Consider the following 127,515-nt stretch of genomic DNA (forward strand, 5'->3'; position numbering starts at 1 on the left):
TTATCCCCCATATAAGGTTCCGGAGCCAAACCTCATCCTGAAGTACCTACATCCATCTCCATAGCACTGTCTACTTTTGTCTCAGCTTTCTTTTCCAAATCTACTCTCATATAACATGTAACAGAATCTATAAACATTTATTTCGGGTAGATTACTTAGGGAATTTGTGATGGAAAAGAATCCAACACACACTAAATAAATCCACCCACGCATTTCTTTTACTAATCAAGTTGTCAACATGCAGTTACAAGCAAACAACCCTGATCTTTGAACAACATCATACAATTTAACTTTTCTAAGTCATTTGTACGATTTTTGTGTTGTGATGTTGTTAGTTTGGACTTTGGAAGACTTGATTGATGATTTTAGTTCAACTTTAAATGTTTATTTTCATTGTCTTTGATTATAGTTAGAATGCTTGTGTTATGATTGTGTTGGATACGTTAAAATTTAAAATTTCAATGTTTTTCATTTTTTGAAAGAAAAAAAAAACAAAAAACCGAAACCGAACCGAAAAAACCGAACCGAAAAAAAACCGAAAAAAAAATGAACCGAACCGAAATTTCGGTTTGGTTTCGGTTTTGGCAAAAAACCGAACCGAATTAAACCGAACCCACCCCTACCTACAAAGCTTCAGTGTAGGGTATACAAATACCGCCTCCGAACAACCGCCACTTCGGCCCATACATGGATTCAATTTGAAGTCTCCAGCCAATAGACTTTATTGACTGAAGACTTGGGGGTCTACACTATGTACCATATATTGGGCCTCACGAAAAATACTTAGGGGACTTAGCCCATTATTCATGTATTGAGGAGCGATCCCTTATTCTATAAAAGAGACTCCCTCACTTTCATTAGAGAGCACCCATTATTCATGTAATGAGGAGCGAGCCCTTATTTTCTAAAAGGGACTCCCTCACCATCATTAGAGGGCATCGTCGCCTGTTGAGCAACCGCCTCGCCGCGAGCATCAACTCTAGCCCATCATTTATGTATTGAGGAGTGAGCCTTTATTCTATAAAAGGGACTCCCTCACCATCATTAGAGAGCATCGCCGCGAGCATCAACTCTAGCCCATCATTTATCTATTGAGGAGTGAGCCCTTATTCTATAAAAGGGATTCCCTCACCTTCAAAGCCGAGGCAACCGAGGCGACATAAGCCACAAGCAGAGCAGCCTCTCAACATGTGCTACTTATAGTTGAGCATCATTTCAGATTGAGCATCACCTCATATCGAGTATCAGTTGAAGACGACATCTAGTTACTTCGGCCCACACATGGACTGTGTTTATACCATATTTAGGGCCTCGTATTTAGATCTCGTACAAATACTTGGGGGCTTAAATGTAATTATGTAATAAAAGAAGGGGCAAATATGTAATAAGTGAGGAATCCTTATTCTATAAAAGGACCCCTCACCCTCACAATGAGAGGAGGCAAATTCCTAAGGCTCCTCACCCTCTCAAAGCTCTCACTCTCATTCAGAGCTCTCTTTTCCTCAGAAATATAATCAGTGTGGACATAGCCCAAACCTTGTGTGAACCACGATACATCTTATGTTATTTACATTACATGAAGATTCACGGTCGGATTTACGTTGTTTCAATTGGTTTTGTGCATCAACATTTGGTGCCGTCTGTGGGAATCGACACGAAAAATTATGTCGGTTCTCTTTCATTTTTTTCAGCTCCACTGTGAATCCGCAAAAACCCAAAAACCCAGAAAACCTTCGCAGACTCTGCAGTTTTAAGAAACCATCCAAAAACCCATTTTCCATCTCTCTCTTTTGTTTCTGGGGTTGTGTGCTTTTTAGTCATTGAGATCTGCATCAAGATGGGTTGTCCTGTTTTCGTCATTGGCTTGTCCTGTTTTCTCCCACCTCGCCAGAAAAAGCGCAGCCAGTCATGACAAGCCTCTAAAATCAAACACCTTCCAATTCCGGTGTCAAAATCTTCAGCTTCATTAGAGTTTGGCTCGGTAGCCTGTTACGTTTGAGTCATGACAAGCTTCATGGACCCGCAATACCCGACCAAGCCAGGTGCAGTCGCACGGGCCGCAGATGAAAATAGCAATTCAACCCTCGCAGCACTCCGACAACGACCGGTTCAGCGGTGATTTCTCTACAGACGGCTCAATTCAGCGGCATCGTTTTGGGTCCAACGATCGGTCCCGCCACTCCTTCTCCATCGAGCACTGCACCATCAGCCTCGTTTTCCTCATCTTCCGTCGTCGACTTCTCATCTTCTTTTCCATCGTCGTCCCCGACGAATAAGCAAATTACGCCTTTCGATCAGCTGGCTTTCAGAGCTTCTCATGGCCAGAACATGAACGCATCCAACGAGTTCGATCTCTCACCACTCAGCTAGATCTAGCCGTTAGAGGTATCGCCACGTCGGACTTTAAACCCATGGAAACCGACAGCGGGTTACAGCTCGATGCGGATGGTTTTGAGGGCCCCATCATTTTCAAGACGAGTCATGGTAGTGGCGAGTACTTCTCCCGAGTCGGGATTTGAAAACCACTGAGTCAGGCCTACATGGTGCTTGACATTGAGAGTGACATCAGCTGGGTGCAGTGCACACCCGGTGCCGATTGCTACCAACAAGCCGACCCTATATTCGAAAATATGGATGCGAATAGCGCTCATGTCCTGGAGCTTCACATATCTGAGATAGAACAGTGAGATAGAAACATAGATATGGAAGCTTCACAGCTCTCTCACTATCATTGAAGTCGTGGTATTTGTCCCGTCTACGCAAATCCCGACTCAGTCTGATGTTCAAAAGCGTCTTAGAGGCCTTATTCCAAAAGATCTTGTTGACAGACTGTCATCGCTTCGCAATCAGATTGTCTTGGTTGCAGAGGATACTGGTGGATCTGCTATATCTAAATTACGGCTAGCATTGGAGGAGTACTTGTCTGTTTTAATTGGGCTCACTAAGAAAGAATATGGTCTGGAAAGATTGGTTGAATTCAAGTGGAAATGTTTGGAGGATGGAAAATAGGTAAATGGACCATAAAAAAACTAGCTGATCTAGCAGTTGAGGAAGGCACCAGTGCTTTGAAGGACTTCATACCCTACAATGGGGTCTTGAACTTGGAGGGCGTTCACAGGCCACTGCTAGCGTGCAGATGATGGGGAGTCGGGTTTCTTCTCGGGCTAGGGTTCAGTTTCAAAATTTCCAGGTGGTAGTGGCGCATCAACATTTGATGGTCTTGGGTCTTCAACTTTCCAGCTGAAAAGTGAAAAAGCAAGGAGCGAGGAGACCACCAGTAAAGCTATAGGAAAAGAAACAGAGAACTTGAGTGCCATCTACACTCTACAAAGCAAAAGCAAAAGTAAAGCAAAAAATGAAAAGAGAAATGAAGAAAAGGGGCAAAATTATAAGGTTCCTATTATTGCGATTCCTTTTGTCTACCAGGTGAAGAGACAGAGAGAGTGCGACGGAAAGCAGAAAGCAAAAGCAAGGAATAAACACCCTACCAGAATGATGTGATTTACTTTTCTTGTTTCTGAATGGTGAAAATTATTTTTATTATCTTTCGAAGACATCTGTATGCCCGTATGCCCAAAAGAGCCAGACCCTCTATTATCACCAACCAGGTGATCAAAAGTACACCCAACACTACAAAAAATTATTCGACACCCCGCCGCTATTACCACCAACCAGGTGATCAAAAGTACGCCCAGTACTCCAAAATTATTCGGCAACCTGCCTCTATTATCACCAACCAGGTGACTAAAAGCACGCCCAGTACTTCAAAATTATTCGGCAACTTGCCGCTATTACCACCAACCAGGTGATGAAATGTACAACCCGTACTCTAATATCATTTGGCAACTAGCCATTCATGCCACTAACCAGGTCATGAAATGTACAACCCCTACTCTCATTCATGCCACCAAACAGGTGATCAAAAGTACGCCCAGTACTTCATATTATACATAAGCATTACTCATGTCAATCATACATAAACATTCATGAGCATCACTCATATCAATCATACATAAACATTCATGAGCATCACTCATGTCAACATTCATGAGCATCACTCATGTCAACATCCATGAGCATCACTCATGTCAATCAAACATTCATGAGCATCACTCATGTCAATCAAACATTCATGAGCATCACTCATGTCAATCAGCTTCAAAAGCTTCATTTACAAAAGCTCTAGCTTCGAAAGCTTCATTTACAAAGCTACAACTTCAAAAGCTTCATTTACAAAAGCTCTAGCTTCAAAAGCTTCATTTACAGAGCTCCAGCTTTAAAGCTTCACTTACAAAGCTTCAGTGCAAGGTATACAAATATCGCCTCCGAACAACCGCCACTTCGGCCCATACATGGATTCAATTTGAAGTCTCCAGCCAACAGACTCTATTGACTGAAGACTTGGGGGACTACATTATGTACCATATATTGGGCCTCAATTGGGCATCATGAAAAATACTTGGGGGACTCTAGCCCATCATTCATGTATTGAGGAGCGAGCCCTTATTCTATAAAAGGGACTCCCTCACCACCATTAGAGAGCATTAACTCTAGCCTATATTTATGTATTGAGGAGCGAACCCTTATTTTATAAAAGGGACTCCCTCACCATCATTAGAGAGCATCAACTCTAGCCATTATTCATGTATTGAGGAGCGAGCCCTTATTCTATAAAAGGGACCCCCTCACCTTCAAACGCCACAAATCGAGCCAACCAAGGCAACATAAGCCACGAGCTAAGCAGCCTCGCAGCATGTGCTACTTCCAGTTGAGCATCATTTCAGATTGAGCACCGTCTCATATCGAACATCAGTTCAAGACAACATCTAGTTACTTCGGCCCACACATAGACTGAATTTTAAGTCTTCAGCCAAAAGACTCTCTTGACTGAAGACTTGGGGGACTACTATTTATACCATATTTAGGGCCTCGTATTTAGATCTCGTACAAATACTCGGGGGACTTAAATGTAATTATGTAATAAAGGAATAGGCAAATATGTAATAAGTGAGGATTCCTTATTCTATAAAATGACCCTTCACCCTCACAATGAGAGGAGACCAATTCCTAAGGCTCATCACCCTCTCAAAGCTCTCACTCTCATTCAGAGCTCTCTCTCCCTCAGAAATATAATCAGTGTGGACGTAGCCCAAACCTTGGGGTGAACCACGATACATCTTGTGTTGTTTACATTACATGCAGATTCACGGTCGGATTTATGTTGTTCCAAGACCTCCGGTTTTGTGCATCAACTGACTGAATTTCAAGTCTCTAACCAAAAGACTCTCTTAACTGAAGACTTGGGGGACTACTGTTTGTACCATACTTAGGGCCTCCGTATTTAGACCTCGTATAAATACTTGGGGAACTCAAATATAATTATGTAATAAGTGAAGGGGCAAATATGTATTACGTGAGGAGCCCTTATTCTATAAAAGGACTCCTCACTCTCCTTATTAGGGTAGGCCAATTATTAGGCCTGAGATCCCCAAAGCCTCTCACCCTCTCAAAGCCTCTCATATTCATTACAGAGGCTCTCTCCCTCACAATCCTCTCAGAGAAATACAATAATCAGTGTGGATGTAGCCCAAACATTGGGGTGAACCACGATACATCTTGTGTTATTTACTTTCTTACAGATTCACGGTTGGATTTACGTTATTCCAATACCCTTCCGGTTTTGTGCATCAACATTGTCCATTCATAATATAATCCCTAAATTAGTACCACTATGATCTTCTCCATAATAGGATTACGAGACATGCTTGGTGATAATTATATGAAACCAAATATGTTCTCAAATGCACGAGTAGACATGGTTTTAGTGATAATTTTATGATACCCGCAATATTGTAATCGGTCTTTTTATTAATAACTAGCCCCTTATTACCCACTTACTCGTGTGGTAATTGATTTTATTTATTTATTATGTTTATGTATTAGTAATTTTTTTTTGTCAAATATAGTAATATTAATTTCATCAAGTAACTACCCACATAGTGGGTGTTTTGTTTGAAATTTTCAAAATGATCTAGTTTTACTATTTTACCCTTGTTAATTAAATTGTTTTGTTGTGAAATTCTTAATTGGCGGGGGGCATTTTTTGGCATTTTGAATGTGTCACCTTTTTAGTCTTCTCACTTTATATAGAAGGTATTTTTTGAATCACGGCGTGCTACATGTGACTTACATGTTTTAAATGTATTTATATGCATAAATTGACAAAAGGAAAGTTAAATATTTAAAGTAAATGAATAATCTTGGATTATGTTAGAAGAAACCCCTCATAAACCAATTAAAGCAGCTAAATTCATATAATAAAATCGGTCTCTATAGAATTTACATTAAGAATAGAGAAAATAATATTTAATAAACAATTGATTGAATCAAATTATTGCTACATGCGACTTACATGTTTTAAATGTATTTATATGCGTAAACTGACAAAAGGAAAGTTAAATATTTAAAGTAAATGAATAATCTTGGATTATGTTAGAAGAAACCTCTCATAAACCAATTAAAGCAGCTAAATTTATATAATAAAATCGGTCTCTATAGAATTTACATTAAGAATAGAGAAAATAATATTTAATAAACAATTGATTGAATCACATTATTGCTAGCTCATTTGAGGCTAAGCCCACCCCCTCCTCCTTAATGTAGATAATATCGTTTGTTAAATAAAAACAATCATTTGACAACTACTTTAATCATATTATTATCCGCGTGCGAAATACATTTTTTATAACCGGCATTACATTTCTCTTAAGACGTTTTGAACGTGTTTAAAAATAGAGAAAATAATATTTAATAAACAACTTATTGAATCACATTATTGCTATCCCATTGTGAGACTAAACTCACCCCCTCCCACTTAGTATATATAATATCGTTTGTTAAAAAAAAAAACAATCATTTGACAACTAATTTAATCACATTGCGTGCGAAAAGATCTTTTTATAACCGGCATTAAATGTCTCTTAAGATGTTTTGAACGTGTTTAAAAATAGAGAAAATAATATTTAATAAACAACTAATAGAATCACATTATTGCTAGCCCATTGTGAAAAGCTAAGCCCACCCCCTCTCCCTTAGTTTAGATAATTTCGTTTGTTAAAAAAAAAATCGTTTGACAACTAATTTAATCACATTATTATCCACGTGCGAAAAACTTTTTTTATAACCGGCATTACATGCCTCTTAAGATGTTATGAACGTGTTTAAAATAGAGAAAATAATATTTAATAAACAACAGATTGAATCACATTATTTCTAGCCCATTGTGAGGGTAAGCTCAACCCCCTCTCCCTTAGTGTAAATAATATCGTTTGTTAAAAAAAAAAATCATTTGACAACTAATTTAATCACATTATTATCCATGTGCGAATGACCTTTTTTATAACCAGCATTACATGCCTCTTAAGATGTTTTGAACGTGTTTCAACATGGAGAAATTGAATCACATTATTACTAGCCTATTGTGAGGTACTAATTAAAAACAAAAAACAAAAAAACAAACAACCAAACCACAAAAAAATTAATTATTAAAAAATACTATTAAAATGACGAAAATACCCATCCCCCTTAGTGTAGATAATATCGTTTATTTAAAAAAAACTATTTGACAATTAATTTAATCAGATTATTATCAGTGTGCTAAAGACTTTTTTTATAACCGGCATTATACACCTATTAAGATGTTTTAAATGTGTTTTAAAATAAAGAAAATAATATTTAATAAATAACTGATTGAATCACATTATTACTAGCTCATTGTGAGACTAAGCCCACCCCTCCTTAGTGTAGATAATATTGTTTGTTAAAAAAACAATCATTTGATAACTTATTTAATCACATTGTTATCCGTGTGTGAAAAACCTTTTTTGATAACCAGCATTACATGCCTCTTAAGATGTTTTGAACGTGTTTAAAAATAAAGAAATTGAATCACATTACTGCTAGCTTATTGTGAGGTATTAATTAAAAAAATCACCAAAAAGTAAATTATTAAGGAAATACAGTTAAAATTATGAAATGCCCTTATCTTATTTGATGCATTATTTTGGAATGCCCTTGAAGTTTTTTGTTTTGGGGGCATTTTTGTTCAAATATTTTTGTTGAAGCATGGTGACACCAAATCACTATTCACTTTTTCCATTGTCTTTATATATAATAGATAGATAGATATAGATATACTCTAAATATAAACCTTGCCACTCAGTACTACGGTTTGATGGTATTCCGTTTCACTTGAAAGTGAGAGGTTTTAGGTTCAAATCTCATGGATGACGAATTCTATACCAAATTACACAAACTTCAGCGCAAAGTGTATATCCGTCGCACAAACTTTAGTGCGACAGAAACTTTGTCGCACAAAGATCGTGAAGAAAGACTTTGCGCAACGAAAAACATCATTGGTTGCAAAAACAATATGCGACGGTTTACCCTTCGTCGCACAAAATTTTTAGGAGCGAATGTTTTCGTCGTACAAAATACAAGGATACATACATGGGACGACTATTATTCGTCTCTCTAAACTTTGTGTGACAAAACCTAGTTTGTCGCTTGAGTTTTGTGTGATGAAGGTTTTCATCACACAAAAATATATATTTTTTTAATTTATTTTTACGTTCTGTTTTTTTAATTTTGTAATAGAAATAAATTGCATTTTTTTTTTGGTAATAAAATTAAATTGCAATTAAAAAATGTAATGACGAAAAAATTAATATATTTAAATTAATATAAATGTATGTACTATGTATAAGAAAAATGTTTAAAAGTAAGGAAGTAAAAAACTAAGAAAATAATGCAGCATAATCTACGTGGTCGTCTTGCGGAGGCGGCTGGAAGGTCTTGAGGTTGTCGACAGGCTCAGACGTCGAAGGGGCAGAGGTGTGGCCATGCTCGGGTTGGAAGGGCTTGGAGGTCGATGGGGGACGAAGATCCGGGAGACGAATGCCAGACTGACTAAGGGCTTGTGCAATCAGTGACATCTGGCTCCTATACGAGGCGAGCTCAGTCCTAAGGTCAGCCACCTCTGTCGTCAAAGCTGTTACCTGAATCTTTGACTACGATGATGAAGGGGCTCTAGGTTCCCACCGTCGGGCATTCCCCATGCCCCTACAATATGTCCCCGGCCTCCGCCCGAGAGTTTGATCCAAGATCTCCGTAAGGATCTAAAACCCCACATCTTCTGGGAGACCCACAGACTCGAGTACAGCCTCGGGAGGAAGTTGGGAGGCGGGCTCCTGAAGAACCAATTGCCTATTCTCCATCATCGTCGCCTGTGTAATATAACATGAAATATTAATTCTAACATTCATATAATAACCATGAAACTTGAATGCGTAAGATAATAATTAAAATTGAAGAATACTTACATGAAGGGACTTGGCCAACTCATCCCCGAGTCGAACATAAACTTCGCTAAAGACATCGATCTCTGGGAATTTTGAACCCCCCTGAATAGAACAAGAGAAGAAAAATGTTAGTACGAAAAAAAAAATATTCATAACATATTAAAAATTGAATATGAAAAACTTTATTATTACCCGTCGTCGTGCCTCCATCCTACATGAGAATGGCCTCGAACTGGAATGGTGGAGAAGAGTCTTCTTGTCCATATTGCTCTTGTTGGCTATCGCCTTCTTCTGTTATACAAACAATAAACGTATTAGTTCAAATTTAAATGAAATAAAAAAAATCAATAAACATTATTAAGAAATGTATTATAATTTTAAACTTAATATAAAAAAATACCACATAGCCAAGCTCTTGAAAATGCCTGCAGGGCCACGCCCAATTATCTTCCTGACCCTCAAACTCCTTCGGGCAACCGTCCTCAAGAGTGACATGCGAATCATCAAATGTCTCAAAATATTGGTGCAAGTCGCTCTTTCACTACTTGTACCATTTAGAGAAGAGCCTGTTGACGTACGCCAACATATCGTTGTTGATGTCCTCGAAATTGTCGTTTGTCTGCAATGTAACAAATTAATTACATACATTAAGTAATATAAATATATAAAATTTGAAGGAAAAACAATTAAAATGTAGGATACTTACCGACAACAATGTGCGCACCTTCGTCTTCAGCTCGTCTATCATCACCTTCCAAGACTTCCATTGCATAGGGCAATAGGTCTGAATGACATGACCAATGTTGTGGGCCAATGCGCTAATCTGCTCCGCCGTTGGTGCACCCCGATGCTGCTCGTTGTATCTCATAATGATATGTCCGTTGGTCACCCGGGTGATCTTCGCCATCTTCAACTGGCGACAAGGTCCCCAGGTATTTTTCTTGGCTGCAAAGAAATATAAAATTAACGTTAACCCAAAATTAATAACAAATCCTACTAAAATTTAGGCATAACCTCCCTATAATTAAAACATTTCCCAAAAACCTGAAAATAACATAAACAATATATGTATCCAACAAAATGATCACAACTATTTAATAATAGGTTCATAACGATGACAACAACAAGCAATAAATATAATAATTGTTTAATCCTTAAATGACATAACTTAACAAACTGAACCTAAAATAACAAAACTAAGTTAACCAAATTCTTATCATATTTCATATTTGGTATTCCTTATAAGGTTTGTACTTTTGCCAACATTGTATGCACTATTACAAAATGTAAATACAATCCAACTCCGCAATTTGCATAAGTAAACAATAATTACTTTCAGTTCAAGGAAGCATATGCATTTGAAAAGCACAATGATAAGTCTGCTTTACACATTTTCTTTCTACTTACCTAAATAACTAAAGATCGAACTTAGAGCAGCTAGAGCTCAAATTTTTGAACAAAATTAAACTAGTAAAACTCGGAATTAAGTAGAAAAATTGAACAAATTTTTTTAGAGACATGTTGTTCTCTACAAAGAAATAATGACTACCTTCCTAGCATCATTAAGCAATCCAATATCACGTACAACAGTCTATATGGAGAAATCACCAAGGCACTATAGGAAAAAAAATAGTTATCAACATGCGGGGCATTATTAAACTTTACCTTTTGTGACCCCGAGGCATCAGTAATGGATGTTGATGGCGTGTCGGGCGTGCGAGGGCGGCGGTGACCACGTCTGGCGTTAACAGGTAGAGCCACTGATGAGGCTGATGACGCCAGTGCCTGGGAAACCTCGGGACCAACCGGTAAGTGGTCCATTTGTGCAGAAGCAGTGGCAGCTAACAGATGAGCCGGGGGAGGCGAATAGGATGCAGTCGTCACCGCCTTATGACTTCTAATAAGGTTTGACATCTGCATAATTAGAAAGAAAAAAAATTCAGTAAGTATACATAAATCCCATCACTTGCCAAATTATGTGGCATATCACTCACACCAACCCCACGACTTCTAATAAGGCGAACAGGGTGCAGTCGTCACCACCTTACGACTTCTAATAAGGTTTGACATCTGCATAATTAGAAAGAAAAAAAATTTCAGTAAGTATACATAAATCCCATCACTTGCCAAATTATGTGGCATATCCCAGTAAGTATACAAAAATTCAGTAACTAAATCAAGCATTTGAACCATATATATACCGTTAAACATAAAACAGACAATTAAACCATAAAAGCATCTAGACCTATATGCATTTCGTTAAAGGTGGAACAAAAAACCAATCCACTTACCTATATGCATTTCATTCAAGGAGAAACCAAAAAGCAATCCACTTACCTATATGCATTTCCCCATTCAATTGACTTAGTTACATAATCTCTCATTCCGGTTTTATGCAGTACGTACTTCATATTTTTCTATAATCAAGACTCTCGCATGTGTGACTTTAAACAATTTATGTATGCCATTAAGAATTTTCTATTCAATTTATGGTATCCATCTATTATATCGTGGTAAGACTACTTGTGTAGGACAGTTTAGGTTAGGTTACACTTCATAAAATATATGAGCAACCATACCACATGACCCAATTTGAAAATGAATAAACAATACAAACCCTTGCATACGACAAAGTAAACATTACACAATAGAAAGAAAGATCATGATACAAACATCCAATACATTTCTGAACTCTATCGCCTCCAACCGACCAAAAATATATAAAATTATGACCAAAGCTTTTTGACCTCATACACATAATAGATGCTCACATAATGAATCCACAATATAAACCAAGCCCAAGAAGCCTTTTGTAAATAGTCGTTTAAAAAATGGTCCAGCAGTCCATGTAAAGGCCATTGCTTAAATATAACTGTAAAGCCTTTATATGGAAATGCGTGAATATACTCATATATGTGTACCACTTTTCATCAGGAACCCTCATTACAAGAACAAACTGTCACCCCGTTAAAGTATAAATCCCACCACCAAAGTCATATTTTTCTCTCAGTAGAAAATAACCTCAGACCCTCACAACTCCAACCAACATTAGTACTCAGCAAATCTCATACACTAAAGTTACAATTCATAGAAAAAGCTTTTGAGTGATAAAAACAAACTGACATGTTAATATGTTATCGCTCTCACAGTGGCTTCCAAGAAAACTTCAAGTTAGTGGACAAATTTTGCTTGTCCCACAAATGTATTACACTCAAATCCTATAGCATAAGCAATTGGTCTGTTAAAGCCATAGATTCCCTAAATTGTTGGAAAAGTCGCTTCTTTGTTCTTAAAAAGCTACTTTTTACTTTTATTTAGCCAAACACCCTAAAAATGTGATTGTATCGGTTAAATTCGATATTTTTTTCCCACCTGCAAAAAAACACAATAGAATTCAAGGCATTCAATCACTAACCAACTTGAACCCAAGCCTCTCTCATCACACATTTCCCAGTCCTAAACAGTCCCAATCAACCAAACACCCACAATCGCAACCAAGGCCCCAAACAACAGATTGGAAATAAGAGAAAATGATCTTAAAATCAACAAATTCCAACCATTTAGTCCTAACCCACAAACCAAAAACCACCCAAAAGAAAATTAGAACCCTAAAGCGGATTAGAACCCTAGTTCTAGCACCCTAATTCAAAGCAATCATCAAATCAAAGCAATTATTCAAAACATTAGAACCCTAATTGTAGAACCCTAATTCCTAATTTGACTAGAGTTAAGTAAATTGAAATTTACCCCAGAGGGAGAGCATTGTCTGAGGAGGAAGAGAGAAAGTTGTCGACGGTGGAAGAGAGAGGGTGCTGGAGGAGGAAGAGATAGAGATGCCGGATGAGGAAGAGACAGTGTGAGGGAGAGCTGAGAGAGATGGTTGTCGAAGGGAGAGTTTGCAGAGAGGAAAGGTGAAGGGAAAATGGGAAAGTGTTTGCGATTTCAGTTTAATCTCGAGGTTATTGAGCAACAAACAGAAGATATTCGTCACACAATAAATTCAAATTTTCATGAAATTTATTTTCGTGCTCGCCCAATTTTCTACTCATTGAGTGACAAATAGTAATTAATTGTCACGCAAAAGGTGAAGGGAAAATGGGAAAGTGTTTGCGATTTCAGTTTAATCCCGAGGTTATTGAACGATGAACATAAGATATTTGTCATACAATAAATTCAAATTTTCATGAAATTTATTTTCGTGCTCGCCCAATTTTCAACTCATTGCGTGAAAAATAGTAATTAATTGTCACACAAATGCCATTTGCATGACGAATAGTATTTTGTTTGTTGCGCAATGAGCTAAAAATTTATTTTACCCTAGTAAATTTTTTAAAATTTATATTTATTCAAATAAAACCAATTTATTTATGATATAAGATAATTAAATTACAAAAAAAATTTATTTACTATGTTTTACATGGCAAGTCGCAAATAAATTACATTATTCATCATCTGAACTATAATAAATTTCGCTATCGTCGCTTTCGGTCTCCCAATCCTCCTCCTCCATAACTACGTCACCGTCGTCGTTCGGGCCCACTACAACATCGTAACGTAGAAGATCATTGAGGTCAATTGTAATTGACTGAATTGGTATTTCGATTGAAGACACTCCTTGTATCTGAAATGGTTCTTGGATAAGATTTGTATCTCGAAGTGTTTCCGCATCATTTTCCATTGAAGATTCTAAACGTTGGTCAGCAACATTGTCGGCGTCATACTCAGTTGGGTCTTGTTCTAGTATAGCATACACGTTCATCTGATCCATCTTCTGAACAACTTTCCAACCTCTCCCGGCTTTAGGGTCATCTAGATACACAATCTGTTTTGCCATGTTTGCCAAAATGTAAGGGTTGTTATCATACCAAGTTCTGTTAATGTTCACAAATAGTAAGCCATGGTCAGTTTTAACACTTCCCTGCCTATTTGGGTTTGTATCAAACCATCAACACTTAAACATGATCACTTGGTATCGGTCTTTGTAAAGCAATTGCACGACAGTTGTTAGTTTACCATAGAAATCAATGTTCGTACTTTCGCCTCCACCTGGGACATGGATACCATTGTTTTGCGTACACAACTTGTTATCTCGTGCAGTCCCCAAAAACTTGACGTCATTAACATGGCAACCCGAGAACAATTCAGCTCGAATCGGGCCGAACGTTAAGTTATATAACTCTTCACTGTAAGTGGGAGAATTTGATGCTTTCAATTCATTCACCTAATATTATACAAAAAATAAACATGTTAGTTTGAGAAAATTAAATACTACAATATATATGTCAAATACAAAACACTTATAACTTACATACTTAAGAAACCACTGTGGAAACAATTATCGGTGTTTCTTGGCATACAAATGTGATGGATGTTCTCGCTTCATCATCTCTTTATGCTCATCTAAATATGCTATTATGTCATCACAATTGTTCAGTATGAACCAATACGCTACCTCCATGTCATTTCTGGAAAACGACTCTCCTCGTATAGGATATCCAAAGGGTTGTGCGCTTTGGGCAAAAACAGAAAGTTTCTCCTTTCTCACACCCCCGTCATTATTGTGCTGAGGACAATTGAAAGCCGTCTCCACATCTTTTAAATACATTTCATAGAAAGTAAGCGACTCATATTGAACCCAAGCTTCTATAATTGATCATTCGAGCTTCGCCCTGTTGTGTACACTTTTTTTCAGCTCCCTGAGAAGCCTACCAAAATAAAACAATACGATACAAAATAGTAAGTGTAGGCTAATGATACATAAACAAATGATGATGATTATATACCTTTCTATTAGATACATCCAGTGATAGTTGACATGACCAACAAGCAATGCCTCTTCAGGCAAATGAACCATCACTTGGATCATACTTGTCAAGAAAGTTGTAGGGAATGTCATCTCAAACTTGCATAGTACTTGGACAATGTCATGGCGCAACTGATTAATGTCCGTCTTTCACAATGTTCTTGTCGTCTATTGGGAAAAAAAATCTGGACAACAACATGATTGGCTTCACTGCATCTGCCGGTAATAGGTGTCGAATACCCAAATGAAGTAGGCATTGCATAAACACATGGTAGTCATGGCTCTTTAGTCCAGCAAATTTACCTCCGTCAACATTCACACAATGCGCAATATTAGAAGCATACCAATTGGGAAACTTTACATACGATACAAACTTTAAAAACACTTTTTTGTCATTTGGTTTCATGGAAAAAAATGCAAGATCCCTTATGGCTTTATCACTATCCCTATTCATCCATAAACCCCTATGTATGCCCATTATTTCCAAATCAAGATGAGCTTTGATCGTGTCCTTTGTTTTGCCCTCGATATCTAGAATGGTGCCCACCAATGTGTCAAAGATATTTTTCTCAACATGCATAACGTCGAGGTTGTGTCTCAATTTTAGTTTCGACCAATACGAGAGTTCAAAAAACATAGGCTTGTGCGTCCAGTTCATATGTGTAGAAAGTCTGGTCTGACTCACTGTTTTCCTGAACGGAGCAAAATCCAAACGGTTAACCTGTTCCAAAATCTGATCACCCGACCATTCCCTAGGTCTGAGGCGATGCTCTGTGTTCTCGTCAAACTCTTTATCCTTTTCCCACCACTCGTGGTCCTATGGCAACCATCTCCGATGACTAAGGTAACAAACTTTTTCGGCATGCCAACCAAATGTTACATCATCCTTGCATACATAGCATGCCATATAAACCTTAGTGCTCTACTAAAAAACCATTGCATATGCGGGAAAATCATTCACAGTCCACATAACTTATGCCCACAAATTGAACATCTTCCCAGTGGACTTATCGTATGTGCACACACCGTTTGTCCATAAATCATTTAGCTCATTAACCAACGGCCTCAAGTAAACATCGATTAACCTGCCAGAATCCTCAGTTATCAAAAGAGTCATCATCATGTATTCTTTTTTCATGCATTTCCAAGGCGGCAAATTATATGGGAATAAGAAAATTGGCCAAGTGTTGTGGTGTTGGTTTAGAACCCCGAACGGATTGAATCTGTTAGTTGCAAGTCCCAATCTAACATTCCAAGGATCATCAGGAAACTCGGGGAACGTTCGATCGGACTCTTTCCATGCCTCCCCATTAGTAGAATGCCTCATCACATCATTGCCTACCCGTTTTTCCTTATACCATCTCATGTTGGTGGCAGTATGTGTCGACATATACAATCGCTGCAACTTAGGTTTCAGGGGCAGATAACGCATGACTTTTTGTGAGATCTTAGTCGTTCTATTCTGAGATGTCATTTTGAACCTCGACTCATTGCATACAGGGCATTTATCCAATGCTTTATTCTCTTTGTAGAATAAAATACAATTATTTTTGCAAGAGTGAATTTTTTCATAACCCAATCCAAGACCATTCAACACCTTTTGCGCATGTCTATAGTCTTTCGGCCAACAATTGTCCTTCTAATGCATTCTCTTGAAAACCCCCAAAAAGTAATCGAAACACTGGTTCGACATACAATACTTTATTTTTCCGTGCATTAGTTCCATAATGGCCATGAGAACGAAAAAGCTCTCACACCCCAGATATAACTTTTGGTTGGCATTTTTTTAATAGTTTTTCATACTGTTCGAACTCTGCACTGTCCATTGGTGTAGGCACGTCATCTTCCCCGTCTTGATTCGTGTTTGTCGATGCAAATGGAATAGCATCAATTATAATATCCATGACTTGTTCATTAAGATCCACAATAGGTTCAACATTGTCCACTCTTATGGCGTTTGAAAACGAACAATTGTCTAATTGTTCCCTATGATGGTTCCAAGTATTATATGTCTCAATCATTCCATTCCTTACTAAATGAAATCGAACATTTTCAATTGTCTCCCTTAATGTGTTGTTACACCTCCTACAAGGACATTGGATTTTAGTTGCACCCGGGTTGTGTGTACGTGCAAAGTCAATAAAATCCTTGATTCCATCGAAGTATTCGTTCGCGCATCTATTCGAGTTCTGTATCCACGTCCTGTAAGGGCCATATCCCATTCGGGAATGTATAGTCATGTCACGTAATTTACGGCTACATCATATTAGATTTCGACGTGGATGAATTTCAGCAACATCTTGATATTGTTCTTCAGGTGTACGACATAGATATAAAATACCTATATACCACCTGAAGAACGTACAGAGATGACACCGAAATCTCCACAACCGAAACCTAATCCTTCAACCATAAACTACGCGTCATAACTGTGCATTCCCAAACTGTCCAAATAATGGGACAATTCAAGAATTAATTGGACCGCAGTCATGCTTTCGTATCCATGAATGAAATCCAACTAATCCTCGAACGGGAAACTAAGTTTTACTAAAAATAAAAAATAAGTACGGAGTTAATTTCAATTAACTCCGTACATCACAACACATATTTATACGTCACGTACAAATTTAACAACATAATATAAATATAATTTCACAACACAATATAAACATAACAAACTAAGTTCAACATAATTTAATTAATTTTATATTTAAAAAAAATATAACGAACAAAATACATTCTCAATCATTCTCCACTAATCACTAATCACACACAACATCCCTATAGACAACGAAATAGCTCGATCAACCTAGAGAAGAAGATGGAGGGAGTATTAGATGATGAAATTAAGAGAAAATGGAAATGACAAATGCCGGATTAAGCAAAATCGAAGGGATGAGTGCAGAGGCATAATCTGCAAATTTTTTTTGCAGTTTGCCTCTGCACATGGCTGAATCCATATTAAAAAGTTCACTTTGGGACGAATGATTTTGCGCGACGAACAAGGTCCTTGTCGCGCAAATACCATTTGAGCGACTAAGATGGTCTTCGTCACGCATATGACATTTGCGCGACAAAAAAATAATCATTCGTCTCGCAAGTTTACCATTTTTTAATTTTATTTCCTTTACTTTACAATTTATTCTTTTCAACAAATTGCGCAACGAAAGCATGTGTCGCAGCACAATCCATATTTTTTTATTTTTTTAATGTTTTTCTGTTTTATTTGTATGTATTGTAAATTTTTATTTTATTATAAATCAAAAACTCAAACCTAATTAAACATTAAAGTAATTAACAAAACTAATTTACCATCCCAAATAGAAATTATAATTAATGTAAATATTACTACTCATCATCCACATAACATATATTTATTCATTAAATTACATATAAAGTCCACAAAATCTTTTTTTTTTTTTTTAAACAACCTTCATTAACTTCAATCCTCCCTCGCCCGCAACACATCACACTTCCACTGCCAGAAACTCTGCTTGAAAAACCCATCCACATAAATCCGTTGCTTCTCATTGATTTCATCAACATCCCAATGAACCTACATTAATGCCAATAACAATAAATTAGTAATTTAAAAAATATTACGTTTTAACAAAAATAATTGTTCATTATTTACCACAAACTTACCGATAACTCTCCAAGCATGGACTTCTTCAACTCCTTAGGGAGCTTTTTCGAAGACTCAAACTCGGCAAAACAATCCCTCCGCACCAAATTCCCAATGTCATACTAAAATTCGACATACGCCTCAGCCATATTTTTGCCTTCAAAGTACGGCACTTGCTTTCATTGATACCTCTCTGATCACACTACAAGTTTCTTTTTTCCAAAACCTTCTCCAAAATCGGCCATTCTTTTCAAAACAAAAAAAAATATTTTGAAAACTAGGGTTCTGAAACTGTGTTTATATAGCACTAGGACACCTTTGCACGGCGAAAGGGTTCGTCGCACAAATCTCCATGTTCGTCACACAAAATGCATCATAAATGCACAATAAATGGGAAGGTTTGAACGCAGTCTGACTGTGCTTTGTGCGACAAACAAATGTTTTCATCGTGCAAAGTTGTCTTATGCGACGAGTGAAATAATTGTAATTATAAAGTTTACATAAACATAGACATCTATGTTTACGTAAACTTTATAATTACAAACAAATATTCTGAAAATATTTAATACCTTAAATATTTTTTCTATAAATAATTAATACCTGAAATATTATTCTATAAATAATTAATACTTTAAATATTTATTCTATAAATAATTAATGCCTTAATCCATACAATTATGTTTAGCATAAGTACGATATTCATTGAAGATTGAAAACACATATAAACCGAGGATAAGATGCTTACATTAGGTCTCAATAAAAAAATCCAACAAGAATTGAAACCTAATTAGGTCCAAATACATAGCTTATAAAAAAATTTAAAAAAAAAACCTTTAATTTAAATATTGTTATACAAAACATAAATTTAAAACTACTATTTGGATGGTCCTGGTCCATTCCGCAAGACTTCATAACGCCACCGATTGTAACCTCCCTCCAACACATCATCCATCAACTTCATCGATTGTTCGTTCGTATCATCATCAAGAGTAAACTTACACTGTGACACATATATGCAAATAATTAATTCCAATATATAACTAAAAATTTCACAAACATAATTATTGATCCATCAACAATATAGTTACTAATAGTTCATCCATCACAACCTTCTTCACATTCCCAGGCACATCTTCCTAAAAATGCCACTTAACAGTGGGAGAATTATTCCCCATGGCCACAGCAATCACATGCTCAAACTCAAAATGATCCCTCAAATCATGCAGGTTGGCATCACTCACACTCTCATCCTTGTTTTTATCCGCCAACCCAGCATGAAAGGAGAACAAAATTGTGAAGAAAAATGACAGCAGAAGCGCATATTTATAGGAAAGTTTGGATCTTTGAGCGACGAAGGCTTTGTCACAAAAACATCTGTATTAAATGCTGTATTGATTCCTCTGATTCACATGCAGTAAATAGTCAAAACTGACAGGAACTTGCGTGACGAATAATTGGTCGTGCAAAGGCCCCCTTTTCGTCGCGCAAGTTTTTCGTGCCAAAAAAATTTACCTTGTGTTTTCTTTCTAACTTTACGCGACGACGATGGTTTGTTGTTGCGCTTAGTATTCTTGAGAGACAAATATTTTCGTCGCACAATTTTTTCTTGTCCTATCCTTTCTGTTTTGCCTGACGAATTTGTTTTTCCGTCACGCAAGTATGTCTTGTGTGACGAAAAAAATTTCGTCGCACAAAATATCGCCTTGCAAGCTATTTTTTTTTTCTAATAGTGTTAGGTTGCCCATTGTGGCTTAGCCGAATTACACATCCCCTTTAGTATAAAAAAATATCGTTGTATTAAAAAAAAATTATATATATATAAACCTCATATCAATCATATTATAACACTTGAATTAGTAAGACACCAATGACCTCACAAGGAATACAAAACATTATGTTAGTGATAATCATATGAAACCAAATGTTGTCAAATGCATGAGTAGATTGGTGTGGTGGGTAGGAAAACCTTTAAACTTAACAATAAAGGCAATTTGCTGTTGAATGTCGGACTGATTACAAATGCTTCCTTAGCTCTCAATAAACACCATGATAATTTTAAGGTTATTCATCATCAATATGAAATCATACCACTCGTGGAATATATTTAAGTAAGTGGAGAGAGTAATTGGGCTACGTATTATTGCTAATGGATTTATAGGCTGATATTATTGAAATTTGCACTTGCGCCCCCAAAAAGGGAGAGAAGACCAATGCAATTACAAATATTTTTCTTCAGTATCTACATGTATTGAAGGTGGACATCCTTGAAGCCATTAGATCAAATCTAACGGCCCGCGATTATCAGTTTTAAGCTATTAAATCAAAAGCCAACGGTCAATTGTGAAACAACCAATGTCTTAGATATAATATAAGATCTCTTACTACTTTTAAGTCGTTGGATCAAATTCAACATCCAATCATGCAACGACACTCGGTTCCTAGGTACATCCAATTGTACATTCCTGACATAAGATTGTTTCTTTGGAGGCATAGGTTTGAACTCTGTTGACTTCCTAATCTAACAAATCTATCATTTGACAAACAAAAATTGTATGTTCCTAACATAAGATTGTTTCTTTGGAAGATATGTGGTGTAAAACTTTTGAGTATACAAGGCTACAAGTTAAATGTACTTTTTTGGTAGATGAATATGTAATTGATATTGTCAACACTTTAACCTAACAACAATTCATAATTGATATTTATAAGGCTACGAGTGCGCTTAAATATTTTTGATAGATGAATATGTAATTGATATTATCGATACTTTAACCTAACAGCGATTCATAATTTGATATTTATCACCTTCGAGAGATGTCGATATTCGTTTTGCTTTGACTTACAAGGTTACCGATGTATTATCAACGTTCAAAAGCCAAGACATGTCAACAACTGTCTTCAAAAGGACTAATAAGGAGAAGGGGGATTAAATAATGCACATGGCTTGCATGTGTAGTCTGGTGTTTGTATGCCAAATGAAATCAATGCCACCATGTGCTCTCTCTCCTCTGCTCTCTTCTCTTCTCTCTCTCTCTCTCTCCCTCTCTCTCTCTCTCTCTCTCTCACACGCTTCGTTTTCGTTTTCAAACCCCTGAGTCTGTGAGTCGTATGCATACATTGACAGTATGAGCAACTGTTGTGGTGCATGTGGTCCTTTTTGAACTATATTATTACAAGGGAGCTAGTTATCCTGCCCAATCATTCCAATTCAATCATCAAAAACCCTAATCCAATCCCACTGATAGCGATGAAACACAAACACCCGTGTGTGTGTTGAAGAACCCTTCATCTCTCTCTCTCTCTCTCTCTCTCTCTCTCTCTGGAGGGACACGTGGAGAAGGATTGAGGGTGACACTACTAGCTAGCAAAGTGAGTGATGAAAGAAGTATGATTCTCTTCCATCCGATCTCTTCATCTCTCACTTCTCTTTTCTTTTTGTATAAAGAAATCAACATCAAATGTTGACGTTATTTAACTGTGACCGTAAAAATATAAAAGAATTGAAAGACAAAGTGATTTAGAGCGGAGAGAATCATACCCCGTAATAAAATGAGAGTTTTTGTCCAAAAACGTATTAACCAAAATATGTTACCCCTGTGAAGAGGGGCAGGTGAGCACAGAAGGGGGCACAGATAGAACCAGCAATCGCCCCCAAATCGGGACTAGTGTGCTCTTGTCCGGTGGGGACGACAAACGCACATGCATATATGTTGTAATTGAACCCATCACCTCCTTCCCAGTAATTCTATGTTGCTCCGGATTATCGCATGCTAATAAACTGTTAGATTTTAGTTAAACAAAATCAGAATATTTAATACTCTGAAACACCATAAAAATTCCGTCATTCTTCAATTCTTCTTCTCTCATATTATTTGTATTGACACTTTCGGCAGCTTTTCTTTCTTTCTTTCTACCCCCATTCTTTTTAGGGAACTTTAACGAAAAGCATCCGGTACTGTTCACTTTAATGAAAAACCACATTTTTACACTAAAAAGTCAATTCTGGTACTATTCACTTTACCCTTTATTTTGTCCTTATCATTAAAACTCAAAGTTTTCAAGCCATTTTCATTAGTTTTCCTTTCTTTTTACTTATCTACCCCCTACGGTCCTACTATAGCAAGCATTTTGCCCACTGAGATATGCATATGACCAAAATCCCGTACGATATTCCATTCCATTATTCATTTTCCTAACATGTTTAAATTGCCCCTTCCCTCTTTCCTTCTTCTCCACAACATTCAAATAGGTCTTGTCATTTCTAAGTGGTTACAATGTGTGTGTCCCCAAACTTGCAAGTGATCAGTCATGTCAAAACTAACCCAATAGCTCCATAGAGTTCTATCCTTGCTACCTAAATGTTGTTGCAGCTTTCAGCTAAAACCAATTGACAACGAGTAGATGATTACATTATAACATGATATAAAAATAGATGATAAATGTGACAAACACAACGATATAACATGCGCACGTCACCCAAACCATCCACATGTTGCTACATTGTGAGAGAATAATGGTATTTAAGACACAAACGAGACATCATAGCTCACATACTTTATAATACTAGTGGCATTATCAATGTATATAAAAAATTTCTATATGAGGATGCATTTTTGTGCGTCTAAATAGTATTTACTAAGATTGCTTAAAAGATTCTCTCCACAAATTGCCAATTAAATTTGAATTGAATTCTCAAATTCTTATACATACCGCTGAACTAAGAGAAAATTAGTCATACTCCATACCTTCCATAAAAAGATAGTAACACAATATTTGCTCTATTTTCTAGTTCAGAATTAGGCGCAAGTTATTTTGTACAATTTGAAGATTAAGATTATCATTTTCACAAAACTTTAGAGCTCATTTGAAAATATTTTTTTAAACGACAAAAAATAGTTTTGATGAAAATATTTTTGAAATCAATCTTTAATAAAAAAAATCAAGTGAATACTGAAAGAAACTTAAGTGCTTCTTCTAAAATGCACTTCAAATATTTTTGAAATCCAAAAATATTTTCTTTAAAACATCTCCAAACGAACACACTTACCTAAATTATCCAATAATAATAATACCTATAAAAATAATAATAATTTGGTTATTCAATTGAAGATTTCTTCCATTTTTTCCATAGTGGTGTGGGTGGAAATAGAATTACTGGAAAATTAAAAAGAGAAGAGCTAGACATCATGTATTTAACAGGATAAATGACAATTACTTGCACTGAGATCCAAAAAAGAAAAAAAAAGGAGGAAAAAAAAAAAAAAAGCATTGATCGAGGAACCCATGGCAACATCCCAACCCCGTTCAATCAAGTGGAGCCGGAAGTTGAACCGGAGAGCAGCTGAGTGAGCCGGCTCATGGCTCGGACCTGCATCTCCAGAGCCGCGATGTAATCAGTCGCTTCTTCTAGAATCACCGGCAACGGCTGTTTCCGGCAACCGGGAACCAAACGGCCCAGAACCCGTACTTTCTTCTGCACGGCCGGCAAGCCCTTCCCTTTCAGCCGCTGAACACTGAACTTGGTCTTCCTGGGCCGGGTCGACCGGGTCCCCGACGCAGCGGCGGATCTCTGCCGTTTATGCTGGCGGAACTTGATTTTAAGGCGGCTGGTGAGAATGGCGCGGCTCCAGCGGGTCTTACCCTTAGCTGCGACGGCGAGTACTCTGTCGGCGGTCTCGCGAACGGCTCGGCCGCGTGGCGGAGTACAAGTGGAAGCGGAGGAGTTGGCGGCGGGGGCGGAGGAGTCGGGTGCGGGGTTAATGGAGACTTGGTTGAGGGCGTGGAGGAGCTTGGAGGAGTAGAGGTGCTGCTGTGCCTCGGACTTCCACTTGGTGTGGCTGTTGGCGGGTTCTTGGTGGTGGAGGTGGTCTTGTTTGGATTGGATTTTCTTCTTCTTTTTCCTTCTAGAAGGATCCCGGGCTCGTTCGGAGGTGGCTACGGGATTCGAAATCAGAGTCGACGCCATGGATTTTGATTCTCCCCTTAATTGGGGGGTTGAGGATTCGGAATCAAACGGAGGAATTGGAATTGGAATTGGAATTGGAATGGTATTTGACAGAGGATTTCGGTTTTCTGTTAATCCAATAGAGGAATGAGAGAGAGAGAGAGATAGAGAGAGGAGAACGGAACGGAGGTGGTTGGGGGTGGGGAGTTGGGGGGCGGGGGTGAAGGGATGGAGAGAGTAGGGAGAGGGAGAGAGAGAGAGAGGGTGGGGACTATTAAGAAGAGGAGGAACGGTGGGAGGAGGCTTATAAAGGAATCAAAAGATAGCACGCGTCATTTCTTTAAACGCACTGACTAGTTATTGTTGGGAAGTGTCGTTTCTTAGATTTATTCTTCCTTTTTCTTTTTCCGAATACCATTTTCACTACCGATATATACTCTAATCTACCATTAAGGAGGGGCGCCGGTTTAAACTCGGTAAGCAGTGAATTAAACAGAATAATCTTATTTATCAGAATAATCGATCACTTGCGAAATACGATAAAGCGTTCTTATAACCTTTCCCTTCAAAATTCATTTTCTTGCATTATATAAAGTCTAACTAACTAAAGTATTCTTATGAATTTTTTTTAACGAACTGTTTCCTCAATACCATATGGGTAATAGACTAATGGTGAAATAGGATTGTGTAATTACTTAATTTTACTTCTCTACATGTGAAAAGAAATATGACTAGATAAATAGTTTAAGTTAATAATAAAAGACATGACAAATGTTTGAATTTTGTATTCAAACGCAACGAAATTTCTCTTATACATAAAAGTGCGTATCTTTATCTTAATTTGTCTACATGTGGTTTTATGCTGCTAAGTTTGATTAAACCACACGTTTAGTTCCAAATCAATCATAAATGACAAGCTAACTAAGATGGAAACAAAAGAACTCAAAAACTGTAAAAAATTAGTATCAATTAGTTTTAAGTTGAGTACAGTAAGTTTATCATAAACCAACAAATTTGATCTTGTTATGCATTGCTATCAACCTTGCCCCTTCTTTGCTTAGGTCCAATTTTGTTCCTTTAAACCTATTAGGCTATAAACATGCCCTAAAATTTACTGAAAGTTGTATGGCATACCTAAATGACCTCCCTTTGACAAACAAAGTTTTGCCATTGTCCCTTTTGTGATCAAGCCCTTTACCTAAATTTAACATCTAAACTAGAAGAATACAAGTCACACAACTATGCTAACTTGAATAATTTAATTAATTAATTATCTTCCTAATTAGTAGCTAAACTAAGCCAACACACAAAATCCAAAACCCAAGGAACATTTAAATTCAAGAAAAAGTGAGAAGTAATACCAAAAATTCAAAAAAGAATTAAGAGAAAAAACAAAGTTTGATTTAGTGACAAGTAACACTTGCCAATGAAAAGGAAGGCCACCAAATAAAATAATTTAGAATTTGATTGAAGAGGAAACTTAACCCAACAAACGCCATCCAAAAAATTAATGATACACATGATGAAAGTATAGATTAAGGATTGAAGATTGAAGATTAAGATTAAGGGGGCATATAAATGTAACAATTTTATTGGCTGGGTGGTGGTGGTGTTGGCTTCCACTAATTGACCAGGTCGGGGGGGGGGGTCCCACATAAAATGTTTTGTTTTCATTCCCTGCAATGATTTTCTGAATGGTGGTGATCCAGAAAAGAAATGATAAACAAAGGGGAAATCCATGTGCAATGTGGGTTGCTTTCTCTGGCACTTTTGGTATCCCTCCCAGGCCTTTGTATTTGTACCGAGAAATGCTAAGGGAGTCTAAAACGAAATTATTTATGAATTATTTGCATTTTATAATTTAATATTAATTTTTGTATTAATATTATAAAGTATTACGAAAAAACACGAAGTATCAGAAAGTTAATTGAATATTTCATTTTTAAGAAAATCCCCCTTTTGGCATTTTCTTTTGTATTTGTTAATGGTTTTGGAGTTTTCCTCCTCTGAGGTGTGGGCAGTTATGCTCCAACTCCACCTCCGCATTTCCTTCCGACAGGGCTTCTTCCTTTTATTAATGTTTTTATTTTGTTAAGAAAACAAGATATTTTTCATACCATAATCGCAATTTGCGACATAATTATCGTTTTATATTCTTAAAGTAAGAGAAAACCCTCTTTTGTTTTTTGTTGGCTTCCATAACCCATAGAACTGTTGTAGAGCTGGTCAAATTACACATTGCTCACCGAAAATTATAATAGCATTGCTTTCCTGATCGATGTTTGATATCTCAGTTTACCTCTTACCATCAATTCCCTTAAAAACTCCATCAAAATCACTAACATGGCACCCAAGTGAAAAAAAAATATAAAATTAGAGAGTTGCGTCTTTGATTTTGACGGAATTGTTGACGGAATTGATGTTGAATGACAAATTGAGACACAAAACATTTGGCCAAAGAAGCGTTGTAAATTTCATAGTGCAATGTGAAATTTAAGCATAACTATGGGAACTAGCTAAGTTGTCACATAAGGGTAATAAAATAGCTAATTGAACAACCATTTACTCCAAACTTTCTCTATCTAAATCCATTTTATTTTCCTCCCTTACCATAACTTGTGTTAACTTCTAACGCATGCATAACATATTTCATGAATGACACAATACAAGCACCAAAACACAACTGGACAATCCTATTTCTCTCGACTCTACTTTGATTTCATCCTATTAAATCTTAAACTCTAAAATTAAAATATAGCAAAAATGTTGAAAATAAAAAAACAATGAATTTTCCTAATTTATCCCTATGATTCTTATCCAAGGAACATTTCATCAGGCACAAGTCGGCGGAACACCACCGTAGACATAATTCCAATGCCAAATCTAGCAACAATTATTTGGTCCAAAACCAAAAATAAACAATTTTTTTTTAACGACAGATAGTGCTAACAACTTGACAATGGGATAAACGAAGGTCCAGAAGCGCATATCACTTATGGTTTTGGGATTAGTTTGGCTTATGTCTTAAAGTTTTGTTAATCATGAACCTAATCCTAATTCTCATCATAAATCATGGTGGGCATGTGTTATCTCCCAACCCTTTGAGGGGCATTGTATACTAAGAAACCTTAAAATATGCTTTTGAAAGATTAAAAAAACCAACCACAAGGTGGCATTATGATGCACCAGAGGGATTGCCTCCCCTGTGACAGACACAATCAAACAATTGAGGCACAAAAAAGTGGGAGGGGATGGAAAAAGACAAAACCCAAAAAATTAAAGATGGGTACAAATGAATGTTGAAGGTTGGAAGGCGATGGTGAATAATATGGGTTCAAATCAAGGGTTCCGGAAATGAATCCTGACCAATGGTTGTGGTGGTTTGGTGTGAAGTATGATTATAAATATCTCACTAGCTTATCACTAAATATCTATCTATCTATCTATCTTTTTAGATCTCTAATCTCTATAGTAAATATTGTATGAACCTAGTCGGCAAAAACTTCTCTTTTTGCATCTCTCGAGATGTGGCTTATCACGTGATGTGAGATGCAAAGAGAGAAGTAGATGTCGTTAAAGAATTTATTCCCACTATTTCTGCATCTCCTAGAATGTCACTAATCACATGATAAGAGATACAGATAGACAGAAGTAGAAGCCCGTTACATATAAGTTATTCTCCAATAAGTATTATGTAACTAAATTCTAAGGAAACAAAAGAAAACTTGTGATATGTTAATTTGACACCTATATATGCCCTACTATGTGATTAAACTAGGTTTTTGGCACTAAGATAAATTTGTTTATGGGAAGATTGAACATAACCAAACCAATGATTTCAACACAGAATCTTCATCCATGGCAACTAGTGTTTTTCCCTCTAATTATGCTAATCACTACTTTAAACAACAACAAACTCTCCTTCCTTTGGGAATTATACCCAAATCAGAATCTTTGATTTTAAGTAGAGCTAGCTCTCTCCTTCTTTCACCGTCACTAAACTAAAAATTATTTTCAAGATTTAAAAACAAGACATTTACCTGCGGACCTTTCGTCGGTGCGCTTTGATTGGTCCCCTCCAGCAAGTTGCTCTCACAGTAGAAGTTTATCCCGTTCTTCATCTGTTCTCCGGAATCCTTGTTACATTAAAATAAAAGCAATTAGGCCTCTGCCGTCAATTTATGAGGATTAAAGACAAAAGATTTAACTAGAAGGAAATAATTAATAACTAGAAGGATGACAAGCTTTGAAAAACCAACTTATAGCTGTCGTCTAAAAATTCACCTCCCCTCCATTATTCTATTCTCTAAGATTGTTTAGTGCTGTAAATTAGAACAAATCTTTGACCCTAAGGTTTGACTGGTTTTTCTTCCCCTTGTTCCAATTGAAATTCAACTTACTATCATAGTTTAGTTTTAACAGATTTTTTAAGATGGTATGATCGCATTGCTTATGTCATCACAGACCTAGCTTGGCTAATGAATGATGATTTCAACCATTCAAGAATGTGTTCTACCAGATTCACCAAGTGGATATATATATATATATATTTTTTTTTATCTAACATATTGCTAAGATTCAGCTATAGTAAATCAGCAATCAACACATACTCCACCTCTTTTTTTTTTTCCAAATATGTCGATACAGGTAGAGAGCAAACAAAACGATAAACAGCAAATTAAGCAGACAAAATGATGAGCACCATGAAACCCCAATCCTAACAGAATGACAAATTAAGCAAACTAGTTGGTGGATAAACCGGGGGGCTCAAGCAACCCGTTTTGGCATTACCAATAATTACAGAAGATGATTCAAATGTTTAGTATATTGGAATTTCATAGTTGGGGCACCCATAACTTCTAGACGACGGACAGAAGTCACAGAACCATTTAACTAAAATCCTTGATCATACTCACTTGGTTAAATTTAAATCAATTAGTTATGTGTCGTCAAAAGTACGGTGTCAAACCTAGTTATGTGTCATGAAAAGTACGGTACCCAAACTAGTTTTCAGAATGATTTTCCAGACAAGGAAAACCAGAAGCTCATATCAGGAGTTCTTTTACTTGCATTAACCTAAACAACTTAACATTAGGGCATCAAAGCCCTCTTCAATGCATTGATAAGATTGCACAAATGTGGACCATGGGTACATATGGGCCAAATCTGGGCTCAACCCGGTACACAAATTTGGACATGTTAACTTATTTCTGTGGGCCAAAAGAAAAGAAACAAGAATTGTACAACAGAAGGGCTCAAGAATGTCCTTGTAAAAATGAGTAGATCTCCAATGACAAGTCACAAAATAATGAAGTTTGGCACGCTGAAAGACTAATAGTCACGGAAAAAAAAATTACTAAGATTGGATTGGGGATACTAGAATATCACATTTGGGGCTCGTTTGGTGACTAGAATTGGATAGGAGTGGACAACTATCCATACTAAAGCCATGAGCATATATATGTGTACACAAAACTAATATTTCAGACATTGATAAAACTATCCATTGTGAACTGTGCATGTCCACAACCATGAGCACAATGCCAAGAACAAGAGTATTAAATCAGCTCAAATTGGAAGAATAAAAGCTAAACCACTAAGCCCCAAGACAAGAGGTCTTACTGCTCAAGTTGGCAGAGGTCCATGAAAAGTGCTTCGGTGTCCAGAGCTGAAGGCCCAGACAGACAATGCAATGATCCAGAGCACGAAACACGCCATTGTTATGTAAACTTTTGTCGACAGAAGTTCAGTAACCCGGTCCCTCTCTGCAGGTGAAGTATGGAGCTCCTCTAAGACAAAGTCAACCAGCGCATCCAGAATCTTCTTACATTTAGTATCCACCTCGGAATTCAAGACCTGAGTCTGCGCTTGCCTGAGAAATCTCGTTACAATGTCGGCCTCCATAGAACCAAAGTTTGAGCCATCAAATTCGCTTGATTTACCACTACTCAGAGAGACATTGCCCAGCCCGTCCATATTGACACTGGCCTCCGGAGACAGTGAGACATTGGATGGAAGCAATGTCTCTGATGGCATCAACAGAGCTGGATCCGGCACCAGCATCAGACTCTGAACGATAAAATATGCAATTAAAATCCTCACAATCACAATTACACATTCAATTTCAAACCAACAGAAATATTCAGATATTTCATTTCATTCGGACATTTTCTCAGTAACCAAACAGGAACATTAAGATCGATTCAAATCCAATCGACCTGAGCTAAAACGTATAACAAATCAAGAGAAATAAAACCGATAAATAAAAAAAAAAAAATCGGACTGAAATTTAGAACGAAAATTTTCAAAAAGTGGGACTGAAATTGAAGCTTACCTCGTTGAAATCTGCATCAGAAATCACAGAAATCGGAGTGTAATCCACTGAAATCTTGGAATTCTCAGAAATCGGAGTAGAATCCACTGAAACCTTGAAATTATCCACCGGTTCGTCTTCCGAAACTGCAGAAAAGACGGTGTTCAAGCTCTTCTTCGGAATCTGCGAGAGAAACTCGGCGAATCAGAAATGTCGATCGAAATCGAATGTTGAGGTGAGGAAACTATTAGGGTTTCGAAATCGTACCTTCTTCTTGGGAACGGGAGTCGCGAGCTTCGCAGGTCGGGATTGGTCCTTGAGCGGTGTTCGGTTCTCTCTCATTTTCTCTAGTTCGTTTGCTTGGCGGGAGAAAAACGAGTTTTGATTTTCCTTTCCTTTTAATGAGCACGTTTGGAAGATGATGGTATATATGGGCCTAAAATGCAGACAAAATAAGAGAGACAAGAAAAGGTCCATCACAAAATGGCCCAATTAAACTAAAGATGGGCTTAGAAAAACTACAGGCCCACTTTCAGTTAAGTTGAGGGTTATTACGTCCATTCAGTTAAGGATGTTTTAAAAGATGCCTCAGTTCGATTTTTCTTGGGGCTTGGGTGTCTTTCTCTTGGTTCGAAGTGTTCTGAGTTCAAACCTTTTCACTCTCTGTAGTGTAGAGTAATTTAATTACAAGGCTCAAAAGCTAATTAAAAGTCAAAGCGCAAGTCAGAGGAAGATTGTAAGTTTAGCGACATTGCTAAATTTTCCCTTCCTAAAAGTTGAATCAAATTTTGCATCAACACTATCGTATCTAGTTTGTCATCATCATTAGAAAATGAACCGCGTGCAGCACTGAAGTCAGTGGCGGAGTTAGGAACAACAATGGGATCATGAAAAAAAAAAAACCAACCAAAAGCCTATGAAGAATAAACGGCAATATATTCCATAAGATTTAGTTTGTAAATTTACTTTCCTAATCAATCAATCAATCGGAAATAATCTTATAATCTAGTTATGTAAAATAATCATGCTTATGCACCTTAATGATGTTAAGGTTGAGCATTATTGTCGTTTTAACTAGCAAATTATTTGACTTTATACCTAAACTAGAAATATAATATTTCAAGTTAAATTATTTTAAATTTGGTATTTAAACCAAAAGCTCCTGTAGACTAACTTTTAAAAGTTGAGGAAAATGATAAAAAAAAAATATGAAAAAGATTGTAACCATGAATGTGTGGTAGAAGCTTAGAAAGTGTTCAAATCTAGATCATTGGAAAATCATAAACTAGCCACTTAAGACTAAAAAGAGTAATGATATTCATACTTTATTTTTATACCACATTTTTATAACATCTTAGGTGACATCTGATGTGGATAGCCACATCATTTGAATTAATCAGATTTTTAAATTTAGTTTATTATTTAATAAGCTAATAATTAAGAAAATTAGTTAATTAAATGATGATTGTGATATACGAGAAGTCTTTCTTATTCATTTCCTTGGGTTTTGCAATTTTTTAAATAATGTGACTGTCCACATCAGATACCACCTAAAATGGTATAAAAATATGGTATGAATAACATTAGTCGACTAAAAAAGTATCACATACGTACAGCGGTGCATACGTTTGTAAGGCTCTAAGCTATCTTGTCCTTTTCCTTATAGACAAGATTGATCCATAACACGTGAATCCTGAAGGCCGAAACTTTTGTGAATGCTTAACTACGCATTGCAGACTGCCGCTTATTAAATTCGCACGATTTTCATATACAAATCACAACGGCTTTTGGAGGGAGGCCCTCGCCTCTCTTATTTTACAAGTTCACAAAGCTTATTTTATGGCTTAATTGAATTAATAGTTTTCGTGGTGATAGAATAGTTAGAAGATAGTCTATGTCGTAAAAAAAATTAGAATTTAAATTTATGTGATGAAATATGTTATAATTTAAGTTTAAAATTAAAAGTTTCGTAACTTTCTATTAATTGTTAATACATAAGACTCACATTTATGGTTAAAAAGATAAATTTAGCTAAAGTTAGTCTCACGTATAAATTCACAAACAATTAACAGAGAGTTTTATTTAACCCTTATATGTGTAACTCACGTGTTAATAATTAATGGAGAATTGACGGAAATTTCAATTTTGAACCTAAATCATATTAGACTTCATCACATGAGCTTAAATCCTTATTTTATTTTCATCGTATAGGCTATTTTCCAACTATTCTATTACTACGGAGACTCATAATTCACTTAGACCTTTTATTATTATTATGGGGATAAAAGGTATAGAAACAATAACAAAGAACCAAAAAAATGTCTGGAAACTTGTAAATCGTTTTGTTACCAATTTATTCGTGGAGTCCACTTCCGTAGTGGCCAACTACGCACTTTCATCGTGCTTGACAAAGTTGAAAAAGCTTAGAACATGCTAGATGGGGGCCCTAAATATAATTTAAAAAAACTGTTATTAACATTTAAAAGTTTTATTCTACAATATTCACATGTGTATTTTTCTTTCTAACTCACAAATGTATTTTTCTTTCTAACTATAGAAAGTTTAGAGTGCCGGTAACAATTCCAGAAAACATTATAATATGAAATAAAGAAAAGCAAGAGAGAAATGTGAGAGAGAAAGAAAGAGCAAGAGTGAAACGTCGGTTATTTTTATTCTTAAATTAGAGACATGCTTTGATAACATGTGAGAAGGAAATTAAAAAAACAAAATTTTTTCTGCAAAATCACTTCAATGCTCATGATTTTTCTTTTCTTTCAATTATACAAAAATATATATATTGTTTAGAACAAACGATGATATCTATACTAAAAATATGAGGAAGTAGGCTAAACCTCACAATGAGCTTACCGTAATACTGTACTTGCTTGCCACTAAATTTCGGCAAAATCGTTCTTTGGCATGAAAGAGAATCCTCTCTGCTAGGAATGTACTCTTTTAAGGGGATGAGGTGAGTTTTAAGAAATGGTCAAAACGGTAAGTTTTGGACCTATAATTGGATTTTTCATTTCCCACTTTTCCATCTTGCCCCAGAAGATCAGAGATTAAATATCAACTGGAATCTTAAGCCCAGGCCCATCCTGAAATTTTACGAATCTATATTTGTTGTCCACTAGGTTTTGCAATCTAGAGCTTGTAGTGCCTTGGTGTCAACAACCTTTGTTTTGTTTTTAAACTAAACCTTATAATTAGCCTTCTATTTTTCACCAAATAAAAATTAATTCTTTTTTTAGTTTGTTCATATATGACAAGTTCTATATAATTTAGAGCAAAATCCTATTAATTATGTTGAAATTAAAATCTCATAGTAATATTTTTTGAGTTGTGACATTAATTTTTTGAGTTCTTATGATATAATCATCTCAATACTATTCATAAATTTTTTGAATCCCCATCACTATTGTTTGATAAATTTTCCATGCTAAAAAAGAAAAGAAAAAGAAGAGACCTTAAAATTTTCTTCAATATATTACTATATTTGGTCTAATTTCTTTATACTTCTCAAACGTCCCTCCTAAGAGAAGTTTCTGACTCCGCCATAGCTTGGATCCAAATCGAGGAAAGTAGAAATGCTCACCAGAAGTGAGGTTTGTAGCAAAAATGTGGAAACTTTCTATTCCACATAAAGTTAAACTTTTAGTTGGATTCTTATTCGTGAAAGACTACAAAGTACAAACTACAAAAAGATTGAGTGGATTCAATCTAAATATCTCGCCTAATTGACCTTTATGTTATAATGAAGATGAAGATCAGTTGAGAAATATCAAAGATGTGATGATTGAATGTGATCCCCAGATGGTAAATGATGAGATTCTTGACCGTTGCAAGATCTCTTGGAGGTTCAGTTCAGAACTATTGTTGAGGACATAACATAGCTGGCGAACTCTTTTAATTATATTCAGTGGCAACAAGTTTTTAGAAAAGCTAACTTCCTCGCAGATGCCATTACTTTCCTTGGTCTTAATGTTGAAAATATTTGTATTGAGGATAAGGTGCTTCCTAGTGAGGCTCACTAAACACTTTTATTTGATTGTATGAGTTCCAGGTGCTCCTGGAAATTCTCTTTACCTTAATAAAATTTATTTTTTAGCAAAAAAGGAGAGTCTAAATTTCAAGTGGGTTTCCACGTTAGTATTTTGGGGTACACGTAAACACACAAGTGTTTGGTTCAAATCGCGAGGTGGGTGTCGGTCGATCTCCTTCTCCCAATCCCCCCTTCTATAAATGGCAAACATTTCCCAACCCCTTTTTCTTCATATCCATTCTCCCATATTCTCCATCAGATCGTATCAGACGGGACACATCTCCAGTTTGTGCGTGAATCGAACCCCTTTTAGCCGTCCATCTGTTTGATAGATAATCCAACGGTGTTAGATTCACGCACAAACTCGTGATCAGTCTCCTCTACCAACACCTTATCTTTCTTTCTTTCCTACCCTTTTATTTTCTGAATTACTTTTACTTTCCAAAAAGAAACAAAATTAGCTTTTTGGCGCCAGTTTCGATTCACATTTCCCTCTCAATTAGTTTTTGTTTCCCTCCAGACTCATAAGAAGAAGAGAGAATTAGCGAAGAGAGGAGGAATCCTGGAAAATTTGGGAATCGGATCGAATGGATTCGGGTTTGGACTCGGGCTTGGATTCGGGGTCAACGGAGGATTACGAGACGGACGTGGAGCTTCTGAAGAGGGCGTGGCGGCAGGAGAAGTCCGCTCCGGAGATTCTTCAGTTCGAGAGTGCTTTGGTTCGGAGAATCGTAGAGCAGATCCAATTGATGGTAAATTTCCCTAAATCCAAAACAAACAAAACCCTAATTTCTGTTTTTTACTGTCATGCTTGAGTTGGTTGAATTTGAGCTACAAAAATATTTGTATTGGAAATTAAATGAATACGGGAGAAATGTTTATTTCTTGTCGATACATACGATATTTGGGAATCGAATAGGACCTCGGATTCAGATAAACGCTCAAACAGTTGAGTTATGAGCCCGTAGTGGATATAGGAGAACTGTTAACGTAGGGAGAGTATTCAGTTGGAATTTTTTAGGGATTTTAATTCTTTTAATGAATCTAGGGGTATTCAATTAGGATTTTAAGTGATTTTCTGAAATTGAAGGGGTATTCAATTAGAATTTTAAGATAGTTTATTAAAATCCTTAGAAATCTGGAACCATTCAATTAAGATTTTAAAGAAATTTATAACATTCTAAGTGTATTCAATTAGAAATTGATTTTAAAGAATTTGAGAAAGTCGAGGAATTAGAGGGAATTGGAGAGATTTCGTTGTGTATTTTAAGCATCCACAAATCTCACATCTCCGCATGAGATTTCGAAGGAATTGAATCAAACTTTTATATGGAATCTCTACAAATCAATTAAACTCCATAAAAATCCATTAAAGTCTATCAAATTCTCAATTGAATACAATTTTGATTTTGTTCCTTTTTTTTTTATTTTAACTTTAATTATTCGGTAAGAGAGTGAAGAAATAATCTTACTGTTAGTTTACCGTGTTAATTTGGTTGAAATTTGTGCTAGTAATTTGTGTTTTTGTGTTATTGCTAACCCCAATTGGATATATATGACAGGAAGAAACTGTGGAGGAGTTCACTGATAGTGGTATTGATCCGCTTACTGTGTCACTCTACCAGATGGATTTGGACAGGACGCAGTTCTTGTTGCGATCTTATTTCCGAATTCGTTTGCAGAAGGTAGCAATCGTTTCTCCTTGTTCTTAGTGTGTGTTTTGGTTTTGTTTTTTCATTGCATTTGAAATCAACTGTATGCTTCTTTGCTTGTTTTTCGTTATTAGAGAGATGAGCATTCACTATGTTTCATGATGTTAAGTAGGACAGGTTTTTCAAGTCCGCGTTGGTTCTGCTTTGTGATTTGTTTCTCAAGTAACTTCGTTTTGCAGATTGAGAAATACATGTTTCACATCCGGGATAATGCCGAAAGCCATCTCTCTGAGAAGGAGAAGGTGTTTGTTGAAAGGTGAGGGTTCCAACTATCTCATTACTTTATGTTCTATTAATGGACGCACATGCTTAAGGTTTACTCTGATTTGGAGTTGACATGGTTATTCGTTGCAGATGCTGTGCTGATTTGCAGACGCATCTTGAAAAGAGCGTTCTGTTGCAGTTGCCTTCTACTTATCAGTCTGTATTCCGTCAATCAAGTGAAAAGGAGACTGACATGGGTAAACATTCACATTATCCTTTTGGATTTTCGTGATGCATCTCTGTTCTCTCTCCACCCTATATGTGCATGTGTATCTATTATGGTAACAGCTCATTTACCCAAGATCAGTTCCAAATGCTGTGCTCAGTGCTATGGTTAATGCTTAAAGTTTTCATTCAAATATATCTAGTTATGTGGTGGCCTTTTCGACAATTTACCTAAGATGCTTGCATTTTCTGATATTGTTCGGCAGATCCACATAACTTGCTCTATACTATTATAAATTTTGATGTGATAAATGGTCAGTATTGTTGCTTAGAAAAAATTTAAAACATTAGCACGCGGTGAGATATCCAATGACAAGCTAGTGTATTGAACCAAGGATTTTTTTTTCCTACTGTTTTTTCTTTATTTGCAGACCTTTTGTGTGTTTAATAATGAAGTTTTTATCAGAAACAAATGCATTATTTTGTTTGACAAATTCTTAGCTTTCCCTCGTAGACTTGGTATTTCCTCTGTTATTACCGTTCTTGATATCTTGCTTTAACTGCATACTATTTTCTACTAAACAGATTTTTTTTATTGATCATATGGTAGGCAGTTTGTAGGTTGGACTTCTGAACCCTAACAATGTTCTATGTTTGACTTTTCAGTGCCGAGACCACATTTGGATACTTTTGTTGTTTGCAAAACCAAGTACTATCTTGGACATATCCAGCTCGAGGACAATGCAGATGGAGAATCAGATAGCAGGCAACTCATATATTCATAAACATTTTTACTCTCATAGAAGAAACTGTTGTTTCTTGTTTTGTTTGCTTACGGGTTTGAATTCCCCTTGTGACAGTGCGAGCCAGAGACCATTGGATGAACCGTTTGAAATGGAGCCTAATGTGTTATACTTTGTACGTTATAAAGCAGTGAAGAAATTCGTAGAGGAAGGGAAGATTGATTTATACTGAGCACCATCTAGCACCTCATTGCTCGACCGGTTTCTTCAGAAGCTAAAAAGAATATGCAAGTCATGGGAGTGAGTTTCTGAGCAACATCCAGTGCTTCTACGTAGAATGTTGAAAATGATGAAATCCTCAAACCAAAGATGATGCCGCGGTCTCTCCGCCTTACTGCTTTACAACATTTGTTTGGAAACTATTGATGTTGCGGTGCCTTTCTTTCAAAAGAAACTATCAATGTGCAAGTTAGGGGAGCGATTTTCTCCCTAGCAAGATCTGTATGTACTCTTCATTTATCATTGGCTAAGACTGTTCGTTGTGCGCAATTGGTATTCTTTTCGATGTTAGTGAAAGGGGTTTTGGGGGAGGGATTTTGGGGGGGGCATGGTAGGGCTTGAAGTGATACAGCTACTGGTTTTTCGGAATTAAGCTACATGTAGAAATCATTCATCATTTCAGAAAAATTTTCCCTGCTACGTAGAATTGATGGCTTGGATTGATTGGGTTTATTACTTTTATTGTGGTTCCGTAAATTCAGACCATCAAATGTTACGTAGCATTAAAGTGGAACATCGTTTTTCCTACATCAACAAAAATCATTTACTGCTCGTAGCTGGCCTCCAATAGAAACTGGCGAGACTCGCAGTTGTGCATTGTGAAAGTAGGTGCAAATATCGGCCGTGGTTATCAAGGCCCGGATTACTTTCTCTCCTGTCTTTATCCGGCCGGGATTGCCTTTTGTTTTGAGGAGATCAACTAAAATTATTAGAAATCATCTCTTAGCTGATCAAAACCAATCACAATTTATTCGAAATTGATACATAAATCAAATCAAATGTGTACGATATATTAATAAATTGATATCCACAACTGATATTTGAAAATTGATCATTTTGACCGTTTAATTTAAAAGATGAAAGTTTGCGATGACAAATCGCAGTGTGCAGTATTAGACAAAGTTGAGGTATGCAGTTCATTGCCAATATGTCGCCACCAAGTATTTTAAAGTTAGAACCAAAGAAAAATCATTGAATATTAGGAGGGTGTATTCAATTGAGATTTTGAGGGTCAGAAATTTAAGTGATTATTTGAAATTCAATGTGTATTTAATCAGGATTCTTAGAATCCACGTGTATTCTGTTGATGCACAAAATCAGTGAGGATTTTAGTATAACAGAAAATGTTAAGTTTGTGACATTCGCTAGATTGCTCCAGTCACTAGTGTGGATAAGTAGGTAAATGGATAAGGACAGGGAAGCAAACACAAGATGTACGTGGTTCACTCAGATTGACTACGTCGACGGAGTAGAGGATTTCGCATTAATTGTGAAGGGTTACACAAGTACATAGGTTCAAGCTCTCCTTTAGTGAGTACTAGTGAATGATGTAGTACAGATGACATTAGAAAATATTGTGAGAGAATGATCTCTATTTATAGAAGAGAGTTTCTAGTTTCATTCTAACATTGACACGTGTCGTGTTGTGATTAGCTTCTGATGTTGACACGTGTCGCGCTATGATTAGCTTCTAATGTTGACACGTGTCGCACTGTGATTGGCCTCCTGATTGGAGGGAAACTCTTCTGGGTCCTTGACAATATAACGTTGACCGGTGCTCAGTAGTTTCGGGATTGATCATGTATGGTACAAACATATTCAATTAAGATTTTAAAGAAGTTTATATTTAATTAGAATTTGATTTTAAAGAATTAAAAAAAGTTGAGGAATTTTAGGGAATTTGAGAGATTTTGTAGTGTATTTTAAATATCTACAAATCTCATCTATTCCTAAGAGATTTTAAGGGAATTGAATCAAAATTTTACATGAAATTTCTACAAATCAATTAAACTCCATAAAAATCCATAAATTCATAAATCCACAAAAATTTCTCAAAATCTCAATTGAATACACTTGCTTAGTATAAAAAAAAATATTCCAAACAAATTTAAACAAAACCGACCAAAACGAAACAGGGACCCACCCATCAATTGTGCTTTGTCATCACAAAGATTGTGACGACACCGTAATCCCCTCTCCCACCACTTTGCTGGAAAATACAGCGAAAAACTTGCTGGAGCTTTATTCTCCATCTATTATCGAATCGAACATTTATTAAATTATATTATCACTACATTTAAGCCAAAAATTAAGACCTGGCAACTTGGACTTGGCCGACTTGATCAACGGCCAGGATCTTAAGCAAGCCAGCGTAAGTCACCCCTTGGTTCTCATCGCCGCCGCCCAATTTTATCATGGCCTTGATTTCTTCGTCGCTGGCGGCAAAGCCTGCGCTGCTCATGTAGCTCTTCAGATCCTCGTGGCTCAGTTTGCCGTCCCCGTCCTTGTCCATCACCTTGAACACGTCCTCCATCACTCCCGAGCTTCTCGGCCAGCGGCCGCCCGCCAAAACGCGCTCGAACTCGTCGTACTGGACGAAGCCGTCGTTGTCGGAGTCGGCCGCCGACATCATCGAACCGATGAGGTTTTCGTCAACGCCGGAGCTGGAGAAGCCGGCGTAGAAGGCTCGGAGGTCGTCTTTGCTGATCTTTCCGTCGCGGTCGGCGTCCAGGACGTTGAATGCTGGAAGGAAGTCGGAGGTGAGCGCCGTCGTCTCCGTCTGCGAGCTGAGCGTTCGGCCGGAGGGACACATTGCGATGCGAAAAGCGCTGTGTGTTAAACAACGTGTGCGTGGAGCTTGTGGAATGCAACTTGGACTTTGTGAGAGCCATTCGGGGTATTTATAGACGGAAAAGGTTGGTGCCACAATTGCGTGGTTCACAAGATTTCGAGAGTAAATGGTGAATTGCCACGTGGGTAATTCCGTGTGACTAATGCGTACAGAGTGACGTCATGAGTGTTAGGGTTTCTTTGGAATGGTGGGCGGACCGGAGAGATTTTTTCAGTGTGACCAGTACACGGGATGATAGATCACGTGTTATTATATAAATTGTGAGATATGTGTGCTAAAAAATTAATAACTTAAAAGTAAAATTTCCCACTACTTCTATTAAAACACGTGGTGTACCATTTATATTTATATCACAATTAAAAATTTATCGGGGGGAATGGTAGGTTTTGTTTGTTTGTTTGTTGGGAGTTTGATTGACAACACCGAGCGGTGCAGAACCAGCCAAAGACCAAGATGTCTTTATCTCCCATTTCTACGGTGAAGTTTGAACTTTGAATTATACCACATTGATATGAGATGGTGGTAATTATTGAATTAATGATGCATTAGGGTTTGATTTGATTAAGTTTAAACCTCCAATTAGTAGCATAAACCGACTTACCAAAACAAGTTTATTTCCTTCTACCAAAAAAAAAACAAAAAAACAAACAAGTTTATTTCCCCATTTTCTTTCTTGAATATACTTGACTTTTAATATATTATGGCTTATTAATATATTTGACTTTTATTTTCTTAACAGTTAATTCCCTTATTTTCTCTCTTGAATATACCATTGACTTTTTGTTAAATGTAATTTAAAGGAAACTACAATGATAGACATGTTATCGCAATGATAAAAAATAATTATGCCTATACATTTTTGTGCGAGTTTGATACCCACTTAAGCCCCTCTTTCACCCTACCAACTAGTAATTTAACTTACTAACACTATCTTGTTTGTTAAAAAAAAAAAAAAACAAAGAGAATTACAATCTTTCAAAAGGATATCAAATCTGAATAGTCCAATGTGGCTACCAGACGAGCCTTGACTATGTTTACTGTATATTATTTGTATATAGAGGGTTTAGAAGTAAAACTAACAACACAGTTGATATTACTTTATTTTTTTTGGTAAAGAACACATTTGATATTTCAAACGGTATCTAATTTGGATTGTACCATTTTATATCCTCATGAAAAATTAAATAGTGGACCAAAAAGTATCACATCACCTGGTGACTGTTGTGGCTCAATAAATTCCATCGTAATCAGATTCTAGGTTCGATTCCTGGAAGGTATATTTTACTTTACTATATTTCCACAAACGTTTGGGCTTTGGTTTTTTTTTTTTCTGTAGGCCCAATAAGGTCCAGGAAGTTTTGGGTTTGCAGTTCCTAAATTGGGCTGTTTATGTTGGATCCAATCCAAGTGAGCCTAATGTAATGGTTCATTCGTAATATCACTAACACGAAGGGGCTTTTCTTAGTATAAATCTCAACCATTTCATCACCCCACAACCCTAATCCTTCCTAAAAATTCCAGCATCTAAACACACCCTCCTTCCCTCCCCTCCCTTTCTGCTATTTTTTATTTTATTTTTTGGGTTTTGGGGATAAAAATGGAGAGAAAGTATCGTGGTGTTTGCTATCGTGCGCCTCTTGATGAAGCCTTGGATCCCATTAATCTGGATCTTTAGGGTTTTATGTTCTTTATAAAGAACGAGGAGGTAGATTTTGTGCAGGAACGTTGAGTCGCTTCGCCTCTGAACAATAACCAGGCTCAGTGAATAACACCCTGCCAAATCCCCTTTTCATTTTTTATATTTTATTTTCCATCCGATTGTTTGTTTGTTTATTTTTGCATCTGATATTATATTAAATTGATTTGTTGAAGAATTTGGATTTGCGTAGTGGGGGCTCCGATGATGGATTAAATCTTCGAGACCTGATCATGGAATTGATGATAACTATAAGCATGGTTTCTGAGGATCCCTTTATTTTTTTTTTTTTAAGAATTTTAATTTAAAAAAAAAAATTATTTGGAGTGAGAAAGTATAGATGATGAAGTCAGCACTGGGCTCTGAGTAAATTTGATGCACAAATAATGCAGCCTAGAAAGCTATTTCTGATATATTCCAACTTCTCTCTCGTTCTAAATCATTTTTTTAGGAGATGGGTCAGCCACTTGAAGTAAACCAGCAGCAAGCACATCAGCATATCGTTCCGTTCCATCTCATGGCGATGCAATGGGTGTGAACCCTCAACGATCACAACTTCCTGGCCAACATGAGCCATTTTCTTCACCTGAGCGGGACAGATGAAACGATCAAACAAAAATATAAGTGGTTTTGGGTTTATGCATCTCAAAGCACAACAATGAAATTACTTAGGAGGAGAAAGTGAAAGAATTATTCTTGCTTCCACATTACTCCATGTACTTTCGGGCTAGGCTTCCCCTTCCTTGTGGTCTAACACACAGCACACAACGGAGTACTTGCACCTTAGAGTAGCATGTAACATATTCTAGCATTAGCTCTTGGAATACTGTCTGAGAAATACCTTGCTTTGATCACTCGAGCCCATAGAGAATTGGGTTCATGTATTAGACGCCAACATTGCTTTGCCAACAGGACGAGGTTGAACTCATCCCGGTTCCTAAAACCCATACCTCCTTCCTTTTCACCAAGCCAATAGAAGCCCAACTCACCGAGTGGATTTTCCGCTCCCCTTCCTTTTGGCCCCACCAAAACCTGACAACTGCCGAATCGATATCGTTGCACAAATTTTCAAGGAAGCATAATACATTCATGGGATATGCAAGAATTGTGAAATCTCGTCCTTGGAATTTCGTTATTTAATTTACGTATTTCATATCTATTAGGTTTTATTAACTATATTTTTGTTAATATTAGAATTTTAATTATTTAGTTACAAAGTTTGGTTTTTCATAATTAGTATTAAAGAAAAAAAGAAGAAGAAGAAAAGACTAGAATCTACCAGATGACAGTAGGAGAGAGCCAATGAGAAAAGAAAGAAAGGATGGGAAATGAGAGAAAGGGTAAGCGGGGGATCTTTGACCCGCACCCTTTACGACCCAACCCGGTCGAAAACAATGGAACCCGTTGGTTCCTCTGGCCAAATTTTGGTGATTTAAGCCGAGCAACCACCTGGGAAACACTCCATGACCTTCCCTTTACCTATTCCACCCAAAAAATTGATGAAAATGGCTTTGAAATTGTGATACCCGCACGGGTGGGTGCGGGGGTCCCTTGCCATCAATCGACCAATTCTGAAATGATTCCCTTCGATCACCACCGCCTATAGTGAGCCCAGGAACAAAGCCCAAACAACTGTAGGGGTGACGGAGCACCGGAGGTGATGGATCGAAGCCACCCATTTCTAAGGTTTCCGGGGGGTTCGAGGGAAATTAGAGCTTTTTCCGGCCAAATTGGCCTTAGTCATAGGTATGAAATTTGCTCTACTCATTGAGATCTACATTTCTGTGAAATTTGGTAATCTTTGGAGTTAGTCGGAAAATTGGGTTTCTGTTCGTTGGAAACTGCCACTCGTGGTGGCTAGTGGACCCACAATGTCTTTCTAAGTCCAATTAGATGCCCTGATTTCATATTTGATATCCATATGATGTGATTTGATTATTTGAACCTAGTTTCACTATGATACATCACTTGATCATTATACGAATTGACAATTCGACCGTTGGATCGTCTCCAAACTTTAGTGCGTTATAGCACATAATATTTGAGCACATTAGAAATTGACGGATCAAGAATCTGACATACGGATCCTCCCGAATTGAATATCTAAGTTTGTAAAACTAATTGTTGACCGCCATTTGAATTGGTGATTGGCGGAGATCTGACCGTTGGATCACAATGAGATTTAAATATCTTGTTCTACGATCTTAATGAGACTCTTGGGAAGATACGGATATGAAATCCTATATATGAATCTTCCGGATTGAATTATGTAGAATTGTGGACCCCATTTTTGACCGAGAGTTGACTTTTGGTCATCATGTCTCGAAACATTCTAAATACTAAAATTAGTACTATAGGAAACTTAAGTGAAGTCTAGTGGGCCTACATTGGATAGAGAGTGAATTGAATATATGTGATATGGTTATTACCATGATTTCTTATATTGGTATTATTTGTGAATATGACTTTGTTTTATAATGTGATTTGAAATGTGATTTTATATATTTAACCATAGACCTATATTTATTAAACATGATTTGGCTTCTGTACTGATGATGATTGTGAAATGTGATTGATGTGCATATTTGAAATGTGGTTTGATTTGCATGATTGGTATAATGTGATGAAATGTGAGGGCTAGTAGTGGACCATTAACCCATTGCCATGGGGTTTGTTGTTTCAGAGCTTGTTTCATATCCCATTTCATTGTTTCATTTCTCGCTTCGTTGATCTGTTCTAAATTTAGTACTTGTGCTTTGTTTCATTTTGTTAAGCCTTTGTAAATTGAGCACTTGGTTCATGTTTTGTTATTCAAGCCGTTGATATGTTTCTTGGCCTTTCGCTCGGTTTCGTTGAGTGATCCGGAACTGGGTATCTGCTGGGGTTCCATTGAGTGGTCCGGTTCCTTGCTCCGTCTGGATTTCGTTGAGAGGTCTGGAATCCCTCGTGATTCGCGATTCCGTTGAGTGGTCCAGAATCGTATCTTACCTTGGATTTCATTGAGTGGTTTGATATCTATTGTACTTCGCGATTCTGTTGAGTGGTCCGGAATCGTATCCACTTGGATTCCATTGAGAGGTCCAAAATCCCTTCTATTATGCGATTCCCTTGAGTGGTCTGGAATCCCGCTTGTGTTTTGGTTCCGTTAAGTGTTCCGAAACTTGATGTTGTTGGATTTCATTGAGTGGTCCGAAATCCCATTCTTCAGAGATGTAGGTTTCGACCGAACATTATCGCTAGCCCTGCATTTTAATGCTTGGTATATAATATAGATTGATGCGATTGTGGAATGGTGTGGAAAGCATGTGTGTACATGATTGGCATACCTGTGTGAATGAGATAATGACAATTATTATTTGGCTTAGGGTTGATGTGTAACAGTGGTACATGGATGGTCCTGCTTGGTATATCCGCGATAGGGGACCATACATATTTCATGGGTGATCATGATTAGTATATTCACGATGGGTGATCACCGCCTGCACGATTAGACTATGCATATATAGTTCTGCTTGGTATATCCGTGATGGGGGACCATATGTATTAAGGGGTGATCATGCTTAGTATATCCGCGATAGGTGATCACTGCCTGCACGATGAGATTATGCTTATGGTTCTGCTTGGTATATCTACGATGGGGGACCATATGCATTCTAGGGGTGATGAGGATTAGTTGTACTTGGTACATTTGAAATAGGCGACCGTAGTTTAGTTGGATTCCGTTGAGTGGTCTGAAATCCTTACTCTTGCTCACTTCCATAAAGTTAGTCCGGCCCCTAGATTCGAGTGAATAGAAATTGTTCACAGTAGACATTGTGTTTATAAATTGGATTTATCATGTTATTACTTGGAATCCAGGTAGGGAATTATGTTGAATTCCTTTATTAAATTTTGTGATTTGATATGTGATCTTGTTGACTGATTAACGTACTTCAATGTTAATATCGTGCATATGTGATTCATGGAATTGATTAATTGGAGTGATTGTGGAATGATGTTGGATATGATTGTTATTATTACGATCAGATTAGTTGACAATTGTGACTAGAGAATAATATTGTGCTTTGTTGATTCTTTAATATGTTAAATGCTATGAACTGCGAGTTTATATGGGAAACATGATGATTTATGTGATGGATGAAATGAAAATGTTGATTGTTATGTGGGATTGCTATGTAGCTTGAAACTAGTAATTTCATGCTTGTCAAGTTCTAAAAATTGATTGATGAGTGCTATGATTTTCTACTTAAAAGTATTGTGATAAAAGTCGAGCGTAGTATTTGACGAACTACGAATGGCTTGATCCCTGTTTAGGGTACGTAATGCAGCCATAATGTATACAAAAAATTACTACGCAATTGGATCGTGAGAGTGTGTATGGCTCATATCTTGAAAGCAGGGTAGGATAGAAGTACAGGTATTTAGCGACGTCATGTGTTGATCCTAGACGTGTGTCGAGATCGAAACATGACAGGAATGGCCTGAGTCACAACCTTAATTAACACCTCTCTGCTAGCTTGGGATAAGAAATTTTGTTTCCAACCTTGGATTTTTGCAATAACTCGATCCTTGACAAACGCCAAAGCCTACCTCTTAGATTTACCCCAAGTCGTTGGCATACCCATATACAATCCAGGGTTTTCCACCATTTGCATACCCAAAACCCCACACAACTCCATCCGAGTCGCGAACGGGATGTTGGCCCTAAAAAATACATGACTTTTGCATATTAACCTCATGTCCCAACGTTAAGCAATAAGAGTCGTGTAACATCCCACATTTACCAATGGAGAGGGGGTGATGTGCCTTATATGTACATACCCACCTCCATATAACACGAGGCCTTTTGGGAACTCACTGGTTTCGGGTTCTATCGGAACTCCGAAGTTAAGTGAGTTCGGGCGAGAACAGTCCTATGATGGATGACCCATTGGGAAGTTCTCATGTGAGTACCCAGAAACAAAACCATGAGGGTGTGACTAAGGCCCAAAACGGATAATATCGTGTTATAGCGGAGTCGAGACTGAGATGTGATAGAATGGTATCAGAGCCACTTTGCCGTGTGATGCGAGTGTGCCGACGAGGACGTCGGGCTCCTAAGGGGGATGGATTGTAACATCCCACATCAACCAACAAAGAAAGGGTGATGTGCCTTATATGTACATGCCCACCTCCATATAACATGAAGCCTTTTAGGAACTCACTGGCTTCGGGTTCCATCGGAACTCCAAAGTTAAACAAGTTCGGGCGAGAACGGTCTTAGGATGGGTGACCCACTGGGAAGTTCTCGTGTGAGTTCCCAGAAACAAAACGTGAGGGTGTGGTCGGGGCCCAAAATGGACAATATCGTGCTACGGCGGAATCGAGACTGGGATGTGTCAAGTCGAGGATCCTCACAATTCTGACATTTCGGTATCGAAGTTGCAAGAGTATGAGGGTATCATCAACAAAGAATAGGTGGGAGAGAGTGGGGCCGTGCATACTAAGTCGAATTCCCTCCAAAAAGTCATCCTCCACCACCCTTGTATTAGCCTAGACAAGACGTCACTCACGATGAGGAAAAGGTATACTGAGAGAGAATCCCTTTGTTGGAAGCCCCTCGACGGTTTAAATTTCTTCCCATGCTGCCCATTGATAAAGACAGAAAAATACACCATGGATACACATCCCATCACCATGTTGACCTACCACCGGTTGAAACCCATATGGAGCATAACTGTTTCTAAAAAAAATCCCATTCTATGATGTCATAGGCCTTGTTCATATCAATCTTCATTGCTAATTCAAACTTCGTCTTGACTTTTTAGAGTTTTAGAAAGTGGAAGACCTCATGTGCTACTAGAATATTGTCCTGAATTTATCTTCCCCCAACAAAGGCATTCTGGCTCGGGGAGATCAGGGACGACAACTAGGGCTCCAGTCAATTAGCTAAGATATTCGATAAGTTTTATATGAATAGTTACAAAGGCTAATCAGACGGAATTGTCCCATCGAAATCGAGTTTGTAACTTTTGGAATGAAAAAATATGGGTTGAATTAAGCTTCCTTAGGTTGTCATCACCATTAGCAAAAGCACGAACCATTGCATTTACCTCCCCTTGAATAACATCCCAGTAGGAGTGTAAAAACACCTCATCGAAACCATCGTGGCTTGAGGCCCGCAGACTACCCATCTGAAAAATGACCATCTTGATTTCAGCTAAATTAATTGGGCTCGAAAAATGAGAGTTCATCTCCTCAGCGACATATGGTTGTACACTATTCAAAACTGACTCCCATTCCCGACTGCCCCAAGAGGTGAAGAAACACTTGAAATGTGCATTGACCACCAGTTGGATATCGACTAATCCCTTCCTCTAATTCCCCTGCGCATCTTGAATTTTCTTAATCTTATTGAAGCAGCGGCATTGGATAATAGTTTGGTGAAAGAAGTGGGAGTTCGAATCGCCCGTTTGTAGCTATTTGATATGGGATTGTTGATGCTAGAACTTCTCGTCCTTTTCCTCCAATTTATCTAGCAGAGCAGCGACACCTTTAATCTCATGTTGGTTTCCTTTGAAATGAGATCTACTTTAGTTCAGAAGATTCCCCTTGCAAAAATTAATGCGTTGTAGCCAATGGTCCACCTTACCTAAACCACCCATGATACTTCAACTTTTCTCAATCGCCACTCTGCACCCATCCACCTAAGCCCAGAAGGCCTCGAATCTGAAAAGTTTTTTTCCTTTGGGAATAGCCGGCTCCGTGCTTAAGATTAATAGACAGTGGTCTGAGCCATGCACTATGCCATGAACAACAGAGGTGTTAGGCCAATGGGATTGCCAGCTTTCATTAACTAGGCCCCAATCAAGAAGTTCATGTACCAAGCTATTATTCCTAGTGCCCTGCCATATGAAGTTTGGGCTGCTAAAACCCAAGTCAATTAGTCTCATAGTAGACATAAACTTATAAAGATATCTTGGTCTTGTGTGCAAATCCTCCATGCCGCCTGATTTCTCAAATTCCCATAAGAACTCATTAAGGTCTCTTCCACAAAACCAAGGGTCAGCAGTGGGCTCCAACACCCTTGTAAGCCAACCCATAACTCCCTCTTGTCTGCCATATAAGGAGTGTTATATATCCATGAGTCTTGAAACCAATCACAATGATCATTCTCTCGTATCATGGTATGGATCAAATTCTTAGTCGCAACTTTGATAAGAATTTCCATAGAATCATTCCACTAGAGGCTCAACCTACCAGCCGTCATCACTGGTGGAACATCCCATTCATGAGTATACCCCATTCTCCTTCTCACCTTTTGTAATCTATGGCTTTTCATCTTGGTTTCAAATAAAAACACCATAGAGGGTCTATGTTTTCGTATGAGTCCGTGAAGGGCTCAAACCACCATGTTCGACCTTAGACCATGACAGTTCCATAAGAGGTGCATCATATTGATTTTACAATTGTTTAAGGTCGGCCGCCACCACCCCGGGGTTCTTTTCCCACCCTTCGCTCCTAACTCTCATCCTCAGCAATACCATTAAGGTAGTCCCAGATATTGTCTTCTTCCATCATTGGGACATCTTGCAGGTCATCCTCTGCAAAGATTGCATTCTCAACTGCAGACCACTGTTCTCGCATGGACATACCATCAAAACAACTTTTTTTCCTTCTTCCTTGTGTTATGCTGCCTTCCCTAGCTTTTGCATTTTTCTTAGGAGATTGCACTCCTAGATAAGACTTCTTGTCATTGCTTCACTTCAAGCCCATCTATTCAAAGATATTGGGCTTTCCTTGGGCCATCTCCACCTCACATGGAATAGCCATATTGGAGATTACAAGATTTGGGAATGGGTCTCCAAAGATCCCCTGCATTATTGGGTTACTAGGTTGGCCACCAGATGGAGATGACTCACCTAATTTGGGTTTGTAGCAAGGCCCATCCCTCATACATTGTTCCACCAGGTCTTGAATGCTTACACCCCCCTCCCGGGCGGTGGGCTTGAGTATCCAACCTAATCAAATTAGGGTAGCCATGCCTAAATCCATCACCCCTCATAATTATATTATGAGCCTCACGTGGTAAGGTCCCACCAATTGTTACTTGGGAAAAGCCGTTGTGTTCCTTACTTCTTGCGATGCCAACAAAGAGGGTTTTAGGTTCAGGGAACGTTGGTCTGTAAGCCCTCCTCCTCCCCCCGGTTGGGCCAAAATGAACACTCAGTGCTGATATGCCCAATTCTTCCACATTTGTAACAAAAGTCTTGGAGCTGTTCATACCTAAATTCAATTCATGAGTCCATATCTCTAGATCTTGGTAGCCAGCACCACGTGATGAATGGATTTCCAGTATTAACCAGGGTTTTTTTTACTCTTAGAAACCCTATCGCCGTCATTGGGTCCTCCAGTTCAACGAACTCCCCCACCTCGGCTGAGAAACGCTTGGCACTATTCTCAGTGCATAAGTTGAGGGAAGACCTTTTATCTGGGCCACTTCCAAGTAGATTTCCTCTAGAGACATGTTACTAGGCCATCTTTTCACATAGAAGTTTTGGTAAGACAGAGAAACCGCTAAATTGTCATTCGCATCGACCTAGTCCCAGATGATATTTTGGGTTTTGCATATATAAACCTTTATCTAAATAGATCTCCATTTTTGGCAACAACAGTTGGAGACATTTTGAAAATATCTAGGACTCTAGGTCAACTTTTTGAAAATATCCAAAGGGTTTCCCATTTTCAATGGCCTCATATTTTTCCTTTGTCACCTAGAGTCATGTAATAAATATGAACCTTATAAATTTTTAAGTGCATTCATTTTTGTTATTGTTTATTAAGAAAATGAAGGATTCGAGCTGGAAACCTCTTTTCTACAACTGAGAGAAAAATATTGCTAATTAAACTAAGTGTGTTAGGTTTTAACAATGCATAAACAAATCATATTTTATGAATATGATGTAGTTTTTTAGTTGTATAAAGGTAAACTAAGAATGTGATATCCACAGATGGAGAAAATGGAGGAAGTAGTCTGGCATTTCAAGGAGCTAACCATTATTCAATGGAGGGAGGAGAGTTTGGAATTGTTTCTGGGACTGGGGATTTTACATTCTTTAAGGGGTATGGGATTATGGAAATAGAGTCCATGGATACAGAGAATCATAGATCTGTTCTTAAATTTAATGTCAAACTAAAGCACTACTAGTGAAAGTAAATGGCATTTGATTTCTATTTGTTTTTGCGAACGGTTGTTATTGACATTGCAAAAAGTTAATCTTCCTCGTACAGCCATATTTATAATAGCAACAACACTGCAAAAAAGTCGACCTCACTCAAACTTATAATAGCAAGTGCTTAGAAATTGTCCCAATTTTACTACTTAGGTGTTGAGTTTGTAAGAAAATACTTACTCATATACTTATAATAACAAGTGCTTAAAAATTATCCCAACTCTACCATTTAGGTGTTGAGTTTGTAAGAAAAGACTATAGACGTATATGTTATAAATATGAATGTCCATTTTTTTATTTGAGTGCATTACTTTATATCTGTACAAGCAATGACATCATGCATATCATCTCTTAAAATTAAATAATAAACATGCATATTTAAAGTAATGTTGTATTGTATTTTATACTTATCTTGTTTCTCCCACGTTTTTTGTGCAGCCGATGTGGGATATGAAACGTATACAAACAGCAAAGTGTAGATGGTATTGCCAAAAGCTAATTGGAACTTCAATTTCAGAAATAAAAGGGGATAATATATACAAGTGACAAACTAAAATGGCTGTTTTGACGTTTTTGAAACATTGTGTGAAAATTTAAAAGTAAAGCCCCTAGGCAAATTAAAGGAAGAGAATCTAAAAGCACATACGAGCTGGGACGAGGAGAGGAGGTCCAAAATAAAAATGAACATCGCTACAAAATTGGCTTCCCACAGATTGATTGGTATTGCTTAATATAGGTTGGGGGATGAAAACTTAAAACTAGGATTTGGTGGGTTGTGCCAGGCCCGAGCAATAGTGCAACGCTTGGACGACACATGAAAGCTCTAGTAGCAAGCTACTAAAATGAGCTCTCACCCAAAAAAATTAATTTAATATCGTGTGAACCATTGGTCCACGTATCAGATATTAAACTGATAAGAACAGATACTACACTTGATCTTAGCCAAAAGGCCGAGAAAGGTATGCTTATGTCAATATTGGGCATTCATTTTTATACACAGTTCATTCTTCTACTTTCTTCTGTGGTCGATGTGGGATTCTAATGCACTATTTCGAAGTACTCTTTCTGTCCTCGTACTTCAACCCAAGTTCACCTAAGGCCTCTCCGCAGCTCCCGTAAAGCATACACAGAAAAGCAAATGCATTAAGCTAATAAGATAAAAAAAATAGAAAAAATTAGTGAAAGTACATAACTGAAACTACAGCTCTTGGGAAATATGATGAAAACCGAAAGTTGCCCCCAACAGATTAACAACTTTTTGCGATATTTCCAAACCGCCAAAATTTTCGTACAATTATCCGTTAATGGATGTTTGAGATGATGGCCTTGAGCTTCTTCTGCAATGCTTCAATTTCTCCTCACCACCAACACCAAGGTCTCTTCTCTCTTCTCTCTTCTCTCTTCTCTCTTCTCTCTTCTCTCTCTCTCTCTCTCTCTCTCTCTAACAGTAAAGTTTTGTGCTAAAAATTTCAGCCAAAGTGAAGGTTACAAGCAGCAAAGGCCTTGAAGAAGCGAAGAATCTCATAAGAACTGTTGGGATTCCATAAAAAACCTCCTCTCCAGCAAAATCTCTTGAGAATGGCAAATGGGTCAAGCTCATCTGCGGCGCAAGCTTCGAGGATGTGGTTGATATCAGCAACCTTTCTCTGGTTTACACTCTTGCCGGAGATAATTAACTAAAATTTAACTGATTTTTTGCTGACTAAGTGAGAATAGATATTGGATTAAATTGATGTTAATTGCTTGACAAACGATTGGTTGCGATTGGTTGCGATTGATTACATAGACTCTGCAGCGGATGTGTCAGTGGTGAGTGCAGTGAACGAGGGGATTGATGCAGCAGTTGGGATTTTCAGTGGAATCACAGCACAGCGTCGCTTGTATCAAGGATTATCCAGAGCATCTCCTTCAGGCACTTAAGAGAGGTCGTTTCTTTGGTTGGGAACTGTCAATTGTTCCAATAAATACTTGAGTAATGGGCTACGTTTGGCTTCTAAATTCTAACCTAAACTGTGAGGGCCCGTTTGTTTGACCCGATTAGGCAGGATTGGACTGGACTAGACTGTAGTGCGTTGTTTGGTCTGCTCCAGGATTAGGTTTAATGAGCTTAGGTCGGACTCGCTCGGATTAAAGACCTTCTTACGCGTTCTTAACGGGGATCCCCAATTTCTGGCGGACTCGTAAGCCCTTCGCTGTTCTGATAGAGAGAACCGCGAGAGAGTCGCTGGTCTTATCTGCGTTTGTGTCTTCCCTCATCGTCATCCTTGCTTGCTCCCTCACCGTCATCCTTGCTTGCTCCTTCATCGTCGTCGTCCACACCATCATCTCTGCGTCTTTCCCTCATCTGCATCTGCCCGCCCTTATATGCTTTGAGTTGTCAGGTAAACTTCGAAACTTCGATTTATTTCTTCAATTTGTTTTGCAGATCGTGATGTTACTGAGCTTTATTTGATTTTGTTGTTTTGGGTTTGAGAAATTTTCAATCATAGACCTCTGCACTTGAACAAATTAGAGTTTTGATGTTTGGGTCAAATTGAGATTAGAATTTGGGGTTTTCATATTTCAACTTTTCTTTCAAATCCGAACTCAGAAACCATGCTTGGCCATAAAATTGACAAGTTTCTTTTGCAGAAGGAACACATACTTCCATCTCTGTTATGTTAGCATAAATCTGTGTGGTTTTTTGTTTTTATGTTCTTGGTTCACGAATCTTTACTAGTTTCTCTTTTTTATTTTATTAAATTTCATGTAGGGTTGGATGTTTGTGAATTGTTTGGATGAGAATTTATGTGAGCTGAAGAAATTTTTGTTATGCACTCTTTATATGAGATTCTGAGAAAATTAGGTGTTAGTCTGAAGGCATATATAAGGAGATCTGTATTACTAGGCATGTTTGACATTAAAATCCTGACCTATTTTATAGGGCTTATGGAGTTTGGATTAAAGTGGAAACTCTAAATATCTTCATTCAGCTTTTAGAGAAACTTTTGCAAGAATTTTCGTCTTTGGTCTCATTTTATTTGTTTGTTTGATTCTCTGGGAGAGGCGTAAAGATTTCTTCTGATAACAAGGAGAGATGACTAGTGAAAGGATTGTCTTTACTGGTGCATGGGCCATGAATTAGACATTTTTAGTTGGCATAAAATTTACTCTACTTTTGTGCCACTGGGAAGTATATGAAAGTGAGAGCAATTGCATACAAGTCGAGTTATAACGTGCACCCAATGAATTTCCATAGTTGTTCTTATAACCAGCTAATCTGAAAATTTCGTGTCCTTTCATACTTTGGACTTTCTATATGGCAGGAGGGTTAACTAGCATGCATCCTAAATGCATTTGGATTCATATACCCACTTCCCGCCCACCCTTCCTTTTAAAGTGAATAAAAAACACTCACAACTCTATTCATTCATAGGAAAATACTACTTGTTAACTATGATGGCTTTATAATTAAGCCTTGCGACCATGGCTTTACAACTAAGCCTTGCTATATCTCACGTGACAAGTGATGAAAGAATCTGGTTTGTGGTTATGTTTGAAGTCGTATCCTCTGTTTGGTTTTGTTTCTGCATTTTTTGATTTCCTTTTACCTTCCTCGGACCACCTTGTTTGAATGGCATTGGAGATAGGCAGGAGGAAATTCCATATGTCCTGTCAATGCCCAACCATGATATTACAATGTGAATGTTTTGTACCGTGTAGGGTTGATGCTGAACTGCAATATTCTGTGGTTGTTGGTTGCAGAGAAGATGAGCATAAGCGGAAGTGGCCACTACTCAGAACCCAAGGGAAAACAAGTAACAAATGACTGAAAACCCTCAAGTCTATAAGAAGGTATAATTCCTAAACCCATAGTTCAATTTTCGACATGGATCTATTGAATGTAGTCCTTGGATGTGTGAAAGTTTGCGTTGCATCTCTATGAATATGACTTCTGTGATATTATAGAAAAACCAAACTGTTTAGGCAAAATAAAAAAGGACCCACCATTTTGTAAAACTTCATGGCTGTTTGATATTTGATCGTATGAATTTAACTTTAGAAATACACTTCTTTAATTAGGTGGTAAAGATCCCCAATTCCAGTGTCCTACATGTTTAATTGGATGACAATATCTTCAAAAGAGTGTACTACAAGTTTGAACTATGTTTAATTGGATGACAATAGCTTCTTTTCCTGTTGAATGCTGTGTTTTCGATGAATAAGTTTGAACTACAAGTTTTTTTCCTAGATATCAATTTCAATAAAGGAGGCGGTCTTCTTCTGGTTTTTATCATACAAACTGTTTGTTCATAGTGAAGTCTATATGCATTATGATTGCTACCTTAAGATTGTAATTTAATGTACCATTTCCATAGTTGATGTTGTGAAGTTGACAAAGGATTGGCGTATTTATGATGTTGTTGTGTTGACAGTACAAGAACATGTTTACTTGATAAGGGATGTCATTCAAATAGAAAGAATAACATGGTTCTCTTTTTCTCTAAGTATTGTCTCTGACATTTCATGAAATGAACTAGAGGCATTAGGTAGGATCTTGTTGGGCAATCGGAGGGTCCCTAATCCTAACTTAACACAATTCACAACCCACGCAATCTCCTAGGTTTTTGAGCTTAAGTATCAATTATCATTGTTTAATCCCCAATCTTGAACAAAGTAATTTCTTGGATGAAGCTCTGTGGGCATGATTTCTTAATTGACTAATCTTAACACACATGCTACATGTGGGAGACTCTGTCTTTTTCCCCTATCAAAGAGGCAACCAACTCACACAAAGAATAATGTTTTCATGGGATTTCAACATCAACCGTATATTTGTTGATCCAAGATTAACTGTGACTTGGCTGGTTATTTTTAGGTTGTTGATGTAGTTAGTTGTTTCAGAATTCTTTGTATACCATTTCTTTTGCTCTAGTTCATTTCATATCATAATCACTTCATTTCCATCACCCTTAATAACAGTAAATATTACATATATAATGTTGTTATTTTTTGTTTCCTTTTTTTTTTTGTTTGGATAGATATGGATCAAAGGAAGCTTTTACTGATCTTATTGTTAGAGATGTCTCATTTTGAGACAATATGCACTTGTACGATTCTTGTGTTGCTGATGCTAAGGGCCAAACAAAGACATGTTGAACAAAGACATGTTGAACGACGCACTTTGACTAACCGTTCACTTGTTAGACGAGAGATTAGTTTGTGTTATCTGAATGGTATAATAGGGAATACTGATATTGAATGTGTCAACGAATTGAGAATGGATAGAAGGACTTTTGGCATATTATGTGACTTACTTCGTCAAGATGGGAGGGTAAAAACGGATGGTTTGGTGTTTGTAGAGGAGTAGGTGTGTATGACTTTACAAATACTAGCACATCATACTAAGAATTGTAGTGTTGGTGGTAGATTTTATAGGTCGGGAGAGACTATAAGTAGATATTTCAATAATGTATTGCAAGGAATTTTGCGATTACAAGGTATCCTACTAAAAGTCCCTCAGCCTGTGCCTATTGATTATACAGATCTTAGGTGGCGATGTTTTAAGGTATGTTGATAATTTTTTTCATTTTCCCTAAGCTTTAACTCTTCATTCTTTTTGTATAAATTAACAAAAGCTTTTTTTTTTTTGTTTAGAATTGCTTGGGAGCATTAGATGGAACACACATTGATGTGCATGTACCTGAAATTGACAAACCAAGATACCGAACAAGAAAAGGTCGAGTCGCAACTAATGTGTTAGGTGTGTGTTCAGAAGATATGCAGTTCATATATGTGTTTCCGGGGTGGGAGGGTTCCGCATCAGACTCTAGAGTGCTACATGATGCAATTACTAGGCCTAATGGTTTTAAGGTACCAGCGGGTAAGACTATTAGTTAGTCTCAACTTTGTAAGTTAGGTCTAGTTTTGTTTGTGAACTACAAAATACTAATAAGGTCTTCTTCTTTTTTATTAGGTTATTATTACCTTGTAGATGGTGGTTATACAAATGGTGAAGGATTTCTTGCACCCTATAGAGGAATACATTATCATTTATCTAAATGGGAGGGACGAACACCTTCTAATAAGGAAGAATATTTTAACATGAAGCATTCTAAGATAAGGAATATAATTGAACGCTGTTTTGGCTTGCTAAAAGGAAGGTAGGCTATACTAAGAAGTCCATCTTTCTATCTGATAAGGACACAAGGTCGAATAATTACCGCATGTTGCCTACAACATAATCTTATTGGGCAAGAGATGTTTGTAGATCCAATGGAGAATTTGCCAATAATAGAAGATGGACAAAATACAGAAGAAGGTGAATATGTTGGTAGTGTTGAAACATCTGATCAGTGGACTGCAAAAAGGAATGCTATGGCTCAGGAAATGTATAATGAGCGGAGAACAATTAGGAACCAGCAACCGAACTAGCTATATGTGTTAATAATAACATTTTATTTTAGTTTTCCTTTTTATCATGCATATGTTGGATAATAGCAAAATCATTAGATTGCTCATCAGTGAATGTCTTTCGATTTATTGATTGGATGGTATGCAAATTAATTGGATATTATGCAAATTGATTTTATATTATGCAAATTAATTCTTTGTATTGTACTTTAGTACATTCAAATAATTTTTGTTTAGGTATGGATAACGACAATAATTTGAATGCTGCTCAATAGCCAAAAGGAAGAATGCGTAAATGGGAAGCATTTGAGGAAGAAGTATTACTATCTGTTCTTGAGGATTTTGTTGCTCGGAAGCAACGGTGTGACACAGGTGTTTTCAAACAAGGTACTTTGATTGAAATAGCGAAAGCTGTCAATGTTTTATGTCCTAATTCAAATATAAAGGCAACTACACATATTGAGTCAAAGTTGAAGAAATGGAAAAAAACATATAGTTTGTTCCTTGACATGATAAACACAAGTGGATTTGCATGGAATGATGTCAAAAAGTGCGTTGAAGTTGACAGTGATGACGCATGGCAAACTTATGTGCAGGTTCATATCCTATTTTATTTATACATTAGTTATATTCTTGTTGCTATATTTGTTACGCATACTAAATTTTAGTTTTGCTATGTTGATATAATCTTAGAAAAATAAAGAAGCCGATGGATGGAGAAGCAAACCTTTTCCACTGTATGATAGATTTGCATATATATTTGGAAAAGATCGGGCTACGGGTAATGTAGCCGAAACCCTTGCTGAAATGATGGAGGAACAACGTCATGATCAAGTTGGTGCAAGTGATATTGGAGGTGAAAATTTTGTTTCTTCAATGAACCAACAAAGCCAACAAAGCACTCCATCTGAAAATAGCCAAAGAAAGAGGAAAAGAGCTATGAGAAGTTCAAGTGATGGAACCGAGGCCCTTATCAGTGGACTGAAAGAATTTTATGTTGAAAGTGGGAAGAGGATGCAAATGGTAATTGAAGCTATGGTTCAAGGTACTGCAAATCATAGTGACATAGCTAACGAACTTGAAGCAATGGGTTTTTATCCTATGGAACAAATTGATGCATTGACTCTTATTTTGGAAAAACCACAAAATGTGGGAGTGTTCAGGGCAATCAATTCGGAACTCAAGAAAGTGTTCGTCCAAAGGCTTTTAAGTGACAAAGTAAGCGGATAAGTATATTATGTGGTGCCTTTTGACATGAATGTATTTTATTAATCGTACAATCTTGTGTTATGGCTTCTAACTTAGATTTGCACTATGAAGTAGTTTGACTAATGGTAACTAGGATTTTGTAAATTATGGAGATCTACTTTGGAATGCTATACTATAATTAACTGGTATTTTGTAAATTATGGAGATCTTCTTTCTCTTCAGATTTAGTCCAAGAACCAGTTACCCTCGAGACCATACCATGGTCACTTCTATGTCTGCTGCTGCTCACTGGTTGTTGTTACACTGAGTCGTATTCGACTCATTTGCTTGGACCCCTGCTGAGTTGTTATTCTATGTTGCACGAGTTGAAAATTGTGGGAAGGTGAAGAAGTTAGCCAAAGGCTGTTGCTTGCTCCTCTTGTTGCTGTTCATGGACTGAAAAATTTGCTCTAGCTCATTCACAAAGTTTATGGCACCCCCAACAATTGATGCTTTGTCCCCCTGTAACAAATATTTATAACAATATTAATTTGGTCCAATCCCCAAAAAAAATTCCGTTTAAAAGAACATATGGGTAGAAATCTATGTGAGTTTTTTGGGTTAATCCCAAAAACATTTCAATCTAAAGAAAATGGAGATGCAAGGGACTTCTAGTTGTACTGCCTCCTTTAATAGTGGTTAAGCCAGTTTACCCTCACATTCAAGGTTCTTTGTTTGTGTATCTCCCTCCCGTAATATGACTTTTGTAAAAGAAAAACAAAAATAAAAACATATGTAGCTCGATGAAAATTTTTGGCCCTTTTTGTACCTCTTGATTTGTTTCTTGTTTTCTTGTTTTCTTGTTTAAACTTGGAATACTTGTGGAGCCTGCTCTGTGTTCTAACAGAATTGAGATTGTTTTTGTAACTAGACAAAATATCAGAGGGAAAATAAGTGGTAAAACCGTTTTATACACCAAGCCCAATTTCATTTGAATTAGGATATGTATTTATCTTTTCATTTATATTAGCAGGTACTAAAAACAAAACAATTGTCCTCTTTTTTTAAGATTCATAATATACATGGCAAAAATATGCTCCAATTAACCCAGATCATGAGATTTGTAGCATTACTCTATTACACAATGGCAAAAATTTTAGGGCGTTGGGCATAGGTTTTTTAGCTATTAAAATAGAACAATAATGTAGTTCTAGTATAAGCAAACACAAATCTGGTGAACAATACTGTTTTCATTATCCTGCTTCTTAGTCCGACACTGCGCCAAACGCTTCACTAAGTTAGTCCAACTTAGTCTAGTCTAAGCCAGACCAGCTTAGTCCCTGCAGCTAGTCCAGTCCGAGACAGTCCGGTGCAATAAACGCACCCTGATAATACAAAAAACATAATTAGGTTGGGCTGTTAAAGACTAAACTATGATTTGGTGGGTTGTGTCAGGCCCGAGCAGTAGTGCAACGCTTAGATAACACACGAAGTCTCCAATATCAAGTTATTGTAGTGAGCCCTCACCCTAAAGAAATTAATTTAATATCGTCTGGACTATTGGCCCACCTATTAGATATTAAACTGATAAGAACATATACTACACTTGATCTCAGCCAAAAGGCCGAGAAATGTGTTATTATTTCGATGTTGGGCTTCCTTTTTTATACAAATTAACTCTTCTAATTTAATAAGTTGGCCGATGTGAGATTGTAATACTTTATTGCAGTGCTGTTTCTAACTTTGTACTCTAATACAATTACATCTTATCACTCTTAGGCCTACAAAACCATGTCTTATCATCAAAATCCAAAATTAAAAATAAAACTTAACACTAAAACGAAACTAAGCTTTACACTAGGATCTCCACATTAGGATTGAACAAAGAGGATTATACAAGCAAACTCTCTTTATTGATACTTCAATATCTTACAATGCTTGGTGAACCAAGGATGAATGCTCAACCAAGTCTCTACTACTAAGCCCTCTTAAAAGTCTCAATGCTCAACTCAGTCTAAGAATACAAAGCATAAGCACACCTATTTATAGGCAAGGGGGGATGTCTCCCGAACCTCACCTAGGACTAAGAAATATTATACTCTTTTGTCTCTTTTCTACAATAATGGGTGAGAATCTCTCTTTATAACTCATTACACTTTACTTTAGTCACACTCACTTCATGTCTTATCGATGCTACGTGTCGTCATCATATTCCACCACGCTTCTGCATGCATTAGTTCCATCATTCACATCAACCTAGTTCTAGATGATATTTTAGGTTTTGCATATATAAGCCTTTATTTAAAAGGATCTCCATTTTTGGCGAACAACAGTTGGAGACTTTTTGAAAATATTATCTGGGACTCTAGGTCAACTTTTTGAAAATATCCAAAGGGATTCCCATTTTCAATGGCCTCATATTTTCTTTTGTCACCTAGAGTCACGTGATAGATATGAACCTTATAAATTTTTAAGTGCATTCATTTTTGTTATTGTTTATTAAGAAAATGAATGATTCGAGCTAAAAACCTCTTTTCTACAACTGAGAGAAAAATATTGCTAATTAAACTAAGTGTGTTAGGTTTTAACAATGCATAAACAAATCATATTTTATGAATATGATATAGTTTTTAAGTTGTTGTTTGGACCCAAATTTACACAAACGGCCCGTGCAAAGGGCTGTTGAGTGAGCATAGCTCCACACCATTAGATATCAAGAAGATAATTTTGTTATTGTTAAAGGATAATATTATGATTTTTCATCATAATAATTATTTTTTAATGATAAATTATCTTGATATTTTCTTGTACAAGATAAATGGGGGTATGCATTAAGGCACGACATCAAATAATGAAGCATGCAAGATGGGATTGGATTTCTTGAAACTGTTATTATCCAATTCAAGTTTGGTGATAATGATGATGATTAAGTGTTATCATGCACGTGGCTTGGTACTGATCAGGATGGTCAAAGATGATGGAATAATCGTGAGATAATGATTACACTTCGCGATTTGCAACGGATTGCATGAGTGCATTTGGACAATAAAATGGAGAAGGGAGTATCCTGGTTGAAGTAGGAAGCATGACTTAATGCATTATCACTTGGTCATTCATTGGGCTAGAGTGAAAATATGTGGCTATCAAGAAAAGCCATGTTATATGCTCAAACTCATCAGATTCTTCATCACTATAAATATGAAGCGTTGTGCAACGTGCTGAGCCTCTCCAATTCAACACACAAATTGCCCTGCCCAAAGCCTCTCAACAACCTTTGAGATTTTATCCTTCTCCTCATTCTTCTTGCCAACACATCTTCAGTTTTGATAAGTAGCACGTGAAAGCAACCGACGACATCTTCAGTTTAGATAAACATCATTGGAGCCGTAGAATCAGCCAATCAATGAGCACTTTCAGTTTGGATAAACAACACTGCTTCGAGACAGATTGATTATTTATCCAAGTCTTGGTCGACAAGGACTTTCAAGTTCTTATTGGTAGAGGTCATTTCATCAGCCTTCTTGGCGAAGTGAGGTGTTACAGGTTACTAGGCTCGGCATTGAACGTTGAGTTGTTTTATGATTGGATATTCACAAGTACACTTTAGATTTCGGCATTCCGACGGTCGAATCACATTTACCATCCAGACATACATCTCTTTCAAGTATTTGTGTCCATATAGTCTGGTACCAGTTTGATGTGCTTATACTCTTACAAATATAATCACCGTGACCGAACCTGACATCGACGATTTGTGAACTTTGTAAAGACTAGCAGCTTTGTCTTTAGGCTCAAGAACCTGAAGGCCGAGATATGTTCCTTTCTCGACTACAGTTGCAAGATCAAGAAGTTAGCAGCGCGCTCAATGCGACATCATCATATTTTACTCCTCGGCCGAGCTCGGCTGTTGAGTTGGCACACCTCGCACATAACCGAATGACGTAGTTAACTCATTATTTACTCCGCATGCGCGCCATATAGGCTTGGTAGTTTTTAGGGTCAACAGTTGTATAAAGGTAAACTAAGAATGTGATATCCATGGATGGAGAAAATGGAGGAAGTAGTCTGGCAATTCAAGGAGCCAACCATTATTCAATGGAGGGAAGAGAGTCTGGAATTGTTTCTGGGACTGGGGATTTTACATTTGTTAAGGGGTATGGGATTATGGAAACAGAGTCCATGGATATAGAGAATCATAGATCTGTTCTTAAGTTCAATGTCAAACTAAAGCACTATTAGTGAAAGTAAATGGCATTTGGTTTCTGTTTGTTTTTGCAAACGGTTGTTATTGACACTACAAAAAATTAGTCTTACTCATATAGCCGTACTTATAATAGCAACAACACTGCAAAAAAGTTGGCCTCACTCATACTTATAATAGCAAGTGCTTAGAAATTGTCCCAATTTTACTACTTGGGTGTTGAGTTTGTCAGAAAAGACTTGCTCATAGTTTGTAAGAAAAGACTTTAAACATATATGAGTTGTTATAAATATGGATATCCATTATTTGATTTGTGTGAATTACTGGGTGTTGAGTTTGTCAGAAAAGACTTATAGTTTGTAAGAAAATACTTTAAACATATATGAGTTGTTATAAATATGGATATCCATTATTTGATTTGTGTGAATTACTTTATGTCTGTACAAATGACATCATGCATGTATAAACAATGACTTACATAGATATGATATTATTCCCTCAAACCAAATACCAAATAATGAACATCCATATTTACACATTAGTATGTTGTATTGTATTTTATACTTATCTTGTTTCTCCCACGTTTTTTGTGCAGCCGATGTGGGATATGAAACGTATACAAACAGCAAAGTGTAGATGGTATTGCCAAAAGCTAATTGGAACTTCAATTTCAGAAATAAAAGGGGATAATATATATATACAAGTGAGAAACTAAAACGGCTGTGTTGACGTTTTTGAAACCTTGTGTGAAAATTAAAAAGTGAAGACCCTAGGAAAATTAAAGGAAGAGAATCTCAAAAGCACATACGGCGCTGGCATGAGGAGAGAAGGTCAAAAATAAAAATGAACTAATGCATCGCTATTGATTGGTATTGCTTAACATAGGTTGGGCCATGAAAATTTAAAACTAGGATTTGGTGGGTTGTGCCAGGCCCGAGCAATAGTGCAACGCTTGAGCGACACGCAAGAACTCCAGTAGCAAGCTACTGTGGTGAGTCCTCACCCTTAAAAAATTAATTTAATATCGTGTGAACCATTGGTTCACGTATCAGATATTAAACTGATAAGAACAGATACTACACTTGATCTTAGCCAAAAGGCCGAGAAAGGTATGCTTATGTCAATATTGGGCATTCGTTTTTATACGCAGCTTTGTTCTTCTACTTTTGTCCGTGGTCGATGTGGGATTCTAATGCACTATTTCGAAGTACTCTTTCTGTCCACGTACTTCAACCCAAGTACACCTAAAGCCTCTCCGCAGCTCCCGCAAAGCATACATAGAAAAGCAAATGGATTAAGCTAATAAGATAAAAAAAAATAGAAAAAATTAGTGAAAGTACATAACTGAAACTACAGCTCCTGGGAAATATCCGTTAATGGATGTTTGAGATGATGACTTTGAACTTCTTCTGCAATGCTTCAATTTCTCCGCACCACCAACACCAAGGTCTCTTCTCTCTCCTCTCTCTCTCTCCCTCTCTCTCTAACAGTTAAGTTTTGTGCTAAAATTTCAGCCAAAGTGAAGGTTACAAGCAGCAAAGGCCTTGAAGAAGCGAAGAATCTCATAAGAACTGTTGGGATTCCATCAAAAACCTCCTCTCCAGCAAAATCTCTTGAGAATGACAAATGGGTCAAGCTCATTTGCGGCACAAGCTTCGAGGATGTGGTTGATATCAAGAACCTTTATCTGGTTTACACTCTTGCAGGAGATAATTAACTAAAATTTAACTGATTTTTTTGCTAACTAAGTGAGATTAGATATTGGATTAAATTGATGTTAATTGCTTGACAAACGATTGGTTGCGATTGGTTGCAGTTGATTGCATAGACTCTGCAGCAGATGTGTCAGTGGGGAGTGCAGTGAACGAGGGATTGATGTAGCAGTTGGGATTTTCAGTGGAATCATAGCACAACGTCGCTTGTATCAAGGATTATCCAGAGCATCTCCTTCAGGCACTTAAGATGGGCCGTTTCTTTGGTTGGGAACTGTCAAATGTTCCAATAAATACTTGAGTAATGGGCTACGTTTGGCTTCTAAATTCTAACCTAAACTGTGATAATACAAAAACATAATTAGGTTGGGCTGTTAAAGACTAAACTATGATTTGGTGGGTTGTGTCAGGCCCGAGCAGTAGTGCAACGCTTAGATAACACACGAAGTCTCCAATATCAAGTTATTGTAGTGAGCTCTCACCTTAAAGAAATTAATTTAATATCGTCTAGACTATTAGCCCACGTATTAGATATTAAACTGATAAGAACAGATATTACACTTGATCTTAGCCAAAAGGCCGAGAAAGGTGTTATTATTTCGCTGTTGGGCTTCCCTTTTTTTTTATACAAATTAACTCTTCTAATTTAATAAGTTGGCCGATGTGAGATTGTAATACTTTATTACAGTGCTGTTTCTAACTTTGTACTCTAATACAATTACATCTAATCACTCTCAGGCCTACAAAACCATGTCTTATCATCAAAATCCAAAATTAAAAATAAAACTTAACACTAAAACGAAACTAAGCTTTACACTAGGATCTCCACATTAGGATTGAACAAAGAGGATTATACAAGCAAACTCTCTTTATTGATACTTCAATATCTTACAATGCTTGGTGAACCAAGTATGAGTGCTCAACCAAGTCTCTACTACTAAGCCCTCTTAAAAGTCTCAATGCTCAACTCGGTCTAAGAATACAAAGCAAAAGCACACCTATTTATAGGCAAGGGAGGAAATTTCCCGAACCTCACCAAGGACTAAGAAACATTATACTCTTTTGTATCTTTTTTACAATAATGGGTGGTAATCTCTCTTTATAACTCATTACATTTTACTTTAGTCACACTCACTTCATGTCTTGTCGATGCTACGTATCATCATCATATTCCACCACGCTTCCGCATGCATTAGTTCCATCCATCGCTGGGCCAGTACTCGTCATCCAACCCTTCCGAATCATCATACCCATGCCATTGGTCATGTTCTTCCTAGTTAAGAGTTCGAGTTGAGTTCAACTCGTCCTCTTTCTGGCTGCATCTTGGAGATTGGTACTTCTCCTCCATGGCTCGATTCGAACGACAGAGCTCGAAACAAGAAACTAGATGGGTAAGTGGAATCTGCAAAGGTTTATGTTCCTAAACTAGTTAATGCTTCTAACTCACTGAAGAGATTGCAGAATGCCATGGTTGAAACATGCCGCATGATATCATACCATTCCAATCTGATGCAATCTAACATCTTTAGGGGATCATTTGGTAGTAAAGTTAACAACAGGAGAGGAAAAATTGTATCCCAAATTACTCAGAGCCCAAATTACTGGGATAGCTTCTCCCATGTGAGAAATCGACACCAATTTTCGCGAAAGAACAATATGCCTCATCTCGCTCTTTCACATCCCGAGTCCCAGAGCTGTATGTGACCTTGTCTCGCAACGTTTCCTATCATGACTTTGTTTTGCGACACGGTCCCTGCCCTCGTCTCTTAGGACTGCCAAAGGCACAACGCAAATAAATTAAATCAACTCATGTGTTGCTCAGGAAATACTTAAAAAGAAAAACAAAATAGAAACAAAGAGGTATTTTGTAGTCATCTATTCTCCAAAGTTAATTTTGGTTGTGCTCAATCAACTTATTTGATGAATTTTTTAGAGAGATCTCGTTGTGTTATTTCTCTAATTAGAAGGAATTGCTGAAACGATCTAGAGTGAATAACACTCTAGAATAACGCTCTTGCTCACGTAACCACAGAGGAGGCAAGTCAGATCATCGATCATCCACGTGCCTCCTAGTGAGGTTTGCTTGGGAGGGTGTCATTACAAATTCTCCATGAACAAACCTCAACTTTGGGAAGAACACGAGCGCTTGCATATTCCTGAAGTTGCTTGGGTTGGGCCGTCAAATTTTATACTTTGATTTGATGGGGTGTGCCAGGCCCAAGAAGTAGTGCAACACTTAGGCGACCCATAAAAACCCCAATAGCAAGCTATTGTGATGGACTCTTCCTCTTAAAAAATTAATTTAATATCATGTGGACCAATGGTCCACGTATCAGATATTAAACTGATAAGAACATATACTACATTTGATCTTAACCAAAAGGCCGATAAATGTATGCTTATTTCATTGTCGGGCTTTCGATTTTATCCCACATCTTAACTCTCCTACCTCCTCGATGTGGGTTTCCCCCCATAGTCTCTTGTAGCGCTGCTTCTAACTTTGCACTCTTAACACAATTACATCTTACCACTCTCAGGCCAAAACCAGGAATGTAACATCACATGGGATTGATCGATGAGATCAGCCAGTCCTCTTTCTCGTCCTCTTCCTGGCTGCATCATCTTTGCTTCTCCTCCGTGGTTCGGTTTGAAAGATAGAGCTGGAAACAAGAAATTCAGGGGGGAAGCCGAATCTGCAAAAGCTTTTGTTTAAGAGAATGCAGAAACAAGCCGGAACCATTTCAATCTGCTGTAGTTTAATTTGTTTAAGAAAGTTGATGTTTTGCTGAGAGCAAATTGCTCTAATCCAACTTATGCTGAAATAAACAACATATATTTATTGGATTCGCTTATTAGAGCAATTCCAGCTGTTCCCAGCAGAGGTAAGAGCCGTTTAACTGCCCAAAACATAAAAAAAATTGCTTCAGCGGGCCATGGCGATTAGGGGGCTCCGTCAAGGCCGTTGTGCTGCCCACCCAACTTTTGGCCGCCCTTCCATTGGCAATGGATGACATTAGTCAGTGGAGGGTGGGCCTTGCGACATACGCTAGCCGACAGAGTCCAATGGCTCTTTACCCTGCGTGTCTTAGATTGTTGGATTTCTAAACGGTTATTTTTTTTCTCGAAAATCCTATTGTTGTGCCATATGGAACAATCATGATTAATCTAATTGTAAAAAATAAAATAAAAAGAACAATTAAGTCTATAAAAACTCACCATCTTCTTTATTCCCCACACTACAACTCATTATTTATTTTCACTGTTCTAAAAATCTCCGCCTAAGCGTTGGGCGGTTGGCCTCCGTCTTGATTAATGTTTAAGCGTTTGAAAATTAAGAAATGACGCCTAAACCTGCTGAGGCGCCCTCCTATATTGCTTAGGCATGCACCTAGCCCACCCAAACTCGCCTAGGCAACCGCCTAGATTGCTACTCACTTAGACAGAAAATAGATAACATTCATTTTGTATTTTTTTTTAATAAATTGTAAGAGACTTATTGAATACTTAAATGAACACACATTATATGCTTGTTTCCCATGTTTTTCCCTTATATTCCAATACTTCATATTATATATATCATTATATTTTGTAGTTTATGATGAAATTATTTATATTTTAAGTATAAATAGACATTTATTTACACAAAATATAATAGATCTACTTAACTAGACGCTAGGCCGCATCCGGCCGCATGACTAGCGCCTAGCATCTTTTAGAACCTTGTTTATTTTTACTACAATCTCTTATATTTGTTTTCCTCTTTCCAAGTACTTTTGCTACAAGGAAAAAAAAAGGGAGAGAGAAAGCAAGTTGATCAATCGGATAAGACGTTACACCAAAGGACGTTGCTTTGTTTGAGACTTGGGTGCTAGTAACTCATTATCCGATCGCGGGAAAGAGATGAAAGTGCAACACATGTGGAAGAAGATTTTTGCCCCTGACGCTACATAAATGGTTGAGAATCTCATCAAAAGTCTGAGCGAGTAGTATTAATGAATAATCACACATGACGAAAAAATCTTATTGGAAATATAAGATAATAACGACAAGGGGAAGATAAAGCCAACAAAACATTAAAAAAAGAAAATGTATATAAATAAATAGTAATAGCGTTTGCCCTTGCTCATACCCAACGGATGGAGTTGCCCAAATTCAATTCAAATGTCTTGCTCTTGCCATTTCCAAAGGATGCAATTGCTGTTACAAGCAGATAAAATAGTTCCCTGGTGATGAATAAAACAAGAGGTGTAGCTGTATTGGAAGGAAAAAAGTTATAATGACACTACAGCTCTCGCATTCTGTTTCCGAGAGGCAACCAAACCAACTACAACATTCATTTAAGATACGACATAAACATGGAATTATACGACTCTGTAATTAAGTTACTCTTCTGACATTTAAACTTGCAAAGCCTCTTCAAAAACCAAGCATCATCTCCGGATCCCGGTGGTCTGTCTAGCCAATTCATCCTGGAAATTATTTCTCCCGACAGTAGGATGATCGTTCACGCACATATCAGAATCAGGGGCAGCAGAGACATGTTTGATTTCATAAACGTATCAGTGGTCACGGGCACCTTTTATTGATACTGGGGGCTCTCGCGCTGTGCCTCTGGATATTAGGTCATGGTTTAAGAATAAAACAATGACAGTTATATCATCGTGAAAATGGCGTCTGACCTTCTTGTCAATTTTCCGAAGATCTGAATATCGCATCTCTCTTTTCCTTGCAGCTTCTTGGAGAGCCGTCTTAACAAGCCGCTTGGCACTTCCCTGCCAACACGGGTACTAGTCAGCATCAGAGATCAAGAACAGCATATAATCTCATTAAAACAGATATACACAATAAGCATCAGATACTAGAAAATGCTTAAAGCATCGGCTCAAAGCCAATGTTTCTTTTTACTTCCCTAAGTTGCAAATTAAAGGGCAAAGTATTTATCCTTACATCTATATTTCCCTCAATAGGTATTCAAAACTCAAGTCAGCACAAGCACCAATATCAGATAAAAATGTGACAGCGAGGAATAAAGATAAATATTTTCAAGAATATTGAAACCTATATGTTTTGTCCGGGCATCCAGTCAAATATACTTCTTCTATAACGATCATTCTTTAAGGACATTTGATCTACACCAAGGCAGGTAAGAAAGTATGACATGAATGTGATTGAAAATAAGAATTATTTAATATGACTAAAAACTGAAAAGGTCAGAATCTTACTGCATGTGGATGATTGTGGACAATCTCAACAGCTTTTTCATTACTCAAGTGTTCCCATAGACCATCAGAAGCAAATATAAGGAAAGAATCATTTGGATGGAGGGGATGAGAAAGAATGGTTGGTTCGGCAGACAAGATAGGCATGGTCATTGGTTCGGGAAGTCTGAATTTTGCACTAATTGGCTCCCTGTTAAACCGTGCATGTTTCATATATACGTCACCTATAGATTTAGATACCTACATCAAATAAATGCAAGGAGTTATCACAAAACATCACTATTTAAGAATGAACAAACTTATGAAAATTTATAACGAAGCATTCATAATATAGCCCAAAAATCTCCTTCCAGAAGGATTCTAGCAAGATAACAGGCTTATGTAGATCTAAGAAAATACAAAGTATTTATACATTTGAACTCCTATGATCTTCAACAAATGCAAAATAAAATAGATACAGGCTTTAGTGGGAAAAGGCTTTGTTGTTGTTGTTGCAAAATAGATACACATCTAATAAAAAAAACTTGGCACTGGGGCAAATTTGAACTTGGGAACAAATCAACAACCTTTAAGTTCATTATCTCTTTCCTATCAGACAAACAACCATGATTTCAATTAGACCTTGCAAAACAACCCATTTACCTCACAAAATTTGGTTGAATCAGGTAAAATCAAACTTATTGAAGATATTATGAATCAGCAAGGGTGTTATCTCAAGTTATAAACAAAGCTAGAAGCTAATGGATAAATTAGACTACTCTATCTTAGTTCAAAATGCTTATCAAAGGGACTCCTAATCCTTCACAATTCTAAGCTTTCAGTAATTCTTATGGCTGGATCCTAAACAGGACGAGCATAAGATGCAATAGAGCACTGCAGATGCATGACAGACATAGGATAGAAATGCTCAGACTAAACACTGCATGCACAATACCTAGGAGGCTAGGACTAGGGTTCTTGCACCATTTCGAAAAATATTGGCTTCAGAAACAACAGGTAGTAGAACAGAAACACCAATGACATAACTGTAGGTAGTTACAGATTAATGCACACCTTAACTAATTAGCTTTCAGATGAACAATATAAAATAAAAAATACCTGGATTATCCCTTTTACTCTCCAAACTCCATGCTTTAAAACGACAATTTCAGGATCATGTGGGTGCAAATCTTTCAGCTCACGCCTAACCTCCTCGAGATTTGCATTGTGTTCAGTGGACAACTGGATCGCAGCAATTTCCCCAGTCTTGCCCACTTTCTTCCCCAACACACACCGTGAATCTCCCAAGTTTGCCACAAATAGGGTCCCCTGACATATTACTCCAACCAGACAGCATGACCCAACAGTTGCTACTTGGGGTCTAGTACCCCACAGCTCCGAAACAAGGGCAGTAAACCCTTCCTCTGTTCGGAGAAAAGCATTTTGGATAGTCTCTGCCGTCACAACACCTTCGGACTCCGCTGATATTGCTGCATAAACACAATGCCTAAGATAGCCAACATAAGAGCGGCTCATTCTTCAATAGTTAAACAGGAAACCCGACCACAAAACTGCCCAACTAAAGTAAAATAAAAACAATAGGAAACGAAAACTATGCATTACAACGAAGAACCAGGCAGTGTCCCACAATTTTTTTACTCGCTTAGCAAATTCTACGCGCAGAGATATATATTCCACTTTCTAAGGCATTGTATGCAGAGATAATCCGTGATCCAAACTCAAAGACCAATCAAAGTCACAACTTTAACAAAAAGTTCACAGCTTTAACAAACATCACGATTAACAATTCCGATCCACAAATTAACAATCACACATTCTCCACCAAGACGTGGCGAATTCGAAACCATGCCATTCAAATCTAAAAATCATATATATTTGAGAGGGTTGGGGATCACGAACCTTGGAAATGTTTAAATAAATTGTCGCAAACGTATCGAGCGGTCTCCGGGCCGCCATGTCCGTCGTATACGCCGACGAAGGTTCCAAAGGGTCCAGACTCGATCTGGCTCTGGTCCTCGAGCACCTGATTGGCTTGGACCACCGCCATGGAGAAATCGCCCCACGCGTACTTTCCGAAATCTCGGAACCAAAGCAAATTATCTTTGCCATCTCGTCCTCCACCGCCGCCTGAGATGTTCGCAGCGCCGACGATTCCGACAGAGCCGAGTCCCTCACCGTCGCTGCGCCCAAATGGCTTCCAGCAAAGAGAGAGGAGATTCATCAATGCCTGAAGCATCCCACATCTCTCAAAAACCCTAACCCGAAACCCAAAGACCCTTCAGGACTCCGAATTTGGGGGAAGAGGTTGAGAGGAGGGGAATCCTAGGTTTTAATGGAAATTGGGAGGGGAAGGTATAGGGGGAAGAAGGTGCGCAGGTTAAGGGTGGGGGTGGGTTAAGAGGGGAGGCGCAGGATAGAGAAAAGTGATGGCAGGGGGGCTGTGTTCGGTGGTAGAGGAACAGGAAAGGCCTCGTCCTCGGCTGTCTTGTGGGCAGAAGATGGTGTAGGGAAGCCTCTTGTTGGGTGTCACCCTTCATCGCCTCTTTCTTTCTTTTTTTCTCTTTTTTTTTTTAGTTTTTTTTATTTTTTATTTTTAATTTGTTTTTTCCACTAAGAAATTAAGTCAATGTTTCTTCTTTTTACTTTTAAGGCATGGGAAAGTGGACAAGATATATATCTTTATTCGTAAAATTTTTGGTTTTATATTCAGTTATATATTTGTTGTTTAGGATATGTAATGTTATATACAATTTAAGTACAATTACGCATGTGGTACTACTCAAACTATTAGAAGCACAAAATTTTATCAAGTCCTAATTCGAATAGCTCTAAATATCCTTGAAATGGTGTTATGCTTGTAGACAAACATATTTTCATTTTTTTGTCTAAAATATATAAGATGTGTAGATTCTACTATTTGAATTACAAACTTTCACAAAGTACGTCTCAGTCGTTTACGTTTGGTTTAAATTTTGACATCTTGGGCACTTCTCTTTATTTGTTGCTTTCTTTTTGAGCAAAAGTATTTTGTTGCTTTATGCTTATTCCTAAGAGGAAAGTGTTTGTTTTTTTCTTTGCAAGAGTGTGTACCTATGCGATCTTATAGCTCAAGGCCAATTTGTCTTCTTTCCACAATGTATCGCTTGCTCAGTCCAACATATTGGATTTAAGCGCATCACAATCTTGATGCATACAACATATATGTAAATTTTAATAACGATAAATAATATCCACGCATTATCGATGATCTATGAATAATCAAATATTTGTTCTACAATCGGATTAATCTTATGTAAAATGAAGAATACCGCTACTCTAACAACTTTGCGCAGCGGAAGCTTGTCTTGCGCATTTTGCAAGTGGATCGGAAGAGTGTTTCCTCTACGAACAGTCATCAATTTCCTTCGCTATCTGTACTGTCGCAGAATAGGAGACAGATGACCAATTTTAAGCTCCACCATACACAATGATCCAAAACCACGGTGCTTGCTTGGTTATTCCAAATTTCTCAGCATAGCAAGTTGCCCCGAAAACAACATAGCCAGGCGAAAACTGGGTCCGATTCAACGACTGTTAGGGTAGCAGAGTGTCAATCCTAAACGACCGTGGTTCAACAAAGTCCGTTGTGGCTGGAGATATACGTTTCCAGTGACTCGTTTGATGTAACCATAGGAGCCCCTACCTTCTAACATGCATGTTAAGATATTGCCGGAAAAATAGACATTAGCTATCCCCGGTCTCAATTCTTGCAGAAGATTGTGTGCCTGTGGTTAATGTAATTGATTAACTAATTTTTTAGTTTGTTTCCCAGGCCACTGATATTTTCTGCATAAATTAGTACATGGTCCGGTAAACTAGTAGTGGTTTCAAATTTATTGTGTTACGAACTATTACATCAAACAACCTTTCTTTCAACAATTTAACAACGAAGTTTCCAACATTCCGGGATTTGATATACAATGATCCAATATGTTTGGACAACATCCTGTGACGGCTAGTAACCTATTCATGGAAGGTTGAAGGTTGTTCCATGCCTAGACTATTTAAAACCCCTATTCATGTATGGAAATAAATCATTTAGAAATTAAGAATTACTTTTAAACTTGGTTTAGTGAAGAGTGTTTTTCTTCCTATCCGTAAACTCTTATCTCTTTGGTGGATTCCTTAGAGTGGCGAGTTGCTTATCTTTGAGTGTTCACTTGTGGTTTCTCTTTAAGCTCCGTTATTTGGTGTCAAATTGGTAATAAGAGCTCTATCCGATCATGGTTGGGAGGCATGGGCGTCGTGGAGGCCGACAAGCTTGCCAATACTCACCACATCATGAGAGACATCTACGTGACATTTAGATGGACGACCTAAGGAGACAAGTGCAGTAGCTTCAGCAGCGTTTTGAGCGCTATGAGCCTCTGGAACATGATGATCCCCGTCATGAAACAGAGAATGATGGATCCGATGAAGAGGAGGAGAATCCTTTTGGTGGTGGTGATGATCAAGTCTTGGATGATGAGAACGATTGTAGACAACGTCATCATTTTCAACAAAATTTTGATATCAAAGTTGACATTCCAGAATTTGAAGGCAAGATGCAGCCTGAAGAATTCATGGATTGGATCAATACCATGGAAAGAATATTTGATTACAAGGATGTGGCAGAAGATCGCAAAGTGAAACTGGTGGCTATCAAATTGAAGAAACATGCTTCAATTTGGTGGGAACATCTCAAGAAGCAGCAGGCTCGAGAAGCTAAAAGAAAAATTGTAACATGGGAAAAGATGAGGAGAGAATTGAAGAAGAAATTTCTACTAGAAAATTATCGACAAAATTCTTTTCTTAAGTTTCACAATTTCAAGCAAAAAGATTTGTTTGTGGAGGAGTATACAACAAAATTTGACAAACTCTGAATGCTCTGCAGCATTGTTGAGCCAGAGGAGCAAACAATTTCTCATTGTCTCGGGGGACTTCGCTTGGAAATTAGCAATATCATGCAACTCCAGACCTATTGGAGTTATAACGATGTCGAGAAATTGTCAAGCTTCATGGCATTCCAAAGAAAATCACATCTGACAGAGACAGTAAGTTTGTTGGGCATTTTTGGCGAACTCTTTGGAGAAAGCTAGGCACTACTTTACAGTTTAGTTCTTCCCATCACCCCCAAACGGGATGGGCAAACGGAAGCGGTCGACTGAAGCTTGGGAAATTTGTTAAGAAGTTTGGTGGGTAAAAATATTCATCAATGGGATCTTGTTTTAGCTCAAGTTGCATTTGCCTACAATCGATCTACCAATCAGACAACCGGTTATAATCCTTTCATGACAGTTTATGGACGAAATCCAATAAGTCCTCTAGACTTAGCTCCACTACCCACAAGCTATCAATTTAGTGGAGCTGCTGAAGAACAGGCCAAGTATATAAAGAAATTACATCAACAGGTGTGGGAACGTATCATTAAGCAAAATGAGAATTATCAAAGGCAAGCCAACAAGCACAAGAAGCCGGCTACATTCAAAGAAAGAGATTTGGTGTGGGTTCATCTTCGCAAAGAAAGGTTCCCTCGAGGTAAGAATGGGAAGCTGAAACCACGAGCTGATGGTCCTTTCAAGGTGCTCCAATGTGTCGGAGACAATGCTTAAAGATTGAACTTCCAGGAGACTATGGAGTATTAGCAACCTTCAATGTTGTAGACATTTCTCCTTATCATGGCTGCGAAGACGAAGAGAAATCGGGGACAAGTTATTGTGCAGCAGAAGCGTATGACACCAAATATGGACTTGTCTAATTATTACCAAATTTGGACTCGTCTAATTATTACATGGTGCATTCATCATATTTAATTCAAAGATGGTTCATGTTCTCATTTAAGTTCATGATTAGTCTTACATTAAGTTCATGCTTAGTAACCTATTCATGGAAGGTTGAAGGTTGTTCCATGCCTAGACTATTTAAAACCCCTACTCATGTATGTAGATAAATCATTCAGAAATTAAGAATTACTTTTAAACTTGGTTTAGATTACATATTGATTATAATCCCTTAATTTGTCATTAATTCAAAATATTTAATGTCTCCCATTAAATACTTAAATTTATTAAGTTACAAATTTTATTTTATTTTTTGACCAAAAAAGAATTTTTTAATTTTATATGATGAATGCGCCTAAATGTTAGTACCGAAATGTATGTATCGAAATATAATGTACTTAAATATTTGTATCGAAATCTATGTACCAAAATGTGTGCACCTAAATGTATGCACCGAAATGTATTATAATGAATTTAATGTACCTAAATGAAGAAGACAAAGTACATCAAAATATATTGTATGACAAAAAATAATTTATCTAAATGTTTACAACAAAATATATTACGATAATAAAATAAAAATGAAAATTATAATCAAATAAAATTAATCCATTAAAAATTAGGAAGAAAAAGATAAATAATTAAAAAATAAAAATATAATTAATAAATGAGGTTATTAATGTATCAAGGGACTAAAATTAGATTTTGATCTTACTCATAGTTTTAATCTAAAAGTCATCTTTGTTAAGGATTAAAATGAAGTTTTCTATATTAAAAATGTAGCAATCTATATAAACAAACCGCGACACATCATCAAAAGTCATATATACAAAGTAAATACTCTTAATCGCTTGATTTACGAGTTCTTTCCTGGTTTGGTACATTTTTCAAGTTCAAACAGATGAGTATAAAATGATGAAGCCATCTATGTTTCAACTTATGACATTTTTCATTAGTGAAGAGAGTGGGTATTGCGGTATGCATGCAAGTCTTCCCTTGTACTTGAGTGTTATTGACATGCATGGTAGTTTGCATTGTATTCAACGCATGTTTCATATTTGTTGAAATATGTTATCTATGTATGTATCAAAGTCAAGTTATTTTTGTGGAAAGCCATTCATCAGTTTCTACCTCTCGTTGCAAAGAGCTTTTACGACGTAAGATTCACTAATGAAGGCATCATCATCTCTTCTATGTGGGATATGATTGTGTGACTAGTAGTCTAGGATGCTACAGTAGCAATGAATCCGTTGCATAAAATTGATTATCATTAGGTAGGAAATGAATCGAGAAAATTAATGGATTCTGCCATGTGCTGGATGTTTGTCGTCCAAAGTGACGAAATTAATGGCAGTTCGACTCAAAATAAACATTGATGGGTCATGTGATAATGATGGTTGGAAGAGATGGTTAGACATCGTAACTAATAGTCATGTGCTGGATGTTTCGGGCCGAAGGTGACGAAAGTGGCAGTTAGACATCTTCAATTTATGTGGAGGTGGAGCCTGATGCAAAAGCTGTGTAGAGTGAATTCTAACACATGGTCCGGAGTACTATGTTATTGATCGTGCAGCCCCTATCGATGACATCAAGCGTTTAGAATTTAGTGACTCAATTGTCATTCACTGCATCCAATCCTAGAAATTGTAATAAGGTAGCCCAATTGGCTACGTATGCCTTAAATTGGGATAATATGGATGTATGGATGGAGAAGAGGCCACTATATGTCTCTCATTTTTTATTTATTTATTACATGAGATAATATTATTATAATCTACAATAAGAAATTGGAGTATATATAATTTGAACGCGGAACAAAATAAATTAAAAAAGAAAGTCATATTTACTAAGACAATCCACCACTTGTCTTTCATTTATCAGATGTTAAATTAAACAAAATCTGGTGTCTCAAAGTCTCTAATTTTCAAACCTCCATCATGATTTTTATTTCTTCATGAATCTTGTTATTACTTATTACAACAAATATAATATAATCAACAAGCTCTTCTGGGCAATAGTTTATACTCTTTCTTCTGTCTTTTTTTCTTTTAGTTGCAACCATGCTTTGCAATTACTAATTTACTACCCTATAAAACAATGAGTTTTATATATTATGAACCCAAAAGAAGAAGAAGAAGAAAAATAATAATTAAATAACTACTGAAGAATTAACATCATTCATTTGATTTGTTCTCTTGCTTTAGCCAACAGATTTAATTAAGACTGAATAAGTTGGAGAACATTGATGGGCGAAATGTCATTGGAGTTCCCATACAAGAGACGCCTTGCTATGATTATATTAGCAGCATCAGAAGGATGGTAGGGATCCCAGAATATGTACTTAGATCTCTCCCTGCAAACTTCGGACGGAGGGCCGCACGGAATAAGACCCCCGAAGCGCCCCGCCACATGGCAGCATGCAGAATTTGCATTCACAAAACCTGCATTTAACATAACAAAAAACATTCAGCACTGCATTACACTTCGATCTGTAAGGAAAAATTGAAAATATTCATATGGCCTTCTCATTGTCTGTTGAGAATGAATCCCACATCGATGGGAAGAGGGACCTTGCATGAGCTTATAATTGGCAACATGGGGAGTCGCTCAATCTCTTATAAGCTTGCGCAAGGTCCCTCCTATTGTGCTATGACAACACCAAACCTTTTTGGAACCAACTCAAGCTAACCCACAGGAAATATATCAAATGAAATGTAAGAACAAAATATTAAAGACACCAAGATTTTAACGAGGTTCCTCAACAGTCAGTGTAACTGGAGTACGTCCTCGGAGCAGTAGGAGCTCACCCAATAATCCACTATCAACCAAATGGAAGTTTACAAAGTGTTGACAAGCTCACAACCCAAAACCCCAATACAACCAATAGCTCTCACACACCAAATAAACAAATAAAGAGAAATATAATGAATAATTTCTTCTCTATACGAAGCTCAAAGATAATACACAAATACAACTTTGATTGAGTGAGAACTAACCAAGAAAGAAAATCACCTTTCTTTCTTATATGGGAGCTGCGTACCTCTCTTCTTCTTTCTGCTGCTCCCTCCTATTTTCTTCTTCTGCGGCTGTTTTCTTCTCATAACAACAAAAGCAGCAATTGCTGCTAAATAATTCCTTAAGTCACCCCATGACTTCCCACATGGGCCAAAGAAAAAAAAGTTTTCTCCAACATTATCATTTGTCATCATCACAAAGCAAGGAACAACATCATGATGTCTCTTTTTTTTTTCTTTTTTTTTGTTTAATAGCCAAAAGGTAATGGCCACTTGGCCACCATTCAACAATCTCCACCTTGGCCAAGTTCCGAAAACGCCATGATAAGCCAACCAACACAATTGACCCAAAAAATCACCCCAAACACTAGCAAGAGAACAATTCATGCCGAGCCAAATGTTCCAAAACTCCTACTGCTCAACGCCTTCTTTATATAGGCATAATGTGAGCTAAGTTCAAACAGTGAACAAACTTGGCTACACCAACAACCTTAGTTAACATATTAGCGGGTTGTCTTTAGTTGGAATCTTCTGGAGAATGATTTCCCTTTCACCAACAATTTCACGAACAAAGTGATAACGCAGATCTATGTGTTTGGTCCTCGCATGATGAACCTGATACTTAGCCAAATAAATGGCACTTTGACTATCACAATATACCTCCACCTGCTTCTGATCAACCCTCAAATCTCTAATCAGCCCATGTATCCAAATGGCATCCTTTATAGCTTCAGCAACTGCCATATGTTCAACCTCTGTAGTAAACAAGGCAACAGACGACTGCAAAATGGACCTCCAACAAACTGGTCCTTTAGCCATAGTAAACACATAGCCTGTAGTAGACTTCCTTCCATCCAGATCACCTGCATAATCTGAATCAACATAACCAACTGCAAAATGACCAATACCAGAGTCATCCCTCTCAAAGCATAAACCAACATCTCGAGTACCATGGAGATATCTCAATATCCACTTAGCTGCTTGCCAATGCTCTTTACCTGGATTATGCATATATCGACTCACCATGCCAACTGCATGAGCAATATCTGGTCTAGAGCATACCATTGCATACATCAAACTACCAACCAAATTTGCATATGGTATATTTTTCATTTGCAGCTTCTCTTTATCAGTTTTAGGACATTGTAGATAACTCAATTTAAAATGAGGAGCCAAAGGGGTACTAACCAATTTGGTTGAATCATGAACTCCAAACTTCCGGATCAACTTCTCAAGGTATTGTCTTTGATTCAAACTGACCAAACCCTTCTCTCTATCTCTAATGATCTCCATGCCAAGGATCTTCTTCGCTTCACCAAGATCATTCATCTCGAACTCGTTCTTCATTTGTTTCTTCAATTTCTCAATCTCTTCAACATTCTTTGAGGCAATCAACATATCATCAACATATATCAATAAATAAATGAAAGACCCATCTTGCAACTTCTTGAAGTACACACAATGATCATATTAACCTCTAGAATAATTTTGGCCTTTCATAAATTTATCAAACCTCAAATACCATTGCCTTGGAGATTGCTTCAAGCCATAAAGTGATTTCTTCAATTTGCAAGACAAATTTTCCTTCTCTTTCACTATATACCCATCCGGTTGACACATATAGATCTCTTCATTCAAATCACCATGTAGGAAAGCCGTCTTCACATCGAGTTGCACAAGCTCAAGATCATATTGTGCAACAAGAGCTAACATAATACGAATTGAGGAGTGCTTCACAACCGAAGAAAATATTTCATTGTAGTCAATGCCCTCCTTTTGTGCATACCCTTTAGTAACTAATCTTGCTTTAAATCTCACATTGCTTTTCTCATCAGCATCCTCCTTCTTGGCATACACCCATTTGCAACCGATGGCTTTCTTGCCCTTAGGCAATTTAGCTAAATTCCAAGTCTTGTTCTTCAAGAGAGAATTCATCTCATCACCAATGACATTGCACCACCTCTTCTTCTCCTCACTCTCAATGACTTCCTTGAAATTGGATAGAATATCATCAATGATAATAGGAAGAGCAAAAGCAACATAGTCACTATACCGAGCTGGCTTGGTAATTTGTCTCCTTCGTCTGTTCTTTGCAATAGACTCTTGAGGTGAAACTTGCTCTTCAACTTGAATAGAATCTTCAAGTTCAACTTCTTCAACATCCTCATGGTCTCCAATTTCTTCACTTGTAGTGGCTTCGACATCAGCGGAAATAGGATTTGAAGTACCAGAGGTAACTTTCTCAAGCTCCACCTGTTGGACATCTTTCACATTCTTCTCAGAGACTTTGTACATACTTTCTTCATCAAATGTCACATCTCTGCTGATTACAAGTTTTTTCATCTCTGGGCACCACAACCTGTAACCTTTGACACCACTACTAAAACCAAGAAAGATAGCATTTTTGGCTCTAGGATCAAGTTTATTTTCAGTCACATGAAAATAAGCAGGTGAACCAAAAATACGGATATAGTCATAATCAGAAGAAGGTTTTCCAGTCCATACCTCCATTGGTGTCTTACCCTGAACAGCAGCTGAGGGTAACCGGTTGATGATGTAACATGCATAATTAACTGCCTCTGCCCAAAATGACTTGCTTAAACCCGACTGAGACAACATACATCTAACCTTCTCAAGCAAGGTTCGATTCAATCTTTCTGCAACTCCATTTTGTTATGGAGTTCCCCGAACACTGAAATGTCTCACAATTCCTTCCTCTTTGCAAACTTTAAAGAAAGGATCAGATGTGTATTCACCACCATTATCCGATCTCAAAATCTTAATCTTTCTCCCAGTCTGGTTCTCAACCATTTTCTTCCAACCCAAGAAAATGCTTAACACCTCACTCTTGTGCTTCATAGTGTAGACCTAAGACCTTTTTGAATAATCAACAACAAAGGTCACGAACCAATGTCTACCACTCAAAGAGGGAGTCTTTGTAGGACCCCAAACATCCGAATGCACATAATCAAGAATGCCCTTCATCTGATGTACAGCAGTACCAAACTTCATTCTAGTTTGCTTCCCCAAGACACAATGCTCACAGAAATCAAGTTTACAAGTCGTGGCACCTTTTAGAAGACCTTTTTTCACAAGCCCTTGTAGAGCTTTCTCACCGGCATGGCCTAATCTCATATGCCACAGTCTAGTAGTATATGAATCAAATGTGCCCATATTTTCAGAAACTATAGATGCTTCACCTGTCACAGTGCTTCCCTGCAATAAATACAAATGACCACATCGAGGAGCTTTCATCACAACAAGTGCACCATAAGTAACTTTCAATGTCTGTCCATCTGAATGAAACCTGAAGCCCTTGGATTCCAAAGTACCTAAAGAAATAAGATTTTTCTTCAAATTCGGTACATACCGAACACCTGTCAACTCTTTAACCATGCCATCATGCAACTTCAAACGAACTGTACCAATCCCTTTTGTTGTGTAAGGATTGTCATCTCCCATTAACACAACACCGCCATCAAACTCTTTCAAGCTTGAAAACCAATCCTTGTGAGGAGTCATATGATGAGTACAACCCGTATCCAACACCCATTTAGTAGCACAATCAAATGATGAGAAAGTGGTTAAAGCAAAATCAAAAACACCTGTTTCAACTTCAGCAACATTGGCTTCAGAACTTTCTTTTCCTTTGGTCTTCAACTTAGGACAATCTTTCTTCCAATGACCCTTATTATGACAAAAGGCACATTCATCCCTTTCTAAGGTTTTTCTACCTTTAGAGTTTCCTCTAGGTCGAGAGTATGATTTTTTCCTACTAGAAAATGACTTCCTCTCCAATGATCTACCTCTAACAAATAAAGCTTCAGAGGTACTATCATGATTTTTATCTCTATGCCTCATTTCATAATTCATCAAGGCATTTGACACATCTTCAAATTTCACAGTTTCTTTACCATGCATAATAGTGGTAACAAAATGCTCATAAGAGTCCGGTAAGGAATTCAACAATATTAAGGCCTTATCTTCATCCTTAATATCCTCATCTAAATTTAACAAGTCGGCAATCAACTTATTAAAAGCATCAAGGTGTCTAATCATTTTTGTACCTTCTTTGTATTGAAAGCGGTAGAGCTTTTTCTTCAAGTGTAGCCGGTTCTCTGCACTCTTCGTCATATACTTGTCTTCCAATTTTTGCCACAACACACTTGCTACCGTCTCCCGCATCACAAAATACTTCTGAGTTTTTGCAAGGCACAACCGAATTGAAGAGCAAGCCCACAAATTTAATTTCTCCCATTCCGGCTTCGACATAGCTTCTGGCTTCTCTCCCAAAGCGGCAAGTAGATCTTGTTGAGCCAACACATCTTTGACCTTACATTGCCACATCCTGAAGTTGTTTGTGCCATCAAACTTTTCCACTTCGAACTTTGCATTTTGCACCGTAGTTCTTGCAAACCCGGAGCTGCTTCCAAAAGGATTTTCATCTTGCTTGTTTGACATCTTTGGCAACTAGACAGTACCCAAGAGCAACCAGTGCTCTGATACCAATTGTTGTGCTATGACAGCACCAAACCTTTTTGGAACCAACTCAAGCTAACCCACATGAAATATATCAAATGAAATGCAAGAACAAAATATTAAAGACACCAAGATTTTAACGAGGTTCCTCAACAGTCAGTGTAACTGGAGTACGTCCTTGAAGCAGTAGGAGCTCACCCAATAATCCACTATCAACCAAATGGAAGTTTACAAAGTGTTGGCAAGCTCACAACCCAAAACCCCAATACAACCAATAGCTCTCACACACCAAATAAACAAATAGAGAGAAATATAATGAATAATTTCTTCTCTATACGAAACTCAAAGCTAATACACAAATACAACTTTAATTGAGTGAGAACTAACAAAGAAAGAAAATCACCTTTCTTTCTTATATGGGAGCTGCGTACCTCTCTTATTCTTTATGCTGCTCCCTCCTATTTTCTTCTTCTGCGGCTGTTTTCTTCTCATAACAACAAAAGCAGCAATTGCTGCTAAATAATTCCTTAAGTCACCCCGTGACTTCCCACATGGGACAAAGAAAAAAAAGTTTTCTCCAACATTATCATTTGTCATCATCACAAAGCAAGGAACAACTTCAAAATGTCTCCCCTTTTTTTTTCTTTTTTATTTGTTTAATAGCCAAAAGGTAATGGCCACTTGGCCACCATTCAACACCTCATTCCTTCGATGTAGAACTCATTCTCAACATTCTCACCATATGATATGTAGTTCTGAGTAATGTCATCTACAATACGATAAACATCTGCATAAACAAATTTGGACCCCTCAAGGTTGGCGTTAAGCTCCGTGAGAAAGCTCTTCAACTCGGGGTTGAACAATTGCGCAAACTGATTTGGTTTTTCGACACAGGAGTCTCCTGCATCAAGATTTGTATCCCTCTCTTAGGGTATGCACCCAATTGGTCCTACATTTGTCACAAGAATCTTCCTTGCTCCCAAATTGTACAGTCTCTGCAAGGGTAACGCGTCTATTACATAAAACTGCAATGCTGAATATTCATATGTAAAAAGTAAAGGAAAACGATAGTAAATTTACTGTGAGTTGTAATCTGTATATTGAAATCAAAATTCCCACAAATGTTTCCGGAGGTATCAATTTTTGCTCAGGAGCTGAGATCACCGGCGTCAAGTAGTTGTTAATGAAATCGTTCGACCCCATTGTTACGGAGAAGAGAGCCTTGCTTAATTGCTCCAGAGCTGCAGGAAGGCCAATGCTGGAGATAATGTCTTGCCTAGTATTAGCAAAGAAATCTAGCTGTTCATCCATGTTTAATCGACCTCCCTATCAAATTGCACTAGGTTTACGTCAAATCAAAGCATTGTATGTACAAATAAATAAAAACTCCAAACATTGAGTGCACAAGAAACCTTACAAAAATCTTCCCTATGTGATTAAGGATTCCACCTCCACCAGAAGCATAATTTATACCCTGCAGAATTTTCGGCCCGGCAGTTGTTGGAGACAAGTAAGGAGGAGTGAAACCTTTGAAGGCAAGTTGCTGACCTGTAAAGACTAAAATCAATTAAAAAGAAGGAAGAACCAGGAACAAAATATAAAAAAAAATAAAAATGGAGAACTTGCCTATTATGTCAATAATTGTTCTTCCATTTGTGTATCTTCCAGTTGGCTTTCCGAAATTGATTCCATTGGGAAGATAGTTGGCCTTGGAGAGTGACACAAGGTAGTTGTTGTTTCCCGCATCGACCAAAGAATCCCCAAAATACATACTTTGATCTGTCCGGACAAACTTTAGCTAATGGATTACATAGGATTAGTCCTCCTCGGGGCCCGGCCGTTGAGCAGCATGCAGAAATTCCATTCTCAAACCCTAAGAAACATAACAAAGGTACGTACTTACTATTGTTACTTAGTTGTTAATTTCATGATATATTAATGAACAATGCTGCAGTTTCATGCCCTCAAAATATAATGTGAGGAATATACGCACCGTATGATACATAATTTTCGGTGAGATCTGTTAATATCTGGTAAATATCTGCATAAACAAAGTTTGCCCCTTTGAGATCCTTGTTAAGCTCAACGAGCAAGCGCTTCAACTTGTTGTTGTACATCCGGGCCATCTTATTTACTACACGAGCACAAGTCCCCCCTGGAAGGAAATGTAAATCTTTCTCCCATGGGATGCACCCACCTGGTCCAGCATTACCGACGATAAACTTTCTTGCATTCAAGTTGTAGAGTGTCTGCAAGGAAAAAAGGGCCAAGTTTATGTTTAGAAAATTACCAGGGAATATTTTGTGGGAGATTGACTAAAAATGATCAGAAATCAAGTTTAATTGTTGACTAATCAAAATCAAAGATCGACGAAATACTTTTAAAACTGACCATTTCAGTAATTGAAATTTCGAAAATATTATCATTTTGGCCAATTTCCTTATTTTTTGGTATGTGTTTTTGTTGTTGCATTCAATATTCAATAATCCAAAACTACTAGGGATTAGTCTTTTAGGATTTTTACCCTGAGTCCTAATTTGAGTCTTGAAATCAATAAATCCAGAAAAGCTTTGTCTGACATAGGCTTGGGAGATGTCTCCCTAAACATTATGTCGTTAGAGCCAATTGCGATGCCATAAATTGCTCTTCTCAACAATTTCTGAGCTGCAGGAATACCAATCCTCGACATGATAGCTACAGCAGTCCTCCAATGGTAACTGACTTGCGTCTCAAAATTGATTTGATCCCCCTATATGCACATACAGTTTTGATTTTAAATTGAACTTGTTCGAAATAAATAGGTATGAAAGAGATCATGCGATCTTGCGGGTATATATAAACTGATTAAGTTTGGAATTAAGACTAGCTACCTAGCACTTTCATCAAATCCGAAAACCCTAGCAGATGATTAGCAGAGAAAACCTACAAAGATTGAACCAGTGGAGTTGGAAATTCCGGACGCACTGGAAGCATAATTGACACCCTGGAGAAGCATGTCTCCAACCGTAGTTGGTGCCAAGTAAGGAGGAGTAAAATTTTTAAAACCCAACTCCTGTTCTGTCATAACAAAAATAAGAACACTAACAGTAAATAACAATTTTCCAGAGTTGAATTCCAAAAAGCACGTTAGCTATGCTTATGCATGAATATTTCATTAAAATGTACGTACGAAGAATGTCGAAAACTGTTCTCCCGTTTGTAAATCGTCCTGTTGGATTCCCAAAATCAATTCCATAGGGATCCCACATCAACTAAGGAGTCGCCAAAAGTGAAAAAGGCAGGAACATTTTTGGCTGATGAGCAGGTAACCATTTGGAATAAAATCCTCATCGTGAACTAATGTGCAGAAAACATAACTTTTTTTTCTTTTTGGTAAGAGGGTTTGTTGGTTATATATACAACTTTATAAATTTTTGCGGGGAAACTTGTGCCTAACTGGCAAATGAAATTCCCCTTTTCTTCTAAATTTGTGCCCAACTTTCTAGGTCGGCCACATCTGGCCTCTGTAATCAAAATTGCGTGACCATCATGAGCCATCTTCTTTGGCAATTGGTATTGGGTGTTTTTCTTGTTTTCATTATAAAGCTGGTTCACTTTTAAGTGTTTGGTGAAAACAAAACCTAAGTATTTTAAAAGAAATGGCCTCCAAACAAATTTTTTATCTATGACGAGGGAAAGTTCTATAATTATTTCAATAGAAGAATACAAATCTCACCGAGCTAGCTGATAAGCAAACTCAAGTGTAAAATAAAATGATATTGTCACATGAGTAAATGAAGCTGGAGACTTCGAAATGAGTTCATAATTTCGAGTTATGTTATGCTATTAATCACATAGATTCTCGTTGCAATAAATTTGTAGCTCAAATGATTAAGAATATTCACTTTAATTAAACCCGAAGCCATGTGTTTGATTTATTCTTTCCTAATATTACAAAAATATTTATAGTTTATGAGGTCATATAGAAAAACTTGAGTAGGATGCTCAATCACATCATCTAAATGGCACATCTTACGGTGATCCCTCGTTGATGCTACCAATAGTAAAAGTTCTCTCGTAAGGTAGATCTAAGATTTTTTTTTGAGGGCATGGCTCAAGTCACTAGGGGCATCGTGATTCTCCTGCTAATAAACAGGGAAAAGTATTATTTTCCCGAACTTTTAACTTTTGAAGGTAAAGTGAGATATTTGTCACAAAAAAATAAAGTGAGATATCGATAGCAGCTTGGTAAAATGATGTGCATGCATTACCACGGCCCCTCACGACTTATAGGCCCCTTGATGCCTTCTTGGCCGTTGACGGAACCGAGAGGTTAGGAGCGAGGATACTTATTCAAACTATATGATATAGGCAATTGGTTAGTCAAAATAATTTGTTATCAAACTCGTAATTCACCGGAGTCAAATTTAAAACTTTCCACTTATAAATAGAGAGAAATGTATTGTCACTACGCTACATATGTAGTGTAGTGATGAATATCCTAATGAATAAAACATTTATTTTTACCCATTGCACTTCGTATTTGAACCCTTTCATTTTTCCCTAGTTTAGTTTATAAGTTAAAAGAAAAGAAATTTATCAAATGTATTCTGTAACTCAAACCGTTTTCCATTTTATTTTATGGCTAAATGTCAAAATTGGGTGCTTGCATGTGGGTTTTATGAGCTGCTTAATTGAGTAATTGAAAATTGGTTTCGTCCACAACAACAACAACAACAACAAAGCCTTTTCCCACTAAGTGGGGTCGGCTATATGAATCCTAGAACGCCATTGCGCTCGGTTTTGTGTCATGTCCTCCATTAGATCCAAGTACTCTAAGCCTTTTCTTAGAGTCTCTTCCAAAGTTTTCCTAGGTCTTCCTCTACCCCTTCGGCCCTGAACCTCTGTCCCGTAGTCACATCTTCGAACCGGAGCGTCAGTCGGCCTTCTTTGCACATGTCCAAATCACCGGAACCGATTTTCTCTCATCTTTCCTTCAATTTCGGCTACTCCTACTTTACCTCGGATATCCTCATTCTCAATCTTATCCTTTCTCGTGTGCCCACACATCCCACGAAGCATCCTCATCTCCGCTACACCCATTTTGTGTACGTGTTGATGTTTCACCGCCCAACATTCGGTGCCATACAACATCGCTGGCCTTATTGCCGTCCTATAAAATTTTCCCTTGAGCTTCAGTGGCCTACGACAGTCACACAACACGCCGGATGCACTCTTACACTTCATCCATCCAACTCGTATTCTATAGTTGAGATCTCCATCTAATTCTCCGTTCTCTTGCAAGATAGATCCTAGGTAGCGAAAACGGTCGTTTTTTGTGATCTTCGCTAGATTGCTCCGGTCATTAGTGTGGATAAGTATATAAATGGATAGAGATAGGAAAGCAAACACAAGATGTACGTGGTTCACCCAGATTGGCTACGTCCACGGAATAGAAGAGTTCTCATTAATTGTGAAGGGTTTACACAAGTACATAGGTTTAAGCTCTCCTTAGTGAGTACAAGTGAATGATTTAGTACAAATGACATTAGAGTACAAATGACATTAGGAAATATTGTGGGAGAATGATCTCGTAATCACGAAACTTCTAAGTATCGGAGTGTGGTATCATCTTGACTTGCCTTATCTGTCTCATAGGTAGATGTGGCAGCTTCTCTGGAAGTACTCTTCCTCCATCCAGGGGTGGTATCTTTAACTGGTGGAGATGCACAAGGTAATGTATCAATTTCACTTGAAGCTTACTTGTAGTTTCAGGCTTGGTCAAGCGCGATACAAACCATGTAGTAGGAGTCCCCCAAGTCGCCGAGCTAGGGGATCTGCTGAAAGAGGTGACAGACAAGGTAAGCAATCAGAGCTCCGGCTGATTGTTCACCTTCTCCCCATCTTGCAGCAGCATGAAGGATAAAGAGAAGAAAAATGAGAAGAGATGATATGGGATACTTTTGCTTTTGAAGAAGTAACTTTCCACAGGCTTATTCTTGAACTGAGCTGGAGGGTTTTCTGGTTTCCTCCAGAGTATAAGGCTGACTGAAGAATTTGAGGGTCAAAACAAGTCCATCAAATCTAGAGTACGTTCGACCCTGCTGATATGGGATACTTTTGCTTTTGACAGAGTAATGGATGTATAGGCACGTGTGCTGTTACGCTTGTCTCCACATGCTTCCTTGTATCCTTCGCACTTGCCCTATCTGTTCCTCAAGCAGATGCGGTATCTTCCCTGGAAACATAAGATGTTGAAGATGAGTACTCGAGAGCAATGCCAGGTAAGTAATCAGGTAAGGGGTTCCAGGCAGTCAGTTCCTGGTTGGGAGCTTGATTTCAAGTGCTGACTGATTGCTCTCTTTCTCATTGTCTTGCAGGTAAAAACAAGGCCAAAGGAAAAGACAGGGAAAAAGCATGATATGGGATACTCTTGCTTTTAACCCTGATGATATGAGATATTCTTGCTCTAGTATAGCTTGTTTGCAGAGGTATTATCGGGAGGAAAGAAAGCTGAATATTTCGAAAGGCTTCGTTGGGAGTGCCCTCTCAGATATGAGGAAGGGTTAAGCATTTTTGCAGGTCTGCCTGTCCGTTGGGGATGAAGGTCGACATATATAGGAGTCTCCCTAACAAGTAGTAATGCTATTCCTTTACCCTGCTTGGTCATAGCACGGTAGTGGGAGCTGCCAGCTTCACATGTTTTAACTCTGTCAGAGCACTTTGAAAAAGTGGTATGTGGTATCTGGCTCTCGAGATTCGGAGAACGATGCTTCTTCGATTTTTGAGAAGGCAATCATGCTGGGGGTCTGGCTCTCGAGATTCGGGGAGCAGTGTCTCTTCGATTTTTGAGAAAGTAATCATGTTGAGAGTCTGACTCTCGAGATTCGGAGGGCGGTGCCTCTTCGATTTTTTTTAATAAGCAATCTTGTTGGGAGTGTTTTCTCGGATGTGAGTAAAGGTTGGGCATGTTTGCTAGTCTACCTTGCCACAAGGCACAGAGGTTGACACACAGGGACTTTCCAATTATCCAGCAGTGGTACTGTTCCTTTACCCTTGTGGGTAATAATATGGTAGCTAGACCTTCAAAATTTATGTGTCTAAACTTTGTTAGTGCTGTTTCTTTGCTATTCTTTTACCTTTCTTGATCAGAGCGATGTAGTGGGAGCTGCAAGCTTCACGTGCTCAACTTTGGCAGAGACTTTGGCAAAGTTATCTGTGGTACCCATGAGCTATTGTTGCGTGTGGGAAGTGGGTGATTGAACAGTAAGATTCATGTGCTTTCGACTTCCCCAGAAGTCTTCGACAGAATGCCCATAATTTCCGCAAAGCTGAGTGTGCGTGTGACAGGTGCTGACAAGGCTAGAAAAGTAGGTGCCTCTTCGATTTCTGAGATCGGCCCTCGTGATCTCTGAGCAGCCCAGCTTTTGAGAAAGCGAGCGCCTCTTCGATTGATTCGGAGAACGATGCCTCTTCGATTTTTGAGAAAGCAATCATGCTGGGGGTCTGGCTTTCGAGATTCGGGGAGCAGTGTCTCTTCGATTTTTGAGAAAGTAATCATGTTGGGAGTCTGGCTCTCGAGATTCGGAGGGCGGTGCCTCTTCGATTTTGGAGCAAGCAATCTTGTTGGAAGTGTTTTCTCGAATGTGAGTAAAGGTTGAGCATGTTTGCTAGTCTACCTTGCCACGAAGCACAGAGGTTGACACACAGGGACTTTCCAATTATCCAGCAATGGTACTGTTCCTTTACCCTCTCTTCGATTTTTGAGAAAGTAGTCATGTTAGGAGTCTGGCTCTCGAGATTCGGAGGACGGTGCCTCTTCGATTTTGGAGCAAGCAATCTTATTGGGAGTGTTTTCTCGAATGTGAGTAAAGGTTGGGCATGTTTGCTAGTCTACCTTGCCACGAGGCACAGAGGTTGACACACAGGGACTTTCCAATTATCCAGCAGTGGTACTGTTCCTTTACCCTTGTGGGTAATAATATGGTAGCTAGACCTTCAAAATTTATGGGTCTAAACTTTGTTAGTGCTGTTTCTTTGCTATTCTTTTACCCTTCTTGGTCAGAACGATGTAGTGGAAGCTGCAAGCTTCACGTGCTCAACTTTGGCAGAGAACTTTGGCAAAGTTATCTGTGGTACCCATGAGCTATTGTTGCGTGTGGGAAGTGGGTGATTGGAAAGTAAAATTCATGTGTTTTCTACTTCCCCAGAAGTCTTCGACAGAATACCCATAATTTCCGCAAAGCTAAGTGTGCGTGTGACAGGTGCTGACAAGGCTGGAAAAGTAGGTGCCTCTTCGATTTCTGAGATCGGCCCTCGTGGTATCTGAGGAGCCCAGCTTTTGAGAAAGCGAGCGCCTCTTTGATTTCTGAGATCGGCTTTCATGGTCTTTGAGCAGCCCAACTTTTGAGAAAGCAAACACCTCTTCGATTTATGAGATCACCCTCGTGGTCTCTAAGCAGCCCAGCTTTTGAGAAAGCAAACGCCTTTTCGATTTCTGAGCAGGCGCCTCTTCGATGTCTGAAGCTCCGTCGAGTGCAGCTTTTTATAGGGGCTGGCATTAAGTTCCAAAGCACACTTGAATCTCCACCAGTAGAAGCTCCATTCTTGCACTTCTAAGATCTTGATTTGTCCTACTTCTTCTCTCTTCAACACCTTTGAAAATGTCTGGCCCCTCCGACCGTCGTTTTGACTTGAACCTTGTTGAAGAGGCAGCCCCGCCTTCTCCAGACAACATATGGCGCCCATCCTTCGTCTCCCCTACTGGTCCTCTTACCGTTGGGGATTCCGTGATGAAGAATGATATGACCGCTGCGGTGGTGGCCAGGAACCTTCTCACTCCCAAAGATAACAGACTACTTTCCAAACGGTCTGATGAGTTAGCTGTTAAGGATTCACTGGCTCTCAGTGTTCAGTGTGCAGGTTCTGTGTCTAATATGGCCCAACGCCTATTTGCTCGAACCCGCCAAGTTGAATCATTGGCGGCCGAAGTGATGAGTCTCAAACAGGAGATTAGAGGGCTCAAGCATGAGAATAAACAGTTGCACCGGCTCGCACATGACTATGCTACAAACATGAAGAGGAAGCTTGACCAGATGAAGGAAACTGATGGTCAGGTTTTACTTGATCATCAGAGATTTGTGGGTTTGTTCCAAAGGCATTTATTGCCTTCGTCTTCTGGGGCTGTACCGCGTAATGAAGCTCCAAATGATCAACCTCTTATGCCTCCTCCTTCTAGGGTTCTGTCCAGTACTGAGGCTCCGAATGATCCCCCTTCGATGCCTTCTCTTTCTGGGGCTCTACCGACTGCTGAGACTTCTCCTAAGCAACCTTTGTGAAGGCTCCATCTTGTTTGTTTATTTTGACTCATGTATATGTACATATTTGTAGCTTATCGGGGATATCAATAAATAAGTTTTCCTTCATTTCAACGTATTGTGTTAAATACACCAAAGCCTTCTTCGCTAAGTTCTTTGAATTTTCTTTTGTTGAAGCTTGTATGTTGAAGCTTTCTGAGTGGAGCAAACCAACTCACTCACACACATCATATTCAACTTTGCACAAGTTGTCATAAATTCATTATTGACATATAAGTTAAGTCACCATCCATTACATGTTTTGCAACAATGAAGTTAGCAGCCTCTGTTAAGTGCAATGGATCCCAGTATACATACTTTGATCTGTCCGGACACACTTTAAACGATCCCTGGCATGCGATTAATCCCCCTCCAAGGCCCCCCCCCAAAGAGTAGCATCCAGAAATTGCATTCTCAAACCCTATTAAACACAGCAGACCAGTTATTAGTATTGTTTATTACATTATAAATTAATTAACCAACGATGCTGCAATTTTGAATGAAAGGTGAAAAAAAAAAAAACAAAAGCACAGGATATTTATACAAACCATATGACACATTATTTTGGGTGATATCTTCCAACATTCAGTAAGTATCTGCATAAATAAAGTTTGCCCCTTCGAGCTCTCTGTTAAGCTCCTCTAGTAGGATCTTCAACTTCTTGTTATATTTCTCGGCCAACTGATTTGGTAGTCCAGCACAAGTACTTCCCTCTGCAACTAGAGTAAACTTTGTTAAAATTCCTTTGTCCCACATCGGCGAGAAGGTTTGAGAACAAGCCATTTATATAGAATTACTCCACTCTAACTAACATTGAGGCCTTTTGTATTAAAACCCCACACCTGACGGATTGAGTAGGTGGCCAAGTGGGGACAGTATCGGTGTTGTTGGAGCGGGCCCATGGCCCGTCTACCTGAAATTTAAGATGGTATCAGAGCCAGGGGACGGGTCTGTACATCCACGTGAATGAGTGGGTCCCCTTAAGCCCCGCGCAAATGGGTGAGCCCCGACTTGGCTCCACGTAGGCCAAGAGATGCCACGTGCATTGGCCCAGCACTATATATACACAACATAATCCTCGCCAAATCCCATAAGGATTCCCCTATTAGAATCCTTATAGACAACCAACATAGTGCTTCAGCATAACATGGATTACAAATCTATTCTCAATAAGACTTCCTATGCAAACTTGAATCAAATAACTTAATCCACAAATTCATACTCATGCTCATATTCTAACAAACTTTTTCTCAAATGGGATAAACTGGTGAGCCCCGGCTTGGCTCCACGTGGTTGTCGATGTGTGGAACTCCATGTGTGACCCATAAAATGGGGTCTCAAGTGCGGGGGAGTGTTAGAATTCCTCTCTACAGTAATCAGTTTGCTCTAACTAATAATAGGTCTTAGTTCAATGATTGAGCGTATCAACTCTGAGAGCAGACTATATATACACAACATAATTCTCGCCAAATCCCATAAGGATTCCCCTATTAGAATCCTTATAGACAACCAACATAGTGCTTCAGCATAACATGGATTACAAATCTATTCTCAATAAGACTTCCTATGCAAACTTGAATCAAATAACTTAATCCACAAATTCATACTCATGCTCATATTCTAACAAACTTTTTCTCAAATGGGATACATCCAAGAAGTCCGGCGTTGCTGAAAATAATGTTCCTAGCATCCAAGTTGTAGAGTGTCTGCAAACAAATCAATGGCTAAATGAGTACAAATGATTAAATTAAAAAGATCACTTAACGTGATTAGTCCCACAAATATTTTTAACATGTAAGAGTGTCTTGTTCATCTCAGCGAACCATGCTTTATCCTCTCTAATAGAGTCTCTAATAGAGATGAAACCTCACGTCTATAATAGAGTTCGATGTGTTGAAGTATGTAATTAAATTTCCACATAGCAAACGTAACGAAATTGAATCCCGCTTATACATAATGATTTTACCACTAATTTCATTGAGGCCGTTCATATAAACTACTACACTTTTTGGATTGCACATTTAAGTAAGCTGAGAATAATAATATATCGATATTGATTAGTAATGCTGGACTTGTTGGAGTGTCTCTGAAATTTGACGACATGATGTACATTGTCAGTTACAGGTATAGACAATTGTCGGTCAGAACTCTTGAGGAAATTTTAGCTCAAGTTCTAATCTGAGAGTTGAAATCAACTGATCCAATTACGCATCTTGTGACAGAGCAAAGGCCGCTGTCTCCATAATCTATACATCGTTATTACCAATCATAACCGCATTGCTTTTCTCAACAATTTCTGAGCAGCAGGAATTCCAATCCTTGACTTGATAGCTACCGTAGTTCTTGTAGAAGGTGATTCGATCACCCTTCAAACATATATTAGGTGTAAAAAAAAAATCTAAATTAACAAATTTAATATAATGCGGAGCAATCGTGCGTATAAATAATCGTTGAGTTTGGGGTTAATTAATCTAAAAACTCTAATAGGTTTAGTAGAAGAGTAAACTTGATATTAGTCCAATATTGTAAATCACTAGTGGGTTTAGTTCACTATGTTGGGTTAGGTCTACTCGTTGATTATCCACATCATCTTATATTGATTATATTTGTATATCTTTTACTTAACTTTATTATTAAATATAATAATTAAATATTTTTCTTCTTCTTTTTGTTGTTGTTGCAAAGTCTGAGGTCTATCACACTCCGAATGATTCAGATAGTACTAATTCCTAGTGGTCCTCAAAAGGTTGAAGGCATTTCAGCTCACTCTTGGCTACAATCAAATGACACACGTCCTCTTAAACCTTTCAAGTAGGGAATGATCACTTATGTTTTTCCCAGCTTTTATGTCTCGAACTCAAAACTTGAGAGCATACCTGACTGGAAATTCTATCGTATTTTCCTTGGACCACTAGCTATGGTTTGTTTTGCCTTCTTCCTACTTGCAATCTCTGTATTCTCAATTTTTTTTTCTCCTACATCCATGACATGCTAATTGCATTAACTAATCTATGTTGTATGTAGTATATATACTAGTATGGATCTGTAAATGTATGAAGATAAATTTTCTTTGAACTAATCTTTTGGATGATAGGTAAATAAATTTTATTTATATTTGTATATTCTTCCATCACAAGTTAAATGTATTTTATCAACCTATGATGTAAGTATCATATAAGATGGCTAATAAATTTTCCTTTAACTGTTTCCCAAGAAAGTGATTAGATCTTTATATTTACATAATTTAATAAAGATTCATAAATCAAGAAATTTAATAAAAGTAGAAAAATAAAAAATTGCTTGTGTTTCTTACTCTCATAACCTTTCTCAACTTTCTTCGTTATAGGTTTCGTTTCGTTACAAGTGGTTTTGAGTTTGTTTATGACCTTTTAAGGTCAGGGTTAGAATTCATGTCCTCTTGACATTTTTATTTTTTATTTTTTTTAATAAATTTACATCATAGTCTCTTTCCACGATAGAAATGCTAGACTGTGTTTGATTCTGTAATTTTTTACCCAAAAAAGAAAAAAGAAAACAGAAAAATAAGAAATAGCCTCAGCACAAAACTCACCCCCTAAAATCCAGTGATATTGAAAATTCCCGAAGCAGCAGAAGCATAATTGACACCCTGTAGAAGCATGTCTCCAACTGTAGTTGGTGCCAAGTAAGGAGGGGTGAAATTTTTTAAACCCAATACCTGTTCTGTCAAAAACAAAGTTAGAAAATAGTAAATTAAGCGTACGTCCATATATCTCTAAAATTGTCGCAAACAGCACAGAAAATTCTAATTTGTCATAAATAGTTGATGGATATCATCAAAACAAACGTACGAAGAATGTCGAAAATTGTTCTCCCATTTGTAAATCGTCCTGTTGGCTTTCCAAAATCAATTCCAAAGGGGAAAAAAATTCGCCTTTCCTAAGGTTTGAAGTTAGTTGTTATTTCCCACCTCAGCAATGGAATCACCGAAAGTTAAAAAAGCTGGAACATCTTTGGCTGATGAGCAGCTAACCAAAAACAAGTAGCCTACCAAATTTTGGAATAAACTCCTCATGATGAAATAATCTGCATATAATATAAGATTTTCGTTTTTTTTTTTTTTTTTGGTTAAGAGGGCTGGTTAAATACAAATTTGTTAATTGTTTAGGAAACTTGTGCCAATCAGTGTACCAAACATTAACAAAATTTAAGCATAGTAAATTCTCTAGGCTGGGCAGTGCCCCAATGAACCTTGTTAGAGCTAGTTTGGTATTGTTGTGTTTAAAAAAAAAAACTGCTTCTGCTAATGCTGTGAGAATAAATAACTGTAAAAAAACAGTTGAGTATTTGGTAATCTCTTGTTATAGAAGTGCTTTTAGCAAAAAACACAATGTTCAAGTGTTTGATAACTTTTATGTAAAAGTGCTATGAATGTGTAAAACGACCAAAACCAATATGGTAGTAAGTGTGAAATATAATGGATGTTAAGAATTTTCGCATAATGTTTATCATTCTTATTCATATGTGGCGAATTTTCAAGCCAAACAAGTGGACAACACAAATTGGGTGGAGCACGTGTGGCTGTTGAGCTTCACACATAGGCTATCTATTTGATACCATGAAGAAAGTTGAGGTTCCACCATAAAATCAATTGGCCATATTGGTGTTAATTATTGAGGTTCCACCAACCTCTTATAAGCCCTTATAAGATTTCTCCTTTCACCAATGTGAAACTCTTTTTCCTTCACATCCTCGCATATAGCAACTTACGTTCCTGATTAATTATTTGCTTTCTCTCTATCTTGTTTTGGCTTTGCTGCAGACGTTCCTGATTAGCAGCAAACGTTCCTATTGATTTCAACTTAGCTTGATGGATTTTAGATGGCTTTCTCTTGTAAAACCAATTATCAAATGATGAGAAACCAATTATCAATTGATTTGATTAGGTTGATGCTATTTCTGTTTTATATTAATGATATTTCTAAATATATTAGTCATGAAAAACAGGTGCAAATGATATAATGGAAGATATTAGTTTTAATATGAAGTTGTTACAACAAGTAATCTTCAATCATAGTCATTAGTTGTTACTGTTTGTTTTTTAGTCACAAGTGTTGTTGTGACTAATAAAGCTTTTGTTTAGAGGGTTACTAGAAATTAGGTCCGTGCGTTGCCACGGGAACCAGCTGTTTAAGGCATAATTGGATGAATAAAACACATTTAAGTTAAATAAATTCAATACAGTTATGAACAAACAAAGGAATACATAAATGAATGAGGTTGATAAGATAAGCAGTTTTGCTTTTATATACATTCAATTGAGTTGGCATATAAACACATTGTACAATGAGTGGGAAGAAACTGAATGTCTTTGATTAGAAAGAGATGGTTTCCAAAAAAGTTCAGTTTCCTTAACAAAAGAAACATTTAGTTCAGACATACAATATGTGTCATGCAGTGTAGACAGTCATTTCAACAGGTAAATAAAAATAGAAAGTGGTGAGATGGGAAAACAATGCATTTAAGTTGGTGACATACCAAAGTGTTGATTCAAATGCACGCAGCAGCAAGAGTAGATTATAATGATGTGATGAGAGTGTAATCCAAACTGCAAAAAATAAGTGAGAATCACGGTAAGAAGTCAAACCGTTAACAAACGGATTCAATAAACGAAGACTATAATGCATGAATTGTATAGTTAAGACAGTTTTCACACTTATTAAAATTAGGTTTTTATAAGGATTCCTGAACCAAACATTATCCCTGACTGACAGAGAGTATGAGCAGGCCCTTTCCATATGCATGGAGAAGGAAATCAGCTACATGCATGAACCTAATTATCTAGAGAACCTTTCTTTGAATAATTTGGTTATTGCTCTTTTTCAAGCTGAGTTGGCAATCACAGAAAAAAAATAAAAAATCGCAAGTCAATCAAAAAAAAAAAAAAATGCAAATTAACCCAACCCATTCCTCTGTCATAATCTTTTGATTAGTTTTCCCATCTCTAATCCTAAATTTGTCTTGCATGCTCGCTTTCCCCTTTTTCCCTCAGCCTGATGCATATTTCAATCAAGCCTCATTAAAAATAGAAAATACAGCAGCACAAAGCATAACAAAAGCTTGGAAATGGAAAAGGAACCTGCAATTAGGTTTCTTTGAGAAGAAAAAATGGCAGAACAGAACCCAGAATTACAAAGACAGAGATAGAGTGGAGTGAGTCGGAGGATACAGCAAGACCGGACCTGTCTTCCAGGCAAAACAATAGACTGCCGATGAACTAAACCACGTAAATAAATCTATGACAACTTTAAAGAAGGAAAAAATGTGTGTTCTGTAACCATTAGTTTATCATGTACCAATATAGCACACTCCAATTCAACCTATCCAATTCAAAGTAGCACATCTGTAATTCAACATATCCAATTCAAATTAGCACATATCCAAATTTCAATTGAATAAACCACATATCCAAATTCCAATTCAATAAACCACATATCCAAATCAATTCAAACTAAATACCTAATATTCAATCACATATCGAATTCAAACTACATGGCTAATATTCAATTAGATGTCCAATCGTTTAGCACATTTATAAAACAGATTTAGAACACTATAAAGTCTACTGAGCAGCAGAACCTAAACATCAAAATTCAACACAAAGACAAAGCAGCATACCAGTTCTCTATCTTGTACGCTCTTTTCAGCTGGATCTTCTTAACTCGTTTGAAAACTTGTCCTATCTGCTCTGTTGCATCCTGCAAATTTGTTATCTCAATTTAATAAGTAACACATAAGTCTTTTTAACCAAAACTAAACCGAAATTTGTCAATCCCATAAAAAAGTTGAATCTTTTTTACTGTTTTTTTCCAGACTTTAATCACAGAAAATTGGTCAAAGCGAGGGAAATTATGTTGATGTTTTATCTAATCACCAAATACTGAATAAGGTTTTCAAGATTTTTCATTGAAAATTTGACACAATTTAAAGGCATTACTCTAAAGATGCTTTGCAAGTAATGAAAACCTGACGAAGTTGATATCAATCACAAATCCAAATGAATGTTAAATAATGAAGCAAAGCACTTAAAACGAACAGGGTTTAAGAGGTTTAAAAACTGTGTGCTAAACCTAATCATGAATGAGAGAATGCTGTGGAAAAAACAAAATGAAAAAATAGGTAAAAAGTAAGGAGAGGCAGAAAAAAAAAAAAAACAGGTGAATACGTTTGTTTTACAACTGAGGTTTTTGGGTTGATGGAATTTTTGTGTACAGAACAATGGGATGAATTAAATTCTGGTTCCTCTGTTTTAAGACCAATCCCACCTCAAAAAATAAGAGTAAATTTGTATTGAGACCACAATGATAAAAATGGATAAGTTTTATACGTGGATGGTTACAGAGTTATGGCTTAAGCTAGTTCATGAAGAAAAATAGGAAAAACTTAAATATTGACAAAAAAGATGAAGTTTTTTTATGCTATAAGTGACCATATTAGTATATAATGAATAAAGGTTTTTTTTAAAATTTAAAAGGAAAAAATGTTGAAAAGGAAATTAAAAGTTGAGAGTGATCAATGTTATACCTTGAAGACCGCGAATAGATGCAGCTCTTTCAAATTGATTCCAATTTGGCTGTAGGAAGCTGAAACAGATTCAAATTGTAAGCAACTAAATCAAATATAAACCCATATGAATCCGACCCCATTAAGCAAAACAGAAAAAACCCTAAATAGACAATCAATCAAACAGAACCAAATGCGGGTTAGTAGCTTTAAAAATTTTGTTTTGAAGCCAATTATGAAGAACTAAATGCTACCTAAAATTGGAAAAGGGGTAAAAACGAAGCAAAAGTCAAAGAGAAATAGATGGATACCCCTTGAATAATCCAACGCACTTGCACATTACATTCCCTTTATTGGTTCACAACATAATACATTTAGGATTAATGTTACAATAACATCACTGCAAACATGGTGAAGATTCTTTTTCTTGCTTGTCATACCATTGAATTACACACACATACACACACACACGCACAAATACAAAAAAATTTAAAACAGAGCTCAATTTAAAAATGGAATTTTTTCAGAAAATCACAGATTGTAAATCAATCTGTTGTGTTCACTGATTTTGTTCCAATTCAAATCACAGAAAAAATTATTACGTCAACAAAAACAACATGTTTTTTCAAAAAGTTACGATGGTGTTGGACATTAGGTACTTCAGGGTCATCTGCAAACCAAAATTCATCTTCAACATCAACATAGTGCTGAATCATAATGAATTAAGAATCAAATTACAGGGCCACAGCTAAATCACATTCGAAGAACAGAAGGTTATATGAACAAACACATACCAATTACAAAACTCACACTAATTAAACAAAAATTTCAGCAAATACCCAGAACAAATAGCAATAACTTGACCATAATCCAGACCCAGACCACAAAAAGCGGCAAAGATAACCTAAATCCCAATTAAATCCAAACAACCAGATGACCAAATCTCCCAAATATGACCAACTGATGATAAAGGCAGCTACAAAACCGAAAACAAAAAGCAATGTGAACATCCTCCAACTTAGTTTACATGCTTAAACCAAAATTAAAGAATAAACCCACTTCTCCGTTTTCTGCATAATTAAAAACCCATATAAAAACCCCACATGGAATTCCTCATTTGAACAAAAACCCACCTCAAACCCACTATTTTTGCTCAATTTTTCCTTCAATTTATGGCAACCCAAATCCCACTGATAGACACATAAGAGCAAAACCCACCTGAAGATGCCAAACTTGTTCGCTCCCTCCACAAATTTGAGATATTTCTGAGAATCTTTGGCTTCTGCCAGTACATACGTTCCTTTGTGAAAGAGAAAAAAAAAAAAAGACTAAAAAAAAAAACTAAAATTTTAAGGGATAAAAATGAATACCAGCACCCAATTCAATCGACAGTTTTTAGAAATCCAAACTATAAAAAATGGACAATCAAATAAAAAGTTGAGATCGATGAACACCGTACCTTGAAAAAAGTAAACACGCAGAGCTGTTCGAAACCGATCCCAATTTGCCTGCTTGAGACTAACGACACAGAAGAATAATGCTGATACAAAATTCAGAAATACCCAAAACTAAACATCTCAGTAATACAAAATTTAATCATTTTTGCTAAACATTAATCCATAAAAAAGGGTCTCATCCACACAGTTAATTTTACCCCATCCACTAAAAGAACACATCTTTTGTTTAGTTATAGTCCTAATGGAATGAAAATCCATGGATACAAAGCCCACTGGGTATTTTGGCCATCCCTTACTATTTGCTTGATAAGACTAATTATTTAACCTTGTGGGTTAATCATAGTCTTTTTTTATCACAAATAAATAACGCAGCCTGTTTGTCTCCCCCTTGTTTTCCTCTGTCTTCCGCCCCCTTCTGTCCTGCTTCTCTCTGCTTCTTCCCCCCTCCCACCCCCCAAAGCCCAATCAATTAAGGATAATTCAAATAATCATATAATTAATCCAAATTCTTAAATGTACATACAAACGATGTAATTATTCATTAAGACAAATCGTACACACTAAGAATACACAACATATCACACAAAAGCCACAAATCAAATAAGTATAAATTCAAAATAAGATTGTGGGAATGGGAAAAACAGATGAGAACTAAAATTAGCACAAACCAAATGAGGTGTACAACCCTCCAACTTTCTAAATTGACCAAGTCAAAAAACTTTGTAGCAGAACATTGAGAAAGGATGGAACAAAGAGATCTGTTGTGGTGATGTAATAGTTTGTGATGCATAGTAAGTTGAGTTAAATGAAAAAATACCATTCCTAAAAACAAAAAATAGACATCTATACCTGCTGTCCAAACTGGTTGTTAGAAAGTTTCAAGCAATTAGTGGGGAAAGTACGAAGAAACACAGAATTAGCACAGTGCAACCCCCTTGTTTATAAAGACAGAAATCTGACCTTAACAGTGAACTCAACAGTAAACTAAACAGACAGTGTAGTCCCTTAATTCACAAAGAGCAAGAGCAAACTCAAATAGTTAACTAAACAATGTAAAAATATGCATGAGACCTTTAATGAAGCTTACTGGCGATGTGCAATGAAGCACCACAAATTACATGATCAAATTCAATATTCAATCTTATACACCTGGTTTGAATGAGAAACGCTTCCTATTCTAGAATGACAATCTAATTATGCCAAAAAACATGTTGTGTTTCTTGGATCTACATGCATATCAAGATTGAAATCAAAAGTTAATTTCTGGAATATATAAGAAAGCAAGAAATGAAAAAACAACCTAGCAACATATGGATATTCGAAAGATGTGAAGTGGAAAATGAACCTGAAGATGATTTGTTGAGAAGCAAATAGTAGGAAAGTATGAAGAAACACAAAAAATGAAAACAGTGCAACCCCTTTGCTTATAAAGACAGAAATATCAGCTTAACAGTGAACTAAACAGTGAGCTAAACAGCCTACACACCCTAATTTTAAAGCAATAAACTTAAAAAGGAGTCTTAATTTTGTTTACTAATAAGCAAAGGAAAATAAAATTCTGAAAAACAGAAATATCAGAAGTTTCAACACTGTGTACTCCCCTTATTTGCAAAGACTAAAAGGAAAGTCTAATAGGTAAGTAAACAATTTTAAAATATCTAAGACCGTTCATTTTGCTGTAAATTCAAGTGTTTTCTCTCTGTGTTGGTCCAGCTGCTTATACTTGTCAAATGCTGGTTCTTGTTATGCAAAAATTGATATATTTAACAGGTAACAACTACCTATATGCAATGGAGCACCAGAAATTAATGTACATTATGGTTATTAGGACAATGGATTAAATTGTAGGATAAGTTTGGACATCCAGCTAACCTAGAGGTGAACTAAACAACCTACAAATGACTAAGAGGAAAGCCTATGGTTAACTAAACAATATAAAATATCTATGAGAGCATTAATGATAGAAAAAATATCTATGAGAGCATTAATGATAGAAAAAAAGATCTATGACAATTTTAATAAATGCAATGGCAAAGCAAACAATGAACAGCAATTTAAAACAATAAGTTGAAATAGAGTTAACCCTAAGGTGACCTAAACAATATACAAAGATCTATTTTAATGAAAGAATGCAAAATTTGAAACAATTGCCAAACAGAAAAATGATGAATCATACAAAAATTTATCAAGAAGGAAATACATTAAATCAGTGCAAGGCCCTAATTTACAAAAAATGAGACTTAATCCTAGCACCCAAACGAAGAAATTATTAACATGCATTGCAATTTGGATGAAAGAACCAAATATGAATGGCAATTCTAACAAAGCAAATGGCAAATTAGACACTAAACAATTAAGGAAATACAGTACATTACCTTTTGAATCACGGGAGAAAGCTGAAAACCCACACGCTGCCATTGGTCCCTCACCCATCCCCTCCTCACCGCCTCTATGCGAAACCCGTTAACCCTAAAGACTACACACACCCATCTCTCTCTCTAAATTCGGAGAAAATCCCATATATCCTGGCAGAGCAGCTACCTAAAGCTCTCTCTCACTCAGTCCAAACCCGTAGCTCCCATCTCTCTCCAATCTGTCAGGGCCTGTGTCTCCTCCGTCTCTCCTCCAATTTTTCCTTCCAGGAGTCCTCCTCTCTCTTCTGTCTGGCATCGCAGGGCCCCTGTCTCTTCTCTCTGCCATCCGACGACTCCTCCTCTCTGTCCTCTCTCTGGCATGTACGACCCGTGTCTCCTCTCTCTGCCATGGTTGCACGTAAGCCTACCCGTGTCGGCCATCCATCCAAAAAACCCAACTACAAACAAAACCCTCTAACCCAGTTACAGCCCAAACTCGCAAAGCCCATACAACTAAACCTGAAGAAAAAAAAAAAAGCCCAGCCGAAATCCTTAGAGCAATGGCATTGTTGTAATTAAACTGACACTATTCATTTCTACAGTGCCATTTCCCATGCTTTCTTTAGACTAAAGTAATTGTACAAAGAATTTAAGTTATGAAGACCGGTTGTGACTAAATAATTATTAATCATTATAAGAGCGTTGTAACCAAATTTTTTTAGTCATAAAGAGTAATTGTAACTAAAAGGATGTTGTGACTAAAAATTAGAATTTGGTTTAATTTTCTAGTAACAAGGCATGTTGTGAATGATGCATATTTAGTCAGTCAATGTATTGTGACTAAATTAATCAGTCACATGGTTTTTAGTCACAATCCCGTTACAGAGTTTTTCACAACTAAATGTTAGTCACAATGTTTTGTACTTTTAGATACGACTTTCGTTGTGACTGAAGTCTTTTTTTAGAGTGTAAGAGCTATCCCATTTTTCCAACAAATTTTCATGATTCCTAATCAGTGTTAAGGAAATTTCCAAGTTGTAATGAGTGTCGTCTTGATGGGTTGAGGTTTCAGAAGTTTAGGATTTTAGGATAGGAAAAATGAGATGTACTAGAGTTGATAAGAGTAGAAAGTGAGGAGGCAATTGGGGAGCAAATGTTGATGCGCGGTCTATATATTAGAGAAGTATATGTAGGAATATTTGTGTATTTGAAACGAAAACTATTTTTGATAAAATGGGATTTCTAGTAATTAAGGTGGCTGATTTACCAATAAAGAATTGACATACTTATCGATAACATATATATGTGATGCTAGTATTTCTCAAGGTTCTAAAAAACGCTAGACGCTAGTCGGGCGGTCGGCTGGCGCCTAGCGCCTAGACGGGTGCCTAGGCGGCCTAGGCAGATTTAAGTATATGTGTAAAATTTGAGGACTTTTAATGTTGATTTTGTAACATTTAGTCAGCCTATTTATTTTAATCATTGTTGGGGATAACAACATGAAGGGATCCAAGTCGTGAGGAGTCACTCATTGGGCCGTGGACAACCAAAGAAAAACATGAAGAAAGGCCCAAGAAAATAGAGACAAAGTAGCCCATTTTTCTGTTCACACACACAACACACACAAGCACCAGAAACCCTAGCCGGTTTGAAATAAACATTGGATGCTCATGATACATTTGCCTCGAGCCCAGAGCCTCTTCTGTCCATTCCCATCTCCTTTCTGAATAATAATAATGTTGCTTGTAGAACCCGAAGCCTCTCTCTCTCTAGAAAATCCGAAAGCCATATCTCTTGCTCTCATTTCAAACCTATCCCTCTCATCCCTCTCTCTCTCTCTAGAAAATAAAAAAGAGCTCCCAGTTCTCCAATCGCAAACCTAGCGCCCATATTTACAGCTCATCCATTTCATAGCAATTAAATCCATTTCAAACCTATCCTTCGCCGTCCCTCTTCTTTACCTTTCCGCTCCTTCACCTTTCTCTGCAATTGCAGATCGATGGTTATCACTCTCATCCCAGCCAAATCGTCATCTCACTTTGTTTTCTCAGCAATTGCAGATCAAAACTGTAGGGATGTTCGCCCAGTCGTCCAACCTCATTACCACAGCAAAGGAACGACGTTGTAATCGACTTACCATCAAGGCCGCCTAGCCCGCCCAGCGCCCGTCTAGGCGCCGCCTAATACCATTTCCGATTTCTTCAACGATTTTGATTAAATCGCGGCGGCGAACCACCGCCCAGCGCCTAGGCTGCGTTTTCGAACACTGGTATTTCTTGTGTTATAATGAGTCCAAGATATAATTAATTAAGGGGTGTATTCAATTGGGAATTTGAGAGATTTTAATAGATTTATAAATTCATGAATTTTTACGGAGTTTAACTGATTTGTAGAGATTCTATATAAAATTTTGATTCAATTCCCTCGAAATCTTATGGAAAGATATGAGATTTGTGGATACTTAAAATTCTGATTAAATACCCCTAAATTCATTAAAAAAATTAAAATTCCTCAAATACCTAATTGAATACATCCCCTTAGTATGTCTCACTATAATTTGAATTAAATAATAACACAAAAAAATTTAATACTTAAAATGGTTACAACGTGATGGGGTTGGACACGAAAAAAAATGCTACCTATTAATGGGGCCACAAGACACAGATTTAAATATTCTTCCTCGCCTAAGCTAGCTAAATAGTGGATAAATTAAGAGTGCATTTTTGCTCACCACCATTTAGTTTGATTTATACTCTTCACCCTATTTAAGAATTAATGGTACAACACATTGTTAAATTTAAGAACTAAAAAAAATTAATATGAGAGTTCAAAGATTAAAATCAAATTAGGTGTAAAATTCAAAAATCATTGCTACAATTAAACCAAAATAAGCTGACAATAATGTCTAATATTCCGACTGTAACACCCCACCCCGAAATATTTATTTTCAGGAAATAATTCCGATGATAGGCCCAATTCAAACTCTTGTTTATTTTTACTACCATTAAACACTATTCTTTATTTAAATTTTCTAATTACTCACAAAATCTACAACCAAAATTTACTTACAAAAAACATAAGACTTAATTTCGTCTTATTCATCGGATTTCTTTTTTATTTTTATAAATCAACTTCCAAACAAAATATAATTCTCTATTATTTAAGGCTACATCTGACCCCTATTAGACTACCTACGTACTCTTAAACGGGATTAAGCCTTTCGTAGTTCACCATTCATTCTTTTATCCATTTCCGAAATTATTCTAGTAATAGAAACATTCAACTTTAGCTTTCACAATCGAATCACCTCAAATGGGTACCAATTACGGATTTAAAATGTCAAAATTTGCATGAAAAGGCAGCGTCGGCCCACTGGCCATGCATCGCCGCACGCGGTGGTTTCCAATGAACGAAAATCCAATTTTCCGACGAACTCCAAAAATTACCCAAATTTACAGTCAAGTAGAACTCAATGAGAAAAACAACTTTCATACCTAGGCCGAAGTCTAATTCAGCCTGGAAACACCTAAAATTGCCCATGAACCGCCGGAACCCTAGAATTGGGTGTGCTTCGATTTGATCTCCATACTCATTCCAACGCCTCCTCCACTGATTGGGTTTTGTTCCTGAGGTTGAGGGTAGTCTATTGGTGGTGGTAATTAGTTGAATTGGCTTCATGATTGGCGGATCGCCACCGTACACCCACACGGACCATCGTTCATTTTTCCCCAAACGACCGCCAAATTTCTTCTAAATTTGGGTGAAAAGGGAAGAGAGAATGACGAGATGATGATTGGGCATGGTAAAATGGTCCAATTCGTTGGAAACCCGATGGAAAACCATTGGAAAATATGGAGAAAATGGGTCGGGTCACGCGGGTCAAGGGAAACCCGGTTTTCCCCCTTATTTTCTCCTTCCCTCATTTCCCTCCTTTCTTCTCTTCCCATTGGCCCATTCTCTTGCTCTCTTCTCTCCCCATTTGGCCAACCTTCCCTCCTCCTCCTTTTCTCCTGAAACTCCTCTCTCCCCTTTTCTCTTATTTCCCTCCTCTATCACGCTGCCATTTGGCAGCTTCAAGACTCCTTTTTTTTTTTTTTTTTTTAAGCCTCTAATTTCTTTGTTTCAACTTCGATTCACAAACATTTTTCGCCCACGCTTTCGTAGGGTCGAGCTCTATCCAATTATATCAAGAAATACGATAAAATATATGAAGATAAAATACGTCCTCGTAAAATTACATTTAGTCAACTAGGGGCATTTTCGTCTTTTCCACTTATTGTTAAAAATTTCTGGAAACAAATTTTTTTACAATTTCTCAATTCAATTTTCATAACCATAAATCGATTTATTTTCGATTTTCTCCTCATATTCGTAATTATGAATATCTAATTCATATATTTAAATTTTTAAGGTATTACACTGACACTCCTAAAATTCTTCAAATTAAACTTGTAAACTGGGAAATTTGTATAAAAGAAAACTCGTAGACTTGGACTTGGTTCCAATATCAATTATTTAATTAAAAGGTCATCTCGTTTGTTTTTTAATTACAAACATGATAGTCCCACTTCATATTCATGTCATTTCAGGTTCACGGATCACTGATTAAACTTGCAGAAGTTGCCTTATATTCATTGGTGACATATAAGTTGAGTTACCATCCATCATATGCCTTGCTGCAATGATATTACCAGCCTCCGTTAAGTGGAATGGATCCCAGAATAAATACTTTGATCTGTCGGGACAAATTTTAGACAAAAAGGTACACGGGATTAGTCCCCCTTGGGGCCCGGCAACGGAGCAGCAAGCAGAAACGCCATTCTCAAACCCTATGCATGAAACATAACAGAAAGTACCACTGTTTAATTAGAACGAAAGCACCACTGTTAGTTGTTACTTACGTTGATAAATTGATTAATAATAACGCTGGTTGTTACTTACGTTGATAAATTGATTAATAATAACGCTGCTAGTTGTGGAAAAATAAAAATATTATACGAATTAAGTACCATATGACACGTAATTGTTAGAGAGGTCTTCCAACATTTGGTAAATATCTGCATAAATAAACTTTGCCCCTTTGAGATTCTTGTTGAGCTCCACGAGCAGGCCCTTCAACTTGGCGTTATACCTCTGGGCGGTACGATTTAGTATACGAACACAACTTCCCTTTGGAACTGGATGTATATCTTTCTCATATGGGATACACCCAATAAGTCCAGCATTAGCCACAACAATCTTTCTAGCATCCAAGCTGTGGAGTGTCTGCAAAGAAAATGGTGGAATATATCTGTACAAATCTATGTATCATGTTGTGTTTGTGAAAATGTGAAGTTTATCATATCCTGCATGTGCTTATAAAGAGTTCGATTACTTCGCGTAAAATCAGTTGATAATGCCGGGAGTGGCCTAACTCCTTATAATTTATCCCTCTTGCAAGGTTTATTAAACTGTTGATGTTGGAAAAATTCTTCATAACACGGCCTCTTCATGTCATGTGGGTGAATTTCCAAGCCTCACACATGGATAACACAAATGTAGCGAACCCCTCTCATGGCCGAACTAGAAATGTACTTGGATTAGAAATCCTCACCCTAATCTGATCGGATTTCGGCCAATCCTAACCCCTATAGGACTTTGAACCAAGCTTCTTAATGAACCAGATTCATTCCCTAATTCTAAGCATCTTCAGCTTTAAGACTCCTTGTTGCCCTAGGGTTTGACTACTCCATACTTATCCAAAACAATCCTCCCCATAACAGGATTTGGCCGACCTTGAGTGGACAACCTACGACAAGATTCTAGATGAATGTCACTTGACCGAGAATGACTCTAAGCTCAGCCCAAAATATTATTTTGGGCCCAAATAGAACGACGTTGAGATTCCACCATATATAAAATTAAGTGGCAATATAGGGAGTAATCTAACTCTTTATAAGCCCTTGCAAGATTTGTTAAACTTTTGATGGTACATATCCACAAATTAATCCTCACAATAATATAGTTTAAACCTATAAGAAATTTTACCTTAAGTCCTAATTTGAGTCTTGAAATCAAGAAATCGAAATAATCTTCTTCGCTCATGGAAGAAGTCTCGGAATACATAATATCGTTTGAGCCGATTGCAATCGCATAAATTGCTCTACTCAACAATTTCTGAGCTGCAGGAATACCAATCCTTGACATGATTGCTATCGCAGTCCTCCCATGGTAACTGAATTGTGTATCGAAATTGAGTAAAGTGCCCTAATAATACATAGATATCCGACTTGTTATTACCGCTCATGTCATGCAAGCATACTTCTATCATAAATAATATATAGATAAATAAATAAGAAAGACGAAGGACAAGGAGAAATCTTGCATATAAAAACTGTTTATGTTTGGAATCAAGACTAGTTAGCTTCCTAATTGCCGAAAAATCTAGCAGAGTGATCAGAAAAACTTACATAAAATGTTTCAGTGGAATTTGAAATTCCACTGGCAGAGGAAGCATAATTAACACCTTGTAGAAGCATGTCTCCAACTGTAGTTGGTGCCAAGTAAGGAGGAGTAAAATTTTTAAAACCCATTTCCTGCTCTGTCATAACAAAATAAAAAAATTAACACAGTAAATAATAAATGGCAGAATTGAATTCCCAAATAGCTAGTCTTATATGTGAATCAATATCGACCAAAATTATATAGTTCTCTCCCCTGTGAGAGTTTTCTCTCCCCTGTGAGAGTCCGCCGGAGTGCGAGCCTTTCTGTGGGTGGATGTCCTGTCCCCTCTCTTTACTTCCTTTCCTCTCTAAACCCTTTCCTGATTTTGGTATCCCTATCTTGATTTTGGTCCTCTTGATCTGGTGGCTGGGTTCCCTCTCTCACGGCTATTTTCGCTTTCCCCCTTTTTACCTACCCATCTTTTCCAATTGATTGTGAATTCTGGGTCTTGCCCCAGAGATTTCCCTCTGTATCTTCCTTTTTTACCCCTCTTTATTTCTATTCATTAACCTCCACCTTCCATTTCCTACCTGCGTTATTGCCTCTGGGGGGGTTTGCTTTCGGCCCTCGGTAGTGTGGGGTCTATTTTTTACTTTTCCCTGGTGATTGTCCCTGACATAATGAATGTAACCAGATCTGGGAGATCTAAAGGAAGCGGGGGAGATGTCTGGTCTGGCACAACCCTAGCCAGCTATGGGGATGCTGTGAGTGCATCTATCAGATCTGGGGAATCCGACACGAGAAGAGTTGATAGGTTAAATTGTCCAATGCTGGCAATTAATGAGGACGCGGCGAGCACACCTACCTCTGATTTTATCCCTGTCAGATCAATTAACTCAGATTTACTCAGGTGTAGGTACGTCCTTACAACTATCCTTATGGTGAGTATGGTCTGTTTACCAAAGGAACATGCAAAAGGATTTGAGGTGTTTGAACGGACGTGCGTTTCTGTAAAAGTCTCTGATACTGAGATCGTTGTGTACTCTTTTATTTCTTTTGTGATTTCGGAGATATTCACAGGAAGGGAGTGGAAACAAATGGCTCGTCCTGACGTTGAGGAGTTAGTGGTCCATCTTGAGCACTCTATGGATCTTTCTTCAATGGAGCATGGTGTTAAATTGGTGGGTGAGGCCCTGGTTGCCAGGAAATTAAACAAATGGGGAATCAGGAATATCCTTCGATCTGCTTGGCAGGATTTTGGGGAGGTGGATATTAAATGGGTTAGGGATAATCTGTTTGTCATTACAGCTCAAGATGAAAATATGGCAACTATGATTCTAGCTCAAGTTCCGTGGGCAGTTATGAAGCAAAACTTCTCTGTCAAGAAATGGCCTCCTGAACTAGCACTTGAAGAGGTCAAGATGGCGGTAGTTCCCTTTTGGATCCAGATTAGGGGGGTTCCTCTAAGTCTCACTACAACAGATAATGTCAAACGTCTTATGGTGAAGGTGGGGGATTTCATTGAGTTGGAGAGCCCGGCCAAAGCCCGTGGATTTCTAAGGGTCAAAGTCAATGTCAATACTGCTAATCCTTTAGTTCCCGGTTGCTGGTTGAAAAGAGAAAGTAATAAAGATACTTGGGTGGAATTTAGGTATGAGCGCTTACAGGACTTTTGCTATAGTTGCGGATGTATTGGCCATGCCAATACTGAGTGCTCTTCTGCATCTAATAAGGGAGGTACTGCAGGGTACGGGGAATGGTTGAAAGCGGGGCCGATTAGGGACGAGATTGAGATCAGGAGACCGAGGCTTTTGGGGCTGGGGGAAAGGAGAATGGCTGGGACTGCGAGAGATAGCCCTCATCCGTCTTCTCAGGGAAGCTATGGCGGGGTTGGAATGACTGGACTAGGGGTCAGTAGGAGACAGATGGCGGACTTGGAATCCGGAGGGACACCAATCCCAATCCAACCTGGAAGGAAGAAGTGGCATAGGAGATCACGTATGATGGTTGGAATGAGGAATTTCACACAAGAGTGGATCGTGCCGTCTAAAGAAAGGCAGTCTTCCTGGTCTTTGGGGCATGATACCATCCTGCTCGATTCCAACTGTGGCATTCCTAGGCGCGTTCTCAAACGGGTTATGTCTTTACCGTTGGAGGCACCGCAATATATTGGAGGTCAACTAAACAGACCTTAGTTGCCACTTCGTCTAACCATGCTGAAATTCTCGCCTTACATGAAGCAACTCGGGAATGCTTTTGGTTGAGAGCAGTAGTGGGCCATATTCGAAGCTCCTGTGATCTTCATCCCGCCGTTAATGCCCCGACGACAATTTTTGAAGACAACGCAGCTTGCATCGAACAGCTCAAGAAGGGTTACATCAAAGGAGACAACACCAAACATATTGCGCCGAAGTTCTTCTTTACACATCAACAACAAGAGCATCAGAAGATTGAAGTCACGCAAATCCGATCACAAGACAATCTGGCCGACCTCTTCACCAAATCACTACCGAAGGCGACGTTTCAGAAGCTTGTTCATGGAATTGGTATGCGTAAACTTTCTGAGTTGTAACTTTGCTATTTCTCTTTGGAATTATGTCAAACTCAGGGGGAGTATCTTCTAGATACTTGCTTGATCTTAATGTACTCTTTTTCCCTACGATTAGGAGCATTTTTCCCACTGGGTTTTTGCTACCTAACTAGGTTTTAACGAGGCACCCACCCTGGGCTGGTCATATCCCTGATGACGTCCTTTAGACGTTTCTTTTGACTTTGCATTTCTCACGCATTTTTCCTTAGACTATGGATTTTGTCCCTACTTGGGTTTTTGCCATAGCCTTAGGGTTTTTTAGTGAGACTTACTACTTATGCAAGTTCCTACCTTATTGAGAATAAGCGTTGTTCCTTGGAATCAATGCCGACGAGTCGACTTCCTCAACTTCTGCATGATGCTGAATCTACCTTGAGTATTTACCCACTCAAGGGGGAGTGTTGTAAACATTCCTAGTTTAAGTATGATTGTGTAAATCCTAGATAAGATTTGATTCTAGTTATCCTTTCCTATTACAACTTGTATTACTTGGAGGAGAAGGAATATCTTCTCTCCCTTTACTACTATAAATAAAGGCACAATGTAGGAGGGATAACAACACACACATTCCCTTACAATTCTACAAACACACATCTCTCTCCTCTCTCTCTCTTCCGCCGGCCCTAGTCCCTCTGTCAGATAAAATAGACCACAACATATAGGAAGTTATAGGAAAAAAAGGTTTAAATTCATTAAAAAAAATTTGAATACAACGGCTAGTGATTGGCTAGCCGTCGGAATTCAAATTAGAATTTAAATTAGTGTCAGTTATAACCGACACAATTGGAATTCAAATTAGAATTAGTGACAGTTTTAACCGACACTGTTCAAACTGCTATTATATTAACATTGCTATTAGTGTCGGTTATAACCAACACTAATAATATAGTAAAAAATATTATTTCTATCAGCTATAACCAACAGAAATAACAAAACATTAAAAAAAAAATGGCCAGCCCTCTAGCCCTCTTCGATTCCGTGGGGCCCTCCCAGATTCCAGAGCCCTATGGCCTAGCCCTCGGTTGGAGATAATTTTCGGGCTATTTTCGGCCCTCTGACCCTCTGGACCCTTCGGTTGGAGATGGCCTTAGCACCGCGGTTAAGGACTCCCAAGAAGGTGGTCTCAATGTGTTCAGCCATTTAGCTCGATGATAATTGATAATACGCTTTCATAGAAAACTCTCAATTGAATTAAGAAGAAGACACAATGAAGGATTATAAAATGTAGTTCAGCAATATGATTAATATTTTTTAATTAAGTTTAAAAATAAATTTACATATTGAATTGAATTTGTGAGGATAGTTTAAGTTGTAAATTTGAGTTTAAAGAGAGATTGTTATTTTAATTAAAAATGATATAGTTGTAGAGAATAAGTCAAGTATAAAGTAAAATAATATGAATTCAAATACAATTTTCTTCGACTGGGTTGAAGGTCTTAACAAAGTTTTTATCAAGACCTATTTGTTGCACCATGTCATCAATGATGTACTTATACCATGATATTTCAATAAATAAATATCATATTTTTCTCAAAAAAAAAAATCTACGATTTCTTTTTATGGATTAGGGGAGTCAAAACAACAAAACTGAAGTATCAAAATGTGGCCGGCCTAGAGATTGAGGGTTTTTTTTTTTTTTTTTTTTTTTTGGAAACGCCTAGAGATCGAGTTTGGCACAAATATTTTTTAGCGCAATGCTACCATTAATCACTAGAGAAAATTTGAAATAGGTCTAATTTTATAGGCCTACTTTTGAAATAGGTCCAATTTTTAGTGACTTCTAACTTTTGAAATAGGTTCAATTTTTAGTTACTTTGGACCCATATCAAAAGACCTCACAATCACTAGTACACTACTACACTTTATGACTTTAGGAAATGAAATGGCTTTTATACCCTTTTCATTTTGCTTTTTCTTACCCTTCTTTTTGCAAACGGAATAAAAAAAAAGAAAGAATCGATTTGTACTGGGGAACGAGGAAGAAGGAGAAAGAAGAAGTGTAAGAGAAAGCGAAACGCGAAGGGGCATAAAAGCTATTTCATTTCCTATACGCTGAATGCCCGTTTTTTACCCATGCGTTATAGGTTCAAAATTCTCATTCTCTTGAATTATTGTAATGATTTTGCATTTTTTTTTTCCCTCACCTTAATAATAATAAGGTTTTATTTAAAAGAAAAAGGTTTACAAGATAATGGGACATGTGTCAGTCTCACAGAATAAGTGAAGAATAATATTATTATATATACTACACTATTAAGTGGCAAGTTTAGCACATATTTAATACATGTAAAGGGGATTCAAAAAAGGTCATATGTATCACTATTATCAATCGATAAATCTAATTTCCTGATGGACTAGTATTCACCATGGGGAGTACTATTATGTTCCATACTTGTATAGTTTACTTCTTGTTAGTGAGGACTTGCTCATAAGCGCAAAGCGCTTTTTTCATCTTTGGCGATTCTGCGGCAGATGTGGGAAACAATAACTACATTGCAACCTCAGCGAAGGCAAATAACACTCCCAATGGAATCGATTTTGGGAAGCCAACAACAGGACGATTTACAAATGGAAGAAAAGTTTTTGACATTCTTCGTTAGTATATTCGTAATACTCGTAAAACTGGGCTAGCTCTTCATCCTATGAAATTATAATCTTCAATTCTTTTTGTTTCTAAATTCTAATCAGATGGTGAACTTTATAATTATTTCTGTAATTTATTGGAGCAGAACAGCAACTGGGTTTCAAAAATTTCTCTCCTGCTTACTTGGATCCAACTGCGGTCGGAGACGTGATTCTGCACGGTGTCAATTACGCTTCTTCTGCCTCTGGAATTTTTAATTCCACTGGTACACAATACGTAAGTTAATTTTCTACTAAGTTAAACCAATTAACTTGGGTTTTTGGTTACGTTAAATTGTAAGGGAGCTATAGTTAATTACTCTGACAAAAATTAATGTTTGAAGTATCTGCAATTTAACCATTTTATTAAATTAAATATTCTTTCTTTCGTCACTTAATAGTACTAACGTCTAGTTGTAGTAAAAAAACCTAGGATGCATATACCGTTTAAAAAAAAATAATGATGTACATGCAGCTGCAATGTAAACAAGTGTTGAGGAACTAATAAGTCTCATACTAGTAGAAAAAGCACTTTACGTGACGTACGTATATTCGTCGCGCAAAGTCAAAAATCGTTGCCTAAAGGTTCGCACGACGCAACCTTCGTAGCGCGCTAACCGTCGCGCCAAGGCAGAGACTATCACATCCCGGCCCGGAGTCAACCACATCTCAAGCCCGCTCCACCACCGTAGCATGATATTGTCCGCTTTGGGCCCCGACTACGCCCTCACGATTTTGTTTCTGGGAACTCAGACGAGAACTTCCCAGTAGGTCACCCATCATAAGATTGCTATTGCGCATTACTCGCTTAACTTCGGAGTTCCAATGGAACCTGAAGCCAGTGAGCTCCCAAAAAGTCTCGTGCTAGGTAGGGATGAGAATATACATATAAAGATCACTTCTCTAGGCGATGTGGGATCTTACAATCCACCCCTCTTAAGGGGCCCAACGACCTCGTCGGCACATGGTTAAGTTCTGATACCAAATTGTCACATCCCAGTCCTGGTCCACCACATCCCGGGCCCGTTCCACCACCGTAGCACAATATTGTCTGCTTTGGGCTTCCCATTCATTCACGGTTTTGTTTTTAGGAACTCACGAGCAACTTCCCAGTGGATCACCCATCCTGGGAGTGCTCTGGCCTCCTTCTCGCTTAACTTCGGAATTCCTACGGAACCCAAAGCCAGTGAGCTCCCAAAAGGCCTTGTCGGCACACCACGACCAGGGTTAAGCTCTAATACCAATTTGTCACATCCTGGCCCGAAGTCAACCACATCCCAGGCCCGTTCCACCACCATACCTCCTCCTCGCTTAACTTCGGAGTTCCTACGAAACCCGAAGCCAGTGAGCTCCCAAAAACAAAATTGTGAGAGAATGGTAATCCCAAAGCGGACAATATCATGCTACAGTGATGGAACGGGCCCAGGATGTGACAGAATGGTATCAGAGCCTAACCCTGGCCGTGGTGTGCCGACGAGGTCGTCGCGCCCTTTAAGGGGGGTGGATTGTAAGATCCCACATCGCCTAGAGGAGTGATCCTTATATGTATATTCTCATCCCTACCTAGCATGAGGCCTTTTGGGAGCTCACTGGCTTCGGGTTCCGTAGGAACTCCGAAGTTAAGCGAAAAGGAGGCCAGAGCACTCCCAGGATGGGTGACCCATTGGGAAGTTGCTTGTGAGTTCCTAAAAACAAAAACCATTAGGGAATGGTAAGTCCAAATCGGACAATATCGTGCTACGGTGGTGGAGCAGGCCAGGGATGTGACAGTGACGATAGGGTTTGCGCGACGAAGAAATAACATGCGTTGCGCAAAGTGGCTTTGCACGATGCACGGCCTACGTCGTGCAAAGATACTTTGCGCGACGCACTTCCTACGTCGTGCAAAGATACTTTGCGCGACGCACTTCCTACGTTGTGCAAAGCTACTTTGCGCAACGCGCGTCCTATGTCGTGCAAAGCCACTTTGCGCGACTTGCGTGCATCGTGCAAAGTGGCTTAATGGCTTTGCCCTGTTTTGCGAGACGTAAGGACATGCATCGCACAAAGCCACTGCTTTGCGCAACGTAGCCTACTTCTTTGTCGCGCAAACCCTTTCTTTTTTTGACAAAAATATTTTTTATTTACTTTTTAATAAATATTGTAATTAAATTCTAAACAATAATTAATAAACCAAGAAAAAGTATTTAATTATAAAATATATGAAAATGTACATACAAGATGCCCGAACGAAAATAGAAAAAAATACAATAACTATGTTCTAGGTTTGATACATCAAGCTACTGGGTATCGGCTGGGCGAAGTGGCTGGGAGGTCAAAGGTAGAGTAAGATTAGGTGCTGGCATCGGGATTTTGCTTCACAGTCTTCATAGTTAGCCTGCTCAGCTCCAAGGCATCAAGTAACTGCAAGAAATTGTGAAGATCAAATATCCTACACAACAGTGCTTATTATATGAAAAGAAAGATAATTACTTTTTCCATGCCTGCATATATTTAGTTTTTCAATGGGACCTCAATACATGATCCAAGATTAAATTATTTGTCATATTAAGAAGGAAAAAAAAAACAAAAGATATCTTATTTGGAAGATGAAAACAACTAAGCCTTTGGTTCCCAAAATTAATTTCCATGGTAAGCAAAATAGTCAATCCATCTTCTGGGGTCATTTAAGAGTTCGGCAAACAATCAAAAGTAAAATTTAGAATTGGTCCATGAACCAAAAATCTGTTAATTGAGATCCCTAAATTTAAAAAAACATGCGCCCTTGGTTGCCTTCAATATACCTTCAATTCCCTAACACCAAATGAGCCCTAAAAGTTTTCTAAGATTCTACATATCTTTAATGAATCTCTAGGATTTTCTTTTAAAGTCGTTTTGATGCCAGAAACCTTTAGAAAATAAGGCTCACTTTTGTAAGCCAAAGTCAAATTGGAGAAAGAAATAAGCATATGTTGAAGTACCCCTATATCTTCTTAGTCTCTCTAAGCTGCTTATGTTTTCTACAAATTGTGCAACTTATAGAACTTCATTTTAGTGCTCCTGTAAGTCGAATCTGTCAAGCATTACTTCTCCATGTACATTGTTATTTATACCCTAAGGAGTTCATCATGATCATAGACAGCACTCTATGTTGTCCTAAATGAATCTAAATTTTCAATAATAGGATTCTAAATTCTCTTAACAATGGTCCAGGGCCAATGCCTATCAGCATTACACCTTTACAAGAAGCAAATTCACATTCAAATATGCAATGATACAAACTATTATATTCCATTATACCCTGTAATTACCTTTGAACCAATTCCAAAGTCCCAACAGAAACCTTTTTGTTCTCAATAGTTGCTACAACACCAGAACCAGGTTCTTCCAAGAATGTTCCATCCGTAACCTGGAATAAAGTGCACAGTTTAGGATCTGAGCATCATGATTTTTTCGGAACCTTATCCAGCTAATGCATGCACTTAAATAACCTGTGAATAGAGAAAATATAACCTATAAGAATGTCCCAAATAAAATCCATTAGCTAATGCATATTTAAAGATCAGAAGGGTATTGAAAAGATGAGGATTGAAATCTGGGAATCACTCGATCGGGGACGACGAAGCTTGTCGACGCAGCCAATCGTGGATTTACTCAACTCAACCAAGCCAAATACTTGATGTTTGAAGAAGAAAACACTCTCTTCTCAAATTTACTAAATTATTTTTAATACATATGGAGCCCTTTAAATAGGAGAGTACACATATATTGGTATAAACTTGCGCAACAACCATCAATTAAATTTGTGCCTAACTCTCTAGGTTGCTACTTAGTACTACGGTCTAGTGATATTCCTCTTCACGTGTAAGTGAGAGCTCTTAGGTTCAATTGTCGTCAAAGACGAATTTGAACCACTCTATTGATAGCTCATTGTGAGGTTAAGCACACTTCCCCTCCCCCTTAATGTAGATAATATTATTTGATCAAAAAAAAAAAACTCTCTAGGTTGGCACAGTTCTTTTATTTTTTTTGTTGAAAAGAGAAAACCTATTAAAATGAGGAATCGGATAGAAAGTACAACAACAAAAGACCAAAGCAATAAGTGAGCTACAACTCAATACAACTGGCCAACTAGGGAAGCCCACACAAATTTTGACCCAGCAAAAGCAACAATACGAAACCCTAATCTTAGGTGAGCTACAACCCAATGCAACTTGGGAGGCCCACACAAACTTTGGCCCATCAAAAACAACAAAGTAACAATAGAAAACCCTAATCTTCAACGTTAGAGATCAACCGGATGCACGTGCTACGCAAGTAGCACAAACTTTGGCACAATTCTATTTGTTATTTTTTCCGACCATTAGACCAACTCCAACCATGGCTTATAACCTAAAATTCCCCTTCCCCTCCCCCAAAAACCCACTCCAACTCATGACCTAAAACTAACCTAAAACCTAAAACCTATTATGAGGCCAAATACCAACCCCATTTTAGGTCACAAAGCAAACTGGGCTCTACCAAATGAGACTGAAATAGGGGATGTGAAGCTCATTACCCAGCTCCCAATCGCCCTCAGCCCGTGCACGCGCTAGAGAGTAACATAAGCTGGGTCCACCCACGTGGGGTTGTCCCCCAGGTGTCAGCCAATTATGTAGCCCAACGGCTACTTTTCTTTATCCAACGGTCCAGGTTCAATTTTTTTTTTTTAGTTTTATATTTATATATTTATTAAATTCAAAGGCTTAGATCGAATATAATCAAATTCTAATGGTAAAAAAAAAGATCTAACGGTCCAAATTTAAATCCAAAGGCTAAAATAATTAAAAAAATTATTTAACTTAAAATTCATACCTATGTATTTTGTTTGTACCATACTTGACCAATCCCGAAACTACTGAGCACCGGTCAACGTTATACCGTCAATGACCTAGAAGAGTTTCCCTCCAACCAGGAGGTCAATCACAACGCGACCCGTGTCGACATCAGAACCAATCATAGCGCAACACGTGTCAACATCAGAAGCCAATCACAACATGACACGTGTCAATGTCAAAATGAAACTAGAAACTCACTTCTATAAATAGAGATCATTCTCTCACAATATTTCCTAATGTCATTTGTACTAAATCATTCACTAGTACTCACTAAATGAGAGCTTGAACCTATGTACTTGTGTAAACCCTTCACAATTAATGAGAACTCCTCTACTCCGTGGATGTAGCCAATCTGGGTGAACCACGTACATCTTGTGTTTGCTTCCCTGTCCCTATCCATTTACATACTTATCCACACTAGTGACCGGAGCAATCTAGTGAAGGTCACAAACTTAACACTTTCTGTTGTACCAAAGTCCTCACTGATTTTGTGCATCAACATTTGGCGTCGTCTGTGGGAAACGACACAAAAGGTTGTGTTAGTTCTCTCTTTTTTTTTTCACCTCCGCCATGGATTTGCAAAATCAACATTGTAAAATCTGCAAAATCAACACTGCAAAATCTACAAAAACCCATAAACCTCACTGGGCTTTTCTAGAAAAAGCATTCACTAAGCTCCAAAACTCATCCCTTAAACACTATATCTCTCTCTCTCTCTAAAAATGGAAAGACATCATCACTCACAACAAAGCAACAGCAACCTCTCCTCGCCAACATCGCCACCCACAACCTTTGTTCAGGCAGACACAAACAACTTTAGAGACCTCGTCCAGAAGCTGACAGGCTTATCCAGCGACTCGGAAAAGCTCCCCATCACACACCCAGCAAGGCACTACCCTAAAGCACCCATAAGTACCGGTGACCCCACCGACCCTCGCTGGTCACCGTTCAAGCTGCAAGAACGAAGACACACCATGAGAAAACTCAAGATTAAGCTCAGTCTCGCAACCCTACACGGCTCTCAGCCGATTCCGAGTCCCGTCACCCCACTCAGGTTCAAGTCGTTTTCATTATCGAGTTCTGGTTCCGAGTCGCTGTCGTCTCCAGCAACGGTGGCCGAGGAGAAGAAGGCAATTGTGGAGAAGGGGTTTTATTTGCACCTTAAGCCACTCAGTATAAAGCTGTTAGTTAAGATCAGGGCAAGCTGGATCGACAAAGCTGATGTTCTTAATCCCACCAATCAGGTCCTCATGATCAAGCAATTTCATGCCGGATCAACATTTTTAGCATCCATGAATCTGCACAAAGCCGATCAGGTCCTCCAAACCCAAACACCTGGAACGACCCACAAAACCTGAACCCAGTTCGATCCCAACCGGTTCGAACCCTGTCCTACCATTTCACTCCCTCCAGCAGATCGATTAAAGATTTTCTAGCAACAGCTGTCTGAGAGTCACAGTCTCTGAGTGCTTATCTCTCCTCAGCTTAATTCCTCAATGCCATCTTTGCTTTTTTGGTTTTCAAGATCTCAGCAACTTCAAAAATGAGTGATCCGCTGAGTGATCTGGTGGGTAAACACGTTATCAGTTTCAAAGATTGTCCGACGGAGGCGAAAGAGGACACGATGGCATCGGCGGCACCGGTGAAAGGGGTTGAGCCGGCCCACCAAATGTACCGGGAAATCAAAAAATCCCGCATCCATTAAGGTAGTTTGGAAAGTACCATGAGTAAGCATCCAGAAATCCCAGGGTAGGGACGAGTTCTTCAAGACCCGCATCCAGAAATCCCAAGCCTTCGCCCTCGCGAGCTTCTGGCCACTTTGTCGATCAGCTTCTGGCCTTCGCCCTCGCGAGCTTCTGGCCACTTTGAGTCCCCGTGGGACTTTGCTTCCTACTCCGAAACAGTCGCCCAAGAACATGCTCGCCGGAGCACCACCTCCGTCGATTCCAAGATCTTCAAAGCCCTGCAGCAATGCCCACGACGATGCTAGATCCGAATCCGACAAACAGGCATCCAATGAAAGTGAAAAGCATCCTAGTGCCCAACAAAGCTACCCATCAACAGCAATGAAAAGAAAAAGCAACGGATGTTTACAGAAAGCAAAAGGAAGGAGCGGGGAGATCAAGCAAAGCAGAAAAGCAGTGGAGAACAAAGCAGAACAGAGAAAAGCAAAAAAAAACAAAAACAAAGCAGAAAGCAAAAGAGAAAGCAAAAGAGAAAAGCAAAAGATTTTCCTATTATTATGATTCCTTCTGTCTACCAGGTGAAGATACAGAGAGAGGGCAGCAGAAAAACACTGCAAAAGTAAGGAATAAACACCCCATCCGAATGATGTAATTTATTATCTTTCGGAGACATCTGTATAAACCCCATCAGAGGGTAATTAAAAAAAATGGCAAAGCCCAAAATAAATGGGCCGGAATATTGTGTGGATAGCGAAGGCCCATAAGCCCAAAATAGCTCTAACCAGGCGATTAAAAGTACGCCCAATACTTTACAATTATTCGACAACCTACCGCTATTACCACCAACCAGGTGATCAAAAGTACGCCTAGTACTCCATAATTATTCGACAACCTGTCACTATTACCACCAACCAGGTGATGAAATGTACAACCCGTACTCTAATATCATTTGGCAACTAGCCATTCATGCCACCAACCAGGTGATGAAATGTACAACCTGTACTTTCCTTCATGCCACCAACCAGGTGATCAAAAGTACGTCAAGTACTCCAAATTATACCTGAGCATTACTCATGTCATTCATACATAAACATTCATGAGCATCACTCATGTCAACATTCATGAGCATCATTCATGTTAACATTCATGAGCATCACTCATGACAACATCCATAAGCATCACTCATGTCAATCAATATAAACATTCATGAGCATCACTCATGTCAACACAGCTTCAAAAGCTTCATTTACAGAACTCTAGCTTCAAAAGCTTCATTTACAGAGCTCTAGCTTCAAAAGCTCCAGCTTTGAAAGCTTCATTTACAGAGCTCTAGCTTCAAAGCTTCACTTGCAAAGCTTCACCTACTAAGCTTCAGTGCAGGGTATACAAATACCGTCTCCGAACAACCGCCACTTCGGCCCATACATGGATTCAATTTGAAGTCTCCAGCCAACAGACTCTATTGACCGAAGACTTGGGGGACTACACTATACACCATATATTGGGCATATATTGGGCCTCAACTGGGCCTCATGAAAAATATTTAGGGGACTCTAACCCATACTCATGTATTGAGAAGCGAGCCCTTATTCTATATAAGGGACTCCCTCACCAACATTAGAGAGCATCAACTCTAGCCCATCATTCATGTATTGAGGAGCGAGCCCTTATTCTATAAAAGGGACTCCCTCACTAACATTAGAGAGCATCAACTCTAGCCCATCATTCATGCATTGAGGAGCTAGCCCTTATTCTATAAAAGGAACTCCCTCACTTTCAAACGCCACAAGCCGAGCCAACCAAGGCAATATAAGCCACGAGCCGAGCAGCCTCGCAACGTGTGCTACTTCTAGTTGAGCATCATTTCAAATTGAGCACCGCCTCATATCGAGCATCAGTTCAAGACAACATCTAGTTACTTCGGCCCACACATGGACTGAATTTCAAGTCTTCAGCCAAAATACTTTCTTGACTGAAGACTTGGGGGACTACTATTTATACCATATTTAGGGCATCATATTTAAACCTCGTATAAATACTCGGGGAACTTAAATGTAATTATGCAATAAAGGAAGGGGTAAATATGTTATAAGTGAGGAGTCTTTATTCTATAAAAGGACCCCTCACCCTCACAATTGAGGGAGGCCATTTCTGGAGCCTTCTCACCCCTCTCACATCTCCTCTCATTACAGAGGTTCTCTCCCTCACCTCTCAGATAAATACAATACAATCAGTGTGGACGTAGCCCAAACCTTGGGGTGAACCACGATACATCTTGTGTTATTTACATTACTTGCAGATTCACGGTCGAATTTACGTTGTTCCAAGACCTCCGGTTTTGTGCATCAACATATTTGTTCAAACATCCACACAAAACTCACTTTTCTCCTACAATTCCTCCAATTTTTCTTTCTACCATTTCTTCTCATTTCCAAAATTTTCAAGATGGCAACAGAGCATGTTAGAGGTCGTAATTGGACCCTTGATGAAGATATTGCTTTATGTTTGGCATGGATTTCTGTTAGTGAAGATGGTGTCGTCGGCACCAATCAAAATAGAAAGGATTTATAGGGTAAAATCGTTGATAAGTTCCATGAAAACTCCAACGCCGGTCGAAGGGAAGTTGGTGGTGTTTATGATCAGTGGAAGATTATCAACAAAGGTGCACTTTGTAGAATTGAAGCTTGGAGAGAGCCATGGTTGACATGCCTAGTGAAAGGGGTGCCTCAGAAATTCTGAGTTCCTTTGTTGATATTTTACTTGTCATGTACATAATAGTATTTTGCAATTAATTATTTTTATGTATTTGTTGCATAGGGTGACAAAGCAATGGCAATTTACAAGACAAGAATTACACCAAAAAATCAAGCTTTTAAGTTGCATCATGCTTGGAACATCCTCAAGGATTGTCCGAGGTGGGGAACTGATGCGAATCAACAATGTGGAAGATTATTTCATAATGAAGCCCCACCCCTAAATGATGTCAATGAAGGTGTGAATTTTGCCGACAATGAAGGTATCGACCAAATGAGCCCAACTTCTTCTTTGCCAAGACCCTCGGGTAGAGATAAGCAAAAGGAAGCAAAGAGAACAGGAAAGTCCCAAGATCCGATACGTGCACAATTTGCTAGCGAAATGGCAAGAATGAACGAAAATCAGTGTCGTTGGCAAGAAGAATCGGCCCAAATGTTTTTGGCCGTGAAGCAAGAAGGGGATAGGGAGCAAAAAAGGTACGAAACTAATTTGATAATGGAGGACCTCGACAAATACACTCCAGAGAGGAAGAGATACTTACGTGGTAAGCAAAACGAAATTTTACGAAGGAATGCCACGAGGAGTATATTTCAAGATGATGATTCATCTCAAGACTATCACCCAAGTCCACCACCAAGTCAAGATGATGGATATCATTATTAGGTTTATGTAGTCTATGAGTTTTCAATTGTATTAAGTTTATGTGGTTTATTAATTGTCTTTTTTTTTAAGTTTATGTGGTTTATCATGATTTTCACGTATTGATTTAGTAATTTTTCAAAATTTATTGGAATTTAAATATTTTTAGTTAAAATGTTCATAAAATTAATTTAAGATAGTCTACATAATTTTTTTTTTTTTTTTAAATTAGCCTTAATTCATTTTTTGATAATCTGGGGCTAAAATTTTATGCCCAAAGGGTTGGAGTAAAAAACCTGTTTCTGGACTAAAACCTAAATTTTCTGGGCTAAATATTTTTAAGTTTTAGGTCAGGGTTGGAGATGGTCTTAGCAGAAAGTCAGATCTCGAGCATCATGGTATTTCGGAACGCCATTTCATAGCTTCAACCATACAAGTAAACAGGCAGAACCTCACTCTCCGGGCCAAAAATGGGTCATGGCTATGAACTGAAAATTTACTAGATAATAGGCTTTCTGGGTGAAATTTTTACTCAATTTTCTGAAATTTTTTGTCAGCACGACTATCGGGCAAAGAGAGGTACCTCTTTTTCCAATATTAAAATCTCTTTAAATACCACTACAACCTCTTATATATCTTATATAAATCCTGCTGAAATAATCTGCAGGAAAGATAATTCACAGGTTTTTCTGTTGGCAAGATGGTATATATTTAACTTTCTAAATCAATGAATTTCTCTTTTCTTTCAAGAGGCCGGTTGCACAAAACATGGGCTAAATGTGTGCCAAACTCTCTAGGCACTTTTGATTTGTAGTTTTGCCTCCACAATACTTCGACCACAGGGACAGGCTGCACAGCTATAAAGCCAATTGCTGGCAATTAAGTGGCAACCTAACCAAAACCTAGTAAAGCTCATCTAGTGTATGTGAAGCTCCTAAAGATGGATGCTTCCAATATCCGATGCCACTGGCTCAACTTGATCTTAAAGCCTCACTTTCTGCTTATGGTGGCACAACTTTTATATTAAGCACCAACCTAATCAGTAGTTAAGAACACATGCAAGTGTTTAAAAATAGACTATGAGGCAAAACAACCCGAGTTGTATTCTCCACCTGTTAAGCTTGAAAATTCGCCACACGTGAGGAGCGTGTTGAGAATGAATCCCACATTGATGAGAGAAGGGATCAACTTCAGGTAAAAAATTATTTACACTACAATTTGTTGGAATATTTTCAACAATATTAAGTAGAAGCGGTGGGTTTGTTGTGCAAAAACGGTTGCCATGTTTATGAATACAAACTTGAGCAATTTGTTGGCAACCACCGCTTGGTTTGTATGGCAGCCACCTATAAGAATCATGAAAGAGATGTGTTTCTTGGTTATTACATTACTATTAGCTGTTATTAATTTCTAAATCATGACAACTCTTGATCAAGACTTGTGTCTGAAACCAAGTGGTATTGTC

At 37.7% G+C, this 127,515-nt stretch overlaps 10 protein-coding genes, 7 non-coding genes and 4 pseudogenes across 22 annotated transcripts; 6 read left to right on the forward strand and 15 right to left on the reverse strand.

Annotated features, from left to right (window-relative positions):
* Positions 1-8,770: 8,770 nt before the first annotated feature.
* LOC126597701 (uncharacterized) lies at positions 8,771-10,267 on the reverse strand (annotated as a pseudogene).
* Positions 10,268-19,609: 9,342 nt separating this feature from the next.
* Positions 19,610-31,421, reverse strand: LOC126597234 (uncharacterized). Of its 2 annotated transcripts, XR_007614179.1 has the most exons (5): positions 31,312-31,421; positions 31,066-31,227; positions 30,354-30,800; positions 28,772-28,867; positions 19,610-19,787 (listed from the first exon to the last, which is right to left on the reverse strand). XR_007614179.1 is itself a non-coding variant. In XM_050264019.1 (4 exons), the coding sequence occupies exons 1-3, from the start codon at positions 31,384-31,386 to the stop codon at positions 30,357-30,359; spliced, it is 681 nt and encodes a 226-aa protein (XP_050119976.1). In that variant the 5' UTR covers positions 31,387-31,421; the 3' UTR covers positions 28,528-28,867; positions 30,354-30,356. The 2 variants fall into 2 exon arrangements, 1 of the variants encoding a protein (XP_050119976.1); XM_050264019.1 differs by lacking the exon at positions 19,610-19,787 and having other exon boundaries at positions 28,528-28,867.
* LOC126597235 (transcription factor bHLH147-like) lies at positions 23,950-24,962 on the reverse strand. Its single transcript, XM_050264020.1, has one exon. It carries the CDS (start codon positions 24,750-24,752, stop codon positions 24,096-24,098), a length of 657 nt encoding a protein of 218 aa, XP_050119977.1. The 5' UTR covers positions 24,753-24,962; the 3' UTR covers positions 23,950-24,095.
* A 3,897-nt stretch (positions 31,422-35,318) lies between the features above and the next one.
* On the forward strand, positions 35,319-38,519 carry LOC126597152 (DNA replication complex GINS protein SLD5). Its single transcript, XM_050263918.1, has 6 exons — positions 35,319-35,838; positions 36,649-36,771; positions 36,978-37,054; positions 37,153-37,259; positions 37,894-37,993; positions 38,088-38,519. The coding sequence occupies exons 1-6, from the start codon at positions 35,674-35,676 to the stop codon at positions 38,200-38,202; spliced, it is 687 nt and encodes a 228-aa protein (XP_050119875.1). The 5' UTR covers positions 35,319-35,673; the 3' UTR covers positions 38,203-38,519.
* A 1,516-nt stretch (positions 38,520-40,035) lies between these two features.
* LOC126597153 (calcium-binding protein CP1-like) lies at positions 40,036-40,914 on the reverse strand. The gene has a single exon (XM_050263919.1). It carries the CDS (start codon positions 40,840-40,842, stop codon positions 40,339-40,341), a length of 504 nt encoding a protein of 167 aa, XP_050119876.1. The 5' UTR covers positions 40,843-40,914; the 3' UTR covers positions 40,036-40,338.
* Positions 40,915-42,777: 1,863 nt separating this feature from the next.
* On the forward strand, positions 42,778-42,849 carry LOC126598270 (small nucleolar RNA R66). Its single transcript, XR_007614774.1, has one exon. It is a non-coding gene; the product is annotated as a small nucleolar RNA R66 (small nucleolar RNA).
* Positions 42,850-42,913: 64 nt separating this feature from the next.
* Positions 42,914-42,991, forward strand: LOC126598279 (small nucleolar RNA snoR118). The gene has a single exon (XR_007614783.1). It is a non-coding gene; the product is annotated as a small nucleolar RNA snoR118 (small nucleolar RNA).
* Positions 42,992-52,557: 9,566 nt separating this feature from the next.
* LOC126598237 (U2 spliceosomal RNA) lies at positions 52,558-52,752 on the reverse strand. Its single transcript, XR_007614753.1, has one exon. It is a non-coding gene; the product is annotated as a U2 spliceosomal RNA (small nuclear RNA).
* Positions 52,753-53,087: 335 nt separating this feature from the next.
* LOC126595696 (uncharacterized) lies at positions 53,088-53,709 on the forward strand (annotated as a pseudogene).
* A 7,102-nt stretch (positions 53,710-60,811) lies between these two features.
* Positions 60,812-61,007, reverse strand: LOC126598241 (U2 spliceosomal RNA). Its single transcript, XR_007614757.1, has one exon. It is a non-coding gene; the product is annotated as a U2 spliceosomal RNA (small nuclear RNA).
* Positions 61,008-64,488: 3,481 nt separating this feature from the next.
* LOC126598235 (U2 spliceosomal RNA) lies at positions 64,489-64,684 on the reverse strand. The gene has a single exon (XR_007614751.1). It is a non-coding gene; the product is annotated as a U2 spliceosomal RNA (small nuclear RNA).
* LOC126595695 (uncharacterized) lies at positions 64,530-65,583 on the forward strand (annotated as a pseudogene).
* Positions 65,584-65,679: 96 nt separating this feature from the next.
* On the reverse strand, positions 65,680-65,875 carry LOC126598240 (U2 spliceosomal RNA). The gene has a single exon (XR_007614756.1). It is a non-coding gene; the product is annotated as a U2 spliceosomal RNA (small nuclear RNA).
* Positions 65,876-67,484: 1,609 nt separating this feature from the next.
* On the reverse strand, positions 67,485-67,680 carry LOC126598239 (U2 spliceosomal RNA). The gene has a single exon (XR_007614755.1). It is a non-coding gene; the product is annotated as a U2 spliceosomal RNA (small nuclear RNA).
* A 1,754-nt stretch (positions 67,681-69,434) lies between these two features.
* Positions 69,435-73,050, reverse strand: LOC126596965 (probable protein phosphatase 2C 42). The gene is made up of 4 exons (XM_050263689.1): positions 72,402-73,050; positions 71,601-71,971; positions 70,506-70,742; positions 69,435-70,055 (listed from the first exon to the last, which is right to left on the reverse strand). Exons 1-4 carry the CDS (start codon positions 72,736-72,738, stop codon positions 69,843-69,845), a joined length of 1,158 nt encoding a protein of 385 aa, XP_050119646.1. The 5' UTR covers positions 72,739-73,050; the 3' UTR covers positions 69,435-69,842.
* A 5,379-nt stretch (positions 73,051-78,429) lies between these two features.
* On the reverse strand, positions 78,430-79,595 carry LOC126595867 (GDSL esterase/lipase At4g16230-like). Of its 2 annotated transcripts, none has more exons than XR_007613735.1 (2): positions 79,313-79,595; positions 78,430-78,741 (listed from the first exon to the last, which is right to left on the reverse strand). XR_007613735.1 is itself a non-coding variant. In XM_050262255.1 (2 exons), exons 1-2 carry the CDS (start codon positions 79,507-79,509, stop codon positions 78,518-78,520), a joined length of 393 nt encoding a protein of 130 aa, XP_050118212.1. In that variant the 5' UTR covers positions 79,510-79,572; the 3' UTR covers positions 78,430-78,517. The 2 variants fall into 2 exon arrangements, 1 of the variants encoding a protein (XP_050118212.1); XM_050262255.1 differs by having other exon boundaries at positions 79,341-79,572.
* Positions 79,596-84,260: 4,665 nt separating this feature from the next.
* On the reverse strand, positions 84,261-85,564 carry LOC126595241 (GDSL esterase/lipase At4g16230-like; annotated as a pseudogene).
* On the reverse strand, positions 85,433-87,079 carry LOC126595857 (GDSL esterase/lipase At4g16230-like). Its single transcript, XM_050262221.1, has 4 exons — positions 86,963-87,079; positions 86,720-86,850; positions 86,318-86,542; positions 85,433-86,042 (listed from the first exon to the last, which is right to left on the reverse strand). The coding sequence occupies exons 1-4, from the start codon at positions 87,039-87,041 to the stop codon at positions 85,758-85,760; spliced, it is 720 nt and encodes a 239-aa protein (XP_050118178.1). The 5' UTR covers positions 87,042-87,079; the 3' UTR covers positions 85,433-85,757.
* A 4,018-nt stretch (positions 87,080-91,097) lies between these two features.
* On the forward strand, positions 91,098-93,197 carry LOC126595862 (uncharacterized). The gene is made up of 2 exons (XM_050262245.1): positions 91,098-91,122; positions 92,037-93,197. Exon 2 carries the CDS (start codon positions 92,436-92,438, stop codon positions 93,108-93,110), a length of 675 nt encoding a protein of 224 aa, XP_050118202.1. The 5' UTR covers positions 91,098-91,122; positions 92,037-92,435; the 3' UTR covers positions 93,111-93,197.
* A 1,391-nt stretch (positions 93,198-94,588) lies between these two features.
* LOC126595868 (nuclear/nucleolar GTPase 2-like) lies at positions 94,589-102,472 on the reverse strand. 4 transcript variants are annotated; one of them, XR_007613736.1, is made up of 7 exons: positions 102,130-102,472; positions 101,889-101,952; positions 100,692-100,750; positions 99,786-99,865; positions 98,646-98,715; positions 96,700-96,825; positions 94,589-94,834 (listed from the first exon to the last, which is right to left on the reverse strand). XR_007613736.1 is itself a non-coding variant. In XM_050262256.1 (5 exons), exons 2-5 carry the CDS (start codon positions 101,962-101,964, stop codon positions 98,685-98,687), a joined length of 246 nt encoding a protein of 81 aa, XP_050118213.1. In that variant the 5' UTR covers positions 101,965-101,970; positions 102,130-102,472; the 3' UTR covers positions 98,371-98,684. The 4 variants fall into 4 exon arrangements, 1 of the variants encoding a protein (XP_050118213.1); XR_007613738.1 differs by having other exon boundaries at positions 96,700-96,830; XR_007613737.1 differs by lacking the exon at positions 101,889-101,952.
* A 6,498-nt stretch (positions 102,473-108,970) lies between these two features.
* Positions 108,971-111,156, reverse strand: LOC126595856 (GDSL esterase/lipase At4g16230-like). Its single transcript, XM_050262220.1, has 4 exons — positions 110,931-111,156; positions 110,509-110,727; positions 109,491-109,746; positions 108,971-109,310 (listed from the first exon to the last, which is right to left on the reverse strand). Exons 1-4 carry the CDS (start codon positions 111,066-111,068, stop codon positions 109,087-109,089), a joined length of 837 nt encoding a protein of 278 aa, XP_050118177.1. The 5' UTR covers positions 111,069-111,156; the 3' UTR covers positions 108,971-109,086.
* Positions 111,157-127,515: the final 16,359 nt, after the last annotated feature.

This window comes from Malus sylvestris, chromosome 13 (genome assembly GCF_916048215.2).
Source record: "Malus sylvestris chromosome 13, drMalSylv7.2, whole genome shotgun sequence".
NCBI lineage: Eukaryota > Viridiplantae > Streptophyta > Magnoliopsida > Rosales > Rosaceae > Malus > Malus sylvestris.

Bases quoted from the DNA above. Each gene is read 5' to 3' on its own strand.
- LOC126595867 (XM_050262255.1), bottom strand. From the start codon at position 79,509: ATGATGACAAATGATAATGTTGGAGAAAACTTTTTTTTCTTTGGCCCA. The intron at 78,742-79,340 runs GTACGCAGCTCC...TGTTAAATGCAG, and splicing joins CAGCAGAAAGAAGAAGAGAG to GTTTTGTGAATGCAAATTCT.
- LOC126595862 (XM_050262245.1), top strand. From the start codon at position 92,436: ATGTCTGGCCCCTCCGACCGTCGTTTTGACTTGAACCTTGTTGAAGAG.
- LOC126597152 (XM_050263918.1), top strand. From the start codon at position 35,674: ATGGATTCGGGTTTGGACTCGGGCTTGGATTCGGGGTCAACGGAGGAT. The intron at 36,772-36,977 runs GTAGCAATCGTT...TTCGTTTTGCAG, and splicing joins TCCGAATTCGTTTGCAGAAG to ATTGAGAAATACATGTTTCA. The intron at 37,055-37,152 runs GTGAGGGTTCCA...TATTCGTTGCAG, and splicing joins GAGAAGGTGTTTGTTGAAAG to ATGCTGTGCTGATTTGCAGA.
- LOC126595857 (XM_050262221.1), bottom strand. From the start codon at position 87,041: ATGTGGGATCCCTATGGAATTGATTTTGGGAATCCAACAGGACGATTT. The intron at 86,543-86,719 runs GTAGGTTTTCTC...ATGTGCATATAG, and splicing joins ACTCCACTGGTTCAATCTTT to GGGGATCAAATCAATTTTGA. The intron at 86,043-86,317 runs GTAAAAATCCTA...TTTTCCTTGCAG, and splicing joins GACTCAAATTAGGACTCAGG to ACACTCTACAACTTGAATGC.
- LOC126597235 (XM_050264020.1), bottom strand. From the start codon at position 24,752: ATGGCGTCGACTCTGATTTCGAATCCCGTAGCCACCTCCGAACGAGCC.
- LOC126595868 (XM_050262256.1), bottom strand. From the start codon at position 101,964: ATGTACTGGCAGAAGCCAAAGATTCTCAGAAATATCTCAAATTTGTGG. The intron at 100,751-101,888 runs GTGGGTTTTGCT...AATCTGTTTCAG, and splicing joins AACAAGTTTGGCATCTTCAG to CTTCCTACAGCCAAATTGGA. The intron at 98,716-99,785 runs GTATGCTGCTTT...TATTTTTTGCAG, and splicing joins GCGTACAAGATAGAGAACTG to TTTGGATTACACTCTCATCA.
- LOC126597153 (XM_050263919.1), bottom strand. From the start codon at position 40,842: ATGTGTCCCTCCGGCCGAACGCTCAGCTCGCAGACGGAGACGACGGCG.
- LOC126597234 (XM_050264019.1), bottom strand. From the start codon at position 31,386: ATGAGAGAGAACCGAACACCGCTCAAGGACCAATCCCGACCTGCGAAG. The intron at 31,228-31,311 runs GTACGATTTCGA...TTTCTCTCGCAG, and splicing joins CTCCCGTTCCCAAGAAGAAG to ATTCCGAAGAAGAGCTTGAA. The intron at 30,801-31,065 runs GTAAGCTTCAAT...TTTATCGTTCAG, and splicing joins CTGATGCAGATTTCAACGAG to AGTCTGATGCTGGTGCCGGA.
- LOC126596965 (XM_050263689.1), bottom strand. From the start codon at position 72,738: ATGCTTCAGGCATTGATGAATCTCCTCTCTCTTTGCTGGAAGCCATTT. The intron at 70,743-71,600 runs GTATTTTTTATT...TATTTGATGTAG, and splicing joins GAGTAAAAGGGATAATCCAG to GTATCTAAATCTATAGGTGA. The intron at 70,056-70,505 runs GTAAGATTCTGA...CCGTGTTGGCAG, and splicing joins TCCACAATCATCCACATGCA to GGAAGTGCCAAGCGGCTTGT.
- LOC126595856 (XM_050262220.1), bottom strand. From the start codon at position 111,068: ATGACAGAGCAGGAAATGGGTTTTAAAAATTTTACTCCTCCTTACTTG. The intron at 109,747-110,508 runs GTAAAATTTCTT...TTTTCTTTGCAG, and splicing joins GACTCAAATTAGGACTTAAG to ACACTCCACAGCTTGGATGC. The intron at 109,311-109,490 runs GTACTTAATTCG...TTTCATGCATAG, and splicing joins TAACAATTACGTGTCATATG to GGTTTGAGAATGGCGTTTCT.